This window comes from Pseudophryne corroboree, chromosome 8 (assembly GCF_028390025.1).
Source record: "Pseudophryne corroboree isolate aPseCor3 chromosome 8, aPseCor3.hap2, whole genome shotgun sequence".
NCBI lineage: Eukaryota > Metazoa > Chordata > Amphibia > Anura > Myobatrachidae > Pseudophryne > Pseudophryne corroboree.
Window position 1 is genome coordinate 231,005,214 of NC_086451.1, and position 144,179 is coordinate 231,149,392.

A 144,179-nucleotide genomic window follows, 5' to 3' on the forward strand; every position below is an offset into this window, starting at 1 on the left:
ACGTGGAGGTACGCATCCTTGATGTCCAAGGACACCATAAAGTCCCCTTCTTCCAGGTTCGCTATCACTGCTCTGAGTGACTCCATTTTGAACTTGAACTTCTTTATGTACAGGTTCAAGGACTTCAGATTTAGAATAGGTCTTACCGAGCCGTCCGGCTTCGGTACCACAAATAGAGTGGAATAATACCCCTTTCCCTGTTGTAGAAGAGGTACCTTGACTATCACCTGCTGAGAGTACAGCTTGTGAATGGCTTCCAAAACCGTCTCCCTTTTGGAGGGGGACGTTGGTAAAGCAGACTTCAGGAAACGGCGAGGCGGATCTGTCTCTAGTTCCAACCTGTACCCCTGAGATATTATCTGCAGGATCCAGGGATCTACCTGCGAGTGAGCCCACTGCGCGCTGAAATTTTTGAGACGACCGCCCACCGCCCCCGAGTCCGCTTGAGAAGCCCCAGCGTCATGCTGAGGCTTTTGTAGAAGCGGGGGAGGGCTTCTGTTCCTGGGAAGGAGCTGCCTGTTGGTGTCTCTTCCCCCTTCCTCTGCCTCGTGGCAGATATGAATATCCCTTTGCTCTCTTGTTTTTAAAGGAACGAAAGGGCTGCGGTTGAAAAGTCGGTGTCTTTTTCTGTTGGGGAGTAGCTTGAGGTAAAAAGGTGGATTTCCCGGCTGTAGCCGTGGCCACCAAATCTGATAGACCGACTCCAAATAACTCCTCCCCTTTATACGGCAAAACTTCCATATGCCGTTTTGAGTCCGCATCGCCTGACCACTGTCGCGTCCATAAACTTCTTCTGGCCGAAATGGACATAGCACTTACCCGTGATGCCAGTGTGCAGATATCCCTCTGTGCATCACGCATATAAAGAAATGCATCCTTTATTTGCTCTAAAGACAGTAAAACATTGTCCCTATCCAGGGTATCAATATTTTCAATCAGGGACTCTGACCAAGCTACTCCAGCACTGCACATCCAGGCTGTCGCTATAGCTGGTCGTAGTATAACAGTACACCTGTATGTGTGTATATACTTTTTTGGATATTTTCCATCCTCCTATCTGCTGGATCTTTAAGTGCGGCCGTCTCAGGAGAGGGTAACGCCACTTGTTTAGATAAGCGTGTGAGCGCCTTGTCCACCCTAGGAGGTGTTTCCCAGCGCGCCCTAACCTCTGGCGGGAAAGGGTATAAAGCCAATAACTTCTTTGAAATTAGCATCTTTTTATCGGGGGCAACCCACGCTTCATCACATACATCATTTAGTTCTTCTGATTCAGGAAAAACTATAGGTAGTTTTTTCACACCCCACATAATACCCTGTTTAGTGGTACCTGTAGTATCAGCTAAATGTAACGCCTCCTTCATTGCCAAAATCATATAACGTGTGGCCCTACTGGAAAATACGGTTGATTCGTCACCGTCGCCACTGGAATCAGTGCCTGTGTCTGGGTCTGTGTCGACCGAGTGAGGCAAAGGGCGTTTTACAGCCCCTGACGGTGTTTGAGGCGCCTGGACAGGCACTAACTGATTGTCCGGCCGTCTCATGTCGTCAAACGACTGCTTTAGCGTGTTGACACTATCCCGTAATTCCATAAATAAAGGCATCCTTTCTGGTGTCGACCCCCTAGGAGGTGACATCCCCATATTTGGCAATTGCTCCGCCTCCACACCAATATCGTCCTCATACATGTCGACACACACGTACCGACACACAGCAGACACACAGGGAATGCTCTTAACGAAGACAGGACCCCACTAGCCCTTTGGGGAGACAGAGGGAGAGTTTGCCAGCACACACCAAAAGCGCTATATATGACAGGGATAGCCTTATAATAAGTGCTCCCTGTATAGCTGCTTTTATAATATAATTTTTGCCACTATTTTGCCCCCCCTCTCTTGTTTTACCCTGTTTCTGTAGTGCAGTGCAGGGGAGAGACCTGGGAGCCGTCCTGACCAGCGGAGCTGTGTAAGGAAAATGGCGCTGTGTGCTGAGGAGATAGGCCCCGCCCCTTTTTCGGCGGGCTCGTCTCCCGCTCTTTAGTGTATTCTGGCAGGGGTTAAATATCTCCATATAGCCCCCGGAGGCTATATGTGAGGTATTTTTTAGCCAAATAGGTTTTCATTCGCCTCCCAGGGCGCTCCCCTCCCAGCGCCCTGCACCCTCAGTGACTGCCGTGTGAAGTGTGCTGAGAGGAAAATGGCGCACAGCTGCAGTGCTGTGCGCTACCTTTAGAAGACTGAGGAGTCTTCTGCCGCCGATTCTGGACCTCTTAATGTTTCAGCATCTGCAAGGGGGCCGGCGGCGAGGCTCCGGTGACCATCCAGGCTGTACCTGTGATCGTCCCTCTGGAGCTGATGTCCAGTAGCCAAGAAGCCAATCCATCCTGCACGCAGGTGAGTTCACTTCTTCTCCCCTAAGTCCCTCGTTGCAGTGATCCTGTTGCCAGCAGGACTCACTGTAAAATAAAAAACCTAAGCTAAACTTTCTCTAAGCAGCTCTTTAGGAGAGCCACCTAGATTGCACCCTTCTCGGCCGGGCACAAAAATCTAACTGAGGCTTGGAGGAGGGTCATAGGGGGAGGAGCCAGTGCACACCACCTGATCGGAAAGCTTTACTTTTTGTGCCCTGTCTCCTGCGGAGCCGCTATTCCCCATGGTCCTTTCAGGAACCCCAGCATCCACTAGGACGATAGAGAAAATTTGTGAATTGCCGCTAACACTACCTCCCTTTCTATGGGGGAAGCTGGCAAGGCCGATTTGAGGTAATGGTGAGGGGGCATCACGTGGAATTCCAGCTTGTATCCCTGAGACACAATCTGTATAGCCCAGGGATCCACCTGTGAGCGAACCCACTGGTGGCTGAAATTTCGGAGACGCGCCCCCACCGCTCCCGGCTCCACCTGTGGAGCCCCAGCGTCATGCGGTGGATTTAGTGGAAGCCGGGGAGGACTTCTGTTCCTGGGAACTAGCTGTATGGTGCAGCTTCTTTCCTCTACCCCTGCCTCTGGCAAGAAAGGATGCACCTCTGACTTTCTTGCTTTTTTGTGATCGAAAGGACTGCATTTGGTAATACGGTGCTTTCTTAGGTTGTGAGGGAATATATGGCAAAAAATTTGACTTCCCAGCCGTAGCTGTGGAAACTAGGTCCGAGAAACCGTCCCCAAACAATTCCTCACCCTTGTAAGGTAAAACCTCCATGTGCTTTTTTGAAGCAGCATCACCTGTCCACAGCCGAGTCCACAGGACCCTTCTGGCAGAAATCGACATTGCATTTATTCTTGAGCCCAGTAGGCAAATGTCCCTCTGGGCATCCCTCATATATAGGACAGCGTCTTTTATATGCCCCAGGGTCAGTAAAATATTATCCTTGTCCAAGGTATCCAGTTCCTCAGACAGAATATCTGTCCATGCTGCTACAGCACTACACATCCAGGCCGACGCAATTGCCGGCCTCAGTATGGTACCGGAATGTGTATAAACAGACTTCAGGATACCTTCCTGCTTCCTATCCGCAGGATCCTTTAGGGAGGCCGTATCCTGTGACGGTAGGGCCACCTTCTTAGATAAGCGTGTTAAAGCTTTGTCTACCCTAGGGGAGGATTCCCAGCGCAACCTGTCCGTAGGCGGGAAAGGGTACGCCATAAGTAACCTTTTGGAAATCAGCACTTTTTTATCAGGAGAATCCCACGCTTTTTCACATAACTCATTTAAATCATGTGAAGGGGGAAAAGTCACCTCTTTCTTTTTCTCCCCAAACATATAAACCCTCTTGTCAGGGACAGGGTTTACCTCTGATATGTGCAATACATCCTTCATTGCTATAATCATGTAACGGATGGCTTTAGCCATTTTAGGCTGCAATTTTGCATCATCACCATCGACACTGGAGTCAGAATCCGTGTCGATATCTGTGTCAACAATTTGGGATAGTGGGCGCTTCTGAGACCCTGACGGCCTCTGCGCTGTAGGATCAGGCATGGGCTGAGACCCCGACTGTCCCAAGGCTTCAGCTTTATCCAACCTTTTATGCAAGGAGCTTACATTATCATTTAACACCTTCCACATATCCATCCAATCAGGTGTCGGCGCCGTCGGCGGAGACACCTCATCCATCTGCACCTGCTCTGCCTCCACATAGCCCTCCTCGTCAAACATGTAGACACACGCGTACCGACACACCACACACTGGGGATGCTCTATATGAGGACAGGACCCCCACCAGGACTTTTGGTGAGACAGAGAGAGAGTATGCCAGCACACACCCCAGCGCTATATAACCCAGGAATTACACAGTAACTTAGTGTTTACCCAGTAGCTGCTGTATATATGATAAATGCGCCTAAATTTATGTGCCCCCCCTCTCTTTTTACCCTCTTTCTACCTTGAGACTGCAGGGGAGAGCCTGGGGAGCTTCCTCTCAGCGGAGCTGTGGAGAGAAAATGGCGCTGGTGAGTGCTGAGGAAGAAGCCCCGCCCCCTCAGCGGCGGGCTTCTGTCCCGCTTTCTGTGTAAAAATAATGGCGGGGGCTCATACATATATACAGTGCCCTGTATATATGTTACTTTTGCCAAGAGGTACCATAATTGCTGCCCAGGGCGCCCCCCCCTGCGCCCTTCACCCTACAGTGACCGGAGTGTGTGGGTAGTGTGGGAGCAATGGCGCACAGCTGCAGTGCTGTGCGCTACCTCATATGAAGACAGGAGTCTTCTGCCGCCGATTTTGACGTCTTCTTGCTTCACCCGCCGGCTTCTGTCTTCTGGCTCTGCGAGGGGGACGGCGGCGCGGCTCCGGGAACGGACGACCAAGGTTAAGATCCTGTGTTCGAACCCTCTGGAGCTAATGGTGTCCAGTAGCCTAAGAAGCGCAACCTAGCCGCAGTTAGTAGGTTTGCTTCTCTCCCCTCAGTCCCACATAGCAGAGAGTCTGTTGCCAGCAGAAGCTCTCTGAAAATAGAAAAACCTAACTAAAATACTTTCTTATTAGCAAGCTCAGGAGAGCTCACTAAAATGCTGCACCCAGCTCCATCCGGGCACAGAATCTAACTGAGGTCTGGAGGAGGGGCATAGAGGGAGGAGCCAGTGCACACCAGTAGTACTAAATCTTTCTAAAGAGTGCCCAGTTTCCTGCGGAGCCCGTCTATTCCCCATGGTCCTTACGGAGTCCCCAGCATCCACTAGGACGTTAGAGAAAACTGTTTTAAATGTGTGTCGGAGGCTCTTGGTGCCTCCCGCAGTCTATATTAAAGAGCCGGAAGCGGGGGGCGGAGCCAAGAATTGGGCAGTGAAAGCCCGTTAAAAAACCAGCAAAAGCGACACCTACTAGAAGTGCCTCTTTGACAGGGGCGTGCTTTCAGCCCTGTCACTAACACTGATGTGATTGGGCAAATTCAGAAGGGGGGGGGGGGGGGGGCACCAAAGCATGTAACACCCTCCAACGTGTAGGATTTTTTTTAAATTATTTTTATTTACATATGCCTCCGCCCACTACCCCCTGCCCCGCCTGTCCCTCAGCAACGCACTCCAGCTAGCGGGGCAGGAGGGGCCGCAATCGACTCACCTCTGTCAGGACTGGCTTCCAGACACGCTGCGGTGCACTGACTTTCCGACACACTGCGGTGGAGCCCTGTACACGGGAGGCTGAGCCAAAAACCACCAGGTTTGCTAAATCCTCAGTCACCGGCTGCGGGGGGTGGGGGGTGGTGTGGTGTGTGTGTGTTTGCGGCGGCTGCTGGGCGGGATTTACTCGGGGGGGGGGGGGGGGGGTGCTGGGTGGTGGTGTTGGGTTGCAGGAGGCATCCCTGTCATGATGCCTTCCGGCTCATGTTACCTGTGACAATGACAATATTTGAAAATTAATGGCTGGCATCTGCCTAAATGTCCAGCAAGGCAGCAGAGAATTGGCGGTTCCCTGTGTGGTTCGCACATCAGTCTTCAAAATAGCAGAATAATGACGCTGCTTACAATGACTAGATTTGGAAGAATACCCGATTAATCTCGCTGGAGTAATATATAAATCCTGATTAAGTGCTGCAGCTTTACAGTTTGTAACCAGGCAAGGGCAATGTTTTACTGGTGAGGACTTGGTGCATCATTTATGTGAGGGGCTAATAGCAACACCTCCTGATGGCTACCAGGGTGCAAATGCTGCCTGGCCTTCTGGGGCTGCTCTCTCCCTGTCACCCACTGCTGTCACTCTCTCCCTGTCACCCTCTACTGTCACCTACTGCTGTCACTCGCTCCCTGGCATCACCCTCTACTGTCACCCACTGCGGTCATTCTCTCCCTGGCATCACCCTCTACTGTCACCTACTGCTGTCACCATCTCCCTGGCGTCACCCTCTCTCTGTCACCCACCCACATCTGTCACCGACTGCTGTCACCTTCCCTGTCACCAGCCCCCTGGCATCACCCTCACCCTGGCGTCACCTTCTCCCTGTCACCAGCTCCCTGGCATCACCCTCATCCTGGCGTCACACACTGCTGTCACCAGCTCCCTGGCATCACCCCCACCCTGGCGTCACCCTTTGCTGTCACCTTCTCCCTGTCACCAGCTCCTTGTCACCCTCTTCCTGTCACCAGCTCCTTGACATCACCCTGTTGTCACCCTCTGCTATCACCCACTCACTGGCATCACCCTCTCCATGGCATCACCCACTGACTCTCCCTGGCATTTCTCAGTCACCCTCTCCCTGATGTCACCCACTGCTGTCATCCTCTCCCCGGTGTCACCCTCTCCCTATCACCCACTGCCTTTCTCCATCACCCTTTACCTGTCACCCTCTCCCTGTCACCCACTGCATCTCACTTGCATCACTGTCTCCCCATCACCATCTCTCTCCTGTCACCCTCTCCTCGTCATACCACCACACACCTTGTTGTGAGTCCTCACCCTCATTGCGAGACCACACTTACTTTTTCTGGGAGCGCGTGTAACTTCGGCGCAGTCATCGACTCGGGGGCAGTAGCGGGCATCGGTGGGACACGGTGGACATTATGGCTACTGTGCCTCACCAGCCACTGACCTCACCGCACGCCACTGCTAGGGCCCAGTGGGTCGCAAGGGGCCTGTGACTGGCAATTGGTGGGCTGCCCCGGAAGGCAGGGTGCGCTAGAACCACTAGAGCGCTATGTAAGTTGTACCTGACAGCCGGGAGGGGGTTCACTACGGCTGGCCGGCGGTCGGGCTCCCGGCGACCAGCATACCGGCGCCGGGAGGCCGACCGCCGGCTTACCGACAGTGTGGCGCGCAAATGAGCCCCTTGCGGGCTAGCTGCGCTCGCCACGCTACGGGCACGGTGGCGCGCCACACTATTTTATTCTCCCTCTATGGGGGTCGTGGACCCCCACGAGGGAAAATAAGTGTCGGTATGCCGGCTGTCGGGCTCCCAGCGCCGGTATACTGAGCGCCGGGAGCCCGACCGCCGGCATACAGAAGACCACCCCCGGGAGGTTAGGATGCCTCCCGGCTGTCAGTGACAGTGTCAGGCTGCACTGCTACATTGCGCTGTGTCGGCATCTAGCAGCATGAGAAGGGGCTGGCCTGGCAGCTGCAGAAAGGGCCACTATCAGGAGGGTTCAGGTGGAACATCTGTATGCTGCCAGGGCAGATGGAGGGGGTCCGGTGGCTCCAATAATGGAGGGGGTCCGGTGGCTCCAATAATCCGAACTACAAACTGCTTCTGTGAAGCAATGGCTGAAATAATTAGTGCATGCCGCAGGGCCAGATTATGTGAAGAAACCTGACCTGGGAAACCCCTCTCACATACAGGTTCCACCCTCAGCCCCCCCAACAGATCAGCCTCCTTTCTTTGCTCTGCAGCTATCCCTCCCCCAACTCTTCTCTTCTCCTTCCTGCTGCCTATGGAATCACATGCACAGAGGAAGGCTGGATCTGTAGCTGCAGCACACACACCATAGAGGAACTGAACTTCCTTACATCTGCAGTCTCTTACTGTCTCCTTATCCCTGCTCTGTCTCTAACCAGTCTCCCCACTGTCTCCTCCCCATATGTCTCTGCCCCCTTCCTGTAACTCTGCCCTCCTCCCCCATCAGTACCGCTGCCTCCTCCCCCATCAGTACCGTTGCTTCCTCCACCATCAGTACCTCTGCCCTCCTCCCCCATCAGTACCGCTACTTCCTCCCCCATCTGTAACTCTGCCCTCCTCCCCCATCAGTACCGCTGCCCCTCCCCCCACAGTACCTCTGCCCTCCTCCCCCATCAGTACCGCTGCCCTCCTCCCCCATCAGTATGGCTGCCTCCTTCCCATCTGTAACTCTGCCCTCCTCCCCCATCAGTACCTCTGCCCTCCTCCCCCATCAGTACCGCTACTTCCTCCCCCAGCAGTACCGCTGCCTCCTCCCCCATCAGTACCGCTACCTCCTCCACCATCTGTACCTCTGCCCTCCTCCCCCATCAGTACCGCTGCCTCCTCCCGCATCGGTACCTCTGCCCTCCTCCCCCATCAGTACCTCTGCCCTCCTCCCCCATCAGTACCTCTGCCCTCCTCCCCCATCAGTACCTCTGCCCTCCTCCCCATCAGTACCTCTGCCCTCCTCCCCCATCAGTACCTCTGCCCTCCTCCCCCATCAGTACCACTGCCTCCTCCCGCATTGGTACCTCTGCCCTCCTCCCCCATCTGTAACGCTGCCCTCCTCCCCCATCAGTATGGCTACCTCCTCCCCCATCAGTACCTCTGCCCTCCTCCCCCATCAGTACCTCTGCCCTCCTCCCCCATCAGTACCGCTGCCTCCCCCCCATCAGTACCGCTGCCTCCTCCCCCATCAGTACCGTTGCTTCCTCCACCATCAGTACCTCTGCCCTCCTCCCCCATCAGTACCGCTACCTCCTCCACCATCTGTACCTCTGCCCTCCTCCCCCATCAGTACTGCTGCCTCCTCCCGCATCGGTACCTCTGCCCTCCTCCCCCATCTGTAACTCTGCCCTCCTCCCCAATCAGTACCGCTGCCCCCTCCCCCATCAGTACCTCTGCCCTCCTCCCCCATCAGTACCTCTGCCCTCCTCCCCCATCAGTACCTCTGCCCTCCTCCCCCATCAGTACCTCTGCCCTCCTCCCCCATCAGTACCGCTGCCCCCTCCCCCATCAGTACCCCCTCCCCCATCAGTACCTCTGCCCTCCTCCCCCATCAGTACCTCTGCCCTCCTCCCCCATCAGTACCTCTGCCCTCCTCCCCCATCAGTACTGCTGCCTCCTCCCCCATCTGTAACGCTGCCTCCTCCCCCATCAGTACCGTTGCTTCCTCCCCCATCAGTACCTCTGCCCTCCTCCCCCATCAGTACCTCTGCCCTCCTCCCCCATCAGTACCGCTACTTCCTCCCCCATTAGTACCGCTGCCTCCTCCCCCATCAGTACCTCTGCCCTCCTCCCCCATCAGTACCGCTGCCTCCTCCCCCATCAGTACCGCTGCCTCCTCCCCCATCAGTACCGCTGCCTCCTCCCCCATCAGTACTGCTACCTCCTCCACCATCGGTACCTCTGCCCTCCTCCCGCATCGGTACCTCTGCCCTCCTCCCCCATCAGTACCCCTGCCTCCTCCCCCATCTGTAACTCTGCCCTCTTCCCGCATCGGTACCTCTGCCCTCTTCCCCCATCAGTACCTCTGCCTCCTCCCGCATCTGTACCTCTGCCCTCCTCCCCCATCAGTACCGCTGCCTCCTCCATCAGTATGGCTGCCTCCTTCACAGAGGGGGAATCAGCAGCAGTGCAGCGGGGTCCACAGCATTACAGTGAGTCACACTGACTCATATTGTTTCCTATCCCCCCCGTTCCATGCCGCGGGCCACCAGTCCCCCAGTAATGTACAGCAGTTGCCTGAGACTAAACTGGCAACTACTCTCTGTCTGAGGGTGGGATGTACTAAGCCTTGAAAAGTGATAATTTCACTGTGATAAAGTACCAGCCAATCAGCTTGTAACTGTCATTTTTCGAACCCAGCCTGTGACATGGCAGTTAGGAGCTGATTAGCTGGTGCGTTATCACAGTGAAATTATCTAGGCTAAGTATATCCCACCCGGAGTGCGGGGAAGGGAGGAAAGCGCGATCCCCTCTCCTCTATCAATTGCTTCCACCCTGACTTCCTTTCTGAGACTCCTTGCCGCCTGCTCCGGGGATCTGACATCACGATCTCATGACCATCCCCAGTGTTAAACCCAAGAAGGAGCCACCATTCCCCGCGCTGTAGTTCTGGGCCCAGGTAAGAAAATTATCACCCTCTCCCTTGCTTCACCCTTTCCCTGTCACCCATGGCTGTCACGCTATCCCTGGCATCACCCTTTCCCTGTCACCCACTGCTATCACCCTCCCCCAGTCATCACTGCCTCTTCCTGTCACCCCATTCCTCTCCCCATCACCCTCTCCCTGGAGTTACCCTTTCCCTGTCACCCATGGCTGTCACCTTCTCCCTGTCACCCTCCCCCTGTCATCACTGCATCTCCCTGTCATCCTATTCCCCTCCCCATCACCCTCTCCCTGTCACCCACTGTCTATCCCTGTCTCCCTTTCTCTCTCACCCTCTGCCATACGGCATATTATGAACATAGGGTTGGACAGAGGAGGGGGGCCCAAGGCAAATTTGTGCACCTGGGCCCACCACTCACAAGTTGCACCACTTCCCCTTCCCACCTGTACCTCTGCCCCCCTCATTGGTGCCTCTGCCCCCTTCCCATCTGTCCCTCTTCCCCCTCCCAAGCTTTGCTTCTGCCCCTTTCCTATCTATACCTCTGGCCCCACCACCCATCGGTGCCCCTGCCGCCTTCCCATCTGTACCTCTGCCCCCTTCCCATCTGTACACCTGCCCCATTTACCCATGTGTGCCTATGACCCCTCCCTGCAGGTGCACCTCTGCCCCTTTAACGCATGGCTGGTACAGTAGCTGCGATCAGAATTGGTGTGGGTGGAAGGAGGACCAGTTCCATTCACAACAAAACTGTACCTAAGTATGGCAGGTGAGCACAATTTTCTGCTACTAAGGGGCGTATTTATCACAATCCGCATTTTTAATGCGGAATTGATAAATATTTTTCACCCAAATTCACAATGTGAATATTCATATTTTCACGCAAATTTACTATAATCCTCTTGCCAGGAGATGGGCTCCAATAAGATCCTGTCCTGGCGGAGAGCTGGAAGTAGTTGGATAGCGTAATGCTGTCACATTGCTTCCTGGTTCGGTTCTTCGGCGCAGACTGGGCATAATTCAGGTGGGGACGGCTCTTGCATCACTGCTGCCTACGTGGGGTTAGAGCAGTGGTTCTCAAACTCGGTCCTCAGGACCCCACACAGTGCATGTTTTGCAGGTAACCCAGCAAGTGCACAGGTGTATTAATTACTCACTGACACATTTTTTCACTTGCGATTCTGTGAGGAGACCTGCAAAACATGCACCGTGTGGGGTCCTGAGGACCGAGTTTGAGAACCTGTGGGTTAGAGTATTAGGCTTGGTGTAGCGGTTTGAGTTAGGATATTAGTGTTAGTTTAGGGGTTTGGCTTAGGGTATTAGAGATAGGCTATTAGGGTTGGTGTAGCGGTTTGGGTTAGGATATTAGTGTTAGTTTAGGGGTTCGGGTATTAGGGATAGGGTATTAGGCTTGGTGTAGCGGTTTGGGTTAGGATATTAGTGTTAGTTTAGGGGGTTGGGTTAGGGTATTAGGCATATGGTATTAGGGTTGGTGTAGTGGTTTGGGTTACGATATTACTGTTAGTTTAGAGTATTAGGGATAGGGTATTAGGCTTGGTGCAGCGATGTGGGTTAGGGTTAGTTTAGGGGTTAGGGATATTAGGTATAGGGTATTAGGGTTGGTGTAGCGATTTGGATTATGGGTTAGGGTATTACGGATAGGGTATTAGGGTAGGTATAGCGGTTTGGGTTAGGGGCTAGGGTTAGTTTAGGGGTTTGGGTTAGGGTATTACGGATAAGGTATTAGGGTTGGTGTAGTGGTTAGGGTTAGTTTAGTGGTTTGGGTTAGGGTATTACCGATAGGGTATTAGGGTTGGTGTAGAGGTTTGGGTTAGGGTATTAGGGAAAATATAGTGCTATGGGTTGAGGGAGGGGGCCCCAAACCAGTATCTTGCCTAGGGCCCCATGAGGTCTAAATCCGTCTCTGGTGGGGTGCAGTCGCGGCAGACCCAGGCCCCTCCAGCAGGCACAGGTTACAGCAAGCAGTGTATCTATGACAGGGACAGCAATTATTATTTTATGGTGTGTTTATGATTAATAGAGTCACAAAATAATTACTGTTGCCATTGTCGTACATATTTTTAAATTCAATTAACAATTAATATTGCCCCCTTAATATAATTAATAATATTACTCTCCCAATAAAATTATACCCCCCCAATAAAGTAATAAAATAAAAATAAGAAAATAATGATACTGTCTCCTTAATCAATACATAAATAGGTGATTCATCGCGCCCTATGGGCACTCTTCACACCGTCGCAATGGGCTATGCCCCCTTAACCCTTGGGGCAGTTGCAGGGTTGGCGGAGGGGCGGATGTGGGGGTGCCGTTGATGGGGGAGAGGCGGGTGTGGCGGTACCGCGGGTGGGAGAGGGGCGGGTGTGCCGCGGGTGTGCTGTGGGTGGGGGAGGGGCGGCTGCTGGGGTGCCGCGGGTGGGGGAGGGTCGGTTGTGCCATGGGTGGGTGGGGGTGGGGCCGCGGATGGGGGTGGGTGCTGGATAATGATGAACTGCTGCCTAGACACCTGAAGCAGGCGCAATTTAGATATGAGCTATCTATGGTTAGGTCCCTAGTGCCCAAGTACCGCAGCCCCCACATCCGGCATACAGTACCGGCTACTCAGTCGCAGAGCCTCAGACAGGTACAGCAAGCCGCATGGAGAAATGAGCCCTGGTGTCCTCCGGCTCCAGTACCGAGCGAGAGCAGAGGTCTGGTGGCGCTTCTGGCGGCAAGTGACAGAGTGAGCTGGATGATGTCAGTGTGGAGGGCACAGCGGTGGAGCCGGGGGCTGTGGTGCAGCGTTCTGCCCTGGACGGCATGTGCGGCCACGGGGGTCGGCCGGGGGTTCCGGAGCGGCAGATCACAGTACGACTAGAGGACCCGCAACAAGACCGTGCTGGCCTACGTGACTGCTTCCCGGAGTGGGCATGGTGGGGATTTGTACCGCATGTGCTGGCAGGTGTGTGCTCCTGTCCTATCCCTGCCGTATACATACATCTATCTATCTGTGACTTATTTCCTTACGCAGCTGTGGACTAGGTGTGATAGACCTGCCGCTGACCCAGTGAGAGCTCCTAGCCACGCCCAGCGTTATACACACAGTCACAGATCTGGGCTATTATATAGGAGATTGTCCTAATGAAATGTCTATGGTGACTGCTCGTGATTGGTTGGATAGCTCAGGCAGCGCTCGGTTACTTCACCTCCGTTCTTTGATGGTTTTGCAATCCGACAACTGACAAATTTGGAAGTTTGTAGTTTTCTTAATTGAAAAATCAAGTCACCAATTCTGAAAATGTGGAATTTACAGCAGTTTTGCCGTTCCGAAATCCGCCTGTTTTAAAGCCATTGTAAAAAAAGCTCCCAAGCAAAAGGTAGGTTTTACAAAACTTCCCCTTAAATGAAATTGAATGTTTGGACTCAAAGCACCTCCAAATCCTATGGAGGGGTGAGGGTGGGGGCAGGGTAAATGCCACATATTTATGTATGCTAGGGGCTCCCAACTCTCCGCCTCTATGGGATTTGTGTAACGAGCGCATCATATATACTGTGCAGAGCAGGGACGTGCGGTGAGATCAATGGCTGGGGAGGCACTGGCTAGTACCAGAGCCAGAGTTACACACAATATATGGGCCCAAGGGTTCATGTGGGCATTATACACAGGTGCAGCAGTATATACATGTGGGCATTATACACAGGTGCAGCAGTATATACATGTGGGCATTATACACAGGTGCAGCAGTATATACATGTGGGCATTATACACAGGTGCAGCAGTATATACATGTGGACATTATACACAGGTGCAGCAGTATATACACGTGGGCTTTATACACAGGTGCAGCAGTATATATATATATATATATATATATATATATGTGGGAATTATACACAGGTGCAGCAGTATATACATGTGGGCATTATACACAGGTGCAGCAGTATATATATGTGGGCATTATACACAGGTGCAGCAGTATATACATGTGGCACAGGTGCAGCAGTATATACATGTGGCCATTATACACAGGTGCAGCAGTATATAGATGTGGCCATTGGTGGTCATTCCGAGTTGTTCGCTAGCAGATTTTGTTCGCTGCGCTGCGATCAGGCAAAAAAACTGCACTTCTGTGCATGCGGCGCAATGCGCACGGGCGTCGTACTGTTACAACGAATGATGTAGTTTCACACTAGGTCTAGCGAAGTATTTCAGTTGCAATGCTGGCCGCAGAGTGATTGATAGGAAGAGGGCGTTTCTGGGTGTCAGCTGACCGTTTTCAGGGAGTGTTCGAAAAAACGCAGGCGTGCCAGGAAAAACGCAGGCGTGGCTGTGCGAACGCAGGGGGTGTTCATGACGTCAAAACAGTAACTGAACAGTCTGTAGTCATCACAAGCGCTGAGTAGGTTTTGAGCTACTCTGACACTGCACAAATTTTTTTTGTAGCCGCTCTGCGATCCTTTCGTTTGCACTTCTGCTAAGCTAAAATACACTCCCAGTGGGAGGCGGCATAGCGTTTGCACGGCTGCTAAAAACTGCTAGCGAGCAAACAACTCGGAATGAGGGCCATTATACACGGGTGCAGCAGTATACATGTGGGCATTATACACAGGTGCAGCAGTATATACATGTGGGCATTATACACAGGTGCAGCAGTGCATATATGTGGGATTCATGCAAAGGTGCAGCAGTATATACAGATGTAGCCACGCTCATGGCTACATCTAGGCGCATTTGTGCCTCGACCGCGAGCACATCTAAAGCGCGCACGCGCCCTATTCACAATGAGGTGCCAAAAGACGCAGCCCGTCTGGCGCCTAGCCCCTCTGGGAGTGCACGTCTCAGCAGGATGTAGCCACGGTGAGTGTAGCTACATCTCCACTGCTGGAAATGTAGTGAGCTTTGATCAGAAATGTGCGGACAAGGTAGGAGGGGGGGAGGGGCACTGCCTGACCTGTCATAGACTTTAAACTCCAGCTTTGGCTATAAGAATGATTAGAATAATACAAAGAAGATATTTATAGAATGTGACCTATACCTGTAAAGGAGAATGAGAGTCCTCCAGGGTTAAGAAGCGTGTCTCAGCCTCCCCTTGTTCCCGAGCTCTTTGATGGTCTTGGCGTAATAATGAAAAATGTACTTGCACCTTCTCCATGTTATCAGATAAACGCTTCTCACTAGAGGTGACAGCCTCCAGGACCTGCTGCCGGGTCACTTCAGGCGTATTAGGCTGCTCCGAGCCAGAGGCCGAGGATGTAGAAGCAGGGGCTGAAGGGAGGCCTTGGGCTGCATCTCCAGAAGGCGGCTGTGAGGCAGGGGGGCGTGCATACTTTTGCAACTTAGCTGCAGCAGCTTGCCCATGTTTTACCATAGTATCCAAAGAAACACAGAGAGCCAGGGAAAAAGGATAGAGACGGCTGGCAATGTAATTATCTCAGAGCACGACAATAGCACTGTGCGTCCAGGGGGAGAGGAGACAGACAGTACACAGGAGAGCACAGTAGTAGCACACTGGTCCCAGGCCGCAGCTGCAGGGAGATAGAGAACCACTTGTACCACGCTGCCAGCGGTGATCACAGTAAAGGACAGGAGGTAGTCCGCTCAGTATGCATGCCTCAACCGCAGCAGTGCGGAAGGGGAGAGCGAGCTGGGTGCACAGTGCTGCCAGCAGGAACACGGGCATGTGAAAGAGGCGGCATGCAGCTGTGCATGTGTTTTACTAATGCAACGCGGTGAGCAGGAGCCGGGTATCTGTGAAACTGGCTCTGGAGGGGCCATGTGACATGGGGTGACTTACAGGCCGATGGAGGAACAGACGGCTGTACAGGATCCCCGCACCCCCTGAAGACACTCCAGGGCACTTAGCGATGTGCACCCAGCCCGACATCACAGCTGATGCGACCCGGCATGTGGCAAGTGCCGGGTCCGATGGAGGGAGCCACGTTATGTAATTGCTAGCGGGTGTGTTAGGTAGATTAGACATAGGTCGACAGTGTGTAGGTCGACCACTATTGGTCGACAGTAAGTAGGTTGACATGGTTTCTAGGTCAACAGGGACTCTAAGTTGACATGTACTAGGTTGACTAGGTTTTTTTTACTTTTTTTGGTGTCGTTTTCTACGTAGTGACCTGGAACCCCAATTAGTGCACCGTGTCCCCTTGCATGGCTCGATTCGCTTGCCGTGCTTCGAGCAAGGTGCCTCGCTCACTACTGCTGCGCTCGGCACAGGTTATTGTTCCCAGTTGCAGTCCACGTGGATCGTAAAGTATGAAAAAGTAAAAATTTTTTGAAAAACTAATGTCGACCTTTTTGTCATGTCGACCTAGAGTCCCTGTCGACCAATAGTGGTCAACCTAGGCAGTGTCAACCTGCTTACTGTCGACCTAAAGACTGGATACCTTGCTAGCGACATCCCCAGTCAGCTCTGCTGCAGGGCCGTCGGGGAATGTCACTAGCGACTTGTGGGAGCGTGCATATCACTAGACGATGTACCCGATGTGTCTCTCTGATCTGCGGGATCGGGTGCCATATCGTCTAGTGCACAGGTTCTCAAACTCGGTCCTCAGGACCCCACACAGTGCATGTTTTGCAGGTCTCCTCACAAAATCGCAAGTGAAATAATTAGCTTCACCTGTGGACCTTTTAAAATATGTCAGTGAGTAATTAATACACCTGTGCACCTGCTGGGTTACCTGCAAAACATGCACTGTGTGGGGTCCTGAGGACCGAGTTTGAGAACCACTGGTCTAGTGCATAGGTTCTCAAACTCGGTCCTCAGGACCCCACACAGTGCATGATTTGCAGTTAACCCAGCAGGTGCACAGGTGTATTAATTACTCACTGACACATTTTAAAAGGTCCACAGGTGGAGCTAATTATTTCACTTGTGATTCTGTGAGGAGATCTGCAAAACATGTACAGTGTGGGGTCCTAAGGACCGAGTTTGAGAACCTGTGGTCTAGTGTGTACCCAGCATTACAGTACAAAACATTGTAGTACAAGGTTTATAAACATTGCTGCATCAGTAGTCATTATATACACACAAGCCCGTTCAGCTGGTATGGTGCCACTGTTATAAGGGATGGAAAAGAACGAAGAGGGCGCTGCTCGTGTGAGCTTACAATCTAAATATACGTAGAGTGTATATGAATGAATTATACATTTAACCCCTTCAGTGGTATGCCCAGAAAGATTTCTGGGCATACTGCTGACTGATTCCTCTGGGACAGCCGTGCACGCGCCCTTGAATCATACTTGCCTACCTGACCCTCTCCATGAGGGAGAAAATGCTCTGTTCCTGGACTTTCCTGGTAATGTATGATTGCCATCACCTGTGGTGAGCTAGTTAATTGATAAGAAAGGTGTTTCACCACAGGTGATGGCCATCATACAATACCAGGAAAGTCCAGGAACAGAGCATTTTCTCCCTCATGGAGAGGGTCAGGTAGGAAAGTATGCCTTGAATCAGTATTCTCCATTATGGAGTTTAGCCTGCCCCCCGGACTCCTATTGGCTGGGGGCAGGCTAAGCTGTAAAATGGCTTATGCTGATCAGTGCTGGCGATCCCCAGGCTATTACCTCACCCTGCCCCATGCTCGCCCCCCTGCACCTTCCCTCCAGCTTCCATTTTTAAAACACACCTCCCAGGGTGTGTTTTTAAATTGAAAATCGGCTGCCACCAAAGCGGTTAGAATCTAATCCAAATGGACCTGCATGGATCCAGCAGGACCATAAGCATACCTCCCAACTGTCCCGATTTTCGCGCGACAGTCACGTTTTTGGGGACTGTCCCACCTGCGGGCCGCAGTGTCCCGCGGTGGGGGGGGGCAGTTTGGAGGCTCGTGAATAGAAATTCCATTCACTGGAAACAGAGGGGCATGCCAGCAGCTAAGTGACGAAATCGGGGAGGGGGGCGTGGCACACGATTGAGACACTCCCATGAACACACGCCCCCTTATAACAGGCCACGTCCCTTTTTCGAAACCAGGCGCGGCTACGCAGCGCAGATGTCCCGCTCTGCTTGGAGCAAATGTTGGGAGGTATGCACAAGCAGAGTAGGCCCAGCTCCACCCTTCTGACATAGAGATTAATACACTATACAAGACAAACAAGTTTAGAAAATGGTAAGGCCGCCCGCATAGCTATGTATTCAGTATGTGCATGGAAGGGATGTGTTCAGCATCCTAATGGAAAGGATGCCGATGGTCTTGTGACCGACTGCCGACATCCCTAAAGTAATTATCGGGGAGATTTTTAGGGTTTGGGGGGGTGGTTAGCCCTAGCGGCCGCCACCCCCTAAGGGTTAGCCCTAGCCACCACCCATAGAGTTAAAGGGTAGAGGAGTGGGTGGGTAAAAATACTTACCCTCTCTGCCGGGATCTTCAATGTCATGATACCGGTGCCGGCAATGTGACCGCCGGCTTCCCGACGACAGGGATAGCATACCGAGCCTGTTTTGAGAGGCGTATGTAGTGTCCTATAGCCCCAAGACACAGGGAAAATAAGATTTTACTCACCGGTAAATCTATTTCTCGTAGTCCGTAGTGGATGCTGGGTACTCCGTAAGGACCATGGGGAATAGACGGTCTCCGCAGGAGACTGGGCACTCTAAAGAAAGATTTAGGTCTACCTGGTGTGCACTGGCTCCTCCCCCTATGACCCTCCTCCAAGCCTCAGTTAGGACACTGTGCCCGGAAGAGCTGACACAATAAGGAAGGATTTTGAATCCCGGGTAAGACTCATACCAGGCACACCAATCACACCGTATAACTCGTGATACTATACCCAGTTAACAGTATGAAATATAACTGAGCCTCCCAACAGATGGCTCAACAATAACCCTTTAGTTAGGCAATAACTATATACAAGTATTGCAGACAATCCGCACTTGGGATGGGCGCCCAGCATCCACTACGGACTACGAGAAATAGATTTACCGGTGAGTAAAATCTTATTTTCTCTGACGTTCTAAGTGGATGCTGGGACTCCGTAAGGACCATGGGGATTATACCAAAGCTCCCAAACGGGCGGGAGAGTGCGGATGACTCTGCAGCACCGAATTAGCAAACTCTAGGTCCTCCTCAGCCAGGGTATCAAACTTGTAGACTCTTGCAAAAGTGTTTGAACCCGACCAAGTAACAGCTCGGCAAAATTGTAAAGCCGAGACCCCTCGGGCAGCCGCCCAAGAAGAGCCCCTTTCCTTGTGGAATGGGCTTTTACAGATTTAGGGTGCGGCAGTCCAGCCGCAGAATGTGCAAGTTGAATCGTGCTACAGATCCAGCAAGCAATAGTCTGCTTAGAAGCAGGAGCACCCAGCTTGTTGGGTGCATATAGGATAAATAGCGAGTCAGTTTTCCTGACTCCAGCCGTCCTGGAAACATATATTTTTCAGGGCCCTGACTACGTCCAGTAACTTGGAATCCTCCAAGTCCCAAGTAGCCGCAGGCACCACAATAGGTTGGTTCACATGAAACACGGATACCACCTTAGGAAGGAATTGGGATCGAGTCCTCAATTCCGCCCTATCCATATAAAGAAATCAGATAAGGGCTTTTGCATGATAAAGCCGCCAATTCTGATACACGCCTGGCCGACGCCAAGGCCAACAGCATGACCACTTTCCACGTGAGGTATTTTAGCTCCACGGATTTAAGTGGCTCAACCCAATGCGACTTCAGGAAATCCAACACCACGTTGAGATCCCACGGTGCCACTGGAGGCACAAACGGGGGCTGACTATGCAGCACTCCCTTAACAAAAGTCTGAACTTCAGGCAGTGAAGCCAGTTCTATTTTGGAAGAAAATCGATAGAGCCGAAATCTGGACCTTAATGGAACCCAATTTTAGGCCCATAGTCACCCCTGACTGTAGGAAGTGCAGAAATCGACCTAGCTGAAATTCCTCCGTTGGGGCCTTCCTGGCCTCACAGCACGCAACATATTTCCGCCATATGCGGTGATAATGGTTTGCGCTCACTTCTTTCCTAGCTTTAATTAGCGTAGGGATAACTTCCTCCGGAATGCCCTTTTCCTTCAGGATCCGGCGTTCAACCGCCATGCCGTCAAACGCAGCCGCGGTACGTCTTGGAACAGACAGGCCCCCTGCTGCAGCAGGTCCTGTCTGAGCGACAGAGGCCATGGGTCCTCTGAGATCATTTCTTGGAGTTCTGGGTACCAAGCTCTTCTTGGCCAATCCGGAACAATGAGTATAGTTCTTACTCCTCTCCTTCTTATTATTCTCATTACCCTGGGTATGAGAGGCAGAGAAGGGAACACATACACCGACTGGTACACCCACGGTGTTACCAGAGCGTCCACAGCTATCGCCTGAGGGTCCTTGACCTGGCGCAATATCTTTTTAGCTTTTTGTTGAGGCGGGACGCCATCATGTCCACCTGTGGCCTTTCCCAACGGTGTACAATCATTTGGAAGACTTCTGGATGAAGTCCCCACTCTCCCGGGTGGAGGTCGTGTCTGCTGAGAAAGTCTGCTTCCCAGTTGTCCACTCCGGGACTGAACACTGCTGACAGTGCTAACACATGATTTTCCGCCCATCGGAGAATCCTTGTGGCTTCTGCCATCGCCATCCTGCTTCTTGTGCCGCCCTGTCGGTTTACATGAGCGACCGCCGTGATGTTGTCTGACTGGATCAGCACCAGCCGGTGTTGAAGCAGGGGTCTAGCCTGATTTAGGGCATTGTAAATGGCTCTTAGTTCCAGAATATTTATGTGTAGGGAAGTCTCCTGACTTGTCCATAGTCCTTGGAAGTTTCTTCCCTGTGTGACTGCCCCCCAGCCTTGAAGGCTGGCATCCGTGGTCACCAGGACCCAGTCCTGTATGCCGAATCTGCGGCCCTCTAGAAGATGAGCACTCTGCAGCCACCACAACAGCGACACCCTGGCCCTTGGAGACAGGGTTATCCGCCGATGCATCTGAAGATGCGACCCGGACCACTTGTCCAACATATCCCACTGAAAGATCCTTGCATGGAACCTGCCGAATGGAATTTCTTCGTAAGAAGCTACCATCTTTCCCAGGGCTCGCGTGCATTGATGCACCGATACCTGTATTTGTATTAGGAGGTCTCTGTCTAGAGACGACAACTCCTTGGACTTCTCCTCCGGGAGAAACCCTTTTTTCTTGTTCTGTGTCCAGAACCATACCCAGGAACAGTAGACGCGTCGTAGGAACCAGCTGCGACTTAGGAATATTCAGAATCCAGCCGTGCTGTTGTAGCACTTCCCGAGATAGTGTTACTCCGACGAACAACTGCTCCCTGGACCTCGCCTTTATAAGGAGATCGTCCAAGTACGGGATAATTATTTCGGCCATTACCTTGGTAAATACCCTCGGTGCCGGGGACAGACCAACGGCAACGTCTGGAATTGGTAATGACAAACCTGTACCACAATTTTGAGGTACTCCTGGTGAGGAGGGTAAATAGGGACATAGAGGTAAGCATCCTTGATGTCCAGTGATACCATGAAATTCTCCAGGCTTGCAATAATCGCCCTGAGCGATTCCATTTTGAACTTGAACCTTCGTATATAAGTGTTCAAGGATTTAAATTTTAGAATGGGTCTCACCGAACCGTCTGGTTTCGGTACCACAAACATTTTGGAATAATAACCCCGGCCTTGTTGAAGGAGGGGTACCTTGATTTCCCCTGCTGGAAGTACAGCTTGTGAATTGCCGCCAGTACTACCTCCCTTTCTCCGAGGGCAGCAGGCAAGGCTGATGTGAGGTAACGGCGAGGGGGAGTCGCCTCGAACTCCAGCTTGTATCCCTGTGATACTACTTGCAGAACCTAGGGATCCTAAAAGGACACAGGCGAGAGAACGACCTTAAGAGGGTCGTCACCCAGAGAGGGCTTACTTGGTGGCGCACTCTTTTTTATATATGAAAAAATATTATAGAATTAAAACTTAACATTTATTACAATTAATTAAGATAAAGGTCAATTAAATATACAGTCAAAAAACAGGTTAGTCAAAATTGATTTTTAGTGACACTAAGTCATGACATGGCTTTTGCGTGGTATGTATTTGTCATATCCTGTGAGTGAATATGATTTCACGGTAGATAGATTTTTATGACATAACCACGTATCTGCTAATGTGACAAAAATACAATTAAGAATAAATAAAGATTTTTTAAGATATTTAAATGATATAAACAATTGATCATCAGATAAATAGCAGGAGTAACCCATCCAAGGTTACTGCTGACATGATATGGTTATAGAGATGTGAAACAAAGGTGAAAATATTATTTTGATAATTAATACGGGTAGCCTGAAGGTATCAGGAGATTTCTCTCAATAAATAATGAAATCTCGTTCTGAAGGCATATACCCGGTAAGCGGTGACTATTAAGTCTACTGTAGTGTTTCCCTTTTACTGGGAGGCGATACTAGTCCTCCAAAAGGACAGGATTGGTATAGATGCACACTGAGAATTCTATGGCATTTAGAATCACTAATTGGTGCATCGAATAATTGAATAATCTGACATGTCAATTCTAACATGTCAGATATTTATTCAATGAAAAGCAACATATGCCTATTCTCTTCATACACAAAGACAGCTCATATCCATATATATGTCCTTTTTTCAAGCATTTCAACAATTGATATAATAGAGGACATAGATTGAAATGATCTTCATACAGTGATTGATATTCTAGTACAGTTTTGCACATATAAGTTAATTCATTACATATATGGCATAATGATCATAGTCCCATAATTATTTCATCAACCATTGTGACATAATATATAGAGGAAGACCATCAGGTCGACAGCTGTCTAATAATCAATGCCCACATGTAGCAATATTTAGCATAAAACGACAGTAAGGATATTGTGTCTGACGATGACAACAGTATATTGTGTTAGAAATCAATAAGTTGCTAAATCATGTGGGTCATTTGTATCGAAAGAGAAAAAGAGAAAGCACTTCCCGGCAGTGACAGACTGATTCCCCTTTCTGCTGTCGTCTCATGTGCAAAAAGATGCAGTGAATGAGGCCGATGAGAGTTCGGGGTATACCTGATGCCGGGATGGAAGAAAGAAGTGCGAGTTGCTTCTGCTGTCCCGAAAAAGAACCCCTGCTTCCCTGTTATGTCGCCACAGTGCAGGGACCGCAAGGGAACTATTCTGGATGAGAGAGCCGCTCTGAAATGAAGAGGCATGTATAAACTACCATTCACTAAAGCTTGTTCACACCGATGTGAACAAGCTTTAGTGAAACGTACGTCATCGGCATACCAGACGTACATGGTTTCCGGGGGCGTGGAATCTTCAGCCCGACCCGGCGTCTGGCCACACGAGCGGTTTCCAGTATCTGTCTGCAAACACAGGAATGGTAGTTTATACATGCCTCTTCATTTCAGAGCGGCTCTCTCATCCAGAATAGTTCCCTTGCGGTCCCTGCACTGTGGCGACATAACAGGGAAGCAGGGGTTCTTTTTCGGGACAGCAGAAGCAACTCGCACTTCTTTCTTCCATCCCGGCATCAGGTATACCCCGAACTCTCATCGGCCTCATTCACTGCATCTTTTTGCACATGAGACGACAGCAGAAAGGGGAATCAGTCTGTCACTGCCGGGAAGTGCTTTCTCTTTTTCGATACAAATGACCCACATGATTTAGCAACTTATTGATTTCTAACACAATATACTGTTGTCATCGTCAGACACAATATCCTTACTGTCGTTTTATGCTAAATATTGCTACATGTGGGCATTGATTATTAGACAGCTGTCGACCTGATGGTCTTCCTCTATATATTATGTCACAATGGTTGATGAAATAATTATGGGACTATGATCATTATGCCATATATGTAATGAATTAACTTATATGTGCAAAACTGTACTAGAATATCAATCACTGTATGAAGATCATTTCAATCTATGTCCTCTATTATATCAATTGTTGAAATGCTTGAAAAAAGGACATATATATGGATATGAGCTGTCTTTGTGTATGAAGAGAATAGGCATATGTTGCTTTTCATTGAATAAATATCTGACATGTTAGAATTGACATGTCAGATTATTCAATTATTCGATGCACCAATTAGTGATTCTAAATGCCATAGAATTCTCAGTGTGCATCTATACCAATCCTGTCCTTTTGGAGGACTAGTATCGCCTCCCAGTAAAAGGGAAACACTACAGTAGACTTAATAGTCACCGCTTACCGGGTATATGCCTTCAGAACGAGATTTCATTATTTATTGAGAGAAATCTCCTGATACCTTCAGGCTACCCGTATTAATTATCAAAATAATATTTTCACCTTTGTTTCACATCTCTATAACCATATCATGTCAGCAGTAACCTTGGATGGGTTACTCCTGCTATTTATCTGATGATCAATTGTTTATATCATTTAAATATCTTAAAAAATCTTTATTTATTCTTAATTGTATTTTTGTCACATTAGCAGATACGTGGTTATGTCATAAAAATCTATCTACCGTGAAATCATATTCACTCACAGGATATGACAAATACATACCACGCAAAAGCCATGTCATGACTTAGTGTCACTAAAAATCAATTTTGACTAACCTGTTTTTTGACTGTATATTTAATTGACCTTTATCTTAATTAATTGTAATAAATGTTAAGTTTTAATTCTATAATATTTTTTCATATATAAAAAAGAGTGCGCCACCAAGTAAGCCCTCTCTGGGTGACGACCCTCTTAAGGTCGTTCTCTCGCCTGTGTCCTTTTAAGATTGTATTTTGCTTACTGGTGCACCTCCAGCCCCTCTCAACTATATATAAGGTATGTACCTCTCTAATGACTTTTCTTAAAATAGGCTGGTTCTTACATTGTTTTCACTTATATTGCTGATTAGCCTGTGCGGGGCGGTTTGAGACTATATGTCTCTTTTCTTCCCCCCTTTCAGAACCTAGGGATCCACCTGTGGGCAAGCCCACTGGTCCCTGAAGTTCCCGAGACGAGCCCCCACCGCACCTGTCTCCACCTGTGGAGCCCCAGCGTCATGCGGTGGACTTAGAGGAAGCGGGGGAAGATTTTTGATCCTGGGAACTGGCTGTCTGGTGCAGCTTTTTCCTTCTTCCCTTGTCTCTGTGCAGAAAGGAAGCGCCTTTGACCCGCTTGCTTTTCTGAAGCCGAAAGGACTGTGTCACGAACCGGTCTCTTACCTCTGCGGGTTCTGGGGTTCATCCGTTGCCAGTGCGGTTGCTCGCGGTGCTGTGCGCCCGTGTGGGGACACGGCGTGATCAATGGCACAGGTAATGCAGAGTCTGGGAACTGTGAGTGCGGGGACCAAATGGCCTAAGGCACTGCGGTGTGTCTGCTGTATAGGAGGTGGCCATGTTGGAGACCAAATAGCTAATACAGAGCACTTGTGAAAACACCTGTGGGCAGGTGTAAGCCAATCCCGTGCTTGTGCTGCCTTTAAGTAGGCTGGGATTATGTTACTCTGGGCCAGTGCTTTGTTGTATCAAAGCTGTGCTCTAGCTCTGAGCTCTCTCCGTGCATTCCTGTGTGATTCCCGTGGTCCAGATATCGCCTCCGTTCCCAGAGGTCCGTCTGCAGCCTTCACTGCTGAAAGATCCACCGGCTCTCTGCTGTGCTGTCAGTTAATTGCACTCCTATTGGAAATAGTTGGATTCCCAGTGTCCTGCATGAGGTTACCTTGTCAGTCTGCCTATCATTCAAAGTCTGGAGGATTCTGTTTCTCTCAGCTGTTCGTTTGTTCAACTCTGCATTTAACCCATTCATCACCTTGTCTTCTACTACAGTTTCACAGTGATCTCCGGAACCCGCAAGTAACCCAATTCAGTACTTTTATTTGCTATGTTGTCATTACAAGGATAATTCATCACAGTCTCTCAGTTAACTCTCAAAGCTCCATTGCCAATTCTTACAGTTAATTCTCCATGTCTGCATTAACCAGTTAAACACAATCTGCAGTTCAGCATCAAAGCTTGTTTATATTTGCTATGTTGTCTTAACAAGGATAATTCTTCAGTCTCTCAGTTAACTCTCAAAACTCCATTGCAAATCCTTACAGTTATCTCTTCATGTCTGCATTATCCAGTTAATAACATTCTGCAGTTCAGCATCAAAGCTTGTTTATATTTGCTATGTTGTCATAACAAGGATAATTCTTCACAGTCTCTCAGTTAACTCTCAAAACTCCATTGCAAATCCTTACAGTTATCTCTTCATGTCTGCATTATCCAGTTAATCATATTCTGCAGTTCAGCATCAAAGCTCGTTTATATTTGGACAATCCAACATTTATTCATCAGCTTGTTTTGCATATGTTTCCATGAACATTTCTTTTATGTATTTTTGAGTTTTCTCTTGCATATTATTCCTGCAATACTTCAGTATAATATGATGATTAACAACTTGTCAGTTAACTCTTTACTGAATTGTTATTTTGAATAAATATATGAATCGGAACTTTCTTCGTCCTCCCTGCTTTCTTCATAGCCCAGCACCTACACCTGTGGTTGGTCCCGGGTTAACGGATTCACAAAAACACCCGGGCCTGACAGTAAGCACTGGCCACATGGATCCGTCAAGTGACCAATTCGCAGGAGGCGGTGCTACGTCAGATATCCTTTCCCGTCTGGAAAACCAGGAGTCTATACAGACACAAATAGTGCAGTTTATGCAAACTATGGCAGACCGTTTAGAGACTCTTCATACGGCTATTAAAACGTTCCAAGTCCAGATTCCAACCCCAGATGTCCCAGTTACCACTACAGCTTCTCCTGTGACGCTGCCTACGTCCCGCTTGCAGTTACCCTCTCCGAGTAAGTTTGACGGAACTCCAAAACTTTGCAGAGGATTCCTGAATCAATGCGAGATCCAGTTTGAACTGATGTCTGCCAGTTTCCCATCAGCTCGTTCTAAGGTTGCATATATTATTGCCCTCCTCTCCGGTCAGGCTCTGGAGTGGGCATCACCATTATGGGAGAGAGGTGATCCTATCCTCTCTAATTACAAAGAGTTCGTATCTTCCTTCCGGAGAATCTTTGACGAACCAGGCAGGACCACCTCAGCTTCCTTGGAGATTCTCCGTCTACGTCAAGGTTTACGTCCTGTCAGTCAATATATTATTCAGTTTCGCACGTTGTCTTCAGAGTTAAACTGGAATGAGGAGGCCCTGATCGCCGCGTTTTGGAATGGACTTTCAGAAAGAATCAAGGATGATTTAACTATCCGGGATGTGCCAATTAAACTGGATGAATTGATTTCTCTCTGTAACAAACTTGATCTACGTTACAGGGAGCGATGTTTAGAGAAATCCAGGGCAGAGCGATCCAGTCCACATGATCATCCTAGACCTCGACAAGATTCTTCATCACAGTCTCCAGTAATGACTGAAGAACCTATGCAGATTGGGCATTCTCGCCTCACAGAGGAGGAACGACTTCGTCGTCGACAGGGTAACCTCTGCATGTACTGTGGGTCCTCCGAACATTTAGTTAAATTCTGCAAACTCCGACCGGGAAACTCTCGCCTCCTAGCTTATTCAAGAGAGGTTAAGCTAGGAGTTACTTTAGAATCACGTTCTGGGAAAGAGCCAACCTTGTCTATTCAATTAGAAGTTCCAAGTTCTACAGTGAAAGTTTCAGCCCTCCTAGATTCCGGGGCAGCCAAGAACTTCATCTCCTCAGCCTTTGTCATACGGTCTAAAGTTCAAACCATGCCCCTGGAAGCAGCAGTTGCTGTTACAGCAGTGGATGGAAGTCGAATTCCAGATGGTATAATTACTCATCGAACCGTATGTCTCAAGATGAAAGTTGGTGAGCTCCATTCCGAATACCTCTCCTTCTACGTGATTCCCAAAGCCTCTCAAGATGTGATACTTGGTTTACCTTGGCTGCAGAAACATAATCCTCAACTTAATTGGCAAACCATGGAAGTCCTTTCATGGGGTAAATCTTGTACCAAGGACTGTGTAGCTACAATTGTACCTCTTCGGTCAATTAGCCTTTCCGATCTACCTCCGGTGTATCAATCCCTTGCGGATGTTTCCAGTAAGCAAGCAGCAGACTCTCTACCTCCTCATCGTGAATGGGACTGCCCAGTCGTCCTGGTTCCGGGCAAGACCCCTCCTAGGGGACAAATTCATCCGCTATCCATCCCAGAGACGCGAGCTATCCGGGATTGGTCCACTCCTACAACTCTCAAGGGGATTCAGCGATTTCTTGGCTTTGCTAATTTCTATAGGAGATTCATTAAGAATTATTCTACGTTAGCTGCTCCTATCACAGCCCTAACTCGCAAGGGAGCAAATCCTACGAACTGGTCTTCTGAAGCAATCAAAGCCTTCTCTGATTTAAAGCAAGCCTTTGTGTCAGCCCCCATTCTTCGACAGCCTGATTTGAATCGTCCCTTTCTACTAGAGGTGCATGCATCTACAGAAGCAGTAGGAGCTGTGTTGTCACAAGTCTTTGAAGATAAAAAGGTCCATCCCTGCGGATATTTCTCCCGTAAGTTCCTCCCGGCAGAACGTAATTATGCAATCGGTGAGCAAGAGTTACTTGCCATCAAGTTGGCATTTGAGGAGTGGAGATACCTTCTAGAAGGAGCTCAACATCGCATTACAGTTTATACTGATCATAAGAATCTTCTGTATCTGCAGTCAGCTCAGTGTTTGAATCCACGACAAGCTCGATGGGCGCTTTTCTTCTCACGATTTGATTTCAAACTCACCTATCGTCCAGGGTCTCAGAACAAAAAGGCAGATGCCCTTTCCCGGTCCTTTGCTTCTTCTGAATTAAATGATGCTACCACGAATCAAGCCATTGTGAATCCTACGTCCTTCTTAATGACTCGAACCTCTCCAGTTCCTCCGCCTGGCAAGACCTTTGTCGCCACAAGTCTTCGAAAACGGCTGCTTACCTGGGCTCACTCCTCTTCCTTCATGGGTCATCCTGGGGTTCTAAAGACTCTCAAATTTATTCAACAGTCTTATTGGTGGCCACGTCTCAAAGCCGATGTCCAAGAGTTTATAGCAGCATGTCCTAAATGTGCCCAACATAAGAGTCCAAGAAGTTCTCCACCAGAGTTTCATCCATTGCCAGCCCTAGAGGTTCCAGCAGCAGATCAAGAGCTTCAACGTCTATCTAGCATCTGGAGTTGTGTACGTAAGTCCTTGGTCAAAACTTCCGCTCGTTATAAATCTTTTGCAGATAGAAAACGTAAAGCTGTACCGAGTTACAAAGTGGGAGACCAAGTTTGGATTTCTACGCGCAATCTCAAGTTCAAAGTTCCTTCTAAGAAATTTGCTCCCAAGTTTATTGGTCCATTTCCCATTGTTAAGGTACTCAACCCTGTGTCATACAAAGTCAAGTTGCCACCGTCTTTGAGAATTCCTAACGCCTTTCATACATCTTTACTGAAGCCTTTGATTCTCAATAAGTTCCGTACTACCCAGTCCAAATCTCCTAAAGTTCACTCTTTGCAGAATGAGGAATTTGAAGTTAAAGAGATTGTGGACTCACGTTCCCGATATGGACGTTTACAGTTTCTGGTCGACTGGAAGGGTTACGGTCCAGAGGAAAGATCCTGGGTTTTCTCTGAAGATGTTCATGCTCCAAGACTGGTACAGAAATACTTCTCCAAAAATCCTGATAAGGTTCAAAGGTGTTCGGAGACCACCCTTAGAGGAGGGGGTACTGTCACGAACCGGTCTCTTACCTCTGCGGGTTCTGGGGTTCATCCGTTGCCAGTGCGGTTGCTCGCGGTGCTGTGCGCCCGTGTGGGGACACGGCGTGATCAATGGCACAGGTAATGCAGAGTCTGGGAACTGTGAGTGCGGGGACCAAATGGCCTAAGGCACTGCGGTGTGTCTGCTGTATAGGAGGTGGCCATGTTGGAGACCAAATAGCTAATACAGAGCACTTGTGAAAACACCTGTGGGCAGGTGTAAGCCAATCCCGTGCTTGTGCTGCCTTTAAGTAGGCTGGGATTATGTTACTCTGGGCCAGTGCTTTGTTGTATCAAAGCTGTGCTCTAGCTCTGAGCTCTCTCCGTGCATTCCTGTGTGATTCCCGTGGTCCAGATATCGCCTCCGTTCCCAGAGGTCCGTCTGCAGCCTTCACTGCTGAAAGATCCACCGGCTCTCTGCTGTGCTGTCAGTTAATTGCACTCCTATTGGAAATAGTTGGATTCCCAGTGTCCTGCATGAGGTTACCTTGTCAGTCTGCCTATCATTCAAAGTCTGGAGGATTCTGTTTCTCTCAGCTGTTCGTTTGTTCAACTCTGCATTTAACCCATTCATCACCTTGTCTTCTACTACAGTTTCACAGTGATCTCCGGAACCCGCAAGTAACCCAATTCAGTACTTTTATTTGCTATGTTGTCATTACAAGGATAATTCATCACAGTCTCTCAGTTAACTCTCAAAGCTCCATTGCCAATTCTTACAGTTAATTCTCCATGTCTGCATTAACCAGTTAAACACAATCTGCAGTTCAGCATCAAAGCTTGTTTATATTTGCTATGTTGTCTTAACAAGGATAATTCTTCAGTCTCTCAGTTAACTCTCAAAACTCCATTGCAAATCCTTACAGTTATCTCTTCATGTCTGCATTATCCAGTTAATAACATTCTGCAGTTCAGCATCAAAGCTTGTTTATATTTGCTATGTTGTCATAACAAGGATAATTCTTCACAGTCTCTCAGTTAACTCTCAAAACTCCATTGCAAATCCTTACAGTTATCTCTTCATGTCTGCATTATCCAGTTAATCATATTCTGCAGTTCAGCATCAAAGCTCGTTTATATTTGGACAATCCAACATTTATTCATCAGCTTGTTTTGCATATGTTTCCATGAACATTTCTTTTATGTATTTTTGAGTTTTCTCTTGCATATTATTCCTGCAATACTTCAGTATAATATGATGATTAACAACTTCTCAGTTAACTCTTTACTGAATTGTTATTTTGAATAAATATATGAATCGGAACTTTCTTCGTCCTCCCTGCTTTCTTCATAGCCCAGCACCTACACCTGTGGTTGGTCCCGGGTTAACGGATTCACAAAAACACCCGGGCCTGACAGACTGTACCTGAAAATACGGTGCTTTCTTAGGCTGTGAGGAAACCTGAGGTAAAAAATTTTCTTCCCAGCTGTTGCTGTGGATACGAGGTCCCAGAGACCATCCCCAAACAATTCCTCACCCTTATAAGGCAGAATCTCCATGTCACCTGTCCACTGCCGGGTCTCTAATACCCTCCTGGCAGAATGGACATTGCCTTAATTCTGGATGCCAGCCGGCAAATATCCCTCTGTGCATCCCTAATATATAAGACGACGTCTTTAATATGCTCTATGTTAGCAAAATATTATCTCTGTCTAGGGTATTAATATTGACAGGGTATCAGACCACGCTGCAGCAGCACTATTCATGCTGAGGCAATTGCAGGTCTCACTATAGTACCTGAGTGTGTATATACAGACTTCAGGATAGCCTCCTGCTTTTTATCAGCAGGCTCCTTCAAAGTGGCCGTATCCTAAGACAGCAGTGCCACCTTTTTTTACAAACGTGTGAGCGCCTTATCCACCTTATGGGGATATCTCCCAACGTGACCTATCCTCTGGCGGGAAAGTGTACGCCATCAGTAACCTTTTAGAAATTACCAGTTTCTTATCGGGGGAACCCACGCTTCTTTACACACTTCATTCACTCATCTGATGGGGGAACAAAACACTGGCTGCTTTTTCTCCCCAAACATAAAACCCCTTTTATGTGGTACTTGGGTTCATGTCAGAAATGTGTAACACATTTTTCATTGCCGAGATCATGCAACGGATGTTCCTAGTGGATTGTGTATATGTCTTAATCTCGTCGACACTGGAGTCAGACTCCGTGTCGACATCTGTGTCTGCCATCTGAGGTAACGGGCGTTTTTTGAGCCCCTGATGGCCTTTGAGACGCCTGGGCAGGCGCGGGCTGAGAAGCCGGCTGTCCCACAGCTGTTACGTCATCCAGCCTTTTATGTAAGGAGTTGACATTGTCGGTTAATACCTTCCACCTATCCATCCACTCTGATGTCGGCCCCACAGGGGGCGACATCCCATTTATCGGCCTCTGCTCCGCCTCCACGTAACCTTCCTCATCCAACATGTCGACACAGCCGTACCGACACACCGCATACACACAGGGAATGCTCTGACAGAGGACAGGACCCCACAAAGCCCTTTGGGGAGACAGAGAGAGAGTATGCCAGCACACACCAGAGCGCTATATAACACAGGGATTCCACTATAAATGAGTGTTTTTTCCCTTATAGCTGCTTGTGTTATATATATATATATATACTGCGCCTAAATTTAGTGCCCCCCCTCTCTTTTTTACCCTTATGTAGCTTGACACTGCAGGGGAGAGCCAGGGAGTGACCTTCCAGCGGAGCTGTGAGGGAAACATGGCACCAGTGTGCTGAGGGAGATGGCCCCGCCCCTTTTCCGGCGGACTTCTCCCGCTTTTTCTGGAATTCTGGCAGGGGTATTTTTACACCTATATAGCCTTCCTGACTATATATGGTGTAGATTTGCTAGCCAAGGTGTATTATATTGCCCTCAGGGCGCCCCCCCCCCAGCGCCCTGCACCCATCAGTGACCGGATTGTGAGGTGTGCATGAGGAGCAATGGCGCACAGCTGCAGTGCTGTGCGCTACCTTGTTGAAGACAGAAGTCTTCTGCCGCCGATTTTCCGGAACACTTCTTGCTTCTGGCTCTGTAAGGGGGCCGGCGGCGCGGCTCCGGGACCGAACGATCGAGGTCGGGTCCTGTGTTCGATCTCTCTGGAGCTAATGGTGTCCAGTAGCCTAAGAAGCCCAAGCTACCACCAGTTAGGTAGGTTCGCTTCTTCTCCCCTTAGTCCATAGCTGCAGTGAGTCTGTTGCTGTGAGAGGTGCGACTGCGGTGCGTGTGGTGCCTGCTGCCGTGCAGGTGTAGACTCGGTACTCACCAGGCGCCGCTCTCTCTCACCTTCAGGTACCGGAACCCTCAACGGACCTGGAAATCTTCAATCGGATCCGGACACGGCGATTCCCTCTTGGAGCTGACCGGCGACCGAGCTGAGGAGAGAATAGGTTACCTTAAAGGGGGTATCGACCCTTCTTCCACTGGAACAGGGGATACCCCAGGGGTGACCGCGACCTTCACCGGTTGGGTGAAAGGTCATCACCGGCACAAAGCCTCAGCCACCCAGATTTCACACACTCGCGCTCTCGCACGTAGTGTGATGAAAAGGATTCTCACGTCCGTGAGCAATCCCGACTCCGGCGCTCGGGGACAGACAAGGGACAAACGCACACAGATGTTACTCACCGTCAGTTTCGCACTGCGAACGTCTTCTTCTCTTACAGGTCCCTGTAAGGAGGTAAACAAACAAGCAAACAGCCGTGCAGGGCCTAACTCTAACCTAGTGTCACACCCTATACTAACTACAACGGCAGAGCCCTCGAACTAGCTCTGTGGGTGTGGTGCAACACAACTAAACACACTTAACGAGCTCACACTTTGCCCCGCACGGTAACATACATCACGATACACAATGCAAGCGACGGTACGGTCCCTTTAGTTACCAGACTCAGAACACCCAGTAGTGGGGGCCGCACAGCTCACCCACCTACCGTACTCTCTTCTTAGGGCTCAGGCCGAGCGGGCCTGCCTACCTAACACCTCAGGGTGGCCTGGGCCTAGCGCCCAATGCCACCTTTATTCACCTCGGGGGCACTTACCCACTGGGCCTAGCGCCCCCCCCCCCTGACTACACACAGGCCGGAGGCCTGACTTCACCCACGGGCCTAGTGCCCGCCTAACTTGTCACCCGTTGGGTGACCTGGGCCTAGCGCCCAGGGTCACCTTATGTTACCCTATTTAGCCAGAATACACTAGGGCCTAATGCCCTCTAATGCCCCACAGGCCTATTGCCTGATATGCCCCTCGGGCCTAATGCCCGCCTAACCGTCCCACAGGCCGGTGGCCTGACTATCCTTATGGGCCTAGTGCCCAACCTGTGCCCCCAGGCCTAGTGCCTGACTATCTGGGCCACGGGCCTGGAGGGCCCGACTAAATGCCCCACGGGCCAGGAGGCCCGACTAAATGCCCACGGGCCGGGAGGGCCCGACTACATGCCCACAGGCCGGGAGGGCCTGACTGTGCCCACGGGCCTAATGCCCGAACACCCGGTGGTCTAGGGAGGAGCGGGTACAGGGGCACCTGAAAAGGGCCTACCTGACCCGCTGGGAGAGGCACCAGGGGGGAGCTTCGCCAGCCCTTTGCTTCCCACCCCTGGTGACCCCTCCGGCATTCTTCTTTAGTCTTCGGCCGCTGGCCCGTCCTGGCCAGCGGCGCCTCCGTCGCCTCGTCCAGCCGCCGCTGGACATCTTCCTGCCGCCGGACGTCTTCAGGCCTCTTCCGCGGCCACCCGAGCTCCGACCGCGACGTCTTCTTCCTCGCGCCGCCGGGATCTTCTGCGCTCCGACGATCGTCTCCACTGCTCCCGCCCGTCTTCTTCTTTCTTCGAGCTCTTCCGCGCGCGCGGTGTCTTCGGCTCCCGCCCGGCGTCTGACGCCGGGGCCTATGACGCGGTGAGCGCCGATTGGCTCGCCGCGTCCCTCTCTGATAGGTTGCCGCTCCGGGAGCCGCGATTGGCTCCCGGAGGGCGCCAACGTTTAAATCTACCCGCAGCCTCCGGTCCGGTGCAGGGAAAAGGGTAATCCCTGCACCGGACACCCGCCGCCACGCACCCAGCGCTGGGGACAGACAAGCTGCCCCAGCGCTGTCCCCAGCTAGGGACAGCAACACTGATGTGCCCACAGGGCACATCTCTACATTGCCAGCAGATCTCACTGTAAAATAAAATACCTAAAATATACTTTCTTTCTAGGAGCTCAGGAGAGCCCCTAGTGTGCATCCAGCTCAGCCGGGCACAATATTCTAACTGAGGTCTGGAGGAGGGTCATAGTGGGAGGAGCCAGTGCACACCAGGTAGTCCTAAAGCTTTCTTTAGTTGTGCCCAGTCTCCTGCGGAGCCGCTATTCCCCATGGTCCTTACGGAGTCCCAGCATCCACTTAGGACGTCAGAGAAATAAAATATTATAATTGGGGTATTTACTGCTTCATTACACCTGGAAAATAAGTGGGAAAGGCAGTTGCTGCAGACTGCCCCAGATCCCTGGCAGCTATGTGACTGGAGGAGGACTTGTAACCTCAGCCTGCAGACAGCCAGTGCACACACACACCCGAGCTGCCAGGCTGCTGCATCCTCCTCCATGTGTCCTCTATCCACAGCAGCTTGCCCCTTCTCTGGGCCCGCTCTCCCGGGGCATGATGGGAGTTGTAGTCCGCAGCGCCCCTGGCTGACTCCCACACCCCCTACTGCCGCGCAGTTGGCTGTCAGTAACGCGCATGCATCGCCGCTCCGCTCAGCCTCTCAGTGCGCGCTTCAGCTTTTATGTTAACTGGGTGGGAGATAGCCGCTGCCAGCCAGGCCAATAGCAGCAGAAGGGGGCGGGGATTCGAACGTAGTCTGAACCCGCGCACGTGGGTGGGCGGGGAGTCATCGTGACGGCGTTATAGGTTTGGGAATCCATAAATGAAATCTGCAGTGGGCGGGGCTGGCACCAGAACGGGGCTTGCTGGGCGGGGCTGTGACAGGGGCATCACACTTGGCGTCTGACGTCACCCGCGATCCGAAGTGAAGACAAAGCGGAGTTCCTCATAGTCTGTGCCGGCGCTGCCTGCCTGCCGTGTCACCAGTGCGCAGTACTGCCTGCTGAGGGCTGGGGACTGACAGTGACTGTGGAGAGCAGCTGTGAGTAATGCGTGCTCTGAGGAGAATAGAGAACAGCTGATATGTTACTGACTCACAGGGGGTCATACGATTATAACAATAGACATGTAGGGGGGCGCCCAGCACAGGGCTATCCCGCCCCGCATGTCAGTGCCGTCCATAGATATATATATGGACGGATCGGGTGGTATGCTGTGCATACACACTGCCCGGTCCGTCGGGGACTGACGTCATGAACTGGGCGGACGTATACAGACACCCGCCCAGTTCAGCTGACAAACACGGCCGGCTGCAGCAGCATGTGTACAGGCGGTCGGCTGGTCCCCCATACACGCAGCGATGCGCCAATATATCGTTAGATATATTGGCCATCGGCTGTGCAGTAGGGCCGACGCGATTTGTCCGAACGACGGAGTTCACAGACATATCGCCCGTACACACTGGCCGACAGACCTGTGATATATCTGCCAGTGTGTACGGGCCATTACCTCTACTGGTGGTCAGCGCAAGATCGTTCGGGATCCTGGCGATCGGATGCCTTGTGCCCGTATTGTCAGCTATATAGCGAGGCTGGCCATCGGCATCCCAAATCCCTGACGCACAGACAGTATGCCGGGATGCCGATGGACCGCCTCGCTGTATGGCTGACTTGACACGGCTCCAGTACCTACACACAGAGCAGCACTTTGTAAGGGGGGGGAGAGGGGGAATACATGAATACATCGGGCCTATGGATATCATGACAGCGGTAAAGCTATTTGACATCGGCCAGCGACCATCGATGATTCCTTATCATTGATGGTTTATGGCCATCCCAAGTTCTCAGTCTACCTACAGTCTACCTGGCTGTTGAAAGGCATTCTATTTTGTGCACTGGACACCTTTACATACCTCCCAACATGACCCTCTGCAGGAGGGACAGAATGCTCTGTTCGTGGACTTACCTCTTACTGTATGATTGCCATCACCTGTGCTGAAACACCTTTCTTATCCATTAACCTGTTCAAAACAGGTGCCGTCAATCCTAAATTAAGAGAAAAGTTCAGAAGCAGAGCATTGTGTCCCTCCTGAAGAGGGTCATTTGGGAGGTATGCATTTACAGTCATTCTGTCACAGAGTTTGTAAACCAAATCCTTTATTAAACGTGGTTATGGTACGGTATTGCCTAATACTTACCATACCTTGAACGATATGCAGTTATATTCCCGACTGTCGGGATCCTGGCGGTCGAAATCCCGATGCAGAAAACCTGCAGCCATTGAAATGCCGACTGTCAGAATCCCACCTGTCGGCCAGAAACCTCACTTGGGTGGTGGTCCACACCACCACCCGAGGGGGCATAGAACCTTGTGGCGAGCATAGCGAGCCCACGAAGGGAACATGCTGCGCTTGAGGTCGGGCTTTCGGCTGTTGAGATTCCGCCGTCGATATTTCGACCGCCGGGATCCCGTCATTCGGTAATACTCACTGATCCCCCTTGAACATTGCTTCTCGACCTCTTTGCTAAGATCAAGTGTAGTGCCCCCAGGTCAGTTCCTGGGAATGTCACATATTTACAAAGAGTCTGTGAGATTTCTCACTAAAAGAGGTCTCTAATTCTTTGTACTATATATCTATATTTCTCTAGCATCCATAAGGAATACTGGGGCTCACTTAGTACGATGGGGTATAGAAGGGGTCCAAAAAAGCCGGTGCACTTTAAATTTCTTCAACTGGGTGTGCTGGCTCCTCCCCTCTATGCCCCCTCCCACAGGCAGTTTAGTAAAAAGTGCCCTCAGGAGAGGATGCGCATCTCTGCCGTTTCAGAGCGTTTTCTTCAGTTTATATTTTAAACTTTATTATTTTCGGTATGCTGTTTGGTCAACAGTATACCTGCAGCATGAGATTTAGGGAGGGTCGGTTACCGGCCTCTGTAAGGTGTCAGAGCCGCGTCCCCGCTGCCAAACCACCATCCTGAGAGGTTGTTGTTCTGCGGGGCACTGCGCATTGGCGGTCTCAATCGCAGCACGCCGCACACCCCTAACGCAGCCTGAAGGTGAGAAGAGTGGTGAGTACAAACCGGGGGCCCCGCTAGGGGGGTCCCCCGGTTCTTTGTACGTAGCGACGGCAGGGGCGGCATACGGGACCCTCCCCGGGGGGGCCCGCTATAGCCCCCCTGCGTACACTGGCAGCAGAGTAAAAACTAACATACACTGTGAGGTTTCTACATTATCAGGAGACATTGCCAGTATAATAACAGCATAAGCTCCGGCGCCATTACAGTTGGCGGAGCTTCCTCAGAGCGGGATCAGCAGCATTTTGGCGCCTTCCTCTGCCCAGCGCTGCAGCAGCAAGGACACACCGCTCCTCCAGCACTCTGGGATACACAACAAAGTGGTACAGGGGTGTGGAATAGAGAGGGGGGAGAGCCGCTATTGCTCTCTAAATAGTGTCTGGGATAGTTAAAAAATCCGGTTTTTCTGTGATATTTTATTAGCCTGCAGTCTTACTGAGTCTGACAGGCTGGGTGTGCTCTCCCTCACTGGGTGTCCTTCTCACATAAGGTAAAGGGCAGGCTTGCTATTATACCGTGTGTGTGTGTTTGTAGCCTGTGATAGCGGGCTTCTGGATGACTCATGCCATCCATACCTATGCTACTCAAATTCAAGAGGACCTTGCGGGGGATATGCCCCTGGTCACTACGGTGACCATCATCAAGCCTATCCGTTTAGTAGATAGACAGTGTCTAGTTAGACAGTCAATAGATAGACACCATATATTAGACAGACATTAGGTCGACATGTCAAAAGGTCGACAGGTCAAAAGGTCGACATGATAATTGTCGACATAAAAAAGATAGACAAATGTGTTTTTTTAATTTAACATGTTTTTGGATTATTTCATACTTCCTCTATCCATGTCGGCATAGAGTTGGTTATAAACCTTGTGGCGAGCGCAGCGAGCCACCGTGCCCGAAGCGTGGCGAGCGTATGCCTTTCTGCAATTGGGGTGCCAGATGACAAAACTATCCACACAAAGCACAAAAATGCAAAAAACATGGTGTCTACCTTTTGACCCTGTCGACCTTTTGACCCTGTCGACCTTTTGACCCTGTCGACCCTTTGACCTGTCGACATTTTCCATGTCGACCTTTTGACCCTGTCGACCTTTTGACCCTGTCGACCTAATGTTTGTCTAACATATGGTGTCTATCTATTGACTGTCTAACTAGACACTATCTATCTTTCATACCGGAACCATCATCAAGCACATTCAGGACACTGCACGCGTCCTGTGTGATTCCCTCAAGGAAATAGGCACTATCAGTGCTAGGACTACTACCATGGCAGTGTCAGCGCGCAGAGAATTGTGGACGCAGATTCCAAGTGCAGTGTGGAGTCTATTCCCTTCTCAGGGGAGTGGCTCTTTGGGGTTGAGCTAGATACGTGGATTTCTAAGGTCACTGCAGGAAAATCAATATTTCTCCCCTCTGGGGCCCTGCCGGCTAGGCGTTCTAACCCGGGGCCGGCTGCTCAGTCCTTTCATACTAACAGGTTCAGATCAAGAGCCAGGGGTGCCTCCAATGCAACACGAGGCAACAGGTAAGACAAGAAAACCAGCTACTGCCAGTTCTCAGGAACTAAGCACCAGCTCAGCTTCCACAAAAACCTCAGCATGACGGTGCCCCCCCCACCCCAAGGGAATCTCGAGGTGGGAGCTCGACTGCGTCACTTCAACCGCTTCTGGGAAACCTCCTGCCAGGATACATGGGGAAAGGACCTAAATTCTCAGGGCTTCAAGCTGGAGTTTGACAGTGCTCCTCCCCAGCGATTTTTCAAATCAAGCTTACCAGTTTTGGAGGATACACGAGTCACGTTACTACTAGCCATCCAAAAGTTGGTCCAGTCCCAAGTCATTGTTCCAGTGCTACTACAACAACAAGGAAAGGGTTATTACTCCAACCTGTTTGTAGTACCGAATCCGGACGGTTCGGTAAGGCCCATTCTGAATCTAAAATCTCTGAACTCTTACCTAAAGGTTTTCAAGTTCAAGATGGAATTCCTGAGAGCAGTGATTGTGGGTCTAAAAAAACAGGAGTTCATAGTTTCTTTGGATATAAAGGACACTTATCTGTATATCCCAATTTCGCCGCCTCATCATGGCTTACCTGCGGTTGGCCCTGCTGGACAATCACTACCAATTTCAGGCGTTACCCTTCGGCCTGTCCTCAGCTCTGAGGGTCTTCACGAAGGTGATGGCAGAGATGATGTTCCAGCTCAGAGTCCAGGGGGTCAATGTTGTCCTTTACCTGGACAATCTTTTGATAAAAGCGAGATCCAGTGAACTTCTCCTACTCAATATAGATCGCACTGTTCAGCTGTTGTCACAACATGGGTGGATCCTCAAATTACAGAAGTCCCACTTGGAGCCTACTCAGCGACTCCTGTTCCATGGTATGTTTCTGGATACTGTGGCTCAGAGAGTGTTCCTCCCAGAGGACAAAGCAAGGACACTCCAGAAAATGGTCCGTCTGGTCCTACGGCCTACTCGCATATCCATCCATTTTTGCATAAAATTGTTGGGAAAGATGGTAGCCTCCCGATGCATAACCTAGTCCTGAGGCTGCTCCTCCATCCTTCTACCTCATGCCTTCTCAGCTTTGCTTACATACTGCCATCGGGCTACCTCCCGCTTGCTTGCACCTCATATCATCTGTCTGTCGCCCCTTCCCACTAGATTGTTAGCTCTTCAGAGCATGGCCCTCTTTCCTCTTGTTGTCAAAGCCCTCTTCTCAACACATTTCACTCGCAGCTATCTCCTACTCAGCGACCATCTTTACCCGCTTTTTCTCCCGCTGGTCAAGACTCGTCTCCATCTATGGCCACCAGCCCCAAGTAGTACGATGGTTACTCCCTCGCTACTTACATCTTAGCTGTATTATGTTTTGAGAATACTGGTGCTCTTTGTTACCTGTACTCTATTTTTGTTTTCTCTAACGTCCTAGTGGATGCTGGGGACTCCGTAAGGACCATGGGGATAGACGGGCTCCGCAGGAGACATGGGCACTTTAAGAAAGAATTTAGGTTCTGGTGTGCTCTGGCTCCTCCCTCTATGCCCCTCCTCCAGACCTCAGTTTGATACTGTGCCCAGATGAGGTGGGTGCTTTTCAGTGAGCTCTCCTGAGTTTGCTGAGAGAAAGTATTTTGTTAGGTGTTAGGTTTTTTATTTTCAGGGAGCTCTGCTGGCAACAGACTCCCTGCATCGTGGGACAGAGGGGAGAGAAGCAGCCCTACTCTCTGAAGCTAGGTCCTGCTTCTTAGGCTACTGGACACCATTAGCTCCAGAGGGATCGTACGCAGGATCTCACCCTCGCCGCACGATCCCAAAGCCGCGCCGCAGAGCCGGAAGACAGAAGCCGGGTGAGTATAAGAAGCAAGAAGACTTCAAATCGGCGGCAGAAGACTCCGTTCTTCACTGAGGTAACGCACAGCACTGCAGCTGTGCGCCATTGCTCCCACACACCTCACATACTCTGGTCACTGTAAGGGCGCAGGGGGGACGGGCGGCCTGGGCAGCAATTGGCACCTCTTTTGGCAAAAGTTTAACATATATACAGTTGGGCACTGTATATATGTATGAGCCCCCACCAAAAATTGTACATTTAAGCGGGACAGAAGCCCGCCGCTGAGGGGGCGGGGCTTGTTCCTCAGCACTCACCAGCGCCTTTTTTTCTCCACAGCTCCGCTGAGAGGAAACTCCCCAGTCTTTCCCCTGCAGATACACGGTAGAAGAGGGTAAAAAGAGAGGGGGGGCACATAATTAGGCGCAAAAACAATATAAACAGCCGATACTGGGTTAACATTAAGTTACTGTGTTATTCCTGGGTTTATAGCGCTGGGGTGTGTGATGTCATACTCTCTCTCTGGGGTATATTTACTAAGGTCCCGATTTTGACCGAGATGCCGTATTTTCATTAAAGTGTCATCTCGGTAATTTACTAAGCAATAATCACGGCAGTGATGAGGGCATTCGTAATTTTTTGGAAGTCCAACAAAAAAATTACGAATGAATACACCATCGGTCAAAACGCGGCTGTTTAACTATGAATCTCGGTAATTTACTAAGAAGTGCAAAGCAAAAAAAAAAAAAACACTGCCGTGAAAAATTGCAACTCGTAAAAAAGTGCTAAAAAAAAACAGACCTGCTTTTTTAATCCGTGATTGTATAGGCATGCAGGGATCCATGAGATCCGTGCATGTATATCAGTGGGAAGGGGTGGGAAAGTGGTTATTTTCTTAAAAAAAATTGCGTGGGGTCCCCCCTCCTAAGCATAACCAGCCTCTGGCTCTTTGAGCCGATACTGGTTGCAGAAATATGGGAAAAAAATTGACAGGGGTTCCCCCATATTTAAGCAACCAGCATCGGGCTCTGCGCCTGGTCCTGGTTCCAAAAATACGGGGGACAAAAAGAGTAGGGGTCCCCCGTATTTTTAAAACCAGCACCGGGCTCCACTAGCTGGACAGATAATGCCACAGCCGGGGGTCACTTTTATATAGTGCCCTGCGGCCGTGGCATCAAATATCCAACTAGTCACCCCTGGCCGGGGTACCCTGGGGGAGTGGGGACCCCTTCAATCAAGGGGTCCCCCCCCCCCAGCCACCCAAGGGCCAGGGGTGAAGCCCGAGGCTGTCCCCCCCATCCAATTGGCTGCGGATGGGGGGCTGATAGCCTTTTGTGAAAATGAAAAGATATTGTTTTTAGTAGCAGTACTACAAGGCCCAGCAAGCCTCCCCCGCATGCTGGTACTTGGAGAACCACAAGTACCAGCATGCGGCGGAAAAACGGGCCCGCTGGTACCTGTAGTACTACTACTAAAAAAATACCCAAAAAAAGACAATACACACACACCTTGAAAGTAAAGTTTTATTACATACATCCACACAAACATACAAACATACTTACCTTATGTTCACACGAGGGTCGGTCCTCTTCTCCAGTAGAATCCATGGGGTACCTGTTGAATAAATTCTACTCACCAGATCCAGGGTCCCAGGCTCCTCGGAGAATCCTTTTGTAATCCACGTACTTGATTAAAAAAAAAAAAAACGGACACCCGAGCCACGCACTGAAAGGGGACCCATGTTTGCACATGGGCCCCCTTTCCCCGAATGCCAGAAACCCACTCTGACTGATGTCTAAGTGGGTTTCTTCAGCCAATCAGGGAGCGCCACGTTGTAGCACCCTCCTGATCGGCTGTGTGCTCCTGTACTGACTGACAGGCAGCACGCGGCAGTGTTACAATGTAGCGCCTATGCGCTCCATTGTAACCAATGGTGGGAACTTTCTGCTCAGCGGTGAGGTCACTTTCGGTCAACCGCAGGGCAGAAAGTTCCCACCATTGGTTACAATGGAGCGCATAGGCGCTACATTGTAACACTGCCGCGTGCTGCCTGTCAGTCAGTACAGGAGCACACAGCCGATCAGGAGGGTGCTACAACGTGGCGCTCCCTGATTGGCTGAAGAAACCCACTTAGACATCAGTCAGAGTGGGTTTCTGGCATTCGGGGAAAGGGGGCCCATGTGCAAACATGGGTCCCCTTTCAGTGCGTGGCTCGGGTGTCCGTTTTTTTTTTTTTAATCAAGTACGTGGATTACAAAAGGATTCTCCGAGGAGCCTGGGACCCTGGATCTGGTGAGTAGAATTTATTCAACAGGTACCCCATGGATTCTACTGGAGAAGAGGACCGACCCTCGTGTGAACATAAGGTAAGTATGTTTGTGTGGATGTATGTAATAAAACTTTACTTTCAAGGTGTGTGTGTATTGTCTTTTTTTGGGTATTTTTTTAGTAGTAGTACTACAGGTACCAGCGGGCCCGTTTTTCCGCCGCATGCTGGTACTTGTGGTTCTCCAAGTACTGCTACTAAAAACAATATCTTTACATTTTCACAAAAGGCTATCAGCCCCCCATCCGCAGCCAATTGGATGGGGGGGACAGCCTCGGGCTTCACCCCTGGCCCTTGGGTGGCTGGGGGGGGACCCCTTGATTGAAGGGGTCCCCACTCCCCCAGGGTACCCCGGCCAGGGGTGACTAGTTGGATATTTGATGCCACGGCCGCAGGGCACTATATAAAAGTGACCCCCGGCTGTGGCATTATCTGTCCAGCTAGTGGAGCCCGGTGCTGGTTTTAAAAATACGGGGGACCCCTACTCTTTTTGTCCCCCGTATTTTTGGAACCAGGACCAGGCGCAGAGCCCGATGCTGGTTGCTTAAATATGGGGGAACCCCTGTCAATTTTTTTCCCATATTTCTGCAACCAGGATCGGCTCAAAGAGCCCGAGGCTGGTTATGCTTAGGAGGGGGGACCCCACGCAATTTTTTTAAAAGTTTTACAGTGTTTATTTAAAAAAAAAAAAAAAGTGAACCCCAGCACGGATCACACAGATCCGGCCGAGATTCATTTTGAAAAAGTCGGCAGTGTTTTGCTAATCACTGCCGTAAAAAACAGAAAAAAAAAAACGAATGACATCGACATCGGAAAACCCGAAAAGGCAAAATACGGCAGCTTAGTAAATTAGTCGTAATCAATTCAAAAAGTTGCAATTTTACACTGTCGATGTCATTCGTGATTGAACTTTGACCTTTTTCCGAAAATTACGAATGTTAGTAAATATACCCCTCTGTCTCTCCAAAGGGCCTTGTGGGGGAACTGTCTTCAAAAAGGGCATTCCCTGTGTGTGTGGTGTGTCGGTACGCTTGTGTGGACATGTTTGACGAGGAAGGCTATGTGGAAGCAGAGCGGGAGCAAATTAATGTGGTGTCTCCGCCGACTGCGCCGACACCTGATTGGATGGATATGTGGAAGGTTTTAAATGATAATGTTAATTCCTTGCATAAAAGGTTAGAAAAAGCTGAAGCCTCAGGACAGTCAGGGTCCCAGCCCGTGCCTGATCCTATGTCGCAAAGGCCGTCAGGGTCTCAGAAGCGCCCACTATCCCAAATTGTTGACACAGATACCGACACGGATTCTGACTCCAGTGTCGATTACGATGATGCAAAGTTACAGCCAAAATTGGCTAAATCCTTCTGTTATATGATTATAGTAATTAAGGATCTGTTGCACATCACAGAGGAAACCCCAGTCCCTGACAAGAGGGTACATATGTATGGGGAAAAGAAGCCGGAGGTAACCTTTCCCCCTTCACACGAGCTAAATGAGTTATGTGAAAAGGCTTGGGAATCTCCAGATAAAAAAAACTGCAGATCTCCAAAAGGATTCTTATGGTGTATCCTTTCCCGTCAACGGACAGGTTACGCTGGGAATCCTTCCCTAAGGTGGACAAAGCTTTAACACGCTTATCCAAGAAGGTAGCACTGCCGTCACAGGATACGGCTACCCTCAAAGATGCTGCGGATCGCAAACAGGAGGTTACCCTGAAGTCCATTTATACACATTCGGGTACCTTGCTGAGGCCGGCGATCGCGTCGGCCTGGGTGTGTAGTGCTGTAGCAGCATGGACGGTTACCTTATCTGAGGAAATTGATACCTTAGACAAGGATACTATATTGTTGACCTTGGGGCATATTAAAGACGCTGTCCTATATATGAGAGATGCTCAAAGAGACATTAGTCTACTGGGTTCTAGAATAAATGCTATGTCAATTTCTGCCAGAAGGGTCGTGTGGACTCGGCAATGGACAGGCATATGGAGGTTTTACCTTACAAGGGTGAGGAATTGTTTGGGGAGGGTCTCTCGGACCTGGTCTCCACAGCTACTGCTGGAAAGTCAAATTTTTGCCATATGTTTCCTCACAGCCTAAGAAAGCACCGTATTATCAAATGCAGTCCTTTCGATCACAGAAAAACAAGAAAGTCCGAGGTGCGTCCTTTCTTGCCAGAGGCAGGGGCAGAGGAAAGAAGCTGCACAACACAGCTAGTTCCCAGGAACAGAAGTCCTCCCCGGGCCTCTACAAAATCCACGGCATGACGCTGGGGCTCCACAGGCAGAGCTAGGCCCGGTGGGGGCACGTCTTCGAAATTTCAGCCACAAGTGGGTTCATTCCCAGTTGGATCCCTGGGCAATAGATATTGTGTCTCAGGGATACAAGCTGGAATTCGAGGCGATGCCCCCTCACCGATACCTCAAATCGTCCCTGCCAGCTTCCCCCCACGAGAGGGAAATAGTGTTAACTGCAATTCACAAATTGTATCTTCAACAGGTGGTGGTCAAGGTTCCCCTCCTTCAACAAGGAAGGGGTTATTATTCGACCATGTTTGTAGTCCCGAAACCGGACGGTTCGGTCAGACCCATATTGAATTTAAAATCCCTGAACATGTACCTGAAAAGGTTCAAGTTCAAGATGGAATCGCTGAGAGCGGTCATCGCAAGCCTGGAAGGGGGGGATTTTATGGTGTCTCTGGACATAAAGGATGCTTACCTTCATGTCCCCATTTATCCGCCTCATCAGGCGTACCTCAGATTTGTGGTAGAGGATTGTCATTACCAATTTCAGACGTTGCCGTTTGGTCTCTCTACGGCTCCGAGAATATTTACCAAGGTAATGGCGGAAATGATGGTGCTCCTGCGGAAGCAAGGGGTCACAATTATCCCATACTTGGACGATCTCCTCATAAAAGCGAGATCAAGAGAGCAGTTGCTGATCAGCGTAGCACTTTCTCTGGAAGTGTTACAGCAACACGGCTGGATTCTAAATATTCCAAAGTCGCAGTTGGTTCCTACGACTCGTCTGCCTTTCCTAGGCATGATTCTAGATACAGACCAGAAAAGGGGTTATCTCCTGATAGAGAGCTCAGGAACTCATGACACTGGTCAGAGACCTCTTGAAACCAAAACAGGTGTCGGTGCATCACTGCACTCGAGTCCTGGGAAAGATGGTGGCATCATACAAGGCCATTCCCTTCGGCAGGTTCCATGCGAGGACCTTTCAATGGGACTTACTGGACAAGTGGTCCGGATCACATCTTCAGATGCATCGGTTAATCACCCTATCCCCCAGGGCCAGGGTGTCTCTCCTGTGGTGGCTGCAGAGTGCTCACCTTCTCGAGGGCCGCAGATTCGGCATTCAGGACTGGGTCCTGGTGACGACGGATGCAAGCCTCCGAGGGTGGGGAGCAGTCACACAGGGAAGAAATTTCCAAGGTCTGTGGTCAAGTCGGGGAGACTTGCCTTCACATCAACATCCTGGAACTAAGGGCCATATACAACGCCCTACGTCAAGCGGAGACCCTGCTTCGCGACCAACCGGTTCTGATTCAGTCAGACAACATCACCGCAGTGGCTCATGTAAACCGCCAGGGCGGCACAAGGAGCAGGGTGGCGATGGCGGAAGCTACCAGAATGCTTCGCTGGGCGGAAAATCACGTAAGCGCACTGTCAGCAGTGTTCATCCCGGGAGTGGACAACTGGGAAGCAGACTTCCTCAGCAGACACGACCTCCACCCGGGAGAGTGGGGACTTCATCAGGAAGTCTTCGCACAGATTGCAAGTCGGTGGGAACTGCCACAGGTGGACATGATGGCATCCCGCCTCAACAAAAAGCTACAAAGGTATTGTGCCAGGTCAAGAGACCCTCAGGCGATAGCGGTAGACGCCCTGGTGACACCGTGGGTGTTCCAGTCGGTCTATGTATTTCCTCCTCTTCCTCTCATACCCAAGGTGCTGAGAATAATAAGAAAAAGAGGAGTGAGAACAATACTCATTGTTCCAGATTGGCCACGAAGGACTTGGTATCCAGATCTGCAAGAAATGCTCACAGAGGACCCGTGGCCTCTTCCTCTAAGACAGGACTTGTTGCAACAGGGGCCCTGTCTGTTCCAAGACTTACCCGGGCTGCGTTTGACGGCATGGCGGTTGAACGCCGGATCCTAGCAGAGAAAGGCATTCCGGATGGGGTCATTACTACGCTGATAAAGGCTAGGAAGGACGTGACAGCGCAACATTATCACCGTATATGGCGAAAATATGTTGCTTGGTGTGAGGCCAGGAATGCCCCTACGGAGGAATTCCAGCTGGGCCATTTCCTTCACTTCCTACAGTCAGGAGTGAATTTGGGCCTAAAATTGGGTTCCATTAAGGTCCAGATTTCGGCCCTATCCATTTTCTTTCAAAAGTAGTTGACTTCTCTGCCTGAAGTTCAGACGTTTGTAAAGGGAGTGCTGCATATTCAGCCCCCTTTTGTGCCTCCAGTGGCACCTTGGGATCTTAACGTGGTGTTGAGTTTCCTGAAATCCCACTGGTTTGAACCACTCAAAACGGTGGAGTTGAAATATCTCACGTGGAAGGTGGTCATGCTATTAGCCTTGGCTTCGGCTAGGCGTGTGTCAGAGTTGGCGGCTTTGTCACATAAAAGCCCCTATCTGGTTTTCCATGCGGATAGAGCAGAATTGCGGACCCGTCCACAATTTCTGCCGAAAGTGGTTTCATCCTTTTATATAAACCAACCTATTGTGGTGCCTGTGGCTACTACTGACTTGGAGGATTCCGAGTTGCTTGATGTGGTCAGGGCTTTGAAGGTTTATGTAGCCAGAACGGTTAGGGTCAGGAAAACAGAGTCTTTGTTTATCCTGTATGCTTCCAACAAGCTTGGTGCTCCTGCTTCAAAGCAAACTATTGCTCGCTGGATCTGTAACACGATTCAGCAGGCTCATTCTGCGGCTGGATTGCCGCTGCCAAAATCAGTTAAGGCCCATTCCACTAGGAAGGTGGGCTCTTCTTGGGCGGCTGCCCGAGGGGTCTCGGCATTACAGCTTTGCCGAGCGGCTACTTGGTCAGGTTCAAACACTTTTGCTAAGTTCTACAAGTTTGATACCCTGGCTGAGGAGGACCTTGTGTTTGCTCATTCGGTGCTGCAGAATCATCCGCACTCTCCCGCCCGTTTGGGAGCTTTGGTATAATCCCCATGGTCCTTACGGAGTCCCCAGCATCCACTAGGATGTTAGAGAAAATAAGATTTTACTTACCGGTAAATCTATTTCTCGTAGTCCGTAGTGGATGCTGGGCGCCCGTCCCAAGTGCGGAATTCTTCTGCAATACTTGTATATAGTTATTGCTTCAATAAGGGTTATGTTATGGTTGCATCAGGGTTGACCTGATGCTCTGTTGTTTATCATACTGTTAACTGGTTGTTTTCACATGTTATACGGTGTGATTGGTGTGGCTGGTATGAATCTTGCCCTGGATTACCAAAATCCTTTCCTTGTACTGTCGGCTCTTCTGGGCACAGTTTCTCTAACTGAGGTCTGGAGGAGGGGCATAGAGGGAGGAGCCAGAGCACACCAGAACCTAAATTCTTTCTTAAAGTGCCCATGTCTCCTGCGGAGCCCGTCTATCCCCATCGTCCTTACGGAGTCCCCAGCATCCACTACGGACTACGAGAAATAGATTTACCGGTAAGTAAAATCTTATTATTTATTTACTGTAATGCTGAGTTTTGTCTCCTTGTACTGTCCTTTGTATGGCGCTGCAAAACACTTGTGGCGCCTTATAAATAAAATGTAATAATAATAAGGCTATCCAGTACAGAAAGGTTCCATGCCAGAACATTTCAATTGGCTCTCCTGAGCAAGTGGTCTGGGTCACATCTGCAGATGCACTAGATAATACGTCTGTCACCTCAGGTCAGGATCTCCCTCCTGTGGTGGCTACAGTCCTGAAACCTGCTGGAAGGTCGCAGTTTCGGGATTCAGGATTGGATCCTCATCACGACAGATGCGAGTTTGAGAGGATGGGGAGCTGTCACCCAAGGGCTTCAGTTCCAGGGCAGGTGGTCAACCCGTGAAGCCCTATTTCTGTTCATCATTCTGGAACTTCAGGCGATCTACAATGCTCTGCTTCAGGCCTCTCCTCTGCTCAGGGACCGGGCAATCCAGGTTCAGTCGGACAACGCCACGGCGGTGGCCTACATATATCGACAAGGAGGGACAAAAAGCTGAGCCTGCATGCAGGAGGTTTCAAAAATACTCCTCTGGACAGAAAGAAACGCAGGAGCAATGTCAGCCATCTTCATTCCGGGGGTTGACAATTGGGAAGCGGACTTCCTGAGTCGTCATGCTCTCCACCCGGGAAAGTGGGGTCTCCACCAACAGGTGTTTCAACTAGTGATGTGCACCGGAAATTTTTCAGGTTTTGTGTTTTGGTTTTGGATTCGGTTCCGCGGCCGTGTTTTGGATTCGGACGCGTTTTGGCAAAACCTCCCTGAAAATTTTTTGTCGGATTCGGGTGTGTTTTGGATTCGTTTTTTCTCTGACGTCCTAAGTGGATGCTGGGGACTCCGTCAGGACCATGGGGAATAGCGGCTCCGCAGGAGACAGGGCACAAAAGTAAAAGCTTTAGGATCAGGTGGTGTGCACTGGCTCCTCCCCCTATGACCCTCCTCCAAGCCTCAGTTAGGTTTTTGTGCCCGGCCGAGAAGGGTGCAATCTAGGTGGCTCTCCTAAAGAGCTGCTTAGAGTAAAAGTTTTATTAGGTTTTTTATTTTCAGTGAGTCCTGCTGGCAACAGGCTCACTGCAACGAGGGACTTAGGGGAGAAGAAGTGAACTCACCTGCGTGCAGGATGGATTGGCTTCTTAGGCTACTGGACACTAGCTCCAGAGGGACGATCACAGGTACAGCCTGGATGGGTCACCGGAGCCGCGCCGCCGACCCCCTTGCAGATGCTGAAGAGAGAAGAGGTCCAGAAATCGGCGGCTGAAGACTTCTCAGTCTTCATGAGGTAGCGCACAGCACTGCAGCTGTGCGCCATTGCTCTCAGCACACTTCACACCAACGGTCACTGAGGGTGCAGGGCGCTGGGGGGGGCGCCCTGGGCAGCAATGAAAGTACCTATACTGGCTAAAAATACATCACATATAGCCTCTGGGGCTATATGGATGTATTTAACCCCTGCCAGGTTGTCAGAAAAACGGGAGAAGAAGCCCGCCGAAAAGGGGGCGGGGCCTATTCTCCTCAGGCGTCCAGGCGTCTCAAACACCGTCAGGGGCTTTAAAACGCCCATTTACCTCAGTCGGTCGACACAGACACGGACACTGACTCCAGTGTCGACGGTGAAGAAACAAACGTATTTTCCTTTAGGGCCACACGTTACATGTTAAGGGCAATGAAGGAGGTGTTACATATTTCTGATACTACAAGTACCACAAAAAAGGGTATTATGTGGGGTGTGAAAAAACTACCTGTAGTTTTTCCTGAATCAGATAAATTAAATGAAGTGTGTGATGATGCGTGGGTTTCCCCCGATAGAAAATTATTGGCGGTATACCTTTTCCCGCCAGAAGTTAGGGCGCATTGGGAAACAACCCTTAGGGTGGATAAGGCGCTCACACGCTTATCACAAGTGGCATTACCGTCTCCAGATACGGCCGCCCTCAAGGAGCCAGCTGATAGGAGGCTGGAAAATATCCTAAAAAGTATATACACACATACTGGTGTTATACTGCGACCAGCGATCGCCTCAGCCTGGATGTGCAGCGCTGGGGTGGCTTGGTCGGATTCCCTGACTGAAAATATTGATACCCTTGACAGGGACAGTATTTTATTGACTATAGAGCATTTAAAGGATGCATTTCTATATATGCGAGATGCACAGAGGGATATTTGCACTCTGGCATCAAGAGTAAGTGCGATGTCCATATCTGCCAGAAGATGTTTATGGACACGACAGTGGTCAGGTGATGCAGATTCCAAACGGCACATGGAAGTATTGCCGTATAAAGGGGAGAAGTTATTTGGGGTCGGTCCATCGGACCTGGTGGCCACGGCAACAGCTGGAAAATCCACCTTTTTTACCCCAAGTCACATCTCAGCAGAAAAAGACACCGTCTTTTCAGCCTCAGTCCTTTCGTCCCCATAAGGGCAAGCGGGCAAAAGGCCAGTCACATCTGCCCAGGGATAGAGGAAAGGGAAGAAGACTGCAGCAGGCAGCCCATTCCTAGGAACAGAAGCCCTCCACCGCTTCTACCAAGTCCTCAGCATGACGCTGGGGCCGTACAAGCGGACTCAGGTGCGGTGGGGGGTCGTCTCAAGAGTTTCAGCACGCAGTGGGCTCACTCGCAAGTGGACCCCTGGAGCCTACAAGTAGTATCCCAGGGGTACAGATTGGAAATTCGAGACGTCTCCCCCTCGCAGGTTCCTGAAGTCTGCTTTACCAACGTCTCCCTCCGACAGGGAGGCAGTATTGGAAACAATTCACAAGCTGTATTCCCAGCAGGTGATAATCAAAGTACCCCTCCTACAACAAGGAAAGGGGTATTATTCCACACTATATTGTGGTACTGAAGCCAGACGGCTCGGTGAGACCTATTCTAAATCTGAAATATTTGAACACTTACATACAAAGGTTCAAATCAAGATGGAGTCACTCAGAGCAGTGATAGCGAACCAGGAAGAAGGGGACTATATGGTGTCCCTGGACATCAGGGATGCTTACCTCCATGTCCCAATTTGCCCTTCTCACCAAGGGTACCTCAGGTTCGTGGTACAGAACTGTCACTATCAGTTTCAGACGCTGCCGTTTGGATTGTCCACGGCACCCCGGGTCTTTACCAAGGTAATGGCCGAAATGATGATTCTTCTTCAAAGAAAATGGACGATCTCCTGATAAGGGCAAGGTCCAGAGAACAGTTGGAGGTCGGAGTAGCACTATCTCAAGTAGTTCTACGACAGCACGGGTGGATTCTAAATATTCCAAAATCGCAGCTGTTTCCGACGACACGTCTGCTGTTCCTAGGGATGATTCTGGACACAGTCCAGAAAAGGGTGTTTCTCCCGGAGAAGAAAGCCAGGGAGTTATCCGAGCTAGTCAGGAACCTCCTAAAACCAGGAAAAGTGTCAGTGCATCATTGCACAAGGGTCCTGGGAAAAATGGTGGCTTCTTACGAAGCGATTCCATTCGGCAGATTTCACGCAAGAACTTTTCAGTGGGATCTGCTGGAAAAATGGTCCGGATCGCATCTTCAGATGCATCAGCGGATAACCCTGTCTCCAAGGACAAGGGTGTTTCTTCTGCGGTGGCTGCAGAGTGCTCATCTATTAAAGGGCCGCAGATTCGGCATTCAGGACTGGGTCCTGGTGACCACGGATGCCAGCCTGAGAGGCTGGGGAGCAGTCACACAGGGAAAAAATTTCCAGGGAGTGTGATATAGTCTGGAGACTTCTCTCCACATAAATATACTGGAGCTAAGGGCAATTTACAATGCTCTAAGTTTAGCAAGACCTCTGCTTCAAGGTCAGCCGGTATTGATCCAGTGGGACAACATCACGGCAGTCGCCCACGTAAACAGACAGGGCGGCACAAGAAGCAGGAGGGCAATGGCAGAAACTGCAAGGATTCTTCGCTGGGCGGAAAATCATGTGATAACACTGTCAGCAGTGTTCATTCCGGGAGTGGACAACTGGGAAGCAGACTTCCTCAGCAGGCACGACCTCCACCCGGGAGAGTGGGGACTTCATCGGGAAGTCTTCCACATGATTGTGAACCGTTGGGAAAGACCAAAGGTGGACATGATGGCGTCCCGCCTGAACAAAAAACTGGACAGGTATTGCGCCAGGTCAAGAGACCCTCAGGCAATAGCTGTGGACGTTCTGGTAACACCGTGGGTGTACCAGTCGGTGTATGTGTTCCCTCCTCTGCTTCTCATACCCAAGGTACTGAGAATTATAAGACGTAGAGGAGTAAGAACTATACTCGTGGCTCCGGATTGGCCAAGAAGGACTTGGTACCCGGAACTTCAAGAAATGCTCACAGAGGACTCATGGCCTCTGCCGCTAAGAAGGGACTTGCTTCAGCAAGTACCATGTCTGTTCCAAGACTTACCGCGGCTGCGTTTGACGGCATGGCGGTGGAACGCCGGATCCTAAGGGAAAAAGGCATTCCGGAAGAGGTCATTCCTACCCTGGTCAAAGCCAGGAAGGAGGTGACCGCACAACATTATCACCACATGTGGCGAAAATATGTTGCGTGGTGTGAGACCAGGAAGGCCCCACGAAGAAATTTCAACTCGGTCGATTCCTGCATTTCCTGCAAACAGGAGTGTCTATGGGCCTCAAATTGGGGTCCATTAAGGTTCAAATTTCGGCCCTGTCAATTTTCTTCCAGAAAAAATTGGCTTCAGTTCCTGAAGTCCAGAAGTTTGTCAAGGGAGTACTGCATATACAACCCCCTTTTGTGCCTCCAGTGGCACTGTGGGATCTCAACGTAGTTCTGGGATTCCTCAAATCACATTGGTGTAAACCGCTCAAATCTGTGGATTTGAAATATCTCACATGGAAAGTGACCATGCTGTTGGCCCTGGCCTCGGCCAGGCGAGTGTCAGAATTGGCGGCTTTGTCTCACAAAGCCCATATCTGATTGTCCATTCGGACAGGGCAGAGCTGCGGACTCGTCCCCAGTTTCTCCCTAAGGTGGTGTCAGCGTTTCACCTGCACCAGCTTATTGTGGTACCTGCGGCTACTAGGGACTTGGAGGACTCCAAGTTGCTAGATGTTGTCCGGGCCCTGAAAATATAGGTTCCAGGACGGCTGGAGTCAGGAAAACTGACTTGCTGTTATCCTGTAGGCACCCAAAAAACTGGGTGCTCTTGCTTCTAAGCAGACGATTGCTAGTTGGATGTGTAGTACAATTCAGCTTGCACATTCTGTGGCAGGCCTGCCACAGCCAAAATATGTAAATGCCCATTCCACAAGGAAGGTGGGCTCATCTTGGGCGGCTGCCCGAGGGGTCTCGGCTTTACAACTTTGCCGAGCTGCTACTTGGTCAGGGGCACACCCTGGCTGAGGAGGACCTGGAGTTCTCTCATTCGGTGCTGCAGAGTCATCCGCACTCTCCCGCCCGTTTGGGAGCTTTGGTATAATCCCCATGGTCCTGACGGAGTCCCCAGCATCCACTTAGGACGTCAGAGAAAATAAGAATTTACTTACCGATAATTCTATTTCTCGTAGTCCGTAGTGGATGCTGGGCACCCATCCCAAGTGCGGATTGTCTGCAATACTTGTACATAGTTATTGTTACAAAAATCGGGTTATTATTGTTGTGAGCCATCTTTTCAGAGGCTCCGCTGTTATCATGCTGTTAACTGGGTTCAGATCACAGGTTGTACGGTGTGATTGGTGTGGCTGGTATGAGTCTTACCCGGGATTCAAAATCCTTCCTTATTGTGTACGCTCGTCCGGGCACAGTATCCTAACTGAGGCTTGGAGGAGGGTCATAGGGGGAGGAGCCAGTGCACACCACCTGATCCTAAAGCTTTTACTTTTGTGCCCTGTCTCCTGCGGAGCCGCTATTCCCCATGGTCCTGACGGAGTCCCCAGCATCCACTACGGACTACGAGAAATAGAATTATCGGTAAGTAAATTCTTATTTTTTTTTTTTACAAAAAACCCTCAAAACAGCTTAAATCATAGAATTTGGGGGTCATTTTGATCCCATAGTATTATTAACCTCACAAACCATAATTTTCACTCATTTCCAGTCTATTCTGAGCACCTCACACCTCACAATATTATTTTTAGTCCTAAAATTTGCACCGAGGTCGCTGGATGACTAAGCTAAGCGACCCAAGTGGCCGACACAAACACCTGGCCCATCTAGGAGTGGCATTGCAGTGTCAGACAGGATGGCCGATTAAAAAAATAGTCCCCAAACAGCACATGATGCAAAGATAAATGAAAGAAAAAAGAGGTGCAAGATGGAATTGTCCTTGGGCCCTCCCACCCACCCTTATGTTGTATAAACAGGAAATGCACACTTTAACAAACCCATCATTTCAGCGTCAGGGTCTGCCACACGACTGTGACTGAAATGACTGGTTGGTTTGGGCCCCCACCAAAAAAGAAGCAATCAATCTCTCCTTGCACAAACTGGCTCTACAGAGGCAAAATGTCCACCTCCTCCTCATCCTCCAATTCCTCACCCCTTTCACTGTGTACATCCCCCTCCTCACAGTTTATTAATTAGTCCCCACTGGAATCCACCATCTCAGGTCCCTGTGTACTTTCTGGAGGCAATTGCTGGTGAATGTCTCGACGGAGGAATTGATTATAATTCATTTTGATGAACATCATCTGCTCCACATTTTCTGGAAGTATCCTCATACGCAGATTGCTGACAAGGTGACCGGCTGCACTAGACACTCTTTTGGAGTACACACTGGAGGGGGGGCAACTTAGGTAAAATAAAGCCAGTTTCTGCAAGGGCCTCCAAATTGCCTCTTTTCCTGCCAGTATACGTACGGTCTGTCTGACGTGCCTACTTGGATGCGGTCACTCATATAATCCTCCACCATTCTTTCAATGGTGACAGAATCATATGGAGTGACAGTAGACAACATGTCAGTAATCGTTGGCAGTTCCTTCAGTCCGGACCAGATGTCAGCACTCGCTCCAGACTGCCCTGCATCACCGCCAGCGGGTGGGCTCGGAATTCTTAGCCTTTTCCTCGCAGCCCCAGTTGTGGGAGAATGTGAAGGAGGAGCTGTTGACGGGTCACGTTCCGCTTGACTTGACAAGTGTCTCACCAGCAGGTCTTTGAACCTCTGCAGACTTGTGTCTGCCGGAAAGAGAGATCCAACGTAGGTTTTAAATCTCGGATCGAGCACGGTGGCCAAAATGTAGTGCTCTGATTTCAACAGATTGACCACCTGTGAATCCTGGTTAAGCGCATTAAGGGCTCCATCCACAAGTCCCACATGCCTAGCGGAATCGCTCTGTTTTAGCTCCTCCTTCAATCTCTCCAGCTTCTTCTGCAAAAGCCTGTTGAGGGGAATGACCTGACTCAGGCTGGCAGTGTCTGAACTGACTTCACGTGTGGCAAGTTCAAAGGGTTGCAGAACCTTGCACAACGTTGAAATCATTCTCCACTGCGCTTGGGTCAGGTGCATTCCCCCTCCTTAGCCTATATCGTAGGTAGCTGTATAGGCTTGAATGGCCTTTTGCTGCTCCTCCATCCTCTGAAGCATATAGAAGGTTGAATTCCACCTCGTTACCACCTCTTGCTTCAGATGATGGCGGGGCAGGTTCAGGACTGTTTGCTGGTGCTCCAGTCTTCGGCACGCGGTGGCTGAATGCCGAAAGTGGCCCGCAATTCTTCGGGCCACCGACAGCATCTCTTGCACGCCCCTGTCGTTTTTTAAATAATTCTGCACCACCAAATTCAATGTATGTGCAAAACATGGGACGTGCTGGAATTTGCCCAGATGTAATGCACGCACAATATTGCTGGCGTTGTCCAATGTCACAAATCCCCAGGAGAGTCCAATTGGGGTAAGCCATTCTGCGATGATGTTCCTCAGTTTCTGTAAGAGGTTGTCAGCTGTGTACCTCTTATGGAAAGCGGTGATACAAAGCGTAGCCTGCCTAGGAACGAGTTGGCGTTTGCGAGATGCTGCTACTGGTGCCGCCGCTGCTGTTCTTGCTGCGGGAGGCAATACATCTACCCAGTGGGCTGTCACAGTCATAGTCCTGAGTCTGCCCTGGTCCACTTGTCCACATGTCCGTGGTTAAGTGGACATTGGGTACATCTGCATTTTTTAGGACACTGGTGACTCTTTCTTTATCATCCACTAGGGGTCACTGGAGTACTCTTGGGATATGGACGGGCTTCCGCAGGAAACAGCACTGAATATTCAAATTAGTAACACTCCACCCCTCCATATCCCTGAGCACTTACCCAGTGTTTTTTCTGTGCTGAACGTGGTAGCAGCTTAATACCTGAAGTCACGGTTTTGTTGAAGAAACTTTTATTTTTATTTTTATTTTTTCTACTATTTGTACACATCCCTTTCCCCCTTCCAAAAGGCAGGGTCAGGGATCGTGCAGCTGCTGATAGCAGCACGGGCGTGTCGGGCCTCTCTGAAAGAGCTCCCTCACAGCCCTCACATCCTCCTGCACTGGCTAGCCGGCGCTTACTGAAAAGCCCCGTCGGAGCCTCCGCACGTCTGCGGGAGTAAGGTATGTGAAACGGGGCGGTCAGCTCCCGCTGCCGCCCCGACGTGTGGGGACATAGTGCTTGGTGACGGCAGAGGGATTGTTACGCGGCTCTCCCCTCTCAGCCTCCGGCAGGTACCGCGGCTCTCCCCGCTCAGGCGCCCGCACGTTCGACCGCGGTTCTCCCCGCTCAGGCGCCCGCACGGTCGGCCACAGACCTCCGTGCAGGCACCGCGGCTCTCCCCGTTCAGGCGCCCGCACGGTCGGCCACAGACCTCCGTGCGGGCGCCGCGGCTCTCCCCGCTCAGGCGCCCGCACGTTCGGCCACAGACCTCCGTGCAGGCACCGCTGATCGATTCTTACAGGCCGCCGCCCGCCGCAGCGCTACCTTGATTAGCTGACGCCGCTATTATACACGAGGCCACCGCTGGGACACACGAGGCACATAGCGCTCTACGATACCCGCTGGGGGCCCACACGCTGCGCTGCCGCTGTAATAAGCTAAAAGAGCAGGCAGCCATTACAGGGGGGACAATAATAATGTCGCAGAGAAATACTGCAGCAGCAGAGGAGATTGTTACAGTATAATCAGTGAAAGTTGTACCAGCACGGTGATTATATGTATAAGTTAGCAGGGCAGACATTTTTAACATGCTTCCTGTGTTTTCCTGCTGTGATTCCAGAACGTTCCTGCCTTACATCTCTACACCACCGGAAGGCGCAGGGGTGTTAGTGGGAATTTGGGATCAAATTTCTTAGTACTGGCCACGTGTATTGCACTGGGCCAGATATATATACAGAGCCACCTTATTGCTATTTTACTGAGTCGTGCAGGTGTCTGTTTTTTGTGTATTGTATTGTCTGTCGCCATGAGTAAGGCACCAGCAAAAACTAAAAAGCATATTTGCAAAGTATGTGGCAGTGTGTTACCGGATGCATCTACCACATGTAACGTATGTTTTGTGGATTCCGTTCAGAATACCATTTCTGCTCCGGTTTTGCAACCAATTTCCTCACCGGACCCTCCGTGGGGTATGTTAGTAAATGTACTGGAGAAATTTCAGACAGAAATGACCGCTGCTCGTCTGGAGCGAGAAACGTTAAGATCTGAGTCTAGGGTGAGACCGCCAGAACTACCGGAGGCGTCTCAGCCTTGCGTACGGTCCAAATCCATTTTGGGCAAACGGGATAATTTTCATATGTCTTATGATTTTCCAGTGTCTGCTATGTTGCATTCTGACGATTCCATCCCAGACCTCACGGAACACGATGAGGGGGAGGAGGGCGAAGTGGAGTCAGATGGCGAGGATGTTAACAGTTCCGGCATTGATGATCTCATCAGAGCGGTACGGCAGTCGCTAAGGTTTCCTGAAGCTGAGCAGCCTCTCACCAATGATCAGGTCGTATTTACTAAACGACGGAAGACGCCAGTAAGTTTTCCTGTGTCGGATTCTCTAAATCAGATGTTAGTAGAAACAAGACAGAATCCAGATAAACGGTTTTCTATACCTCGCAGATTTAAGTCTAGTTATCCGTTTCCAGACTCGGTAACGTGTACATGGGAGAATCCACCAATAGTTGATTCTTCAGTGTCAAAGCTTACCAAGAAATTAACCATACCAGTGCCATCAGCTACTACGCTTAAAGATCCTTCAGATCGTAAGATAGAAACTATGCTAAAATCCATGTATGTAGCAGCAGGTGTGATGCTAAGACCTGGATTGGTTGGCATTTGGGTCACTAAGGCGCTCATAATATGGCTTACAGAACTCAAATCTGCTTTACATGACGAAAACCTGATAATTCAGGTAAATCAAATGATTGAGGCTGTAGAGTATCTCTGTACAGCGTCTACTGACGTCTGTCAGCTCACTTCTCGTATTTCATCTTCGCTAGTTACGGCACGAAGAGCACTCTACCTGCGTACTTATCAAGCGGAGGCAGAGGTCATACGCTGGACCTTCGTTCAAATCCTTTAGATCTCAGCCCTTTCGAGGACGTGGCAGAGGATCAGCCACGCCTGCTAGACGTGGTCGAGGACGTGGTTTCCATCAAACCAACACAACTCGCCAAGACGCTAAGGTTACCGACAAGCCAGTGGCATGACGGCCTACCAGCCCATCTCGGTTCTCCAACTGTGGGAGCACGCCTTCAGACGTTCCATGGGGCGTGGTTCCACACATCCGCGGAGGGCTGGATTCGCAATTTAGTGTTAAAAGGTTACAAAATAGAGTTCGACTGTCTGCCGCCTCTGCGGTTTTTCAAGACAGGCTTGCCTCTGTCGGACGACAAGAGGACAGTTTTGCAAATTGCCATTCAGTCCTTACTGGATTCGGCAGTGTTGATTCCGGTCCCTGTACACCAACAGGGTCAGGGTTATTATTCAAGTCTATTTGTGGTCCCGAAGCCGGATGGCTCAGTCAGACCAATATTGAACTTAAAGGGCCTCAATCAGTACGTAACTTACTACAGATTCAAAATGGAGTCTCTACGGTCGGTGATTGCGGGGTTAGAGACCAAGGAATTTATGATTGCGCTAGACCTCAAGGATGCGTACTTACACATTCCAATTTGGCAGCCTCATCAGAAATTCTTACGATTTGCAATACGCCAGAACCATTACCAGTTTCAGGCTCTGCCGTTTGGCCTGTCATCAGCGCCTCGGGTATTCACCAAAGTAATGTCTGTGATGATAGCTCACCTCAGATCCCTGGGAGTGACAATAGTTCCGTATTTAGACGATCTGCTCATCAAAGCTCCGTCTCCACAGATACTTACCCAACATGCGCTGCTAACTTACAATGTACTGGTTCACCACGGTTGGATTGTAAATTTCAAGAAATCACATCTGATTCCGTCTCAACGCCTTCAGTTCCTAGGTATGATTCTCGATACGGTCAATCAAAGGATTTACCTACCACAACAAAAAGTACAAATGCTACGCCATCTAGTACAATTAGTACTCAAACCACGCACAGTGTCGGTACACTTGTGCATTCGCCTGTTAGGCACAATGGTGGCAGCTTTCGAGGCGCTTCAGTTCGGAAGATTTCACTCTCGTCCATTTCAGCTGAACGTGCTTGCCCAGTGGTCGGGCTCGCATCTGCAGATTCACCACAGAGTGAGGTTGTCACCAATAGCAAGAGTTTCTCTGCTATGGTGGCTCAAGGAACACAATTTAACCGCAGGAAGACGGTTCGGAGTTTGCAATTGGATAATTCTAACTACGGACGCCAGTCTCAGAGGTTGGGGAGCGGTAATTCAAAATTGTCAGCTCCAGGGTCTCTGGGCGGATCACGAGAAATTGCTGTCTATAAATGTTCTAGAACTCCGCGCAATTTACAATGCGCTACGACAAGCAGTGCACATGATTCGCTCTCAGCCTGTCCAAGTGCAGTCAGACAATGCGACGGCGGTCGCATACATCAACAAACAAGGAGGAACGAGAAGCCGCATGGCAATGCGGGAAGTAGCTCGAATCCTCAATTGGGCGGAATGCCACCAGGTGATATTGTCGGCCGTGTTCATTCCGGGAGTGGACAACTGGGAAGCGGATTATCTCAGTCGTCGGGATTTTCACCCAGGCGAATGGTCATTAAATCCAGAAGTGTTTCACATGTTGGTTCAGCGATGGGGTTATCCTCAGGTGGACCTGATGGCATCTCGACACAATCATCAAACGCCCCAGTATGTGTCCAGAACAAGAGATCCAAAGGCAGTCGCGGTGGATGCTCTCACTGTCGCGTGGCCGTACAGTCTTGTGTATCTGTTTCCACCGTTTCCGCTGCTCCCTCTGGTGCTAAAACGGATCAAAAGAGAGTCGCTCACAGTCATACTAGTGGCGCCTCATTGGCCTCGGAGAGCTTGGTTCTCGGATCTTCGAGGATTACTCGCAGACGATCCGTGGCCGCTCCCGATACGTCCAGACCTGTCACAACAGGGTCCGTTTCTTTACCCCGATTTAGCGCGGCTGCGTTTGACGGGGTGGCTGTTGAGACCGCCCTCTTAAGAAGAGAGGGCATTCCAGATTCAGTTATACCAACCATGTTACGAGCTAGAAAGCCGGTTACGGCAGCTCATTATTACAGAATATGGCGTGCCTATATAGGTTGGTGTGAAGCTCGGAAATTTCCGACATCAGCTTTCAAGTTATGCCGCCTTTTGTTGTTTCTACAAACAGGCTTAGATGGAGGATTGCGTTTATCTACACTAAAGGTGCAGGTATCTGCTTTGTCAATTTACTTTCAAAGACGATTGGCTCTATTGCCGTCTATACGCACTTTTCTCCAAGGTGTACTCAGGGTACAGCCTCCATTCATACCACCTACAGCGCCATGGGACTTGAATCTGGTTTTGGAGTTCTTACAGTCTTCATATTTTGAACCCTTACAACAAGTGGATATAAAGTTTCTCACTTGGAAAACAATTTTTCTCTTAGCCTTAGCTTCCGCAAGGCGTGTTTCGGATTTGGGTGCCTTGTCATGCAAGCCACTGTATTTGGTGTTTCATGATGACAGAGCGGAACTTCGGACGAATCCCGCCTTCTTACCAAAGGTAGTGTCATCTTTTCACATCAATCAACCAATAGTAGTTCCTGTGTTGACAGCACATTCTGGAACTCTGGATGTGGTTCGCGCATTACGCGTTTATGTATCCCGAACGTCTTCAGTTCGTAAGACGGATACGTTATTTGTTCTCTATGATGCTGCCAAGATGGGTTGGCCAGCATCTAAACAAACTTTATCCAGATGGATAAAACTGACCATACGCCAGGCTTACCTTCATGCTAGGTTACAACCGCCTACGTCAGTAACCGCTCATTCCACACGTTCTGTGGGAACTTCATGGGCAGCTGGTCGTGGGGCTTCTGCGACGCAGCTTTGCCGGGCGGCTACATGGTCTTCCGTGCACACGTTTGTGCGCTTTTACAAGTTTGATACTTTTGCGGCATCAGCATCTAGCTTTGGCCGCCTAGTTTTACAAGTGCCAAACAGCTCTCCCGCCCACGGGGGAAGCTTTGGTACGTCCCAAGAGTACTCCAGTGACCCCTAGTGGATGATAAAGAAAATAGGATTTTGGTACTTACCAGGTAAATCCTTTTCTTTGAATCCATAGGGGGCACTGGACGCCCACCCAGAGCAGTTTTACCTACTTGTGGTTAGTTCTGAGGATCTTATGGTAACACACTTTCACCGGCTGGTTCAAGTTACAAGTGCTGGTTAGGGTGTCAACTGTTAGTTGTCAGTAACGTTATGTGCTAACTTCGTTATTGTCAGTTATGTTATATGTAATACTCCATTATTAACCTCTCTTAATTCCTGTTCGGCTCAGTAAAAAACACTGAGTAAGTGCTCAGGGATATGGAGGGGTGGAGTGTTACTAATTTGAATATTCAGTGCTGTTTCCTGCGGAAGCCCGTCCATATCCCAAGAGTACTCCAGTGCCCCCTATGGATTCAAAGAAAAGGATTTACCTGGTAAGTACCAAAATCCTATTTTTTCTGAGGTCTGTGTACATTCTCGGTATCGCCTGCCTAGAGAAGTGGAACCTAGATGGTATTTGGTACCGGGGACACACTAACTCAATAAATTCTCTAATTCCCTGTGAAATAACGGTGGATACCGGACACACTTTTAACACCACCCAGACTGCCTGAGTTATCTGCTTTGCAGCAGGATGACTGCTGTGATATTTCATCTTCCTCGCAAAGGACTGTTGGAGAGTCAATTGCTTACTGGAAGTAATACAAGTGGTCTTCCGACTTCCCCTCTAGGATGACGATCGACTCCCAGCAGCAACAACAGCAGCGCCACAGCAGTAGGCGTTACACTCAAGGATGCATCGGAGGAATCCCAGGCAGGAGAGGACTCGTAAGACTTGCCAGTGACATGGCCTGCAGGACTATTGGCTTTCCCGTCTAAGGAGGAAATTGACACTGAGGGAGTTGGTGGTATGGTTTGCATGAGCTTGGTTACAAGAGGAAGGGATTTAGTTGTCAGTGGACTGCTTCCGCTGTCACCCAAAGTTTTTGAACTTGTCAATAACTTCTGATGAATGCGCTCCAGGTGACGTATAAGGGAGGATGTTCCTAGGTGGTTAACGTCCTTACCCCTACTTATTACAGCTTGACAAAGGGAACACACGGCTTGACAAATGTTGTCCGCATTTCTATTAAAATAATTCCACACCGACGAGGTGATTTTTTTTTGTAACTTGACCAGGCATGTCAATGGCCATATTCGTCCCCACGGACAACAGGTGTCTCCCCGGGTGCCTGACTTAAAGAAACCACCTCACCATCAGAATCCTCCTTGTCAATTTCCTCCTCAGCGCTAGCAACACCCATATCCTCATCCTGGTGTACTTCAACAGTGACATCTTCAATTTGACTATCAGGAACTGGACTGCGGGTGCTCCTTCCAGCACTTGCAGGGGGCGTCCAGTGTTGGGAAGGTCAGGCATCGCAACCGACACAATTGGACTCTCCTTGGGGATTTGTGATTTAGAAGAATGCACAGTTCTTTGCTGTGCTTTTGCCAGCTTAAGTCTTTTCATTTTTCTAGCAAGAGGATGAGTGCTTCCATCCTCATGTGAAGCTGAACCACTAGCCATGAACATAGGACAGGGCCTCAGCCGTTCCTTGCCACTCCGTGTCGTAAATGGCATATTGGCAAGTTTACGCTTCTCATCAGACGCTTTTAATTTAGATTTTTGGGTCATTTTACTGAACTTTTGTGTTTTGGATTTTACATGCTCTCTACTATGACATTGGGCATCGGCCTTGGCAGACGACGTTGATGGCATTTCATCGTCTCGGCCATGACTAGTGGCAGCAGCTTCAGCACGAGATGGAAGTGGATCTTGATCTTTCCCTATTTTACCCTCCACATTTTTGTTCTCCATTTTTTAATGTGTGGAATTATATGCCAGTAATATATCAATAGCAATGGCCTACTGTACCGTACTGCTATATATTATATACTGGTGGTCAGCAAAATTCTGCACTGTCCTCCTACTATATATACTGCGCACAACTAAAATGCACCACAGGTATGGATGTATAGTATACTTGACGACACAGAGGTATGTAGAGCAGTGGCCTACTGTACCGTACTGCTATATATTATATACTGGTGGTCAGCAAAATTCTGCACTGTCCTCCTACTATATATACTGCGCACAACTAAAATGCACCACAGGTATGGATGGATAGTATACTTGACGACACAGAGGTAGGTAGAGTAGTGGACTACTGTACTGTACTGCTATATAATACTGGTGGTCAGCAAAATTCTGCACTGTCCTCCTACTATATACTACAATGCAGCACAGATATGGAGCGTTTTTCAGGCAGAGAATGTAGATATTTTCAGCACACTAAGCACAGATATTTGCAAGCACACTGAGCACGAGCACAGATATTTGTAGCACACTGAACACAGAAACTGAGAGAACGCTACACGTCCTCTCCCTATCATCTCCAATGCACGAGTGAAAATGGCAGCGACGCGCGGCTCCTTATATAGAATACTAATCTCGCTAGAATCCGACAGCGGGATGATGACGTTCGGGCGCGCTCGGGTTAACCGAGCAAGGCGGGAGGATCCGAGTCTGCCCCGGAACCGTGTAAAATGGGTAAAGTTCGGGGAGGTTCGGATCTCGAGGAACCGAACCCGCTCATTACTAGTTTCAACAGATCATCGATCTGTGGGGCTGCCCACAGATAGACATGGCTTGTGGACTCAACAAGAAGCTTCGCTGGTATTGTTCCAGGACCAGGGACCCTCAGGCGAATGCAATAGATGCATTAACGTCTCCATGGCCTTACCAGCTGGTCTACCTGTTTCCTCCGATTCCATTGCTCCCAAGGGTGCTCACACGAATCAGGGATCAGGGGGTCCAGGCAATTTTGATTGCGCTGGATTGGCCTCGGAGGGCGTGGTACGTGGATCTTTTGGAAATGTACGTTGCAGTCTCTTGTCCTCTGCCAATGAGAAAAGATCTTCTGCAACAAGGACCATTCGTCTTCCCGGACTTATGGCGTCTTCGTTTGATGGCTTGGAAGTTGAGCAGAACATCCTAGCTCACAAAGGTCTTTCCAAGAAGGTTATTGCTATCATGGTTCAGGCCAGAAATTCTATGATGTCAAAACACTATCATCATATCTGCAGAAGATATGTCTCTTGGTGCGAGGAACGCACATATCCACCTGCAGAATTCCACTTGGGACGTTTCTTATGTTTCGTGCAGGCTGGTGTGGATAAGGGCTTACGTCTGGGTTCCCCTTAAGGTCCAGATTTCAGCTCTCTCAGTTTTCTTTCAGAAGAAGTTGCCAGTGTTGCCAGAAGTCCAGACCTTCTTGCAAGAAGTACTTCACATACAACCTCCGTTTGTGCCACCTACGGCACCTTGGGATTTGAATGTGATGTTGGAATTTCCACAGTCCTCCTGGTTTGAACCTCTGATGACGGTGGAGGACAAGTACCTCACGTGGAAAACGGTGATGTTACTGGCCCTGGCTTCTGCTAAACGTGTTTCAGAGTTGGGAGCCCTATCCTGTAAAAGTCCCTACTTGGTCTTTTATGATGACAGAGCAGAGCTCAGGACAAGGCAGCAGTTCCTGCCGAAGGTTGTCTCTGCGTTCCACCTAAATCAACCAATTGTGGTCCCGTCTGGTGCTGGCACTTCTGCTCCTCCGGAGTCATTGGAAGCTGTGCGAGCCTTGAAGATTTATATCAAACGGACTGCTCGGATCAGAAAGACGGATTCATTGTTTGTGCTCTACGATGCACAGAAAAAGGGTTGTACTGCTTCTAAGCAGTCCATTGCTCATTGGATTAGGCTGACTATCCAACAGGCCTATGTGTCGGCAGTCTTACCTGTTCCACAGTCTCTGAAGGCACATTCTACAAGATTGGTGAGATCTTCCTGGGCGGCTGCCCGTGGAGTCTCGGCCTTGCAACTATGCCGAGCTGCTACCTGGTCGGGGAAAAACACCTTTGTGAAGTTCTACAGGTTTGATACCCTGGCCAAAGAGGATTCCCAGCTTGGGCAGGCGGTGTTGCAGACATCTCCGCACATTCCCGCCCATTCTGGAAGCTTTGGGACGTCCCCATCGTACTAAGTGAACCCCAGTATCCCTTATGGATGCTAGAGAAAACGGATTTTGATACCTACCGGTAAATCCCTTTCTCGTAGTCCTTAAGGGATACTGGGCATCTTCCTCAGTGCTTTGCCTTGTCTGCAGGTTCTTGGCTGAAGTTTACCTGTTCAGTTTTGCTGCTATTACCAGCCATTGCTGGTCGTTTTATGCTATTGTGTGCTGGTGTATGAATCTCACAACTCACTGTTATGTTCCTTCTCTCAAGTATGTCCTTTCTCCTTCAGGCACAGTTTTACCTATACTGGCTGTAGGAGTGGGCATAGAGGGGAGGAGCCAGCACACCCAGTTGAAGAACTTTAAAGTGCACCGGCTCCTTTGGACCCCTTTTTTACCCCATTGTACTGAGTGAACCCCAGTATCCCTTATGGACTATGAGAAAGCAATTTTCTGGTAGGTATCAAAATCCCGTTATTCATTGCTGACATGGTATACAGTATAGATAACATTATTTCTGTACAGATGTGTATTTACACACCTTTCCCGCTATGCGCAAGCTGCATTTTCCGGCATGGCGCACCTCAGAGGGAGCGTGCGTATCTCCCCGCTGCCCATTGCAGATACAGCTTAAAGGTATAAGTGTCGTAGGCAACGGGGGAGCCGGTGACATACAGTACAGGCAGCGGGGGAGCTTGTGGCATACAGGACAGGCAGCGGGGGAGCCGGTGGCATACAGGACAGACAGCGGGAGAGCCGGTGGCATACAGTACAGGCAGCGGGGGAGCCGGTGGCATACAGTACAGGCAGCGGGGGAGCTGGTGGCATACAGTGCAGGCAGCGGGGGAGCTGGTGGCATACAGTGCAGGCAGCGGGGGAGCCGGTGGCATAAAGTACAGGCAACGGGGGAGCCGGTGGCATACAGTGCAGGCAGCGGGGGAGCTGGTGGCATACAGTACAGGCAAAGCGGGAGCCGGTGGCATACAGTACGGGCAGCGGGGAAGCTGGTAGTATACAGTGCAGGCAGCGGGGGAGGCTGATGGCATACAGTATGGGCAGCGGGGGAGCTGGTGGCATACAGTGCAGGCAGCGGGGTAGCGATGCTTCCGTTGCCTCAAAGGAGAGGGGGGAGCTGGCAGCATGCATTACGGGCAGCGAGGGAGCTGTAAAAAGGGGGACGCTGTCTGCCGTAATATGTAAAAGGGGACGCTGTCTGCCGTAATGTGTAAGGGGATGCTGTCTGCCGTAATGTATAAAAAGGGAACGCTGTCTGCTGTAATGTGTAAAAAGGGAACGCTGTCTGCTGTAATGTGTAAAAAGGGGACGCTGTCTGCCGTAATGTGTAAAATGGGGACGCTGTCTGCCGTAATGTGTAAAAAGAGGAACGCTGTCTGCCATAATGTGTAAAAAGGGGACGCTGTCTGCCGTAATGTGTAAAGACGGGACGCTGTCTGCTGTAATGTATAAAAAGGGGTATGCTGTCTGCCGTAATGTGTAAAAAGGGGGTAGTGGCGCTACTGTGCGACGTAATTTGAACAATGGAGACTACTGTGCAGTAGTATGAATTGGTATTATTTTGTGGCCACACCCCTTCCCCATGAAGCCACGCCTCAATTCAATATATTTTTTTGGGAGGGGGGGGGGTCGCGCCTCTGTCGAGCACTGCTCGTATTTTACATAAGGGGGGGCGCCAATGCCGCTTCTTGCCCACAGCGCTAAAATACCTAGTTACGGCACTGGTGGTTAGCATTGCTGCCTCACGGCACTGACGTCACTAATGTTACGTTTGTTTCCCACCATGGATCAGACTACTAACTACATGGAGTGTGATTATAACTTACTCCTTTGGGCTATATATAATGTCACTGCTTCGCACGGCCATGTACCTGGCTTCTGTGTGATGACACTTTTGCCTTCGGGTATGTTACTAGTCTAACATACGCAATATACAGTATAACTATCTTACTCTCTATAGGGGAGGAGCCTAAAGCAGTGAGATTGTGACGGCAGACATAGTGACTACGCCATAAGGACCTGCGGAGAAACTTCCCGGTTTTTGCCTTGGAGCCCAGCAGTGCGGGTAATCCGGATAGCACTCTGCTTTTATACCACCAGTGGCTCCAACCTCACTGACCGGGTAAGGACACTCTGATCCACTTGAACAATTACCGGACTCTCTGATTTGTACAATTATCGCTGCCTGTTTTCAGGAAACACATACCATGTTTTCTGGATAAACTTCAAGGACACTTATTGTTTTATTGTGTTGTATATAAATCTGCATGACTTGCACATAAATGCGTCAGTACCGTTGAATATTATTGTTATTTCCTTTTAGAAAACACATGCCATGTTTTCTGGATAAACTTCATACTACTTAGGAAACACATGCCATGTTTTCTAGATGACTCATATGCTCTTTTACTGTTTTGTTTTTAAACTGTATTATCTTCTGAATCTTTTTTTACTCATATTCGGAATAAATCTTTTTTCTCTTACGTCCTAGAGGATGCTGGGGACTCCAAAAGGACCATGGGGTATAGACGGGATCCGCAGGAGCTTGGACACACTAAAAAGACTTAAAACTGGGTGTGAACTGGCTCCTCCCTCTATGCCCCTCCTCCAGACCTCAGTTAGACTTTGTGCCCAGGAGTGACTGGATGCACACTAGGGGAGCTCTACTGAGTTTCTCTAGAAAAAGACTTTTGTTAGGTTTTTTATTTTCAGGGAGCCCTGCTGGCTACAGGCTCCCTGCAACGTGGGAGTGTGGGGAGAGAAGCAGGACCTACTTCTGTGAGTTTCAAGGCTCTGCTTCTCGGCTGCTGGACACCATTAGCTCCAGAGGGTTAGATCGCTTGGTGCCCCTAGCTGCTTGTTCCCGGAGCCACGCCGTCACCCCCTCACAGAAGCCAGAAGGCAGAAGTCGGGTGAGTATGAGAAGACCAGAAGACTTCAGGACGGCAGAAGACTTCAGTGACGGAAGGTAAAGCACAGCGGTAACGCTGTGCTCCATGCTCCCACACACATCACCAACGGTTGTCACTGGGTGCAGGGCGCTGGGGGGGGGCGCCCTGGGAGGCATGTTACTGAAGTTTTGTAAGCTGCTACATACATGGATTTAAGCATAGTTTCTATCTTACGATCTGACGGATCTTTAAGCGTAGTAGCTGATGGCACTGGTATGGTTAATTTCTTGGTAAGCTTTGACACTGAAGAATCAACTATTGGTGGATTCTCCCATGTACCCGTTACCGATTCTGGAAACGGATAACTAGACTTAAATCTGCGAGGTATAGAAAACCGTTTATCTGGATTCTGTCTGGATTCTACTAACATCTGATTTAGAGAATCCGACACAGGAAAACTTACTGGCGTCTTCCGTCGTTTAGTAAATATGACCTGATCATTGGTGAGAGGCTGCTCAGCTTCAGGAAACCTTAGCGACTGCCGTACCGCTCTGATGAGATCATCAATGCCGGAACTGTTAACATCCTCGCCGTCTGACTCCACTTCGCCCTCCTCCCCCTCATCGTGTTCCGTGAGGTCTGGGATGGAATCGTCAGACTGCAACATAGCAGACACTGGAAAATCATAAGACATATGAAAATTATCCCGTTTGCCCAAAATGGATTTGGACCCTACGCAAGGCTGAGACGCCTCCGGTAGTTCTGGCGGTCTCACCCTAGACTCAGCTCTTAGCGTTTCTCGCTCCAGACGAGCAGCGGTCATTTCCAAGAGTACTCCAGTGACCCCTATGGATTCAAAGAAAAGGATTTACCTGGTAAGTACCAAAATCCTATTTTTGTAAGGGCGGCATATGATTGTGGGTGCCGAGGCACCTTTTACAGACCCCCGCCGGCATTTTACATGAGTTTGAATTTGGCGGGCCAAAGCCGCCGAGAAGGGGGCGGAGCTTCGGTCTGCGGCTCACACGCGCCATTTTCTCTCTGCACCAGACGGAGGGAGAGACGCTGCCGGGACCTCCACGCTGATTTCAAGTAAAGGGGGCATCTCCAGAGGGGAGCCGCAGTGGGTACTAGTCTTTTTGATAATAAGGCAGCGCTGGGTACATATATTCGTGTACCAATATACAGGCGCTGGGGTGTGAGCTGGCATACTCCCTCGGTCTTCTCTTCTGGGCTGCACTGTGGGCCTGTCACCTTGCTGGGACGGTTCTGTGTGTGTTGTGTGTCGGTACTACGTGTCGACATGTCAGAGCGTGAATGTTATTCACCAGAGGAGGTTATGGGAGGTGGAGATGCGGGGCTAGATGTAGCACTGTCGACGCAGCCGACTCCTGATTTACTAGCACTCCTTAATACAATAAATTCCAATGTAGCTTCTTTATCTAAGAGGTTAGATAAGTCTGAGTCACAGACGCAGGTGTGGAAAAAGTCCATGGAGGAGGCTTTATCTCAGGTACAGACCACATCCGGGTCCCATAAGAGGCCTTTTACTGTGGTGGGGGATACGGATACCGACACGGACCCTGATTCCGAGTTCGATTTCACTGAGGCTACGTTACATCCACGATTAGTTAAGAGAATTCAGTACATGATTGTGGCTATAAAAGATGTTTTGCAGATTTCTGATGAACCTGCGGTACAGGAAACAAGGATTTGCTTGTTCAAGGGAAAGAAACCTGAGGTGAAGTTTCCCCCCTCTCATGAAATGAATACTCTTTGTGAAAAGGCTTGTGAGTCGCCGGATAAGAAATGGCAGATTCCCAAGAGGATTTATATGGCGTATCCTTTCCCCTCTGATGACAGGGAAAAATGGGAGACATCTCCAACTGTTGATAAAGCTCTATCTCGTTTGTCTAAGAAGGTGGCGCTTCCGTCTCCTGACACGGCAGCTCTCAAGGATCCGGCGGATCGCAAGTTGGAGACGTGTCTGAAGTCCATTTTTCGCTAATACGGGTGCATTTCTCAGACCTGCTGTGGCGTCGGTATGGGTGAGTAGTGATATTGCTAAATGGGCTGAGAATTTAGCTAGTGACATAGATACTCTTGATAAAGATAATGTCCTTCTAACTCTCGGTTATATTAAGGACGCTGCGGATTACCTAAAGGACGCGGCAAGGGACGTCTGTCTCTTGGGATCAAGTACCAATGCCATGTCGATATCCGCCAGGAGGGCCTTGTGGATCCATCAATGGAATGCTGATGCCGACTCCAAGAGGTCTATGGAAGCTCTACCCTTTAAAGGTACTGTCTTGTTTGGGAACGGCCTGGCGGACCTAGTCTTGACCGCGACTGCGGTTAAGCCCTCTTTTCTTCCTTATGTTCCCACACAATAGAAAAAGGCACCACATCAACAAATGCAGTCCTTTCGTCACAATAAATACAGGCGTAGGAAAGGTCGTCTTTCCTCACCTCAAAGGGTAGAGGACGGGGAAGAAAACTTCCTGCAGCCTCAGGCGCACAGGACCAGAATTCCTCCCCGGCTGCTACCAAGTCCACCGCATGACGCTGGGGCTTCCCTGGGGGAGTCCGGACCGGTGGGGGGCCGTCTTCAGGTATTCAGCCAGGTCTGGATTCAATCAGACCTGGATCCTTGGGTGTTAGAAATCGTGTGTCTCAAGGATACAAACTGGAGTTTCAGGAGATGCCCTTCACCGGTTCTTCATTTCGGCATTACCAGTGGTTCTTCCGGACAGGGAGGTGATTCAAAAATTGTGTCTACAGAAGGTCATTGTTCCCGTCCCTCTGTCACAGCGGGGGGAGGGGTTCTACTCGAGCCTCTTTGTGGTACCGAAACCGGACGGTTCGGTCAGACCAATTCTAAATCTAAAATCCCTCAATCCATACTTGAAGTTCTTCAAGTTCAGATGGAATCCCTTCGAGCGGTGATTGCCAGCCTGGAGGGGGGGGGGGGGGGGGGATTTTATGGCGTCAGTCGACATAAAGGATGCCTACTTACATGTGCCGATATATCCTCCACATCAGGCTTTCCTCAGGTTTGCGATACAGGAGTCTCATTACCAGTTTCAGACGTTGCCATTTGGGCTTTCCACGGCTCCGAGGATTTTCACCAAGGTCATGGCAGAAATGATGGTTCTTCTTCGCAAACAAGGTGTTTCAATTATCCTGTACTTGGACGATCTCCTGATAAAGGCGAGGTCCAAGGAACGATTGCTGAGAAGTGTAGAGTTGTCACTATCGGTTCTGCGACAGCACGGTTGGGTGCTCAATTTGCCGAAGTTCCAGTTGATTCCGACCACTCGGCTTCCTTTTCTGGGCATGATTCTGGACACGGAGTTACAGAAGGTATTCCTTCCAGAAGAAAAGGCTCGGGAACTGCAGACGATGGTCAGAAAACTTCTGAAGCCGACGAGTGTGTCGATCCATTATTGTACTCGGGTTCTGGGGAAGATAGTTGCGGCGTACGAAGCCATTCCATTTGGCAGATTTCACGCCCGCGTGTTTCAGTGGGACTTGCTGAGCAAATGGTCCGGATCTCATCTACACATTCACCGGAAGATAAGTCTATCTCCCAGAGCCAGAATTTCTCTCCTGTGGTGGCTACAAGCTCATCACCTCCTGGGGGGACGCCGATTCGGTATCCAGGATTGGGTACTTCTGACGACAGATGCAAGTCTCCGGGGCTGGGGCGCAGGCACCCAAGGAAGAAACTTCCAGGGAAAATGGTCGCTTCAGGAAGCCTGTCTCCACATAAATATTCTCGAGTTAAGAGCCATTTACAACGGCCTGCTCCAAACAAGAAGTCTTCTGCAGGATCGACCGGTCCTGGTACAGTCAGACAACATCACAGCGGTGGCCCATATAAACCGGCAAGGCGGAACGAGGAACAGAGCGGCAATGGCGGAGGCCACAAAGATCCTTCGATGGGTGGAACAACACGTCAGCGCACTGTCAGCAGTTTTCCTACCGGGGGTGGACAACTGGGAAGCGGATTTCCTCAGCAGACACGACCTCCATCCGGGAGAGTGGGCTCGGCACCAAGAGGTATTTGCAGAAGTGACAGGACGCTGGGGAATTCCGTTGATAGACATGATGGCGTCTCGGCTCAACAAGAAGATCCAGAGGTATTGTTCCAGGTCAAAGGACCCACAAGCCACTGCAGTGGACGCCCTGGTGTCTCCGTGGGTCTTCCAGTCGGTGTATGTGTTCCCTCCACTTCCTCTCATTCCAAAGGTGCTGGGGATCATTCGTCGAGCAAAGGTTCAGGCGATTCTCGTCGTTCCAGACTGGCCAAGAAGGTCCTGGTACCCGGATCTTCAGGACTTGCTGGTGGAAGATCCTTGGCCGCTTCCTCTAAGATTGGATCTGTTGTTGCAGGGTCCATGCGTGTTTCCAGACTTACCGCGGCTGCGTTTGACGGCATGGAGGTTGAGCGCCAGATCTTAGCTCGTAAGGGTATTCCCAGGGATGTCATTCCAACTCTCATTAAGGCTTGGATAGAGGTTATGGCGAAACACTATCACCGTATCTGGAGGAAGTATGTTTCCTGGTGTGAGCTTAAAAAGGCTCCTGCGGAGGATTTTCACTTGGGTCGTTTTCTCCACTTTTTACAGGCGGGCGTAGATGCAGGCCTGAAATTGGGTTCCATCAAAGTGCAAATTTCGGCTTTGTCTATTTTTTTTCAAAAAGAGTTAGCTGCCCTTCCAGAGTTTCAGACCTTTGTGAAGGGTGTAATGCATATCAATCCGCCGTTTGTACCTCCTGTAGCTCCATGGGACCTTGATGTCGTCTTACGGTTTCTCATGTCTTCCTGGTTTGAACCTTTGCGTAAGGTTGAGTTGAAATTTCTCACTTGGAAGGTCGTTATACTTTTGGCGTTGGCATCTGCCAGGCGAGTGTCGGAATTGGCAGCTTTATCTCATAAGAGCCCGTACTTGATTTTTCATTCGGATAGGGCGGAATTGAGGACTCGTCAACAATTTCTACCAAAGGTGGTTTCTTCATTTCACATTAACCAACCTATTGTGGTTCCGGTAGCTAAGGAAGAGGTGGCGATTCCAAAATCTCTGGATGTTGTAAGAGCGTTAAAAGTATATGTTTCTAGGACAGCTGTTACTAGAAAAACTGAAGCGTTGTTTGTTTTGTATGCGGCCAACAAGGTTGGTCATCCCGCTTCAAAACAGACTATTGCACGCTGGATTTGTAGTACGATCCAGCAGGCCCATTCTTCGGTCGGACTGCTGGTGCCGAAATCGGTTAAAGCCCATTCTACCAGGAAAGTGGACTCATCTTGGGCGGCTGCCCGAGGTGTCTCGGCGCTACAGCTTTGCCGAGCAGCTACTTGGTCGGGTTCGAACACTTTTGCTAAGTTCTATAAGTTTGATACCCTGGCTGATGAGGACCTGAAGTTTGCTCAGTCGGTGCTGCAGAGTCGTCCGCACTCTCCCGCCCGTTTTGGAGCTTTGGTATAATCCCCATGGTCCTTTTGGAGTCCCCAGCATCCTCTAGGACGTAAGAGAAAACAGGATTTTGGTACTCACCGTTAAATCCTTTTCTCCTAGTCCGTAGAGGATGCTGGGCGCCCGTCCCAGTGCGGACTATTACTTGCAGTGTGTTTTCTTACTGGTTAAGTTAGTTTATACACGAGTTGTGTATTGGTTTGTTGCAGATGGTTGCTGGAGTTTTATGCATACTGTTATCTGGTTTGGCGTTATTCCGGTTGTACGGTATGTTTATGGTGTGGGCTGGTAGTTTGGTAGCCCTTAGTTAAAACAAAAATCTTTCCTTGTACTGTCCGTCTCTCCTGGGCACAGTTCCTATAACTGAGGTCTGGAGGAGGGGCAGAGAGGGAGGAGCCAGTTCACACCCAGTTTTAAGTCTTTTTAGTGTGCCCAAGCTCCTGCGGATCCTGTCTATACCCCACAGTCCTTTTGGAGTCCCCAGCATCCTCTACGGACTAGGAGAAAAGGATTTAACGGTGAGTACCAAAATCCTGTTATATTGGGATCTCACTGAGCGCCTGTCGGTGTTTTACCACATTCATTCAACTTGCAATAGAACTTCTGGTCACAGGGAAGGCCCAAGTTATAACCCATAGGCAGCACGTGAAGGGTGCGCAGCTGAACCACACCAACTACCTGTTCAATCGGGATGTAATCATGTCACTATACTGACGCCGGAATCCCGACCGCTCGAAATCTCAACAGTCGGCATGCCGACTAACAGGGACTATTCCCACTCGTGGGTCTCCATGACACCCATAGCGTGGGAATAGAACAAGGGGCTTCGTTGCGCTTGTCCCCCCGCCGGCAATCTGACGGCTGGGATCCCGGCTTCGGTATGTTGACCGCTGGGATCCCAGACGCCAGTAACCCAATCCCAACCCATTCAATCTGCCCAAAGCGGGAGGTTAGACGGGTTTAGGCATTTTAGGCAGATAAACCCAGTCTGTTTGGAACGATGGGCGCACAGACACAATTGAGTTGTGACAATTGTTTTGGTGTCTAAAAAGTTGCGTTTAGACTGGATTTTTAGACACCCAGAACAATAGAATCGGCCCCACTGACTGCTGCCGTAACCGCACTGGTAATAGAACCGGCAAGAGTGAGGGAAGGAGTGAGAGCAATAGGATGAGAGAGTAAGTGGCATTTATAGACTATGAAAGCCTAAATGTAAGGCCAGAGCTTACATATTGGTCCTAGCTGGTGATTCCTCCAAACCTTGGCATGCCACTTACACCTGTTCCCTGTGACACTCTAGTTGGAATATACCATTCTGGTTTCTAGTATGGCAGGGGGTCCCGGTGCTACAGCTGTTAGGTTGGTGCAGAGTGAGTTGGGTCATACCTGGATGTAGGGTATATGGCAGGTCTGGTCCAGGTACTGTAGCTGGCTGAGATCAGCAAGCCAGGTAGGTATCCGGTCTTTAGGTCGACACGCGTGACAATGTTAAATTCCCTTGTCGTATAAACAACCCTTTATGAAGCTAAGAACACTGTACGCTGTTTACTTAAGAAGTACCGTAATGGTACGCTAGTTGCGTAACGATCGCTCAGCCGTAGGCGAGACGCTCAAGCGTCACGTTCGCTCACGGCCCAGCGATCACAGGACACGTTATTGGCTATGACTAGAGTAATGATTCGCTATGGCGTAGCGGACGCTCGAGACCACGAGGAGATCACCAGCGGCGCAGACGCTCACAACGCTATACCTTTATGTCTAAACCTTATACCAATGAAATACACGGAATACCTTAATGTGAATACAGGGTGTAAGTGCAACCTTGTGTAACCTGACAATAGTTTTTGTATGCAGCCCTGCGCTGCCAGTTAAAAGCAGCCTGTTTGCAACACGTGGGATATTCCCTTATTTATCCCTATGAACCACACGAAATATACACAAGCAATAGATGGTTGCAGACTAGCGCTGAGTTTAAAAATAATGAAATTTATAAACAACTTGAGACTTTTCAATCTTCGTCCAAAGTTTCTTTCAAGCTCTTTCCACACATCAGAAAGACACTCACTTTATTATTCTGTCTCGCTTTCATGTAAAGGTATCTTTCTATCACCATACATCCACGGTACACTTCACTTGCAATGGACTTAGCTATTGGAATAACACTTACATTAGTGTCCTATCCCGCGTCCACATCAAGGTATCTTTCGTATCCCTCACAGTAGGGGCGGCAGGAATAAGGCAGACCAGTATTTTTCCAAAAAAACACACGGCTTCTTTATTCATCCAATACAGCAAGTAAGTGATCTGGTATGATGGTTAGCAGCAAACTTCAACGCATTTCGGGGATACCCTCCCCTTCCTCAAGAAGTTTACTTCTTGAGGAAGGGGAGGGTATCCCCGAAATGCGTTGAAGTTTGCTAACCATCATACCAGATCACTTACTTGCTGTATTGGATGAATAAAGAAGCCGTGTGTTTTTTTGGAAAAATACTGGTCTGCCTTATTCCTGCCGCCCCTACTGTGAGGGATACGAAAGATACCTTGATGTGGACGCGGGATAGGACACTAATGTAAGTGTTATTCCAATAGCTAAGTCCATTGCAAGTGAAGTGTACCGTGGATGTATGGTGATAGAAAGATACCTTTACATGAAAGCGAGACAGAATAATAAAGTGAGTGTCTTTCTGATGTGTGGAAAGAGCTTGAAAGAAACTTTGGACGAAGATTGAAAAGTCTCAAGTTGTTTATAAATTTCATTATTTTTAAACTCAGCGCTAGTCTGTAACCTTGTGTAACCTGACTAACTACAAAGCTGCTTGAGCGTCACCGACGCTCAAGTGAACACTTAACACTATAGAAAATACACAGATACTGGTTTAGGTTCCAAAGCCTATTAACTGTATTATATCTAGTATACTTGTAAAAAAGGGATAACAGTACAAATGATACACTACAATATAACAGAGACTTCCTAACCACAGAACTAAACAATACTATCTAATACAATACAATACTAGTCTAGGGGAGATACGAGAGAGAGAGAGAGAGAAGGGAAAGAGAGAGAGGGAGACGGAGAGAGATGAGAGAAATTGGCTCACAGAAAGACAATGATAACGGAGAGAAACTTACGCACAAGGGTAAACGATCGCATGCGCCTGGACATCCAGCACCCGATTTTCAGCAATGAGAACCGTTGAAGAGTGAGAGCTGGATGTGGTCGGCCTGCCTATTTATGCCCCACACACAATGCAATCCTACAGTCCCTACAATCCCATTGTCCATTGGACGTCGGAATTCGGCCCTGCATCATAACAAAAGGTCATAGGTTGATTCATACAGGTGGACTGTGACGATTTCAAACAGCTCAGGTGGGTGGGGAACTAGGTTTCCCGCCGCATACCTGAGTATGAGTAAATAGTAGAAATGGACATAAACTTCTTATGTCCATAACTATTCGCACGAGCGATTAATACGCTCCAAACCAACACCGGAATATTGCTAATTAAATACTCTTCCGATGGGTACCAAACACTGCTGTATGATTCCTGTTAGACCCTTCGTACGATACAAAGAGGGATTCCTTAGCTCAGGGACCTTCTATATTAACCAAACTATCAGAGACTATCAAAGGGACCATGATCTATAAACTACATTAATTGTGAAAATATGTAACGAATGAGTCGCACGCTACGACTACATAAACTCTACCGTAAATACGCATACCGCGCCTGCGAGTGCACGCTATTGCGGGTATGCGCCTTCACGGGAGAGCGTACGCATGCGCAGCACGGACCAGTGTGCGGTGCAAATATGGCAACGTGCATAGAGACATTTTTCTGACTTTGACAGTCCACCCTTTGGCAGTCAATAATAACTGCCACAAAACATTTAAGGAGAAAAATGCAAGTCAGGGGTTAATTGATTTCCATGGTTGGGTAAGGGAGGAGAGAGGAGAAGGTGTGAAGAGGGTATGACCTAGTGAGATAGCAGAAGCATGTGTGTATGAATCCATGTTTGGAGGGTCATGTATCATCGTGCCGTACGTGTGGTAAATCAAGCTTCGAGGTATTGCGAAGTATACATTTGAATTCCTTCTTATCCTGTGGTACAGGTCTGTGGATGGGCTGTCAAACTTTACCGAGCTCTTTTCGGATTTTGAACAAAATGGGGAGCACATTTTAGTTGATGATACATGAATGGGGGAGGTATGTGGTTGCTGATATCTGTGCCTGTATTCCCTATCGTCTATGTGTGTCATTACCTGAGGGTTGTAGAGATGAAGATAAAGAACACTTATGGAAAATGCAATGATATTCTATGTCAGGGAAATGTACATCTGTCGTCGAAGTTGTGTTCGGTATCTGTTGAGAGTCGTCTTCTTTGCGCTGTATTGCTCCTTGGGCATGAGCAAATAGCTTTGTCTGAGCCATCAGATTTACAAAAAATGTTGGGCTAGCGTGAGTTTAAAAGTACTAGGGAAACTGGGGAACCATGGCAAAGTTCATCAAGTGTCCATATTTAAAGTTGTCAAATCTTCTTCTTTGGTCAATCCGTTGTCTGTATACATCTCGTCTCGTCAGCTTCCTCGTCCAAGGGGGTCTTTGTATCTTGGAGAAAAGCAGAAAAACAGGTGAAAGAAACGGACCGTATAATCGCATTTTCATCACATCCTGGTTTCTATCATTGGGTCATAAATCAAATCCAGGTTAATTACGGTTTCCTCACTCCTCAAGCTCATCACTTTTGTACTTTGTTTGCACCTCATTAAAGCCTGTCCGCATCTAAATATCAATCCAATCGATATAACGACACCCAAGATACATAGTAGAAACTTTCCAACATCCATTATGACTCCTTGAGCCCAGTCCCCCAAACCGGAGAACCAATTTCGCGGGTTCAACCATGACACCCAACCAGTCAGCTCATTACCTACAGCAGCAAGGGTGAGATTGTGTTTTCGGCGAAATTCCCACTTTAATTGGAGAATATCGTCCATCTTTTGGTCTATGACCTCTACCGGATCCTCGGTGCTATTGGTGATATACGTGCAACACTTTATGCCGTACTGTGTTGCTAATGTAACACAATATCCGCCTGTTACTGCTGTAAGATAATTAAGAACCATCCTATGCTGAACTAGTTCTGTTTTATAAGCTTGAAGCTCTCTTCCAGTGTATCTAAACGTGTCATCATACATTTCAGTGATATTATCTAACAAATTGGCGAGTGCGGAAATGTATCTATAATTCATCACTCCCCGAGCGGTACGAGTGAAATCTAACGCTACCAGAACCTGAATCCCGGTGGATTCATGGATAAGATCAGAGGCCGGATGCTCTAACCTTTCTGACAGTTGTCTTTTAACTCGGTGCTCGTAATGAGTGTGAGTATAAGGAGCTTGGGCACCACGGTGTATGTCCTTCATTTTGTCATGTGTAACAGTCATCACTTCAGGCAATACTTTTCCAATATAACACAATCCTTCAGAGTTTGGGGCAAGCCACTTGTACGCCTTTCTCCCGCATATGAAATATGCGTCATCGGGGAGAACATATGGGACGGAGAAGGACGTGACCATGTTACAAACCTTCCAGGTGAAATCTCCTGACCCTAATTCTTCCATCTGTCTAATGCACGTTTCAGTTTGTACGATATGTGCACAGTATCCTGGTGATACCTCTCCAACTCTAGTAATCCTATTTCCTAAGGTATATCGATACCGGAAAGATTTTCCTCTACTGGCTATGTGGCGTACCAGCTCTGTATCTGTAGGCATTCTATCTGCTCTGTGTGAAAAGGTCATGGTAAGGTTGCTCCATGACACTTCCCAATTTCCCGGTTTTCTGGGATTGGAGATATTGAAACATAAGAGGGACCTATCCACATGGTATTGGTGGAGCTTCAAACTAGGAGGGCTGGAGATATTAAACCTCCGGTCCACCGGTCTCCCACCACTTAGCTCAAGTACCTCCCCTAACGTTAAAGGAAATGGTACTAGCCCTGATTTGCTGTGACCCTGAGGTACTTGAGAGCATACCCAACAATCTGTTTGGTTTAACACGTTACCCACTAAGGAGTGATAGTCACTCAATGGATGCCGGTCTATATGGATATTAAAACTAGATTGGCATTTCTTTATGCATCCATCTTCAACCAGATTATCACAGAGCCTACAGATACAATTTTCTTCAGCTAACAATCCATCACAATTTCTTCTATCGGATCGTTTTCTGATACTCGCCTTTGCTTGTTGGTTTGGTTGATCTTGGAAAACTACGCCTCCATCATCATAATCGGAACCCATTCCAGAACCTCTCTCGACCTCTATGGTACTCTCGCCGGAACAGACTGCTCTGGTCAACATCATGGTTAACATCAAAATCCGGATCACAGTCTCTTGGGGCAAGTCCATCTTTGAGGAGGAAATAGAGAAGAATGAGAAGGGGGAAAAAGAAATTTCAAGGAAGAGGGGATGGGAAGTGGAGAAAAACAATAAAAGGGAGAAGGGAGTCGACAACTGCTTTTGGTCTTCAAGGCTCAGGTGCCGCCTCAGTCCTCCTGGAACAGACACTCTAGTGATACAACCTCTACCGTCTGTTCCTTATCACGGGACTTCTCTGGATCAGCAACCTTTTTGCAGTGGGATGAATGGACCCAAGTCTCTCTCTCAGCCACCTTCAATGCTGTGGTGCTAGTCAATAAGACCTGGTATGGTCCTTCCCATCTATCAATAAGACAACCTGAGCGTAGAAAATTTCGTATCATTACATAATCCCCAGGTTCAATGTCATGACAATTACTATCTGGTAAATCAGGAATCATCAACTTCAGATTATCATTTTGATTCCTCAACTGCTTACTCATGTTAATCAAGTACTTTACAGTTACTTCATTGTTACATTTCAAATCATCCTGAGGGTTAATCATGACATGCGGTTGTCGACCAAACAAGATTTCAAAAGGAGACAGATTAAGAGGGGACCTGGGAGTGGTTCTGATGCTATACAAAACAATGGGTAAAGCTTCTGGCCACGTCAATCCTGTCTCTGCCATTACTTTACTCAATTTATTTTTAATAGTGCTGTTCACTCTTTCGACCTTCGCGCTCGCCTGTGGACGGTACGGAGTGTGCAGCTTGCTATCAATTCCCATCAACTTACACATTCCTTGAAAGACATCACCTGTAAAATGGGTACCCCTATCACTTTCAATGATTCTAGGGATACCATATCTACATACAAATTCCTGCACAATTTTCTTAGCTGTAAACATAGCGGTATTTGTAGCTGCTGGAAAAGCTTCGACCCAATTCGAGAAAACATCTATACAAACAAGTACATATTTCAAATTTCGACATGGGGGTAATTGAATGAAGTCAATTTGTATTACCTGGAAAGGGCCGCCGGCAGGTGGGATATGGGATGGTTCTGTAGGTATTGCTTTTCCAATATTCTTTCTCAGACAGGTAAGGCATGACATTGCTCTTTTACTCGCATGAGAGGAGAATCCTGGGGCGCACCAGTATGCTCTTACCAATTTGCACATCCCCTCCTTGCCTAGATGAGTCAGCCCGTGAGCTGCTTCAGCCAGACATGGAAGGTATGCCCTGGGGGCCACTGGTTTACCATGTCCATCCGTCCAGAGCCCTGAGGACTCCTGGCCGTATCCCTTTGCCTTCCAGACTGCTCTTTCCTGTGTGGAACACAAATTCTGCATCTCACACAACTTCTGTGTGTTGATGGTGTTAAATACCATCAGTTGTGTGGTGTCTGTCTGTATGGGGGTAGCAGCTGCAAGCTTTGCGGCTTCGTCTGCTCGGCTGTTACCAAGGGATACTGGGTCTTGGCTATATGTATGTGCTTTACATTTGATAACAGCCACTCTGTCGGGTTCCTGTATCGCTGTTAGAAGCCTTTTTATGTGAGCTGCATGCGCTATCGGTGTACCAGCCGCCGTCATGAAATTTCTGAGCCGCCATAGGGCTCCGAAATCATGTACTACCCCGAAGGCGTATCTAGAATCGGTGTAGATATTGGCTGACTTACCCTTAGCCAATTCACATGCTCTGGTTAGGGCGACCAGTTCAGCAACCTGGGCTGAGTGAGGTGGGCCTAGCGGTTCCGCTTCTATGGTGTCTTGGTCATCTACGACTGCGTATCCAGTACACAAGTCTCCCGAGTCTGACTGTCTATGACAACTACCGTCCGTGTAGAACGTTAGTTCTGCATCTTCCAGTGGATTGTCACTGATGTCAGGCCTTGCGGTAAAATTTTGGGTCAAATATTCCATACAATCATGTGTATCTCCCTTTGCATTAAATCCTCCTTCCCCATCACTCTCACCTTCCACCCTTTGTGCCTGACCAGGCACACCTGGGAGAAATGTTGCAGGATTTAATGCACTGCATCTCCTTATGGTGATGTTTACTGGGGCCATTAATGCCAATTCCCATCTTGTAAACCTTGCTGATGAGACGTGTCTGGTTTGGGCAGAATTCAGTAAGGCAGATACCGCATGTGGTGTATGGATTGTGAGGTTGTGGCCTAGCACGACATCTTCGCTTTTCGTCACTAGCAATGCTATCGCCGCAACGCTACGCAAGCATGTGGGGAGGGATCGCGCTACCGTGTCTAGCTGGGCGCTGTAGTATGCGACTGGCCTGCTGGCGTCACCGTGTTTTTGGGTTAGTACACCTGCCGCGCACCCAGCACTTTCTGTTCCGTATAGTTCAAAGGGTTTCCCATAGTCTGGCATACCTAGTGCTGGTGCCTGCGTTAGGCACTGTTTGAGTCTCTCAAATGCTGTTTCGGATTCGTCTGTATGCGAAATCCGGTCAGGTTTGTTTGAAGAGACCATTTCCTGCAAAGGTAACGCCAATATGGAAAACCCTGGGATCCAGTTACGGCAATACCCACACATTCCTAAAAACGTCCTGATCTGTTGCTGGGTTTGTGGCAGTGTCATGTCTCTAATGGCTTGGATTCTATCAGTGGTCAGGTGTCTCAGTCCTTGTGTTAGACAGTGTCCCAAATATTTTACCTTAGTTTGGCATAATTGTAACTTGTCTTTGGAAACCTTGTGACCTGTGTCTGAAAGATGAAACAGGAGCTGTTTCGTATCCTTCAGAGATGCTTCCAGTGAATCTGAACACAGTAATAAATCGTCCACATACTGTATCAATACTGATCCACTGTCTGGTTGGAAAGACTGTAAACAATCATGCAAAGCCTGAGAAAATATACTTGGACTATCTATGAAACCTTGGGGTAACCGAGTCCACGTGTATTGGACTCCTCTGTATGTGAATGCAAACAAATATTGGCTGTCAGGGTGCAGAGGTACCGAAAAGAAAGCGGAGCAGAGGTCAATAACAGTGAAAAATTTGGCAGTGGGAGGAATTTGCATTAGGATGACAGCTGGATTAGGCACTACGGGGAACTGACTTTCAACTATTTTGTTAATCCCCCTTAGATCCTGCACTAGCCTGTAACCCCTCCCCCCACTCTTTTTAACAGGGAAGATGGGACTATTGGCTGTGCTGGACGTTCTTACCAGAATGCCCTGTTGCAGCAAGCGTTCTATTACTGGGAAAACTCCTAACTCCACCTCTGGCTTCAGAGGATACTGTGGGATTTTTGGAGCTATCCTACCATCTTTTACTTGTACAACTACTGGAGCTACGTTTGCCATTAATCCAGTGTCCTGTCCATCTTTTGTCCAAAGTGACTCTGGTATCTGAGAGGTCATCTCTTCTACTTGGGATGGGTTCCTATTTGTCATAATGGAATGTGACATTAATTTTGATGGGGAGTCTAACATGTCTCGTACCTCCTGAGCGTGATTCTCAGGAATGTCCAAGAATACACCTTCAGGAGTACAATAAATGACGCAACCCATTTTACATAGTAAGTCTCTCCCCAGGAGATTAGTTGGTGCCGATGCAGCCAGCAAAAAGGAATGCTTGGTATGCAAAGGCCCTATTGTAATCTCGGCTGGTTTGCTAACAGGGTAGTGCTGGACTACTCCTGTTACTCCCATGGCTGGAATTGTCCTACCAGTGGTTCTCATGCCCACTGTCGAATTTATCACTGACTTGGCCGCCCCTGTGTCTACAAGAAAGTTTAAAGTTTTACCAGCTACATTGATTGCAATCTCTGGTTCGCTTCCAAGACTGGCAATCAATTTAACTGGCTGCAGATTACAGGTGTGGCCACACCCCTATTGGGTATGCTGACCTCCCTGAATCCCATTGGCAGCAACTGCTTGTGGGGGAGTTAGCTGGGAACTACCAGAGGCCTGCCAGTCTCTGTTCGGGGGATATCTTTTTGTTTCCCCTGTATGTGGCTCAAAACTCCGCCTCTGTGGACCCTGCTCCCAATGTCGTGTGTTGTGTTGTTGTCTAGGGGGTTGAAAAGATCTTTGTACATTCTTTGTTCTACATTCTCGTGCAAAGTGTCCCGGTCTGTTACAAGAAAAACATGTTATTACACTTGCCTTACCCACAGGATTCGGTGGTACATACGCAGGCTGCCTTGTGGTCAGCGCCTGTATACTTACGGACATCAACTTATCACTTTGCGACTCCCTGTGTCTAGTGATGTTTTTGTCGTGATCAACAGCAGCCTCTCTCAAGGTGGACACTGACAGACCTCGCCAACATGGTTGTGTGGTCTGTACCCTAGCTTTTAATGTTTCTTTCAAACCATCCATCAGTACAGATACTGCTACTTCTCGATGGTTTGGGTTGGTCTTAATGTCTTCTATACCAGTGTATTTTGCCATTTCTGATAGTGCCCGGTGGAAATATTCTGCTGCCGTTTCGGACTCCTTTTGCTTAATGGAAAATATTTTATTCCATTTAACAACGGCTGGGAAATACTCCTTTAGCTGTAAATTTATCCTTTTTACATTATCCTGGTCGTACACATCTGTAAGCGGTACATCTTTATCTAGTCCACAATCAGCCAAGAATTTAACTGAGTCGACATTGGAAGGTAAGCAAGCTCTTAGCACTATCTGCCAATCCTTATTATTGGGCTCTAAAGTGTTTCCTAGATCCCTGATGTATTTTTGGCTTGCCACTAAATCTTTTCTGGGGTCTGGGAATTCAGACACTATGGTCCTCAATTCCATTCTAGTGAACGGGCAATACATGGCAATGTTCCTGACGGGTGTGGCTCCTGATGCATCTGTTTTCCCATTGGGAACTACTATCACCTTTACAGGAGCAATTCTAACAGCCTCATTCTGCGTAGATTCTACAACTTGTGGTACAATTGTTTCAGTGTAATGCATGGTGCCGTACTTACCCGTTGACACGACCTCACCTATCCCTCCGTTAGGGGCCTTAACTAATCTCGTGGGTGGTGCAGTTCCTACTGTGGTTTCTGATATGGTGGCCGCTAGAGAGAGCGCTGAAATTGTTGCCGAATCTTCTTCTTGATCACACTCCTGAGGAAGGTTCAAAACAGGGTACATCTTGCACGGGTTAATACTTGCATGAGTTATTTGGTTAACATCATTAACATTTACAGGGTTACTAAGAGTTTGTGTTTTACAACCCAGTGCGTTTCTCTCCGTAATCAGCTTCTCTCCTGCAATGTATGGTGGAGGTGGAGCTGTGGCTATCAGCTTCCTGACTGCCCCAGATCCCGCCGCCAGAGCCAAACCTCTCTGTATCTCACCTTCCTGGTGCCATAACTGTAAGTAATCATGATGCTGAATTCGTCTCTTTGTTGATTTTACGAGACATATCCTCCTCCTTAAATTTTGTAACACGTCTGGACTGAAGCTACCTATTCTTGGGAATTTGTCCCTGTCTTGTACAGTCATTCTCTCCCATTCATCACATAAAGATTCGGTGTGACTTCCATATTTTTCACACATTACATATCGTGCCGACCCAACTGGTCGGTTCACAGAATCAACCTGAACCAGGGTTGATCGCCCCCTACCTGAGCAACTGGCCCCCATAGTCTGCAGGTGTTGCTTAGTCCTCCTTGGATTTCTGTATCAAGGTTTTCAGCAAGCCTTTACAGACAACCAAATTACTCCACAGTAGGCCGGCGGTGGCGGTTTACCGAGTACCCCACTCACTCGCCCACCTCGACCAATACGACCTGATCACACCGATATGGTGCTGGCGTACTCGATACAGGGCCCCTATGGAACCTCCAGTTTACTGGAACATATGAGGGTTACCCGCAGGACACTTACTCTTTCCAGTAAAGGTGGGGTTGTTAGATAGTTCCTGAGTGACCAGCGAACTTCCCTTCCAAAAATAAAAAATTACACAAATCACGTCAGAATGTACAGATAGCGTTTGTGACCACTTAACTCTAATGGTATTAGGTCAGATTACTAACTACTGCACACAATTACGTGTGGTCCAATCGTTCAGTACACAAGCACTACTTGTCATGTACTGAAAGATCAATGGAATTGATGTTTCCGGCCGCGATTCCTTCAGCAAGAGCTTATGGCCTATATGGGTTCTGCACCAACACCCCAGGCGTTGTGCCACTGGACTTTTATAGCGGACCTCTTTAGTACCTTACGACCTCCTGGTCTTGTTACCTTCTGTTAATGACCTCCTGGTCTGTTACCTTATGGTCCGCTATACTCTAATGCTCAAATATTATTTAACCAGGGATGCCTCCCTAGCCACCGTATATGTCACTTACACGTGTGTCCCTTGACGAGTACCCGACTTTCCTTTTGGTTCCACCTTAAAGTTATATAAACTTTTGTATACAAAACCACACTCACTCAACACATGTACACTTTTGTTTCTATATCTATTTCTGCGCAGAAATTGTCTTCAGTCCAACAGTGTTACTAATTAGGAGCAGGATCTGTTAAACTAAGTTTCAGATTTTTCCAAAAGTAGATTTGCGTTATTTACCGCGTCGCGTTATTTACCGCTGTGCGTTACTTATCGCCTTTGCGCTAATTCAACTTTTCGTGACTTGAGCTACGTGGGCGTAACCAGACGCTACGTTGCGTAATGTACGCTGCGTGCGTCTGCCGTTTGGATTGCGTACGCAAGTCTTTTGTTAGGGACACGTGTACGCAAAACAAAGATCCACCGTAACACAATTTCTACCTTTATCAATGTAGATGATCCCTGATCATCTACCGCACACCACACTGACTGCCTTATCTCCCAGACAAGCCGTGTGTTGGTCTATACTTTAACTATTACCTCTACTATGAAATAACAGCAAATCTCTTTTTGCACTTTCTATCAACTATAAAACTTGGCAAACAGGAATAGTGATATACGAAATTTGAAAAAGAAATACAGATAAATGTATGCGTGCGTGTATACGCAAGACAGAAGAAAAATAAAACAGTTTTAAAAGACACAAGCGTTTTGTTCTTACTTCCGGTTCCCGGATTCCTTCAGCACTCTTTATCTAAGCGAAGCAGACGCTTATCCAATCAGCACTGCAAGGAATATGATCCCGCCCTTTGCTGATGGATAATGTCTGCTGATCTACCTAGTGCAGATATGAGAAGGATAGGACGAGTCCCCAATTGACAATGTTAAATTCCCTTGTCGTATAAACAACCCTTTATGAAGCTAAGAACACTGTACGCTGTTTACTTAAGAAGTACCGTAATGGTACGCTAGTTGCGTAACGATCGCTCAGCCGTAGGCGAGACGCTCAAGCGTCACGTTCGCTCACGGCCCAGCGATCACAGGACACGTTATTGGCTATGACTAGAGTAATGATTCTCTATGGCGTAGCGGACGCTCGAGACCACGAGGAGATCACCAGCGGCGCAGACGCTCACAACGCTATACCTTTATGTCTAAACCTTATACCAATGAAATACACGGAATACCTTAATGTGAATACAGGGTGTAAGTGCAACCTTGTGTAACCTGACTAACTACAAAGCTGCTTGAGCGTCACCGACGCTCAAGTGAACACTTAACACTATAGAAAATACACAGATACTGGTTTAGGTTCCAAAGCCTATTAACTGTATTATATCTAGTATACTTGTAAAAAAGGGATAACAGTACAAATGATACACTACAATATAACAGAGACTTCCTAACCACAGAACTAAACAATACTATCTAATACAATACAATACTAGTCTAGGGGAGATACGAGAGAGAGAGAGAAGGGAAAGAGAGAGAGGGAGACGGAGAGAGATGAGAGAAATTGGCTCACAGAAAGACAATGATAACGGAGAGAAACTTACGCACAAGGGTAAACGATCGCATGCGCCTGGACATCCAGCACCCGATTTTCAGCAATGAGAACCGTTGAAGAGTGAGAGCTGGATGTGGTCGGCCTGCCTATTTATGCCCCACACACAATGCAATCCTACAGTCCCTACAATCCCATTGTCCATTGGACGTCGGAATTCGGCCCTGCATCATAACAAAAGGTCATAGGTTGATTCATACAGGTGGGCTGTGACGATTTCAAACAGCTCAGGTGGGTGGGGAACTAGGTTTCCCGCCGCATACCTGAGTATGAGTAAATAGTAGAAATGGACATAAACTTCTTATGTCCATAACTATTCGCACGAGCGATTAATACGCTCCAAACCAACACCGGAATATTGCTAATTAAATACTCTTCCGATGGGTACCAAACACTGCTGTATGATTCCTGTTAGACCCTTCGTACGATACAAAGAGGGATTCCTTAGCTCAGGGACCTTCTATATTAACCAAACTATCAGAGACTATCAAAGGGACCATGATCTATAAACTACATTAATTGTGAAAATATGTAACGAATGAGTCGCACGCTACGACTACATAAACTCTACCGTAAATACGCATACCGCGCCTGCGAGTGCACGCTATTGCGGGTATGCGCCTTCACGGGAGAGCGTACGCATGCGCAGCACGGACCAGTGTGCGGTGCAAATATGGCAACGTGCATAGAGACATTTTTCTGACTTTGACACGCGTTAGGCTGCTGAGTTGCAGTGAATAAAAACCTGCTGCCGTCACCACACCTGCTGGGCGTAGTTCTTACACGTGTCACACTAGATGTAAGAGGAAATACTCTATAGAGACTTGCACCTAGCTATCTCTCTACCTGTGACCCAGCACTATATTCTGCTTGTGTTACTATCCAATACGGAGATGGAATATACCCAGGACCAGGGACCTTATATCCATAATGAGTAACAATGACTTCTGCCTCCTGATTAGCTGCAGATGGAAATAACTGGTAATCTCCTTTGGCTTTGTCGTGTGTTCTGCAGACTTTGAGGGAGATGTATCAAAGCTTGGAGAGGGTTAAAGTACCAACCAATCAGCTCCTGTCATTTTATAGTGTTTGAAAAAAAGAGCTGATTGGTTCTATATCTCTCTCCAAGCGTTGATACATCTTCTCCTATGTCTGGCTTCCTGACCAGCTCCCAGTTCCACCATGTGCTAATACTGAGACCGTGTTCTCTGTAATGCACCCAATAACTGGGAGATCACAGACACCTCACTACTGACACATTGTCACTATACTTTTACTGTTTAATATAAAAAGAACCATGCCCCGGCTTCCAGCATTGCTGGTTTATATTACATGATGGTTCCTGGAATAGAGAAGTCAGAGTAATAGACACGTCAGCAATTCTTCTTTACCTGAGGCAGGATGATTATCTTGCTAGACTTTGCCCAATTATTATATAATATGTTGGCGACTGAAACAAGATGGATTTTCTCAAGAGTATAAAAGTTGTTGATTATATTTTTTGCTGATCTCTTAGGGGAACATTACCGACGCGTTTCATGTTATTCGTCTAGTGACAGCAGAGATGGTGGGGAATGAGCCAGACACTGATGGATAGAAAGGCGTCCTAATCACCACAGCCAGCATCGCTGCCTATGACGCACCGGTCAGGTGTTTACTGGAATATTTTATGTATTGTGTAATCCGTATGTATTATTTACACTGTGTTTAGGATACATTCCCCGTGCAGTAATTGAGGGTCTGAGTCACATGTAAAGGGGGAGCAATTCCAGCAATCAGTGATCCATGCAAATATCCACCTTATTCAGAGACCACTATACGTCTGTAACCTTATGTAACCTTACTCGCCCCCAGCCCCCCGCTTGTGACAGCAGCCATCAGCACCGGCCCTTTTCAGTAAGTGTGTCAGACACATCCCCTGTAACCTGAGTATGATATAACCCATTCATTATTACCATACACAGCGCCGGAGATATTCTGCATATCCAGATCTCTAGTCTGGGGTGTTGTTAGGAGACCCCCATTCTCTTCAGGCTGCCATTTAAGGTACCTATTGGTGCAATCCATAATCTGTATTCCCCCTTATCCCCCCACATTCAGTCCCTCGCCCAATCCTGCTGCTTCCACCTGCGTATTATCTACAGTATCAGCTCATTTCTTACATTAAAGATAATAAATCCCCTCATTCACCATCCCCATATCTCTCCCCTGGATTACTGTAATCACCTTACACTCCCACCCACTTGTCTCTGCCAATGACCCCTCCACTGCTTCCCCCGATCAGCTCTTGCCACTGGCATCTTCAGGATTTCTCCCCCTTTGTGTCCTCTCCTCCCGCAGAAAGTCAGCTGTTGCTGCTGTAGTAGAGCTCTCTCCTCCCCTTCTATTATCTAGTATATTAGTAACGAGATGTGCTAGTCTGTAACCATGTTACATGTATAACCCCTATGGACATTGCTGTGCAGCTCTGACGTGCTATATAAGTAAGCTGCCTACTGGCTCCCAGGCCTCAGACACATCCCCTCTTACCCCTGATAACATACACACAGGTACAGCACAGGGGGCAGTAAGGGTTATACTCGCCCTCCTAACGGCTGAGAATTGCGCTGTGTATGCATCAGTGATACCCAACATAAACCTTACATAAAATAACGACACGGAGACGTGTATTTGGCAGAAACTGTTAGCAATTTATTTAAATGAGCTTTAAACGTTAAATAAAAGAAAAATTAAGTTTACGCCATACATTAATTTTAAAGCCATAAACCTAGCTGAGCAGAAAACATGCGCGGCCAGCTATGCAACCCTTGCGCCTATCACCCAGGCGATCTGCCAAAAAGAAAAAAAAAATCATGGAAATTCCATGTAAACGAGCTTCAGGCCAATCGAAGCAACATATAGATACAATAGGATAGGTAAAACAAATAAAGGGGGGAGGGGGTCACACAAGTAAACTCGGTCAGAGGTAAAACTTAAAACCTGCTGAGGGACACATAATTGAAATCCAATTAGCCAAATCAAGTATAATTAAGCCGAATTAAGTCCGTCAGTCCAGGTAAAAAATTGTTAAATCCCTCTAAACTCCCACTGCCAACAGTGGTGAGTAGCTAATCCCCGAGTAGGGAGGACAGGGGGAGACGTACAAGACAGCGCAACACGCAACAAACAGCGCAACAATTCCTGCATGCGCCTAAACGCTGCTAAGGCCTGTGCAAACTATCTGAACTCGCCAGAGCATAGTCAATCACGCCTAACCGCCTCTTGCCTAGCATACTTAGTGGGGTATTCAATTAGTACTGTTTTTTTCGACCAGTCGAAAGAACTGTGCACTTTTCACCCATTTTTAGGTCGAATTTCCATTCGCCCTATTCAATGCCCGAGCTGTTTTTTTTGACTGGTCGAAAAATCCGGCACTGGCGAAAACCACGTGTATCGGGGAATCCACCGCCGATACACGTGTTTTGGCAAATTCGCAGGTGTTTTCGTTCATTTTTGGCACAATTTTCGCCAGTGCCGCTTTCAACAAAAAAAAGTGAAATGGCATGGGCGAAAATTGATTAAAAAAACGGGTGAAAAGCCCGCAACTGAATGCCCTGTGTTCGAATTAGTGCCATTTTTTTGACTGGTCAAAAAAAGGCACGGAATTGAATACCCCCCTTAGCAGCACGCTTCCATGCCCTGACCGCGCTAGTAGCAGAGCCAGAGTTATCATCCTCTGAATCCCCAGTTAGCATACCGACAGTCGGGATCCCGGCAGTCACAATACAGACGCTGAGATCCCAACGGGGGCACCATGCCGCCGTCGGTATACTGGCGAGGTAGGTGATTCCCCCTCTATTAGTGTCCATGACACCCATAGAGAGAGAATAAAACAACTCGCCACCGAGCCCGCATGGGGCTAAGTTGCGCTCGCCCCCCTGCCGGCATTCCACCACTAGGGATGCCATTGTCAGCATAATGACATTCGGAATCCACATGCACACAGCATATATACATACATACATTCACACAGCATACCTACACACATAGAATGCATACACACATACGTTCATACACACAACACATACAGCATACATACAAACACACATATGCATACATACACAAAACATACATACATACACACACACATACATACATAGACAGCATTCCTACAAACACAGATAGCATGCTTATATACACACAGCATACATACACATAACACACATCATACATACACACACATAGCATACATACATATATGCATAGCATACCTACACACACCCATCATGCATACATACATACATACATACATACATACACCCAGCATGCATACATACACACAGCATGTATACATACATACAAACAGCATACCCACACACAGCATACCTACATACGTAGCATACCTACAAACACACATAGCATACACACATACACACACACACACACACACACACACAGCATTCCTACACACACACATAGCATACATACATACATACATACATACATACAGAGCATACCTATACACACACAGCATACCTACAAAACACACATGCATGCACATACAAAATACAAAACTAACCAAAACAGGAAGAGGAGGAGGAGGAGAGTCACTGCTGGAGTCCATGTGAGCTGATCTGCTGCTGCACATGCTCAGTAGCTCCCGGCCTCAGCTGTGTGGGTGTAATGTATCCAATGCAGAGAGCTCTGCCGATCAGAGCTCTCTGTGAGGAGCAGCCAGGCAGGCGCTCTGATTGTGACTGCGGGTGGCCCCGGCCGCTGCAGAGATGTAGACAAAGCTGCTGTCTCCATCTCCGAAATACAAAATTGGTCCATCATGGGAGGCCCCTAAGAGGCGAGGGGGCCCAGGGTAACATATCCCCTGGCCCCCTTAATCTGGCTCTGCCTCACCTGAAGTCTCGGTCTGACCAGTCACCAACGCCTCCGCCGAGGAAACCGCTTCATCTTCTCTCAGCTCTTCATCAAACTCTGAAAAAGGAGTTAAAGCCGCCCCCGAAGATGAAGCTACGGAGGCGGGCAAAAGGGGAGGAGAAACCATAGCGGGCGCCCTAGTATACTGTATTGTTGCAGGTGCGCTCATACCCAGTTGGACAACAGCCGCTCCCATGTCCTGACATGCCTGCAAAAACTGCTGCATCGCCGGTCTGGATGGGAAGGAATTAAGACCCCCGCCCTGAACCATGGTTAAAGGCCCTGCAGAATCATGGGCCATAGCCACTACAAGGGTAGCAAAAGCCAAAGCTATAAATGACATCGCCGGTGCGAAAACCCCCGTATGATGGATGAGGGGGGCCCAGAGCATATTTTTGAACCTGAGCCCAACACTCTCAAGCTCCACCACTGATGTCGGACCCGTTTTCTTGGTGCGTCAAGGCCTGAGGGTTACTCAGATGACAGATGCTAACACAGGTGGTACAATGCTCAGAACAGCAGCAGATCAGAGAAGCCATCAGGCGATGTCTATTTGGATAAGACGCCTCCTGAATCAGGCCCTGGTAGATTCCTTGCACATGGCATGTATGCTATGCAGAGCAGGGGTTAGAGTGCTCCCCCTAACTCCCCCCCCCTCACCCTGGGACATTGCGCCCCGCGGATGGGACAGCCTGAAAGTTCCCGAAAAGCTGGACTATCCTATCCAAAGCAGGACGGCTGTGGGGTATGCAAAGGATTCCCCCAGTGCCACACATAAGATGGCCACTGGTCAGTAGGAGCAGAGTGGGCCTGATTCAGATGTGGACGGAGGAACTATATCTGCTGCTTATACAAAAGCAGCAGTGGTAGCGCTAATATGGTAATACAGCAGGATGCGTCATGCCTCCTGCATGCCTTACTGATCCGAGCTGCATCCTAGGATGCAGTATCAGATCTTCTGCAACACTATCGGCCGGCTGAGTGACCCAAGGAGTCGCGCAAGTCAGCCACCGCGTCTACTATGAAAGAGCCATGAAATCTACAACCTCAGGCGGATAATCCTGGCCTAGTCCCTCCCTAAAAACATTGGCGACACAAATCCATTTTGAGAAACAGGCTGTTGCCACCCCTCCCCACCCTCAAGCGTAATCGGACTGCCAATCACTGATAATCTAATACCGTAGTATGACCAATGTCATGGACCTGTACTGCACATGTGTAGCAATGCCCAGTGTACTAGCGCAGTCACTGGACCTGCTACTATGTGCTCTGTTCTTCCTTGCCTGGGACGGGCTGGGATCAAGAGGGATCCTGGTGCCGTCCTATGGGGAAGGATCCGGCAGTGGAACCAGGCAGCGCTGGGGATCTGGGCCGTGTCTTGTCCAGTCCCCACCACCCAACTGGCTGCAGAGTTCAGCAGCGGCCATGGAGGCGTTGGTGAATAACCACTTCCGCTCCACATGTGTAATGGCAGCGTACCTGCATCGAGTGGCGGCGGCGAGTCAGTCCTGGCTCGCTACATCATAGCCCCGCCTCCTGGCACTGGCTTATATCAGCCAGCACCGGGCACGGGTGAGCAGTATATCGGCCGGGAGGGAGCAGTGAAGAGCTCCCGAAGATTGAAGATAGAAGACGCAGGGGAAGGCGCTGGAAGTCCTGGAGGGTGGTGGCAGTTGGGAAAGAGCTGTTACACACCGCCGCCCGCCAGGTGAAGATCAAAGATCCGACGCTTGTCGGTGAAGACGTCGGAAGCCCTGGGACAGCGGTGTGCAACAGAAAAGAACTTTTACTTGCCACCACTGCAAGACTCCAGGAAGCCCGGAGGTGGTGGGAGCCATCCCGCCTCTGGCGAAGACCACGCGGAGGACGGGTCCGGACCAAGCTTGGTCCAGCCACAGCCCTTATGATGGATAAATCCAGACGATCCCACCCTAGACCACCAGAGTTTGAGACTAGGCCCGTGGGCATAGCAGGAACTAGGCCTGGGTCGCATTAGGTGCGCACTAGGCCCTGTGGACATAAAGGGGCATAAGGCCCAATAGAATGGCACAATATGTGGGTACTAGGTCCGAGGAGCAGTGTGGGCAGTAAGCCCAGTAGACTTACACATTAGGCGGGCACTAGGCCAGTGGATAGAAGATTTAGCTCTCAACAGAAGCAATAGGTCTGGGCCCCGTGGTCATCAGGCACCAAGCTCAGGTAGGTGGGCAATAGGCCCAAAACATTTGGATCATATTAAGTAGGCGGGCAACAGGCCCATGGCAGTAAAGTCCCCCAGATACACAACAATAGGCTGAGGCACATTGGACGGTAAGCCCAAAGCTATTGTGTGGATGACAAGGTTGGTATAGGCAAGGGCACAAGGCCTAGTAGTCTTACATTGTGCGATTAACCGCAGGTGTGGTAAGTCGGCACTAGGCCGTAGTATCTCTTGATCCTGCGCTAGCCCGCAGGTTGGATAAATCGGCGCTAGTCTACAAATGTGGTAAGTCAAGGCTAAGCTGTGGTATCTCTTCATCCGGCGCTAGGCTGCAGGTTGGATAAGTCGGCGCTACACCGCAGATGTGGATAAGACGTCGAAGCCCTGGGACAGTAGTGTGCGACGGAAAAGAGCTTTTACTGGCCACCACTGCCCAGGTGAAGACTCCAGGAAGCCCGTAGGTGGTAGGAGACATCCCGCCTCCGGCGAAAACCACGCGTTCGGCGGGTCTGGACCAAGCTTCATCCAGCCACAGCCATTAGGATGAGTAAATCCAGACAGTCCCACCCTAGACCAACTGGGTTCGGGCACTAGGCCCGTGGACATAGCAGGCACAAGGCCTGGGATTCATTACGCGGGCACTAGGCCCGGGTGACATAAAGGGGCATTAGGCCTAATAGAATGGCACAATAGGCGAGTACTAGGCCCGGTGGGCAGAAGGCCCAACAGAGCTGTACACTACGTGGACACTAGTCCCGTGGATAGAATATTCAGCCCCTAACGGCAGCAATAGGTCGGGGTCCCATGGTCATTAGGCCCAAAACTATTGTAAGAGGCTCAGGTAGGTGAGCAATAGGCCCAAAGCATTTGGATCATTTCAGGTAGGCGGGCAACAGGCCCATGGCAGCAAAGTCCTACATATAGGCAACAATTGGCCAGGGCACAGTGGGCGGTAAGCCCAAAGCTACTATGTGGACGACAAGGTTGGTATAGACAAGGGCACAATGCCCAGTAGTATTACATTGTGCGATTAACCGCAGGTGTGTTAAGTCGGCACTAGGCCGTAGTATCTCTTGATCCTGCGCTAACCCGCAGGTTGGATAAGTCGGCGCTAGGCTAGAGGTGTTGTTAGTCGGTGCTAAGCTGTGATATCGCTTCATCTGGTGCTAGGCCGCAGGATAAATAAGTCGGCGCAACGCCGCAGATGTGGTGAAAACGTTGAAGTCCTGGGACAGTGGTGTGTGACGTAAAATAGCTTTTACTGGCCACCACTGCCCAGGTGAAGACTCCAGGAAGGCCGGAGGTGGTGGGAGCAATACCAAGTGGTGGGCGGGTCTGGACCAAGCTTGGTCCAGCCACAGCCCTTAGTATGGGTAAATCCAGACAGTCCCACCCTAGACCACCATGGTTCGGGCACTAGGCCCGTGGGCATAGCAGGCACTAAGCCTGGGAACCATTAGGCAGTCACTAGGCCCGGGCAATATAAAAGGGGCATTAGGCCCAATAGAATGGCACAATAGGCGAGCACTAGGCCTGGTGAGCAGTGTGAGCAGTAGGCCCAAAGTAGAATGGAGGAGGTGGTATGGAATCTAGAGAAGGTGGTAATTTAGATCTTCCTCTTACCGTATTCAGGAGATCCAACACTCAATTTGCCCTGGGATGCACTCTCCGCGGCACAAGGGACAGCTGGAATGTGTTGCAAACCACTGTAAGATGCAGCTTGGATGGTACTTGTGGCTGCAGGGCAGGGTAGACACTCGCTCCCCATCTTGGTACTGCATCAGACAGATAGCACATGACTGTGTCGCTTCGTCCCCAGCAATGATGGTAGATTGGAAAAATCTGATCTTTAACTGCAAGGCCTGGACATTCTGCCTGTGCATCTCTTCCACCACAGCTGGCCTGTTCTGTTCGATGATCTCTTCCAAAATGGGCGGGATATTCTGCTCATTGTCAGCTTCCTCAGCGGCTGTCATCATCTGCATGACGATCTCGTGCACCATGTCCGAGAGATTCTGCCTATTCTCCGCTGGCTGCTGAGACGTTGGCTGTAGATGACTTGGACCAGGGAGAGGATCTGGACTTGGTCCGTCTGTTGGTGCTATCTCAGGAGCAGGAAGAGGAGAACGGCTTCGGTGTCTGTGCTCCCTCTGAGGTCTCTGCAGATGTTCCTGGGTGTCCTGACGAGATCTTCTTTCACCTCTTCGGCGCTCAGACCGCAGTCTCTCCTCAAATACGGTCTGGGTTGAATCATCTGAAAAAATATACCTTATATAGTAGCCATAACAATTACCTATCGATAACATGTACCAATCAATTGCCGATCAATAACTTGAGTTACAGTAAACATTTTGGTATATCATTGATAGTGTTACACTGTAAGAGACTGTCAGAATAAGAGTTGTTTCATTTATTATAGTTATTTTTGTAAGTGAAATTTCCATTAAGAGCAATATTACAGCACTAAGCAAGAAAGGAACCAATAAGGAGCCGCTCTCATTGGGAGAATGGATCTCTAGGTGTTCCAGTAAGAAAAGACACAGAATAATGCAGGTAGAACAGAAGGCCTGTGAGGGGAGCTGCACTAAACAGAAGCGATATAGGGAGACAAGAAAAGCGACAAGAGGGGAAATGAGAGGTAAAAAGGAGGAGGGGGGAGAAAGAAGAGAGTGTTGGTAGGGGTGCAGGCAGGAAGGGAGGAGGAAGGGGGAGTGCTGGCATGACAAATCATTAAGTGATAAAATATCAGATCTAAGCAGGGGATATAGTGGAGGAGGCCTCGTTATGACAAACCCAAGGTGCCCAAATATATGCAAACTGGCTGGGGTGCTCAGGCAGGACGCTAGAAATGTATTCCAGGTGTAGATTTTCCAAATAGGGTTGAGTAGAGCAGAGAAGGGAGGCAGCGCTGGATGTTTCTAATGAGCAGCAGCAGTACAATTAGCTGCATTTAGCTGCATGAGTGAGTACTGCTGTGTGTGTCTGCAGCGGAGTAGGGAATGGTAATACCAGTGAGTGTAATATTCATACGATCAGTCGCTGACCAGAACCCTGTGATTCTCGGACAGATCCACCATAAGTATCCCAAGGAGCCCCTATAATATCTATGAGTGGTCGGAGGGGGATTAAATGAGAAGGCACCAGAGGAACGAGTGCGGCTCAGAGTGGAGATTGGGCTAGATGTGAGGGTGCATTAGTGGGGGTAGAATAGGTGGGAGTAGGGTAATAAAGAGATGGGAATAAGGGTGTGAGGGCTGTGAGAGAGTCTGGGCTAGCCTGTAAGGAACATAAGTGAGTAGCGGAATGGGAAAATCATCTAAAAATACTGAACTAGTCTATAAATGAAAACCTGCTGAGGACTGAGCTCTAATGGTTCAGGTCAGTGTTTCTTATACTTGGTCTCAGCACCCCTAACAGGTCATGTTTTCCAGACCTCCTGTGTCTCCCTAGACTGTGTCAGTCAGGATTGAATGCACTGCAACTTTTGAAAGCTGGTCACTTAGTACTTCATTTCTCTCCAATCTTTGATAAATCTGATCCTTAGATTGAAATCACTGCCCCAAAATCTCACTTACCATGATCTCCGTGACGGCTCCACCTCCTCTGATCCTCCAGGAGCCGTCTCAGCTCCGTTCTCCGGCTCATCTCCAGATGTTTAATAAATCCAACAAATAGAAAAAAATAAAATAAAAAAAATGTTCAAGAAAATCACAGATTTTATTGTGCTCTGAACAACAAGATAAACGCTGGAAGTATAACACTAGCTGCCAAAGCACACTAGCTCGCTCTTCCAAGGCAAGACTATAGTATCAGCCACCAGAGCTTCAACTGTCAACTGCCACTGATGTGGCTGTGCACTGGGCTCATATACCTGTCCATAGACAAAATGGCCGACTGCTTGCATCATTGCAGTCAGGCAGCCATATTTCTTACTGGCATGGAGAAAACCAGCTACTGAGTATCTGTATTATCATGAATTTTACTGGTGACTAGCTTACACAATATTTCTACAAACTTTCCAATGAAGCCCCATCTACTACCCCATCAGCACCACCCCCTGTAAGTTCACAAATTGGGACAGTTTGTGTTTGTATGTGATAGGGGCTGGTATGTCTCATGGTAAATTCTCAATTTGAAATCATTACTCTACAGTCTGCAACATACTTATCCATAGCCCCCAATTGATAATGTAGTAATTTCCATATTATTTCTTATCTGCAGCCTTGCTTATCAATCCTGTGGCCGTGGCCAGGAGACTGATTACAGCCGCTAGAACAGGAGCTGCAGAACTGCGCTTCTTCCAGATTCTAACAAAATGTGTCTGAGTGACAGGACATAGCTGCGTTGTGGTGAAACGCATTGGATGTTATCCGCTGGTTAGCTGTTATCAGTTCAGATAAGGTATCCAGCTTAGATTTTTTGTATTTCTCTGACGTCCTAGTGGATGCTGGGAACTCCGTAAGGACCATGGGGAATAGCGGCTCCGCAGGAGACAGGGCACATCTAAAGAAAGCTTTAGGATCACCTGGTGTGCACTGGCTCCTCCCCCTATGACCCTCCTCCAAGCCTCAGTTAGATTTCTGTGCCCGACGAGAAGGGTGCACACTAGGGGCTCTCCTGAGCTCTTTGTGAAAGTTTTAGTTTAGGTTTATTATTTTCAGTGAGACCTGCTGGCAACAGGCTCACTGCATCGAGGGACTAAGGGGAGAAGAAGCGAACTCACCTGCGTGCAGAGTGGATTGGGCTTCTTAGGCTACTGGACATTAGCTCCAGAGGGACGATCACAGGTTCAGCCTGGATGGGTCACCGGAGCCGCGCCGCCGGCCCCCTTACAGAGCCAGAAGAGCGAAGAGGTCCGGAAAAATCGGCGGCAGAAGACTTTCCTGTCTTCAGATAAAGGTAGGCGCACAGCACCGCAGCTGTGCGCCATTGCTCTCAGCACACTTCACACTCCGGTCACTGAGGGTGCAGGGCGCTGGGGGGGCAGCGCCCTGAGACGCAATAAATCGTTAGAAAACCTTTTATGGCTAAAATAAATGCATCACATATAACTCCTGGGCTATATGGATGCATTTAACCCCTGCCAAAACATACAAGAAAACGGATGATAAGGACGCCGAGAAAGGGGCGGAGCCTATCTCCTCAGCACACTGGCGCCATTTTCCCTCACAGCTCAGTTGGAGGGAAGCTCCCTGGCTCTCCCCTGCAGTCACTACACTACAGAAAGGGGTTAAAAAAGAGAGGGGGGCACAAATTAGGCGCAGTATAAACAATACAGCAGCTATAAAGGGAAAAACACTTATATAAGGTTATCCCTGTATATATATAGCGCTCTGGTGTGTGCTGGCAAACTCTCCCTCTGTCTCCCCAAAGGGCTAGTGGGGTCCTGTCCTCTATCAGAGCATTCCCTGTGTGTGTGCTGTGTGTCGGTACGTTTGTGTCGACATGTATGAGGAGAAAAATGATGAGACGGAGTAGAGTGTCTGTAATAGTGTTGTCACCCCCTGGGGGGTCGACACCTGAGTGGATGTACTGTGGAAATTGCGTGACAGTGTCAGCTTTGTATAAAAGACAGTGGTTGACATGAGACAGCCGGCTACTCAGCTTGTGCATGTCCAGACGTCTCATATAGGGGCTCTAAAGCGCCCGTTACCTCAGATACAGACGCCGACACGGATACTGACTCCTGTGTCGACGGTGAAGAGACAACCGTGATTTCCAAATAGGGCCACACATTGCATGATTGAGGCAATGAAAAAAGTTTACACTTTTCTGATAATATGAATACCACAAAAAAAAAAGGGGTATTATGTTGGTGAGGAAAAACTTCCTGTAGTTTTCCTGAATCTGAGAAATAAAATGCGTGGGTTTCCCCCCGATAACAATTGATAATTTCTAAAAAGTTATTGGCAGTATACCTTTTCCCGCCAGAGGTTAGGGTGCGTTGGGAAACACCCCCTAGGGGGGATAAGGCGCTCACACGCTTGTAAGAACAAGGGCTCTACCCTCTCTTGAGATGGCCGCCCTTAAGGATCCTGCTGATAGAAAGCAGGAGGGTATCCTAAAATGTATTTACACACATACTGGTGTTATACTGCGACCAGCAATCGCCTCAGCCTGGATGTGCAGTGCTGGGTTGGCGTGGTCGGATTCCCTGACTGGAAATATGATATCCTAGATAAGGACAGTATATTATTGCCTATAGAGCAATTAAAAGATGCATTTCTATATATGCATGATGCACAGCGGAATATTTGCCGACTGGCATCAAGTATAAGTGCGTTGTCCAATTATACCAGTAAAGTGGTCAGGTGATGCGGATTCCAAACGGCATTTGGAAGTATTGCCTTAAAAGAGGGGATGTACCCCAGGTCGCCTCTCAAAATAAGACGCCGTATTATCAGGCGCAGGCCTGGTTGGCAAGCGGACAAAAGGTTTCCTCTTTTCTGCTCGTGACAGAGGGAGAGGAAAATGGCTGCAGAGATCAGCCAGTTCCAAGGAACAGAAACTCTTTTCCGCCTCTGCCAAGCCCTCAGTATGACGCTAGGGCTTTACAAGTTCAGGCACGGTGGGGTCCCGTTCTCAATGAATTTCAGTGCGCAGTGGGCTCACTCGCAAGTAGACCCCTGGATCCTTCTGGTAATATTTCAGGGGTACAAATTGGAATTCGAGACGTATCCCCCTCGCCGTTTCCAAAGGTCTGTTTTACCGACGTCTCCCGCTGACAGGGAGGCAATTTTGGAAACCATTCACAAGCTGTATTCCCAGCAGGTGATAATCAAGGTACCCCTCCTGCAACAGGGAACGGGGTATTATTCCACACTATTGTGGTACCGAAGCCAGACGGCTCGGTGAGACCGATTTTAAAATCTAAAATCTAAAATCTTTGAACACTTGCATACAGAGGTTCAAATTCAAAATTGAGTCACTCAGAGCAGTGATTGCAAACCTGGAAGAAGGGGACTACATGATGTCTCGGGACATCAAGGATGCTTACCTTCATGTCAAAATTTACCCTTCTCACCAAGGGTATTTCAGGTTATGGTACAGAACTGTCACTATCAGTTCGGACGCTGCCGTAGGGATGGTCCACGGCACCCCGGGTCTTTACTGAAGTAATGACCGTAATGATGATATTCCTTCGAAGGAAGGGAATTTTAGTTATCCGTTACTTGGACGATTCCCTGATAAGGGTAAGATCCAGGGAACAGTTGGAGATCGGTGTAGCACTATATCAGGTAGTGTTGCGGCAGCACGATTGGATTCTCAATATTCCAAAATCGCAGCTGGTTCCGACGACTTGTCTTCTGTTCCTAGGGATGATCCTGGACACAGTCCAGAAAGAAGGTGTTTCTCCCGGAGGAGAAAGCCAGGGAGTTATCCGAGCTAGTCAGGAACCTCCTAAAACCGAACCAAGTCTCAGTGCATCAATGCACAAGGGTTCTGGGTAAAAATGGTGGCTTCCTACGAAGCAATCCCATTCGGCAGATTCCACGCAAGACTTTCCAGTGGAACCTACTGGACAAATGTTCCGGGTCGCATCTTCAGATGCTTCAGCGGATAACCCTGTCACCGGGGACAAGGGTATCCCTCCTGTGGTGGTTGCAGAGTGCTCATCTTCTAGAGGGCCGCAGATTCGGCATTCGGGACTGGGTCCTGGTGGCCACGGATGCCAGCCTGCGAGGCTGGGGAGCAGTCACACAGGGAAGGAATTTCCAGGGCTTATGGTCAAGCCTGGAGACATCTCTTCATATAAACATTCTGGAACTAAGGGCCATTTACAATGCCCTAAGTCAAGCGAAACCCCTGCTTCAGGGTCAGGCGGTATTGATCCAATCGGACAACATCACGTCAGTCGCCCACGTAAACAGACAGGGCGGCACGGGAAGCAGGGGGGCAATGGCAGAAGCTGCAAGGATTCTTCGCTGGGCGGAAAATCATGTGATAGCACTGTCAGCAGTGTTCATTCCGGGAGTGGACAACTGGGAAGCAGACTTCCTCAGCAGACACAACCTTCACCCGGGAGAGTGGGGACTTCACCCAGAAGTCTTCCACCTGATTGTAAACCGTTGGGAAAAACCAAAGGTGGACATAATGGCGTCCCGTCTAAACAAAAAACTAGACAGATATTGCGCCAGGTCAGGGGACCCTCAGGCAATAGCGGTGGACGCTCTGGTAACACCGTGGGTGTACCAGTCAGTGTATGTGTTCCCTCCTCTGCCTCTCATACCAAAAGTACTGAGAATCATAAGAAGGAGAGGAGTAAGAACTATACTCGTGGTTCCGGATTGGCCAAGAAGGACTTGGTATCCGGAACTTCAAGAGATGCTCGCGGACGAACCGTGGCCTCTACCTCTAAGTAAGGACCTGCTCCAGCAGGGGCCTTGTCTGTTCCAAGACTTACCGCGGCTGCGTTTGACGGCTTGGCGGTTGAACGCCGGATCCTGAAGGAAAAAGGCATTCCAGATGAAGTCATCCCTACCCTGGTCAAGGCCAGGAAGGACGTAACCGCAAAACATTATCACCGCATTTGGCGAAAATATGTTGCGTGGTGGGAGGCCAAGAAGGCCCCTACAGAGGAATTTCAACTGGGTCGTTTCCTCCATTTCCTGCAAACAGGACTGTCTATGGGCCTAAAATTAGGGTCCATTAAGGTTCAAATTTCGGCCCTGTCGATTTTCTTCCAAAAGGAACTGGCTTCAGTGCCTGAAGTTCAGACATTTGTAAAAGGGGTACTGCATATACAGCCTCCTTTTGTGCCTCCAGTGGCACCTTGGGATCTCAATGTTGTGTTGAGTTTCCTAAAGTCACATTGGTTTGAACCACTCACCACTGTGGACTTAAAATATCTCACATGGAAGGTGACGATGCTGTTAGCCCTGGCTTCAGCCAGGCGTGTGTCAGAATTGGCGGCTTTATCATATAAAAGCCCTTATTTAATATTTCATTCTGACAGGGCAGAATTGAGGACTTGTCCTCAATTTCTACCTAAGGTGGTTTCTGCATTTCACATGAAGCAACCTATTGTGGTACCTGCGGCTACTAAGGACTTGGAGGATTCCAAGTTGCTTGACGTGGTCAGGGCCCTGAAAATATATGTTTCCAGGACGGCTGGAGTCAGAAAATCTGACTCGCTGTTTACCCTGTATGCACCCAACAAACTGGGTGCTCCTGCTTCTAAGCAGACGATTGCTCGTTGGATTTGTAGTACAATTCAGCTTGCACATTCTGTGGCAGGCCTGCCACAGCCAAAAATCTTAAAATGCCCACTCCACAAGGAAGGTGGGCTCATCTTGGGCAGCTGCCCGAGGGGTCTCGGCTTTACAACTTTGCCGAGCAGTTACTTGGTCAGGAGCAAATACGTTTGTAAAATTCTACAAATTTGATACCCTGGCTGAGGAGGACCTGGAGTTCTCTCATTCGGTGCTGCAGAGTCATCCGCACTCTCCCGCCCGTTTGGGAGCTTTGGTATAATCCCCATGGTCCTTACGGAGTTCCCAGCATCCACTAGGACGTCAGAGAAAATAAGAATTTACTTACCGATAATTCTATTTCTCGTAGTCCGTAGTGGATGCTGGGCGCCCATCCCAAGTGCGGATTGTCTGCAATACTGGTACATAATTATTGTTACCAAAAAATTCGGGTTATTGTTGTAGTGAGCCATCTTTTATAGAGGCTTCTCTATTATCATGCTGTTAACTGGGTTCAGATCACAAGTTGTACAGTGTGATTGGTGTGGCTGGTATGAGTCTTACCCGGGATTCAATATCCTTCCTTATTGTGTACGCTCGTCCGGGCACAGTATCCTAACTGAGGCTTGGAGGAGGGTCATAGGGGGAGGAGCCATTGCACACCAGGTGATCCTAAAGCTTTCTTTAGATGTGCCCTGTCTCCTGCGGAGCCGCTATTCCCCATGGTCCTTACGGAGTTCCCAGCATCCACTACGGACTACGAGAAATAGAATTATCGGTAAGTAAATTCTTATTTTTTTTGTATTTAATAGGAGTTTGCTGGTTTTATTTGGCTCGGTTTGGATGTATAATGTACTTTTAATATTTAGCCACAAGATGGCAGCACTTACAGCACATTGGTGTTAGCCATTGACACAGTATTTATTTTTATTTTCTATATACATTTTATTTCTTTATATACTATTATATACTGTTTAACTTGTTCATATTATATTATAGTATGTCGTTTTACACTATATATGATTTTAGCACTTTAAGCTAGACATATTTGTCCTCCACAGGATAACATCCATTCTATGGGGGTCATTCCGACCCAATCACTCGCTGCAGTTTGTCGCAGCGCATGGCAGTCGTCGCTGCCTAGCGATCGCCTCTGAGATAGAGGCGGTCGCTGGCGGGAGGGGGCTGTCCATTTAGGAGGCGCTGTCCGTCCAAAGCGCGGGGGAGGGGGCATGGCGGCAGCGACAAACAACTCCCGGCCAGCCGCAGGAGCTGCGCTGGCCGGGAGTTACTCCTGAAATACAAAAGCATCGCCGCTGTGTGATTCTTTTGTATTTGTGCGGGGAAGGGGGGTGCACTGACATGCGGGGCGGACTAGCACTGTGCTGGGTGTCCCCCCGCATGTCAGCGAAGATGATCGTAGATGTGCTAGATTTAGCATAGCTACGATCAACTCGGAATGACCCCCTAGGTTTTATACTGCTTTTGTATTTTAAACATGTACATATGTGTTCAGGTTTCTCAAGCAGTGGAGAGAGTACAACTCTACTCCAAGTTGGAGGATAACCCGCACCAAGATGTGATTAATCCGAATAATTTATACACTTGGGATACCTTTACAGTAATTAATACCACTATCACTTTTGAGTGAATAAGTCATGGAAAAATATCAAGGTCATTACAGGTGCTACCAACTGATTTGGGTTAAAGTATAGGGTCAAATCCCCAAAGAGAGGGGAGAGAAAAAGAGAAATCAGTTACTTGTGCGGTGCACACAACCCAATATACATTATATTAAAAATAAATTCTTTATTGTAAATTCATTAAAATCCCTATATTGTTCTCAAATGTAGGCAAAATGCCACACTCAATGTTTAATAATTTTATATATAATTACATTAGTTTGTTAGACTTATGTTGTCCTTTATTTAGAATCAAGCAAAGTATTAAAAAATAGTAAGGAAAGTGAAGAAGAATGAAAATAAGTGAATAAAGATTAAAAACAAGGCTGGTGTGTCAAATGCATTATGTGTTTATATTATCAAATAATCCTAATATGTATGGACCGTACTGGCTCTCACTGTATTGTACTTAAATTAAATATTCTCACTGAGAGATCTGTGGGTAATCGAATCAAGTGAGACTCTTAATAGGATATATCCCAAGAATACAGTATGATATATTCATAGATATAATGATGAGTATATATCACCTTACAGATAGCTTCAACAGAAGACAATTACTGTATTCCAATAATTATTGGGAATTCCACAAGATCCTACCCATAGGATATTGCATACTAAGCCTGCATTTTTAAATTGCTGAAGAAAATTCACGTGTGTTCTACTATTGTAAATCAAACACATATAAGGTAAGCTCCAGATCACTTAATGTGTCACCTAGAGTTCTTGCGCTGCCCACTCCTCGTGTTATATAGGCACAATTGCCGTGGTAGTACGGGCAACACAGACTGTCTGACCTGCTGTGAGATAATTTTAATGTAATGTCATATGTAGTTTGGCCAACATATTATATAGCCGTATATCGAAATGTTATTTCGTTGATCATAGCCACATAAACTATAATATCCTGCCGTGATGAATCCTAGTAGTAGGATATTCCCGTGCGATCTGCAGCTCTAAGAAACACAGATGTGATCAATTATTTCGGTTACTGGGGCTAGCAAGGGCACCTTTGTAATCCTGTGATTAATACTTATATCGCTGTGTTATAATGGAGCCTGCAGGAATACGGAATAAATCTTATATTAGAACTCTTGTGGCCACTATGGTGTAATCCAGAGTGCCACACTCAATATGATATATAAAATATTTAAGTATCAGTATACAATCTACGGTTATAAATGGTACATCTGTAATCAGGTTATTAATTACTGCTGCCAATGCTGCGCAGTTCACAGTGTCATAACTGAAATCTCTCCTCAGATGAACCCATATGTTTATACACCTAGACGGGCCGTTAAGCCGCTCGTCTGGTATACTGTTAAGTGCTGGCTATGATGGTTCCTATAACATATGATACATAGGTGGAGCATTAAACAAATAAAATTATTGATTGCCGCAGCGGGTGGCGCACACTTCAAAGTGTCGTCATAGATTTCTCACATCTAATAACCTCATATGTTATACAGCTAGATCAGCTCGTTTGATATACCATTAAGTGTTTGCTATAATAGTTCCTATATCATACAGTACATAAGTGGGGTATCAGATAAATAAAGTTATTAATTACTACAGCTACTGCCGTGAAGTTGACAGTGCCGTCACTGATTTCTCGCTTCTAATAACCCCGTATGTTTTACAACCAGACGAGCAGTTACGCCGCTCGTCTGGAGCACTATGTTACAGGCTATTTGTAGTCATTCCTCTGTAGTACGGTACACATATACATATGTATTAGTAGGACATTAATATTAACATTTATATTATGCACATAAGACACACTAGCTCAAGGCCAATGCACATTTCGCTCATAGGCTTCCTCAGGGCACTATAGTAATCAGCGCCCGCCGGGCATGACATACTTATGGGGAGCCGTGAATAGAAATGGACCAATTGCTTTCAAGACTTTTGTTTTTTGAAAGGGAAAAACGTTATTCCTCATTAGCCGTGTAGGCTCCTGTCTGCAGTGATCATAAACGGCAGCACCTGCTATCTATCAAACGGAGTAATGGGATTACAATGTGAGTCCTATACTCTTATGTTAAACCAATCGTCCTCCCTTCCAAAGCGAGAGGACATGGTAATTAGATTAGTTATATCATTCCTGTAGTTTTGTATATCAATCCATTTTACTATATATACTTAGCTAAATAAAATGTTCATATATCAAGGTATAGTGATCTTCAGTATGGATATATAATTCTATATATATTATAATCCATCCGTCTCTTATTCAAGAGCACATACGTATTTACTAAATATAATTATCAATATACCAGAGTGTAATCTTAAATGTCAAATATGTGGCTCTGCATGAGTGATCTGTCTACTTCTATTATGAGAACCTATATGCTATTATACATGCAGTGTTGTAAAGCTAATTTTTAGTGTCAAATAAACTCTTAATCTCTAAAACATATACTAATGATCCTATATGTGCAGACCAATAAAAAGTGAATCCGATTATATCTATGGATCTTTAAATGTTGCGATCCAGGTTCCGTGTATGGTCCCTACAGTATGGGATCTAGCAAGCCCAGGTGTTTATAATTTACCGCCACCTAGTGATAAAATATATCAGATATATGGATTAAAGATATGGGGACAGATAGTACGTTCCCTACGTGTATTATCCATAAGAGGCTCTGTATATAGGTTGACAGTATTATACTCCGCTCTGTGAAAAATATTAATGAGCAGCATTAGTGAACGTGATTACAAAACAAATGTGACAAACGTGAAAAAATAATGACACCCACTCAGTGACTAAAAAGCCGCTCACAATCATTCATTCCGTGATGATATTTATGATTTATAATCAAATATAAGTGAGTCCATATCTAAATTGTGACAACCTACTATATTCTAAAATTACCACTAAACACTTATTTGGTGACACAAACTTCACGTGAGAGACGCGTGAATTGATATGTGCAATATGCACTTTCAATCCACGCTTTTCAAAATATATTAGTGTACTAGAAAGATATTACAGTGTTCGATGTGAAAGTGCATGTCAGCCTACATGGCCTGTTATTATATTCTATGTGAAAAACCATACTTGTGATATACATAAATGCTCTTAAGCTACATAGTGCTTATGAGAGTCTATGTTATTATTAAATACATATAGTGTAAATTATTATATTTACAAATGTATCAGATGAATCTAATACGGTGACATTAGTGCTATACATAACTCTAAAATTCCTGCCTTGCATACGGTAAGCGTAATGAATTAATAACACATATAGTCCAATGTTGGTCATGATCTGCTACAGATGTACAGATTAATAATATGCTCATGGTTTATTCACAACTATGTTCATAAATAGGGAGCTAAACCTTGGATCATGTTGGTAGAGTTATTAGAAGGTAAGTATATATAATTTATTGTAAGTATACATAGAAACCTCATTTTACCTCCACATGACCCCACTCCATAATAGCAATATAATCCGAATTAGATATCGAGTAATCAGATACATCGATATCAATTCTCAAATCATTTACAAATATATTTACAATGGATAAAATTGAGTACCATAACTTATAGTTCCCCCATGGATGTATATTTTCCAAGAGCATAATTATATATATTGTATTAGATCAAATTCTGCCACTTGAGGTACATGATTCAAAAAAGAAAACAGATTAATCCCCAGATATATGAATCATATTATATTATAAGAGTTTTGATTTTTAACATTTTGAGTATATGTTGTATTTCACTTAACAGTAGTTATAGCATTCTATGCGTGCCTGAATAAAAAGTGACGGATTAGCATTTCGTAGACCCATAAAGAGGTAAGTATTCATAGTATATGAGCTAGTATATTACATGAAAAGGATCTAGGTTTTATTGAGGTGCAATGTCCCCTACCTTAATAGAAGGATATATTATTATGTGTTTATACTCATGCTCAGGATTATTCCAGTTATATAATAGAATTAAAGTGATTCGCATCCGTGATGACATATAGATCTTATGGAGGTTATAAGATATTCTTCCTCCACTAGAAATTGAGATTATTTGGAGTGGAGTACCCAGAGCACCCTTTTCCAGTGCTTTCAAAGAGGCACCAGGTCGACTCGGGACTCCTATTACACTGTATATATAATTTACCTATTATTATAACCCAATGTCATGATGTTCACTGGTCTTATGGTTAGATCACAGCATAGTGATCCATTGGGCTATACTGGCATTTATACCATATAAAAGAGATATCATATGAATGCTGAGTAGTGTATCTCCTCATTGAGTCCCGAGGGAGTCAAAGTGTCCAGCAAAAATTTTTATCTGGACTCTTTTTTTAGGAGTTCTTTCACAATGTTGCCTCCTCTGATTCCTAACTCAATATGCTCCAGTCCATATATTTTCATCTTTTTATGGTCACTCTCATGGAACCGCAAGAAATGTCTTGCTACACTGGTAAGTTTTTTCGAATTATTCAGATCTCTTTGTGCATTCTTAATATTATATGCATGCTCTAGAATGCGTTTTTTAAAAAGTCTTTTTGTCATTCCAATGTACTTGTATTCGCATGGACATGTGAGACAATAAATAACTCCTTGTGTGGAGCAATTAATGAAACTATTTATCTTGATCTTATTTTGATACTTATCATTAAACTCCATGGTAATGTCAATATGCTGACATGCTTGACATTTTCCACATGGATAACATCCAGATATAGAGACAGCTTGCTTCTGATGTTTAACAAAATGACTTTTAACTACCTTATCTCGTAAGTTAGGAGATTTTCTCCAGCTAATTTTGATGTTGTCATTAAACTCTTTCTGCAAGTCTTCATCCGTATTTAAGATGTAACGATATTTCTTGAGTATCGTATTAATTTGTCTCCACTCTTTACAGTGTGTGCCGATAAATCTTATCTGGCCAGTATCTGGTTCTTTTCTTGTTTTTGGAATTAATAGGGTGCTCCTAGACAGTTGATTGGTGGCATTATAAGCTTTTTGTAAGGTTTGCTTCTTATAACCCCTCTTCTCAAGTCTTTCCTTCACTTCCTTGGCTCTTTTTCTATAAACTTCATCATCAGAACAATTCCTTCTAGTACGGATATATTCCCCTTTGGGAATAGCTCTTAGGGGAGAGGGATTGTGAGAACTGCTGTGGTGTAAAATACTGTTAGTGGCTGTGACCTTACGAAAAACATCTGTTTCGATCTCCCCATTGATGGTCTTGGAGATTTTTAAATCCAGAAAATTAACACTTGTTTTACTGATATCTAAGGTCAATCTCGGATTCAAGATGTTATCATTGAGATGTTGAATAAATTCCTCCAGAAGCTCACGGTCACCTTCCCACAAAATGAAAATATCGTCTATATACCTGTGCCATCCCAGAATATGTTCTGTGTATTTCTCATTACAGGTATTAAAGACGTATTCCCTCTCCCACCACCCCAGGTACAGGTTTGCATACGTGGGCGCACACGTGCTGCCCATAGCAGTACCCTGTACCTGGAGGAAGTATTTATCATCAAAAGTGAAGAAGTTCTTTGACAGTACAAACTCCAAGAGTTGTATGAGGAAGGAGCTGAAATCTTGATATTGTTATGATTCCAGCACTCTGGTCTGGGGAGATCTTATAGTAAGGACCTGAGCACTGGAACGTAATGCTGGGAAAGGGAGCGGGAATGGGAATAGCCCCTGGCGCCCTAACTCCGTTGTCTCGCCCGTGCTGTCAGAAATCTCTTGCGAGACTATGGTTGCTTGAGCCCATGGCAGCTGCGTTTGAAGGGCGGATTACGTCTGCCCAACTCCGATGCCCCCTCAGGTCTAAATGGGAGACAAAGAGAAATCCGAGACAGTGTGATAACAAGGGGCCCTCTAACTAAACAACAAAGCCAGGGGCTACAAACTAATCTAAAACTAGAATATGTGCGGAAAACCGCCAGGGAAAAGGACAACCAAAATACCCACTTGTCCACTCTCCTACCCGGCACCGCCGAGTTCCGGAGAGGACTTGTGGAAGCGGAAACCTCCGCAAATGCTCCGAAACAGAATACAAAATGAAGCGGGCTAGGCCGCAGCACGCGGCAGAGCCGCAACTCACGAAAACCACACGAGATCCTCTGGCGACTATTGCGGGCAATTGAGGACCAGAAGACTCCTTGGGATGAGATGACAACTCCAAGATTCAGGAACTCTGAGGACAGGAATGACCGGACACAGCAGGACTGGAACAGACGTTCAGCAAACCTAAGCAGCATGCAGGAAGCTATTACCGGCGTCTGTGTGAAGCACTGAGAAGGTATTTAGCAGGGAGTCCTCCAATCAGATGTTCAGAGCCTGATTAGCATAAATGCCGTGCAGCTGCCTTGCTGCACGACCAGAAGACAAGTGTATGTGTGGTTAACTTGATTGACCCTGCAACGGGGAGCGCGGTCCGCCCGTGGCGTCCCCGTTGCTAGGGTCCAGGCGGCTCAGCGCGCACTGCGTATCAGCGTTGCTAGGGACCCGGCGGCTAGCACGCTCGGCGTCCCTAGTTGCTAGGCGCCGGGCCGCGAGGACATCGCGGACCACGGCGCCTAACAGATATGTACTCATACTCAAAGTATTGTACAGCCTTTAATCCATTGTTATGACCTATACTGGTGTACAAAGACTCCACATCACAAGTACATAACCATGTATTAGCAGAGAGATTAATGCCATCCAATTTATTCAAGATGTCCATGGTGTCACGTACATATGATGGAAGTTCCACCACAAATTTACGTAGGTTTTTATCCACGAATATACTGGCTTTTTCAGTTATGCTCCCTATACCTGAAAATATAGGTCTTCCAGGTGGACAGGTACGGTTCTTATGTACTTTTGGTAACAAATAAAGAGTTGAAATTTTCGGATCAGTTACTTTTGGAAAGTCAAAATCTGTTTTGTTGATCACACCATCTCAGGGCTCCTTGGATCAGATTTTCATAGCATTTCAGGAAATTTGCAGTTGGATTGAACCACAGTCTTTTATATGTAGTGGTGTCCGCTAATTGGCGATACGCTTCCTTCAAGTACATTTCCTTGTCCCACAGGACAATGTTGCCCCCCTTATCGGAGGGCTTAACTACAGTGTCCTCCCACATGTTAATTTCTTTCAGGATTTTCCGCTCGGAATCACTGAGATTATTTCTTCTATGGTTTCTAGCATCATATATAGTATCCAATTCCTTAGATACTAGATCCATAAAGATTTGGACTTGTGGACATATTTGTGGGTTGGGAAAAAAAGTTGATTTTTTTCGTAAAATGGGTCTCTGCGGATCGATTATATCCACATTTTGTTCCTCACACTCCTCTGCTAATTCCTGTAACATATTGATAGCATCATTTTCTTCATCATTCCAAATTATATCCCTTCCTTATCATGACTGAGGTTTTTGTGAACCCGGTGTAGTGAAGTCTGTGCGGGCGACTGGAGGATTATGTGAATACTACCACTGACCTGGTTTGGAAATGTTGTGGACTCTGGGTCTCTTCCGGTGACTGGGAAGAGGAACCGCAGCAGAGATGGCCGAATCTAGGTTCTCCTCATGCAGGATTAGGTCGGCAGACAGGAGGCATGCTGAAGGTCTCCTGAAAGACAGAACTGGAAAGGCACTGATGAATCAGTGAAGAATACCAGGTATAATTGTGCTAAAGGGCACGGGGTGCTTGGAGACACTGAGGTGCTTGCGGACACTGAGGTGCTTGCGGACACTGAGGTGCTTGCGGACACTGAGGTGCTTGCGGACACTGAGGTGAGGTGCGTGGAGGCACTGGGGTGCGTAGGGGTGCTGAGGCACGGAGGTGCTGGAAGCACGGAGATGCTGAGGCACGGAGGTACTGAGGCACGGAGGTGCTGTGGCACGGAGGTGCTGGAAGCACGGAGGTGCTGGAAGCACGGAGGTGCTGGAAGCACGGAGGTACTGAGGCACGGAGATGCTGAGGTGCTGGAAGCACGGAGGTACTGAGGCATGGAGGTACTGAGGCATGGAGGTACTGAGGCACGGAGGTGCTGGAAGCACGGAGGTGCTGAGGCACTGAGATACTGAGATGCTGAGGCACTGAGGTGCTGAGGCACGGAGATGCTGAGTCACGGAGATACTGGAAGCACGGAGATGCTGAGGCACGAGGTACTGAGCCCTGGAGATCCCAACTACAACAGTAGTAAAACTGAAACACGACAGCTGTGGTTTTCAGTGGAGAACACGGAATTCAGTACTGTGCCTTTAAGACTAAACATTGCAGCTGTACCTTTACATTGAGCCTCAGGGAAATGGTGAAATCAAATGGCAACACACAAATAAACCAAACGGTAACAAGAGAACAGAGTTTCCACAGGAACTTAGGTACAAAGGTTACCTTTAGGGAGCTCAGCTTAAGACCCACACAAGGCTGTATGTGACACAAGGAACTGGCCCAGATTCCAACTCAGCCTCCTGATTTATACTTCCTGGTCCTTGATGATTGGTGGGCAGGATTAGGTGATGTCACTGTCATGTGACTACTCTAGCCAAGGCTGTGATGTAGAATGAGGCCTAGCAGGCCAAGAGAACACTGAAGCCTGGACTTCTGCAAAACACAGGATGCTTGCTTTTAGATTACTGAATTCAGCCTCACACAGGAGATCACCACAGGTGGAGCTGATTACCTCTCAGGCAGAGAACTCAGGAAAACTCATAGTGCTGACAAGCTGTTTAACTCCGTGAGTGAAAAGACACAGGATCCAGGACAGATGGCAGGGGTAAGTCACCAAATATAAACCTACAGTCAGGATTGTGACAGTATCCCCCTCTTCAAGGGTGGACTCCGGACACCCATCTTGAATTTTAGAGGAACTTGATGAATAACTTGTACACAAAGCTTCTAAAAAGTGGAAACCAGAGGGTCCAGAACAAAACTTAAGCTGGATTCTTTAGAAGTCTTCCTGATCTTCATCTTCAGAACAGGTAGACCATCCATCATAGACAAGACTGGAATTTCCTTCATCCGAAAGGACTGAGGAATAAACTGTAGAAGGTTCCTCTCCTTGTTTTGTAGTGCGAGAAGATTGTGCTTTCGAAGCTAGCACTCCACTGAGGCTTAAATTAAATCTTGTTCTATAACGAGGACTTTTCATACAGAGACCTGTAGAGCTTTTTGGTGATTCTGGAACCTCTTCATGCATGGAAGCATAACAGGAAGGAACAGCACCTCCCAGGAAAGGAGTAGCATCATAAACTGGATCAAATTCAGAGTCTGAGTCCAAGTCTAACGGAAAATACGAATCTCCTTTAGATACACAATTTGAAAATGACCTAGAAGTGCACTGTAACTTTAAATTCTTTGGCGGAGAACTTAGTATTGAGCTAGGAGAGACTCCTACATGACCAACCTGAATGGTCGGATTCCTACGGAAGGAGATACTTGGACTATCTTTGGCAGGCTTAGAGGATGAAACTGAAGAAAGCTTTGGCTGGACGAGTAGGACTGGATTGGATCCGAGGATACTTGAATTGGCTGGAGCCAAAGGAGACGGACCAGGCTGGTCCTGGAGTATTGCTGGACCGGCTGTAACCGGGACGGACTGACCAGGCAGAACCTGGAGTATTGCTGGACCGGCTGGAACCGGGACGGACTGACCAGGCGGAGCCTGGAGTATTGCTGGACCGGCTGGAACCGGGACGGACTGACCAGGCGGAGCCTGGAGTATTGCTGGACCGGCTGGAACCGGGACGGACTGACCAGGCTGGGCCTGGAGTATTGCTGGACCGGCTGGAACCGGGACGGACTGACCAGGCAGGGCCTGGAATATTGCTGGACCGTCTGGAACCGGGACGGACTGACCAGGCAGGGCCTGGAGTATTGCTGGACCGGCTGGAACCGGGACGGCCTGAGCCCTTTCTTCACAGGGCTGGGCTGAGGCAAGAGCCCCCACTTCACGGGGCTGGGCTGAGGCAAGAGCCCCCTCTTCACGGGGCTGGGCTGAGGCAAGAGCCCCCTCTTCACGGGGCTGGGCTGAGGCAAGAGCCCCCTCTTCACGGGGCTGGGCAGCACTCTGTAGAATCTCTGGCTGGGCAGCACTCTGTAGAATCTCTGGCTGGGCAGCACTCTGTAGAATCTCTGGCTGGGCAGCACTCTGTAGAATCTCTGGCTGGGCAGCACTCTGTAGAATCTCTGGCTGGGCAGCACTCTGTAGAATCTCTGGCTGGGCAGCACTCTGAAGACTCACTGGGGCTGGACGCTCTGAAGACGCCCCTCCTGGGGCTGGACGCTCTGAAGACGCCCCTCCTGGGGCTGGACGCTCTGAAGACGCCCCTCCTGGGGCTGGACGCTCTGAAGACGCCCCTCCTGGGGCTGTGGACACGGACTCCTCTGTGACTGTAAATGGCTTGAACATTCTTCTCTGGACACCCAACTTGGGATAAGGTCTTTTAACCACCGGACCCCAGTCATAAATTTGAGTCTCTCTCAGAAGAGTAGCCTTCTTGATACCCCCGTCAGCAGCAGAAGGATCGGATACTGTGGATGACTTGTAGACATGAGCACTATGATACTGAGATTTGTCACTATTACCTGGCTTGCGAAGAATGCAGTCTTTAACAAAATGACCAGAATTTCCACAGTAAAGACAGAGATGTAGCTCCTTACGCCGCTGACGTTCAGCTTCAGAGAGCTTGGGCCGTGGATAGCTCTGATGAAAAACTTTCCCTTGCGCAGAGGAAGAGACTCTATTAACTGGATGGGACAAAACAGGATCAACAACGTTGGTAGTATTCCTGAGGAGATCAGGCATCACAGAGAGAATACTAGGCAAAAGTTCTTGTAACTGAAGTAACATCTGGTAGAAAATCTGCAGTTGGTCAGGAGTCTTAGAGCAGAAGGTCATAGAATCTCTGGAGGACGAATTCCGCTGCAGACACTGTGCCAATCGATGCTGAGTCGACTCCAGACCTTCCAAGCGTCCTGCAATATTGCTTAGGAGGTCATGCGTCAGACTAACACTTTCGGCCGGGTCCATGTGGCCAGTTCCTACTATCATGACTGAGGTTTTTGTGAACCCGGTGTAGTGAAGTCTGTGCGGGCGACTGGAGGATTATGTGAATACTACCACTGACCTGGTTTGGAAATGTTGTGGACTCTGGGTCTCTTCCGGTGACTGGGAAGAGGAACCGCAGCAGAGATGGCCGAATCTAGGTTCTCCTCATGCAGGATTAGGTCGGCAGACAGGAGGCATGCTGAAGGTCTCCTGAAAGACAGAACTGGAAAGGCACTGATGAATCAGTGAAGAATACCAGGTATAATTGTGCTAAAGGGCACGGGGTGCTTGGAGACACTGAGGTGCTTGCGGACACTGAGGTGCTTGCGGACACTGAGGTGCTTGCGGACACTGAGGTGAGGTGCGTGGAGGCACTGGGGTGCGTAGAGACACTGGGGTGCGTAGGGGTGCTGAGGCACGGAGGTGCTGGAAGCACGGAGATGCTGAGGCACGGAGGTACTGAGGCACGGAGGTGCTGTGGCACGGAGGTGCTGGAAGCACGGAGGTGCTGGAAGCACGGAGGTACTGAGGCACGGAGATGCTGAGGTGCTGGAAGCACGGAGGTACTGAGGCACGGAGGTACTGAGGCACGGAGGTACTGAGGCATGGAGGTACTGAGGCACGGAGGTGCTGGAAGCACGGAGGTGCTGAGGCACTGAGATACTGAGATGCTGAGGCACTGAGGTGCTGAGGCACGGAGATGCTGAGTCACGGAGATACTGGAAGCACGGAGATGCTGAGGCACGAGGTACTGAGCCCTGGAGATCCCAACTACAACAGTAGTAAAACTGAAACACGACAGCTGTGGTTTTCAGTGGAGAACACGGAATTCAGTACTGTGCCTTTAAGACTAAACATTGCAGCTGTACCTTTACATTGAGCCTCAGGGAAATGGTGAAATCAAATGGCAACACACAAATAAACCAAACGGTAACAAGAGAACAGAGTTTCCACAGGAACTTAGGTACAAAGGTTACCTTTAGGGAGCTCAGCTTAAGACCCACACAAGGCTGTATGTGACACAAGGAACTGGCCCAGATTCCAACTCAGCCTCCTGATTTATACTTCCTGGTCCTTGATGATTGGTGGGCAGGATTAGGTGATGTCACTGTCATGTGACTACTCTAGCCAAGGCTGTGATGTAGAATGAGGCCTAGCAGGCCAAGAGAACACTGAAGCCTGGACTTCTGCAAAACACAGGATGCTTGCTTTTAGATTACTGAATTCAGCCTCACACAGGAGATCACCACAGGTGGAGCTGATTACCTCTCAGGCAGAGAACTCAGGAAAACTCATAGTGCTGACAAGTTGTTTAACTCCGTGAGTGAAAAGACACAGGATCCAGGACAGATGGCAGGGGTAAGTCACCAAATATAAACCTACAGTCAGGATTGTGACATTCCTGAATGGTCCCTTTGGGGATACCCTTTACTGCGATTACTGTGAAACTTTTTTAGGAGAATTTTCCTAGCAAATAATTGTAGGTCCTTCTGAATCTCGAACCTATCCATATTTTTGTCCGGGGAAAAACTTAAACCTCTAGAAAGAACCGCAATATGAGTGGGATCAAGTATACGTTTGGTGAGGTTAATGACCTGTAGATCTTCCTGAATTAATTTCTCTTGTATGGCCGCCTGGTCCTCTGCGGTCTTCTCTCCCATTCTCCTTTGGTCTTTTTTCTTTTTCCACCTCTTTCCTCCTCTTCTGATTTTCTTAAATCTGTATGGTCTAAATTGTTTTCTCTTACCCTTGGGCCAAATCCTAAAAAATGTGCCCTTTGCCATCTTGAAGAGGTGTTTTCATTACTACCTTCACCCTCAGAAGATTCAAGTTCTGATGAACTGTAATTGGATGCACCGCCAGGTTCCCTTCTTTTAGGTCTGGTGATCCATTTGTATACTGTATTATGAATGTAATCATTTTTATCACTGATAAATTTTCCCCGTTTGCGTTCCAATAGATCTTTTTCAAATTTATCCAGATCTACGACGTACTTCTCATATGATCTTTGAAATTCTTCTTCCTTTTCATAGGTTTTAAGCTTTTCCCCTAGAGCATCAATTTCGTTAGTATATTGATTAAGAAGTCTGGTATCATGCTTAATAAGTATTCCAATTAGACTCTTGGAGCATTTTAACAGCTCTGTTTCCCATTCCTTTTTAAGGTCATCATCCAAATCAAAGGAAGGGAACAGTTTAGGTCTGAGACCTCTAGGGGTCATATCAAATTTAATATAGTTGTCGAACGTGGTCTTGTTCCAATAGGCCTTAGTTTGTTTTATACATCAGATTTTTTAAATCAATAAGGTCCTCCATCCATCCACGAGATTTAGTACTTAGATTTTCCTCACCAAATATATCTTTTTGTTCATTTTTCAATTTATCACGTCTGTTACCAAGGTCTTTACTTAGGCTAAATCCAGCCATGGCGCCACTTAGTACCGTAATATAGGGGGATGTTAACTAGACTGGTGTTTGCCTGTATATATAATACTGTTACTGTAATCTTGTGCTGGGTAAGAACAGAGCGGTTCTAAGACCAACTCTACACAGCTTTCAGGTTTCCCAAGCAGTGGAGAGAGTACAACTCTACTCCAAGTTGGAGGATAACCCGCACCAAGATGTGATTAATCCGAATAATTTATACACTTGGGATACCTTTACAGTAATTAATACCACTAATACTTTTGAGTGAATAAGTCATGGAAAAATATCAAGGTCATTATAGGTGCTACCAACTGATTTGGGTTAAAGTATAGGGTCAAATCCCCAAAGAGAGGGGAGAGAAAAAGAGAAATCAGTTACTTGTGCGGTGCACACAACCCAATATACATTATATTAAAAATAAATTCTTTATTGTAAATTCATTAAAATCCCTATATTGTTCTCAAATGTAGGCAAAATGCCACACTCAGTGTTTAATAATTTTATATTTCTCTATCGTCCTAGTGGATGCTGGGGTTCCTGAAAGGACCATGGGGAATAGCGGCTCCGCAGGAGACAGGGCACAAAAAATAAAGCTTTAGGATCAGGTGGTGTGCACTGGCTCCTCCCCCTATGACCCTCCTCCAAGCCTCAGTTAGGTTTTTGTGCCCGGCCGAGAAGGGTGCAATCTAGGTGGCTCTCCTAAAGAGCTGCTTAGAAAAGTTTAGCTTAGGTTTTTTATTTTACAGTGAGTCCTGCTGGCAACAGGATCACTGCATCGAGGGACTTAGGGGAGAAGAAGTGAACTCACCTGCGTGCAGGATGGATTGGCTTCTTTGGCTACTGGACATTAGCTCCAGAGGGACGATCACAGGTACAGCCTGGATGGTCACCGGAGCCTCGCCGCCGGCCCCCTTGCAGATGCTGAAAAGAGAAGAAGGTCCAGAATCGGCGGCAGAAGACTCCTCAGTCTTCTTAAGGTAGCGCACAGCACTGCAGCTGTGCGCCATTGCTCTCAGCACACTTCACACGGCAGTCACTGAGGGTGCAGGGCGCTGGGGGGGGGCGCCCTGGGAAGCAATGTAAACCTATTTTTTGGCATAAAATACCTCATATATAGCCTCCGGGGGCTATATGGAGATATTTAACCCCTGCCAGAATCCGTTAAAGAGCGGGAGACGAGCCCGCCGAAAAAGGGGCGGGGCCTATCTCCTCAGCACACAGCGCCATTTCCTCACACAGTTCCGCTGGTCAGGAAGGCTCCCAGGCTCTCCCCTGCACTGCACTACAGAAACAGGGTTAAATCAAGAGAGGGGGGGCAAAATTTGGCGAAATTGTGATTTTATAAAAGCAGCTATAAGGGAGCACTTATTATAAGGCTATCCCTGTAAAATATAGCGCTTTGGTGTGTGCTGGCAAACTCTCCCTCTGTCTCCCCAAGGGGCTAGTGGGGTCCTGTCCTCTATCAGAGCATTCCCTGTGTGTGTGTGCTATATGTCGGTACGTGTGTGTCGACATGTATGAGGACGATGTTGGTGAGGAGGCGGAGCAAATTGCCTGTAATGGTGATGTCACTCTCTAGGGAGTCGACACCGGAATGGATGGCTTATTTATGGAATTACGTGATAATGTCAACACGCTGCAAGGTCGGTTGGCGACATGAGACGGCTGGCAAACAAATGAGTACCTGTCCAGGCGTCTCAAACACCGTCAGGGGCGTTAAAACGTCCTTTTACCTCAGTCGGTCGACAGACACGGACACTGATTTCAGTGTCGACGGTGAAGAAACAAACGTATTTCCCTTTAGGGCCACACGTTACATGTTAAGGGCAATGAAGGAGGTGCTACATATTTCTGATACTACAAGTACCACAAAAGAGGGTATTATGTGGGATGTGAAAAAACTACCTGTAGTTTTTCCTGAATCAGATAAATTAAAGGAAGTGTGTGATGATGCGTGGGTTCCCCCCGATAGAAAATTATTGGCGGTATACCCTTTCCCGCCAGAAGTTAGGGCGCGTTGGGAAACGCCCCTTAGGGTGGATAAGGCGCTCACACGCTTATCAAAACAAGTGGCGGTACCGTCTATAGATAGGGCCGTCCTCAAGGAGCCAGCTGACAGGAGGCTGGAAAATATCATAAAAAGTATATACACACATACTGGTGTTATACTGCGACCAGCGATCGCCTCAGCCTGGATGTGCAGAGCTGGGGTGGCTTGGTCGGATTCCCTGACTAAAAATATTGATACCCTTGACAGGGACAGTATTTTATTGACTATAGAGCATTTAAAGGATGCATTTCTATATATACGAGATGCACAGAGGGATATTTGCACTCTGGCATCAAGAGTAAGTGCGATGTCCATATCTGCCACAAGATGTTTATGGACACGACAGTGGTCAGGTGATGCAGATTCCAAACGGCACAAAGGTGTATTGCCGTATAAAGGAAGAGGAGTTATTTGGGGTCGGTCCATCGGACCTGGTGGCCACGGCAACTGCTGGAAAATCCACCGTTTTTACCCTAAGTCACATCTCTGCAGAAAAAGACACCGTCTTTTCAGCCTCAGTCCTTTCGTCCCTATAAGAGTCATATCTGCCCAGGGATAGAGGAAAGGGAAGAAGACTGCAGCAGGCAGCCCATTCCCAGGAACAGAAGCCTTCCACCGCTTCTGCCAAGCTCTCAGCATGACGCTGGGACCGTACAGGACCCCTGGATCCTGCAAGTAGTATCCCAGGGGTACAGATTGGAATGTCGAGACGTTTCCCCCTCGCAGGCTCCTGAAGTCTGCTTTACCTAGGTCTCCCTCCGACAAGGAGGCAGTATGGGAAACAATTCACAAGCTGTATTCCCAGCAGGTGATAATCAAATTACCCCTCCTACAACAAGGAAAGGGGTATTATTCCACACTATATTGTGGTACTGAAGCCAGAAGGCTAGGTGAGACCTATTCTAAATCTAAAAAAATTTGAACACTTACAAAGGTTCAAATCAAGATGGAGTCACTCAGAGCAGTGATAACGAACCAGGAAGAAGGGGACTATATAGTGTCCCGGGACATCAGGGATGCTTACCTCCATGTCCCAAATTTGCCCTTCTCACTAAGGGTACTTCAGGTTCGTGGTACAGAACTGTCACTATCAGTTTCAGACGCTGCCGTTTGGATTGTCCACGGCACCCCGGGTCTTTACCAAGGTAATGGCCGAAATGATGATTCTTCTTCAAAGAAAAGGCGTCTTAATTATCCCTTACTTGGACGATCTCCTGATAAGGGCAAAGTCCAGGGAACAGTTGGAGGTCGGAGTAGCACTATCTCGGATACTGCTACAACAGCACGGGTGGATTCTAAATATTCCAAAATCGCAGCTGTTCCCGACGACACGTCTGCTGTGCCTAGGGATGATTCTGGACACAGTCCAGAAAAAGGTGTTTCTCCCGGAAGAGAAAGCCAGGGAGTTATCCGAGCTAGTCAGGAACCTCCTAAAACCAGGAAAAGAGGCTTCCTACGAAGCAATTCCATTCGGCAGATTTCACGCAAGAACTTTTCAGTGGGATCTGCTGGACAAATGGTCCGGATCGCATCTTCAGATGCATCAGCGGATAACCCTATATCCAAGGACAAGGGTGTCTCTCCTGTGGTGGTTACAGAGTGCTCATCTTCTAGAGGGCCGCAGATTCGGCATTCAGGATTGGATGCTGGTGACCACGGAGGCCAGCCCGAGAGGCTGGGGAGCAGTCACACAAGGAAAAAATTTCCAGGGAGTGTGATCAAGTCTGGAGATTTTTCTCCACATAAATATACTGGAGCTAAGGGTAATTTTATAATGCTCTAAGCTTAGCAAGACCTCTGCTTCAAGGTCAGCCGGTATTGATCCAGTGGGAAAAACATCACGGCAGTCGCCCACGTAAACAGACAGGGCGGCACAAGAAGCAGGAGGGCAATGGCAGGACTTTTCGCTGGGCGGAAAATCATGTGATAGCACTGTCAGCAGTGTTTCATTCCAGGAATGGAAACTGGGAAGCAGACTTCCTCAGCAGGCACGACCTCCACCCGGGAGAGTGGAAACTTCATCGGGAAGTTTTCCACATGATTGTGAACCGTTGGGAAATACCAAAGGTGGACATGATGGCGTCCCGTCTGAACAAAAAACGGGACAGGTATTGCGCCAGGTCAAGAGACCCTCAGGCAATAGCTGTGGACGTTCTGGTAACACCGTGGGTGTACCAGTCGGTGTATGTGTTCCCTCCTCTGCTTCTCATACCTAAGGTACTGAGAATTATAAGACGTAGAGGAGTAAGAACTATACTCATGGCTCCGGATTGGCCAAGAAGGACTTGGTACCCGGAACTTCAAGAGATGCTCACAGAGGACTTATGGCCTCTGCCGCTAAGAAGGGACTTGCTTCAGCAAGTACCATGTCTGTTCCAAGATTTACCGCAGCTGCGTTTGAAGGCATGGCGGTGGAACGCCGGATCCTAAGGGAAAAAGGCATTCCGGAAGAGGTCATTCCTACCCTGGTCAAAGCCAGGAAGGAGGTGACCGCACAACATTATCACCACATGGGGCGAAAATATGTTGCGTGGTGTGAGGCCAGGAAGGCCCCACGAAGAAATTTCAACTCGGTCCATTCCTGCATTTCCTGCAAACAGGAGTGTCTATGGGCCTCAAATTGGGGTCCATTAAGGTTCAAATTTCGGCCCTGTCGATTTTCTTCCAGAAAGAATTGGCTTCAGTTCCTGAAGTCCAGAAGTTTGTCAAGGGAGTATTGCATATACAACCCCCTTTTGTGCCTCCAGTGGCACTGTGGGATCTCTACGTAGTTCTGGGATTCCTCAAATCACATTGGTTTACAACCATTCAAATCTGTGGATTTGAAGCATCTCACATGAAAAGTGACCATGCTCTTGGCCCTGGCCTGGGCCAGGCGAGTGTCAAATTGGTGGTTTTTTTTTTCTCAAAAAAGCCCATATCTGTTTGTCCATTCGGACAGGGCAGAGCTGCGGACTCGTCCCCAGTTCTCTCCCTAAGGTGGGGTCAGTGTTTCACCTGAACCAGCTTATTGTGGTGCCTTGCGCCTACTAAGGACTTGGAGGACTCCAAGTTGCTAGATGTTGTCAGGGCCCTGAAAATATAGGTTCCAGGACGGCTGGAGTCGGGAAAACTGACTTGCTGTTATCCTGTATGCACCCAACAAACTGGGTGCTCTTGCTTCTAAGCAGACTATTGCTAGTTGGATGTGTAATACAATTCAGCTTGCACATTCTGTGGCAGGCCTGCCACAGCCAAAATATGTAAATGCCCATTCCACAAGGAAGGTGGGCTCATCTTGGGCGGCTGCCCGAGGGGTCTCGGCTTTACAACTTTGCCGAGCGGCTACTTAGTCAGGGGCAAACACGTTTGTAAAATCCTACAAATTTGATACCCTGGCTAAGGAGGACCTGGAGTTCTCTCATTCGGTGCTGCAGAGTCATCCGCACTCTCCCGCCCGTTTGGGAGCTTTGGTATAATCCCCATGGTCCTTTCAGGAACCCCAGCATCCACTAGGACGATAGAGAAAATAAGAATTTACTTACCGATAATTCTATTTCTCGGAGTCCGTAGTGGATGCTGGGCGCCCATCCCAAGTGCGGATTATCTGCAATACTTGTACATAGTTACAAAAATCGGGTTATTATTGTTGTGAGCCATCTTTTCAGAGGCTCCGCTGTTATCATACTGTTAACTGGGTTCAGATCACAGGTTGTACAGTGTGATTGGTGTGGCTGGTATGAGTCTTACCCGGGATTCAAAATCCTTCCTTATTGTGTACGCTCGTCCGGGCACAGTATCCTAACTGAGGCTTGGAGGAGGGTCATAGGGGGAGGAGCCAGTGCACACCACCTGATCCTAAAGCTTTATTTTTTGTGCCCTGTCTCCTGCGGAGCCGCTATTCCCCATGGTCCTTTCAGGAACCCCAGCATCCACTACGGACTCCGAGAAATAGAATTATCGGTAAGTAAATTCGTATTATAATTACATTAGTTTGTCAGACTTATGTTGTCCTTTATTTAGAATCAAGCGAAGTATTAAAAAATAGTAAGGAAAGTGAAGAAGAATGAAAATAAGTGAATAAAGATTAAAAACAAGGCTGGTGTGTCAAATGCATTATGTGTTTATATTATCAAATAATCCTAATATGTATGGACCGTACTGGCTCTCACTATATTGTACTTAAATTAAATATTCTCACTGAGAGATCTGTGGGTAATCGAATCAAGTGAGACTCTTAATAGGATATATCCCAAGAATACAGTATGATATATTCATAGATATAATGATGAGTATATATCACCTTATAGATAGCTTCAACAGAAGACAATTACTGTATTCCAATAATTATTGGGAATTCCACAAGATCCTACCCATAGGATATTGCATACTAAGCCTGCATTTTTAAATTGCTGAAGAAAATTCACGTGTGTTCTACTATTGTAAATCAAACACATATAAGGTAAGCTCCAGATCACTTAATGTGTCACCTAGAGTTCTTGCGCTGCCCACTCCTCGTGTTATATAGGCACAATTGCCGTGGTAGTACGGGCAACACAGACTGTCTGACCTGCTGTGAGATAATCTTAATGTAATGTCATATGTAGTTTGGCCAACATATTATATAGCCGTATATCGAAATGTTATTTCGTTGATCATAGCCACATAAACTATAATATCCTGCCGTGATGAATCCTAGTAGTAGGATATTTCCGTGCGATCTGCAGCTCTAAGAAACACAGATGTGATCAATTATTTCGGTTACTGGGGCTAGCAAGGGCACCTTTGTAATCCTGTGATTAATACTTATATCGCTGTGTTATAATGGAGCCTGCAGGAATATGGAATAAATCTTATATTAGAACTCTTGTGGCCACTATGGTGTAATCCAGAGTGCCACACTCAATATGATATATAAAATATTTAAGTATCAGTATACAATCTACGGTTATAAATGGTACATCTGTAATCAGGTTATTAATTACTGCTGCCAATGCTGCGCAGTTCACAGTGTCATAACTGAAATCTCTCCTCAGATGAACCCATATGTTTATACACCTAGACGGGCCGTTAAGCCGCTCGTCTGGTATACTGTTAAGTGCTGGCTATGATGGTTCCTATAACATATGATACATAGGTGGAGCATTAAACAAATAAAATTATTGATTGCCGCAGCTGCTGCCGCACCCTTCAAAGTGTCGTCATAGATTTCTCACATCTAATAACCTCATATGTTATACAGCTAGATCAGCTCGTTTGATATACCATTAAGTGTTTGCTATAATAGTTCCTATATCATACAGTACATAAGTGGGGTGTGAGGATATTGGGTTCAAAATCACTCAGTCACGGTGGTAGATGAAAAACCAACAGTGGTTTATTAACAGAATAGGTTATAACACAGTTCAGCACACTTCTGTGATCCAATTCTACACGACAATTCCCTCCTGGAGCTCCTGACAGAACATTACTTCTTAGTCAGTATCCTGCCACTCTCTCTCTGTCTCAGATCTCTCCCACCTCCCCTGTTTGCTATTATCAAGCCTTTGTCTTTTCTACAATAAGGCGACACCCCCAGAACAGTTTCACATGCCCAGGCATGTCCCCTAGGCCACAATAGATGTTAACTAAAGTAACCTTACTTAATCTGATTGTGTGGCCTGGAATCCATTGTGTGGGGAAGAATGAGGGGGGTGTATGGCCTGACATCTGAGACTGGCTGTATCTACACAACAGCAAACACAGGTTATCTGATCAGTCATATTGGGAAAACATTATTTTACAAACTATAACACAATAACCATTACATTCATATATATACATTGAAAACATAACTGTACCCTTGTAACAATAACATCATACAATATAATACAATATTGCCTAACATATAACTAATAACATATAGGCAATTGATGAAGTCCATGTGTAGGACCAGGGCTAGGAAAGTAACCACATGTCTTTTACCACTGAGCGACACGACGCGCCAGCTGTGTCATCACATGTCGTCACATGGGGTATCAGATAAATAAAGTTATTAATTACTACAGCTACTGCCGTGAAGTTGACAGTGCCGTCACTGATTCTCGCTTCTAATAACCCCGTATGTTTTACAACCAGACGAGCAGTTACGCCGCTCGTCTGGAGCACTATGTTACAGGCTATTTGTAGTCATTCCTCTGTAGTACGGTACACATATACATATGTATTAGTAGGACATTAATATTAACATTTATATTATGCACATAAGACACACTAGCTCTAGGCCAATGCACATTTCGCTCATAGGCTTCCTCAGGGCACTATAGTAATCAGCGCCCGCCGGGCATGACATACTTATGGGGAGCCGTGAATAGAAATGGACCAATTGCTTTCAAGACTTTTGTTTTTTGAAAGGGAAAAACGTTATTCCTCATTAGCCGTGTAGGCTCCTGTCTGCAGTGATCATAAACGGCAGCACCTGCTATCTATCAAACGGAGTAATGGGATTACAATGTGAGTCCTATACTCTTATGTTAAACCAATCGTCCTCCCTTCCAAAGCGAGAGGACATGGTAATTAGATTAGTTATATCATTCCTGTAGTTTTGTATATCAATCCATTTTACTATATATACTTAGCTAAATGAAATGTTCATATATCAAGGTATAGTGATCTTCAGTATGGATATATAATTCTATATATATTATAATCCATCCGTCTTATTCAAGAGCACATACGTATTTACTAAATATAATTGTCAATATACCAGAGTGTAATCTTAAATGTCAAATATGTGGCTCTGCATGAGTGATCTGTCTACTTCTATTATGAGAACCTATATGCTATTATACATGCAGTGTTGTAAAGCTAATTTTTAGTGTCAAATAAACTCTTAATCTCTAAAACATATACTAATGATCCTATATGTGCAGACCAATAAAAAGTGAATCCGATTATATCTATGGATCTTTAAATGTTGCGATCCAGGTTCCGTGTATGGTCCCTACAGTATGGGATCTAGCAAGCCCATGTGTTTATAATTTACCGCCACCTAGTGATAAAATATATCAGATATATGGATTAAAGATATGGGGACAGATAGTACGTTCCCTACGTGTATTATCCATAAGAGGCTCTGTATATAGGTTGACAGTATTATACTCAGCTCTGTGAAAAATATTAATGAGCAGCATTAGTGAACGTGATTACAAAACAAATGTGACAAACGTGAAAAAATAATGACACCCACTCAGTGACTAAAAAGCCGCTCGCAATCATTCATTCCGTGATGATATTTATGATTTATAATCAAATATAAGTGAGTCCATATCTAAATTGTGACAACCTACTATATTCTAAAATTACCACTAAACACTTATTTGGTGACACAAACTTCACATGTGATAGACGCGTGAATTGATATGTGCAATATGCACTTTCAATCCACGCTTTTCAAAATATATTAGTGTACTAGAAAGATTTCTCTGACGTCCTAGTGGATGCTGGGAACTCCGTAAGGACCATGGGGAATAGACGGGCTCCGCAGGAGACTGGGCACTCTAAAAGAAAGATTAGGTACTATCTGGTGTGCACTGGCTCCTCCCTCTATGCCCCTCCTCCAGACCTCAGTTAGATTTCTGTGCCCGGCCGAGCTGGATGCACACTAGGGGCTCTCCTGAGCTCCTAGAAAGAAAGTATATGTTAGGTTTTTTATTTTACAGTGAGACCTGCTGGCAACAGGCTCACTGCAACGAGGGACTAAGGGGAGAAGAAGCGAACCTACCTGCTTGCAGGTAGCTTGGGCTTCTTAGGCTACTGGACACCATTAGCTCCAGAGGGATCGACCGCAGGACCCGTCCTTGGTGTTCGTTCCCGGAGCCGCGCCGCCGTCCCCCTTACAGAGCCAGAAGCATGAAGATGGTCCGGAAAATCGGCGGCAGAAGACTTCAGTCTTCACCAAGGTAGCGCACAGCACTGCAGCTGTGCGCCATTGCTCCTCATACACACTTCACACTCCGGTCACTGAGGGTGCAGGGCGCTGGGGGGGGGGCGCCCTGAGCAGCAATAAAAACACCTTGGCTGGCAAAATAATCACAATATATAGCCCCAGAGGCTATATATGTGATAATTACCCCTGCCAGAATCCATAAAAAAGCGGGAGAAAAGTCAGCGAAAAAGGGGCGGAGCTATCTCCCTCGGCACACTGGCGCCATTTTCTCTTCACAGTGTAGCTGGAAGACAGCTCCCCAGGCTCTCCCCTGTAGTTTTCAGGCTCAAAGGGTTAAAAAGAGAGGGGGGGCACTAAATTTAGGCGCAATATTGTTTATACAAGCAGCTATTGGGGAAAATTCACTCAGTGATAGTGTTTATCCCTACATTATATAGCGCTCTGGTGTGTGCTGGCATACTCTCTCTTTGTCTCCCCAAAGGGCTGTGTGGGGTCCTGTCCTCAGTCAGAGCATTCCCTGTGTGTGTGCGGTGTGTCGGTACGGCTGTGTCGACATGTTTGATGAGGAGGCTTATGTGGAGGCGGAGCAGATGCCGATAAATGGGATGTCGCCCCCTGTGGGCCGACACCAGAGTGGATGGATAGGTGGAAGGTATTAACCGACAGTGTCAACTCCTTACATAAAAGGCTGGATGACGTAACAGCTATGGGACAGCCGGCTTCTCAGCCCGCGCCTGCCCAGGCGTCTCAGAGGCCATCAGGGGCTCAAAAACGCCCGCTCCCTCAGATGGCAGACACAGATGTCGACACGGAGTCTGACTCCAGTGTCGACGAGGTTGAGACATATACACAATCCACTAGGAACATCCGTTACATGATCCCGGCAATAAAAAATGTGTTACACATTTCTGACATTAACCCAAGTACCACTAAAAAAGGGTTTTATGTTTGGGGAGAAAAAGCAGGCAGTGTTTTGTTCCCCCATCAAATGAGTGAATGAAGTGTGAAAAAGCGTGGGTTCCCCCGATAAGAAACTGGTAATTTCTAAAAAGTTACTAATGGCGTACCTTTTCCCGCCAGAGGATAAGTTACGCTGGGAGATATCCCCTAGGGTGGATAAAGGCGCTCACACGTTTGACAAAAAAGGTGGCACTGCCGTCTTAGGATACGGCCACTTTGAAGGTACCTGCTGATAAAAAACAGGAGGCTATCCTGAAGTCTGTATTTACACACTTAGGTACTAGACTGAGACCTGCAGATAGTGCTGCTGCAGCGTGGTCTGTAACCCTGTCAAACAGGGATACTATTTTGCGAACATAAGTCGTCGTCTTATATATGAGTGATGCACAGAGGGATATTTTGCCGGCTGGCATCCAGAATTAATGCAATGGCCATTCTGTCAGGAGGGTATTAGAGACCCGACACTGGACAGGTGATGCTGACTTTAAAAGGCACATAGAGCCTTATAAGGGTGAGGAATTGTTTGGGGATGGTCTCTGGGACCTCGTATCCACAGCAACAACTGGGAAGAAATTTTTTTAACTCAGGTTTCCTCACAGCCTAAGAAAGCACTGTATTATCAGGTACAGTCCTTTCGGCTTCAGAAAAGCAAGCGGGTCAACGGCGCTTCCTTTCTGCACAGAGACGAGGGAAGAGGGAAAAAGCTGCACCAGTCAGCCAGTTCCCAGAATCAAAATTCTTCCCCCGCTTCCTCTGAGTCCACCACATGACGCGGGGGCTCCACAGGCGTAGCCAGGTACAGTGGGGGGCCGCCTCAAAAATTTCAGCGATCAGTGGGCTCGCTCACAGGTGGATCCCTGGATCCTTCAAGTAGTATCTCAGGGGTACAGGCTGGAATTCGAGGCGTCTCCCCCCCCGCCGTTTCCTCAAATCTGCCTTGCCGACAACTACCTCAGGCAGGGAGGCTGTGCTAGAGGCAATTCACAAGCTGTATTCCCAGCAGGTGATAGTCAAGGTGCCCCTACTTCAACAAGGACGGGGTTACTATTCCACACTGTTTGTGGTACCGAAACCGGACGGTTCGGTGAGACCCATTTTAAATTTGAAGTCCTTGAACACATACATAAAAAAATTCAAGTTCAAGATGGAATCGCTCAGGGCGGTTATTGCAAGCCTGGAGGAGGGGGATTACATGGTATCCCTGGACATCAAGGATGCTTACCTACATGTCCCCATTTACCATCCTCACCAGGAGTACCTCAGATTTGTGGTACAGGATTGCCATTACCAATTCCAAACACTGCCGTTTGGACTGTCCACGGCACCGAGGGTCTTTACCAAGGTAATGGCAGAAATGATGATACTCCTTCGAAAAAAGGGAGTTTTTAATTATCCCGTACTTGGACGATCTCCTTATAAAGGCGAGGTCCATGGAGCAGTTGTTGGTCGGAGTAGCACTATCTCGGGAAGTGCTACAACAGCACGGATGGATTCTATACATTCCAAAGTCACAGCTGGTTCCTACCACACGCCTGCTGTTCCTGGGGATGGTTCTGGACACAGAACAGAAAAAAAGTGTTTCTCCCGCAGGAGAAAGCCAAGGAGCTGTCATCTCTAGTCAGAGACCTCCTGAAACCAAAACAGGTATCGGTGCATCACTGCACACGAGTCCTGGGAAAAATGGTAGCTTCTTACGAAGCAAAATTCCATTCGGCAGGTTCCATGCAAGAACCTTTCAGTGGGACCTCTTGGACAAGTGGTCGGAATCGCATCTTCAGATGCATCGGCTGATAACCCTGTCTCCAAGGACCAGGGTATCTCTACTGTGGTGGCTGCAGAGTGCTCATCTTCAAGAGGGCCGCAGATTCGGCATACAGGACTGGGTCCTGGTAACCACGGATGCCAGCCTTCGAGGCTGGGGGGCAGTCACACAGGGAAGAAATTTCCAAGGACTTTGGTCAAGTCAGGAGTCGTCCCTACACATAAATATTCTGGAACTGAGGGCCATTTACAATGCCCTAAGTCTTGCAAGGCCTCTGCTTCAAAACCAGCCGGTACTGATCCAATCAGACAACATCACGGCAGTCGCCCATGTAAACCGACAGGGCGGCACAAGAAGCAGGATGGCGATGGCAGAAGCCACAAGGATTCTCCGATGGGCGGAAAATCACGTCTTAGCACTGTCAGCAGTGTTCATTCCGGGAGTGGACAACTGGGAAGCAGACTTCCTCAGCAGACACGACCGACACCCGGGAGAGTGGGGACTTCACCCAGAAGTCTTCCAACTGTTGGTAAACCGTTGGGAAAGGCCACAGGTGGACATGATGGCGTCCCGCCTAAACAAAAAACTAGATATTGCGCCAGGTCAAGGGACCCTCAGGCAATAGCTGTGGACGCTCTAGTGACACCGTGGGTGTACCAGTCGGTTTATGTATTCCCTCCGCTGACTCTCATACCAAAGGTACTGAGAATAATAAGAAAACGAGGAGTAAGAACGATACTCGTGGTTCCGGATGGGCCAAGAAGAGCTTGGTACCCAGAACTTCAAGAAATAATATCAGAGGACCCATGGCCTCTACCGCTCAGACAGGATCTGCTACAGCAGGGGCCCTGTCTGTTCCAAGACTTACCGCGGCTGCGTTGGACGGCATGGCGGTTGAATTCCGGATCCTAAAGCAAAAGGGCATTCCGGAGGAAGTCATTCCTACGCTGATAAAAGCCAGGAAAGAAGTAACCGCAAACCATTATCACCGTATTTGGCAAAAATATGTTGCGTGGTGTGAGGCCAGGAAGGCCCCAACAGAGGAATTTCAGCTGGGTCGTTTTCTGCACTTCCTACAGTCAGGAGTGACTATGGGCCTAAAATTGGGTTCCATTAAGGTCCAGATTTCGGCTCTGTCGATTTTTCTTCCAGAAAGAACTGGCTTCACTGCCTGGAGTTCAGACATTTGTAAAGGGAGTGCTACATATTCAGCCCCTTTTTTGTGCCTTCTGTGGCACCTTGGGATCTCAACGTGGTGTTGAGTTTCTTAAAATCACATTGGTTTGAGCCACTTAAAACTGTGGATTTGAAATATCTCACGTGGAAAGTGGTCATGTTATTGGCCTTGGCTTCGGCCAGGCGTGTGTCAGAATTGGCGGCTTTGTCATGTAAAAGCCCTTATCTGATTTTCCATATGGATAGGGCAGAATTGAGGACTCGTCCCCAGTTTCTCCCTAAGGTGGTATCAGCTTTTCACTTGAACCAACCTATTGTAGTGCCTGCGGCTACTAGGGACTTGGAAGATTCCAAGTTACTGGACGTAGTCAGGGCCTTAAAAATTTATATTTCCAGGACGGCTGGAGTCAGGAAAACTGACTCGTTTTTTATCCTGTAGGCACCCAACAAAATAGGTGCTCCTGCTTCTAAGCAGACTATTGCTCGCTGAATTTGTAGCACAATTCAGCTGGAGCATTCTGCGGCTGGATTGCCGCATCCTAAATCAGTAACAGCCCATTCCACGAGGAAAGTAGGCTCATCTTGGGCGGCTGCCCGAGGGGTCTCGGCTTTACAACTTTGCCGAGCTGCAACTTGGTCAGGGGCAAACACGTTTGCTAAATTCTACAAATTTGATACCCTGGCTGAGGAGGACCTTGAGTTCTCTCATTCGGTGCTGCAGAGTCATCCGTACTCTCCCGCCCGTTTGGGAGCTTTGGTATAATCCCCATGGTCCTTACGGAGTTCCCAGCATCCACTAGGACGTCAGAGAAAATAAGATTTTACTCACCGGTAAATCTATTTCTCGTAGTCCGTAGTGGATGCTGGGCGCCCATCCCAAGTGCGGATTGTCTGCAATACTTATATATAGTTATTGCCTAACTAAAGGGTTATTGTTGAGCCATCTGTTGAGAGGCTCAGTTATATTTCATACTGTTAACTGGGTATAGTATCACGAGTTATACGGTGTGATTGGTGTGGCTGGTATGAGTCTTACCCGGGATTCAAAATCCTTCCTTCTTGTGTCAGCTCTTCCGGGCACAGTATCCTAACTGAGGTCTGGAGGAGGGGCATAGAGGGAGGAGCCAGTGCACACCAGATAGTACCTAATCTTTCTTTTAGAGTGCCCAGTCTCCTGCAGAGCCCGTCTATTCCCCATGGTCCTTACGGAGTTCCCAGCATCCACTACGGACTACGAGAAATAGACTTACCGGTGAGTAAAATCTTATTATCACAGTGTTCGATGTGAAAGTGCATGTCAGCCTACATGGCCTGTTATTATATTCTATGTGAAAAAACATTCTTGTGATATACATAAATGCTCTTACGCTACATAGTGCTTATGAGAGTCTATGTTATTATTAAATACATATAGTGTAAATTATTATATTTACAAATGTATCAGATTAATCTAATACGGTGACATTAGTGCTATACATGACTCTAAAATTCCTGCCTTACATTCGGTAAGCGTAATGAATTAATAACACATATAGTCCAATGTTGGTCATGATCTGCTACAGATGTACAGATTAATAATATGCTCATGGTTTATTCACAACTATGTTCATAAATAGGAAGCTAAACCTTGGATCATGTTGGTAGAGTTATTAGAAGGTAAGTATATATAATTTATTGTAAGCATACATAGAAACCTCATTTTACCTCCACATGACCCCACTCCATAATAGCAATATAATCCGAATTAGATATCGAGTAATCAGATCCATCGATATCAATTCTCAAATCATTTACAAATATATTTACAATGGATAAAATTGAGTACCATAACTTATAGTTCCCCCATGGATGTATATTTTCCAAGAGCATAATTATATATATTGTATTAGATCAAATTCTGCCACTTGAGGTACATGATTCAAAAAAGAAAACAGATTAATCCCCAGATATATGAATCATATTATATTATAAGAGTTTTAATTTTTAACATTTTGAGTATATGTTGTATTTCACTTAACAGTAGTTATAGCATTCTATACGTGCCTGAATAAAAAGTGACGGATTAGCATTTCGTAGACCCATAAAGAGGTAAGTATTCATAGTATATGAGCTAGTATATTACATGAAAAGGATCTAGGTTTTATTGAGGTGCAATGTCCCCTACCTTAATAGAAGGATATATTATTATGTGTTTATACTCATGCTCAGGATTATTCCAGTTATATAATAGAATTAAAGTGATTCGCATCCGTGATGACATATAGATCTTATGGAGGTTATAAGATATTCTTCCTCCACTAGAAATTGAGATTATTTGGAGTGGAGTACCCAGAGCACCCTTTTCCAGTGCTTTCAAAGAGGCACCAGGTCGACTCGGGACTCCTATTACACTGTATATATAATTTACCTATTATTATAACCCAATGTCATGATGTTCACTGGTCTTATGGTTAGATCACAGCATAGTGATCCATTGGGCTATACTGGCATTTATACCATATAAAAGAGATATCATATGAATGCTGAGTAGTGTATCTCCTCATTGAGTCCCGAGGGAGTCAAAGTGTCCAGCAAAAAAATGTTTCTGGACTCTTTTTTTTTTTTTAGGAGTTCTTTCACAATGTTGCCTCCTCTGATTCCTAACTCAATATGCTCCAGTCCATATATTTTCATCTTTTTATGGTCACGCTCATGGAACCGCAAGAAATGTCTTGCTACACTGGTACGTTTTTTCGAATTATTCAGATCTCTTTGTGCATTCTTAATATTATATGCATGCTCTAGAATGCGTTTTTTAAAAAGTCTTTTTGTCATTCCAATGTACTTGTATTCGCATGGACATGTGAGACAATAAATAACTCCTTGTGTGGAGCAATTAATGAAACTATTTATCTTGATCTTATTTTGATACTTATCATTAAACTCCATGGTAATGTCAATATGCTGACATGCTTGACATTTTCCACATGGATAACATCCAGATATAGAGACAGCTCGCTTCTGATGTTTAACAAAATGACTTTTAACTAGCTTATCTCGTAAGTTAGGAGATTTTCTCCAGCTAATTTTGATGTTGTCATTAAACTCTTTCTGCAAGTCTTCATCCGTATTTAAGATGTAACGATATTTCTTGAGTATCGTATTAATTTGTCTCCACTCTTTACAGTGTGTGCCGATAAATCTTATCTGGCCAGTATCTGGTTCTTTTCTTGTTTTTGGAATTAATAGGGTGCTCCTAGACAGTTGATTGGTGGCATTATAAGCTTTTTGTAAGGTTTGCTTCTTATAACCCCTCTTCTCAAGTCTTTCCTTCACTTCCTTGGCTCTTTTTCTATAAACTTCATCATCAGAACAATTCCTTCTAGTACGGATATATTCCCCTTTGGGAATAGCTCTTAGGGTAGAGGGATTGTGAGAACTGCTGTGGTGTAAAATACTGTTAGTGGCTGTGACCTTACGAAAAACATCTGTTTCGATCTCCCCATTGATGGTCTTGGAGATTTTTAAATCCAGAAAATTAACACTTGTTTTACTGATATCTAAGGTCAATCTCAGATTCAAGATGTTATCATTGAGATGTTGAATAAATTCCTCCAGAAGCTCACGGTCACCTTCCCACAAAATGAAAATATCGTCTATATACCTGTGCCATCCCAGAATATGTTCTGTGTATTTCTCATTACAGGTATTAAAGACGTATTCCCTCTCCCACCACCCCAGGTACAGGTTTGCATACGTGGGCGCACACGTGCTGCCCATAGCAGTACCCTGTACCTGGAGGAAGTATTTATCATCAAAAGTGAAAAAGTTCTTTGACAGTACAAACTCCAAGAGTTGTATGAGGAAGGAGCTGAAATCTTGATATTGTTATGATTCCAGCACTCTGGTCTGGGAAGATCTTATAGCAAGGACCTGAGCACTGGAACGTAATGCTGGGAAAGGGAGCGGGAACGGGAATAGCCCCTGGCGCCCTAACTCCGTTGTCTCGCCCGTGCTGTCAGAAATCTCTTGCGAGACTATGGTTGCTTGAGCCCATGGTAGCCGCGTTTGAAGGGCGGATTACGTCTGCCCAACTCCGATGCCCCCTCAGGTCTAAATGGGAGACAAAGAGAAATCCGAGACAGTGTGATAACAAGGGGCCCTCTAACTAAACAACAAAGCCAGGGGCTGCAAACTAACCTAAAACTAGAATATGTGCGGAAAACCGCCAGGGAAAAGGACAACCAAAATACCCACTTGTTCACTCTCCTACCCGGCACCGCCGAGTTCCGGAGAGGACTTGTGGAAGCGGAAACCTCCGCAAATGCTCCGAAACAGAATACAAAATGAAGCGGGCTAGGCCGCAGCACGCGGCAGAGCCGCAACTCACGAAAACCACACGAGATCCTCTGGCGACTATTGCGGGCAATTGAGGACCAGAAGACTCCTTGGGATGAGATGACAACTCCAAGATTCAGGAACTCTGAGGACAGGAATGACCGGACACAGCAGGACTGGAACAGACGTTCAGCAAACCTAAGCAGCATGCAGGAAGCTATTACCGGCGTCTGTGTGAAGCACTGAGAAGGTATTTAGCAGGGAGTCCTCCAATCAGATGTTCAGAGCCTGATTAGCATAAATGCCGTGCAGCTGCCTTGCTGCACGACCAGAAGACAAGTGTATGTGTGGTTAACTTGATTGACCCTGCAACGGGGAGCGCGGTCCGCCCGTGGCGTCCCCGTTGCTAGGGTCCAGGCGGCTCAGCGCGCACGGCGTCCCAGCATTGCTAGGGACCCGGCGGCTAGCACGCTCGGCGTCCCTAGTTGCTAGGCGCCGGGCCGCGAGGACATCGCGGACCACGGCGCCTAACAGATATGTACTCATACTCAGAAAGTATTGTACAGCCTTTAATCCATTGTTATGACCTATACTGGTGTACAAAGACTCCAATCACAAGTACATAACCATGTATTAGCAGAGAGATTAATGCCATCCAATTTATTCAAGATGTCCATGGTGTCACGTACATATGATGGAAGTTCCACCACAAATTTACGTAGGTTTTTATCCACGAATATACTGGCTTTTTCAGTTATGCTCCCTATACCTGAAAATATAGGTCTTCCAGGTGGACAGGTACGGTTCTTATGTACTTTTGGTAACAAATAAAGAGTTGAAATTTTCGGATCAGTTACTTTTAGAAAGTCAAAATCTGTTTTGTTGATCACACCATCTCTCAGGGCTCCTTGGATCAGATTTTCATAGCATTTCAGGAAATTTGCAGTTGGATTGAACCACAGTCTTTTATATGTAGTGGTGTCCGCTAATTGGCGATACGCTTCCTTCAAGTACATTTCCTTGCACAGGACAATGTTGCCCCCCTTATCGGAGGGCTTAACTACAGTGTCCTCCCACATGTTAATTTCTTTCAGGATTTTCCGCTCGGAATCACTGAGATTATTTCTTCTATGGTTTCTAGCATCATATATAGTATCCAATTCCTTAGATACTAGATCCATAAAGATTTGGACTTGTGGACATATTTGTGGGTTGGGAAAAAAAGTTGATTTTTTTCGTAAAATGGGTCTCTGCGGATCGATTATATCCACATTTTGTTCCTCACACTCCTCTGCTAATTCCTGTAACATATTGATAGCATCATTTTCTTCATCATTCCAAATTATATCCCTTCCTGAATGGTCCCTTTGGGGATACCCTTTACTGCGATTTACTGTGAAACTTTTTTAGGAGAATTTTCCTAGCAAATAATTGTAGGTCCTTCTGAATCTCGAACCTATCCATATTTTTGTCCGGGGAAAAACTTAAACCTCTAGAAAGAACCGCAATATGAGTGGGATCAAGTATACGTTTGGTGAGGTTAATGACCTGTAGATCTTCCTGAATTAATTTCTCTTGTATGGCCGCCTGGTCCTCTGCGGTCTTCTCTCCCATTCTCCTTTGGTCTTTTTTCTTTTTCCACCTCTTTCCTCCTCTTCTGATTTTCTTAAATCTGTATGGTCTAAATTGTTTTCTCTTACCCTTGGGCCAAATCCTAAAAAATGTGCCCTTTGCCATCTTGAAGAGGTGTTTTCATTACTACCTTCACCCTCAGAAGATTCAAGTTCTGATGAACTGTAATTGGATGCACCGCCAGGTTCCCTTCTTTTAGGTCTGGTGATCCATTTGTATACTGTATTATGAATGTAATCATTTTTATCACTGATAAATTTTCCCCGTTTGCGTTCCAATAGATCTTTTTCAAATTTATCCAGATCTACGACGTACTTCTCATATGATCTTTGAAATTCTTCTTCCTTTTCATAGGTTTTAAGCTTTTCCCCTAGAGCATCAATTTCGTTAGTATATTGATTAAGAAGTCTGGTATCATGCTTAATAAGTATTCCAATTAGACTCTTGGAGCATTTTAACAGCTCTGTTTCCCATTCCTTTTTAAGGTCATCATCCAAATCAAAGGAAGGGAACAGTTTAGGTCTGAGACCTCTAGGGGTCATATCAAATTTAATATAGTTGTCGAACGTGGTCTTGTTCCAATAGGCCTTAGTTTGTTTATACATCAGATTTTTTAAATCAATAAGGTCCTCCATCCATCCACGAGATTTAGTACTTAGATTTTCCTCCCCAAATATATCTTTTTGTTCATTATTCCATTTATCACGTCTGTTACCAAGGTCTTTACTTAGGCTAAATCCGGCCATGGCGCCACTTAGTACCGTAATATAGGGGGATGTTAACTAGACTGGTGTTTGCCTGTATATATAATACTGTTACTGTAATCTTGTGCTGGGTAAGAACAGAGGGGTTCTAAGACCGACTCTACACAGCTTTCAGGTTTCCCAAGCAGTGGAGAGAGTACAACTCTACTCCAAGTTGGAGGATAACCCGCACCAAGATGTGATTAATCCGAATAATTTATACACTTGGGATACCTTTACAGTAATTAATACCACTATCACTTTTGAGTGAATAAGTCATGGAAAAATATAAAGGTCATTATAGGTGCTACCAACTGATTTGGGTTAAAGTATAGGGTCAAATCCCCAAAGAGAGGGGAGAGAAAAAGAGAAATCAGTTACTTGTGCGGTGCACACAACCCAATATACATTATATTAAAAATAAATTATTTATTGTAAATTCATTAAAATCCCTATATTGTGGGGGGCGTGGCCTGAGCGTTAACCTGGAGAGACGTGCTGTAAAGGAGCTCCAGCTAATAAGAGGTTAAAACTACCTATAATTGCTGGCCCCTGCACCTAAACAACCCCACACAGCTCTATCCGTGACTGTGACCAGGGACCCTTGCACAGGGACATCATCAGGTGGCCCCTCCGACCCGTTTAACGATTGAGGCCTACCATCCATCCTGAAGCCGGGGCCTAGATTTCGGAGCTTCCCCGGCGCCGAGCTCCGGGGCCGGAACGTGGCCGAAACGGGACCCGCGGCTGCTTCCCTCCGAGACTAGGAGCTCCCCCATACCTCCTCCAGCCTGCCCTGGACCCTCGGGCACCTCTGGGACAGTGTGGAACCGCTGCCTGACCCCTGGAAACGAGGTTGCTGTGATAGATCCCCTGCCTTGGTGTATGATGGCGGCCATCTTGGATTCCACAGCCAGAAAGTAAGTGAAACAGTTTCCACACAAGCTGGGCACGCTGCTCACGATCCTCTCCCCCCATCCCATCACAAGGTCTGAGAACTTGCCCTACTAAGGCCCCCCACGATTGGAAGTACACCTGCGGGCTATCTTTGCACCCCTGCTTTTTCCCCACACTCCAACACTGAAGGAGTTCAACTTATCTACATACATAATAAACACCCCTTACAGAGGGGAGTCGGGGTCGACGCTCCAGTGAATACATGCTGGGAATGCCACACCCTACAGTCGGTCCCTAGACCACCTCAAGCCCTGTGTGGTTAGAGATCGCAGAACATCGACAGCCCCTGCCGTACCGCCCACGGGACGAGACTCCCTGCTCTCCCGGAATAACGGATTTGGGCATTATTCTGACCTACTTTGTTCCGCCCCTATACTCTCAATCCTCCCACTCTACGATCTCGATGCCCTATATCTGCAAGACCTCTGCAATGTGAGTGCTCTCCAAATTGTGCACCGCCACTCATGTTCATCTGAATAACACGTACACACCACCAATGTGACTGAGTTCTCCTGTTTCACCACTATCAGCTGATTGGACCCACCTCTGAAGTACGTCTCTTTGTGCCTCCTACATGCGCTACTACCGACGAGAAATGGCTCCTAAAAAAAGCAAGGAGATAATACCCCCTAAGGTCTCCTACTCCACCCAAAAGTCCCTCCAAATTTCCCCTCTACAAAATGTCTCCTCCCCCTCCGCCATGCTGGACCCCACGGGATCTAGTGTCCTAACTTCTGCTCTCTCAGTGTCGGGTGTGGACTGCGAATCGGATGCCCCCCTAACTGTGAGATCCCTCTGTCAGATTCTCTCCGCCTTCAAGTCTGAACTTTCTAAGGATATGACCTCTGCCGTCCGCGAGGTCAAGACTGAACTGGTAGCATTGGGAGACAGAACAGACCATCTAGAACGTAAGATGGAAGAACTGGTCGCCTCCCACAATGACCTGCTTTCATCCCATGATCGTCAACAACAAGACCTGGACCAATTCAAATCCAAACTGGCAGATATGGAGGACAGGTCAAGGCGGAATAACATCAAAATTAGAGGCATCCCAGACTCAGTTACCAACTCAGAACTGGAATCCTACGCCACTGCCTTATTTAGGAAGCTTCTCCCAACGGCGGACACCTCGGAACTCATGATCGACCGCATCCACCGACTCCCTAGACCCCGTACCGTTTCATCTGACCTCCCTAAAGACACCCTCCTTCGTGTTCATTTCTTCCCAGTTAAGGAGCGTATTATGAGGGCCGCTAGAGAATCCAAGAACTCCGATACTTTGGGGGGACTTCAGATTTTTCAAGATTTCTCAGCTGCTACTATTGCAAAGAGACGTGCTTTTACCCCCATCACACTTGCTCTGAGGTCCCACGACATCCACTACCGCTGGGGATTCCCAGTTAAATTGATAGTCTCGTATGAAGATTCGACCTATATAATTTCCTCCCTAGATGCGGGTGTGAAGCTATTGATGGACTGGGACATCTCTATCCCGAAGCCGTCTACTTCGACAAGAGCTACCACTGTCCGACAAGACTGGGCGTCCACTTGAGCCACCGGACCGCCACATCGGGTCCTTTCAAAATTTACCCACTGACACCTCCGGTTCACGGAGACTG

The 144,179-nt window shown here is 47.8% G+C and overlaps 1 protein-coding gene and 1 long non-coding RNA gene across 3 annotated transcripts; one reads left to right on the top strand and one right to left on the bottom strand.

The window, feature by feature from the left end:
* Positions 1-35,828: 35,828 nt before the first annotated feature.
* LOC134947646 (uncharacterized) lies at positions 35,829-101,130 on the top strand. 2 transcript variants are annotated; one of them, XR_010182678.1, is made up of 4 exons: positions 35,829-36,021; positions 68,992-69,153; positions 91,144-91,277; positions 100,957-101,130. It is a non-coding gene; the product is annotated as an uncharacterized LOC134947646 (long non-coding RNA). The 2 variants fall into 2 exon arrangements; XR_010182677.1 differs by lacking the exon at positions 100,957-101,130 and having other exon boundaries at positions 35,831-36,021; positions 91,144-92,274.
* LOC134948848 (E3 ubiquitin-protein ligase ARK2C-like) lies at positions 92,373-100,562 on the bottom strand. Its single transcript, XM_063937096.1, has 2 exons — positions 100,311-100,562; positions 92,373-98,989 (listed from the first exon to the last, which is right to left on the bottom strand). The coding sequence occupies exons 1-2, from the start codon at positions 100,378-100,380 to the stop codon at positions 98,364-98,366; spliced, it is 696 nt and encodes a 231-aa protein (XP_063793166.1). The 5' UTR covers positions 100,381-100,562; the 3' UTR covers positions 92,373-98,363.
* Positions 101,131-144,179: the final 43,049 nt, after the last annotated feature.

Excerpts from the sequence above, each read along its gene's own strand:
- LOC134948848 (XM_063937096.1), bottom strand. The coding sequence starts at position 100,380 with ATGAGCCGGAGAACGGAGCTGAGACGGCTCCTGGAGGATCAGAGGAGG. Across the intron at positions 98,990-100,310 it reads GAGCCGTCACGGAGATCATG|ATGATTCAACCCAGACCGTA; the intron begins GTAAGTGAGATT and ends ATATTTTTTCAG.